Below are 144,179 nucleotides of genomic sequence, written 5' to 3'. Positions count from 1 at the left end.
CAGTCTTTCCAATAAATATTCAAGACTGATTTCCTTTAGGATTGACTGGTTTGATCTCCTTGCAGTTCAAGGGACTCTCAAAAGTCTTCTCCAACTCCACAGTTCAAAAGCATCAATTCTTTGGTGCTCAGCTTTCTTTATGGTCCAATTCTCACATCCATACATGACTACTGGAAAAACCATAGCTTTGACTAGATGGACCTTTGTTGGCAAAGTGATGTCTCTGCTTTTTAATATGCTAAGTTGGTCAGAACAGGTGATCAAAAACCCACCCAAAAAAGAAATGCAAGAATCCAAAATGGTTGTCTGAGGAGGCCTTACAAATAGCTGAGAAAAGAAGAGCAGTAAAATATGTAGGAGAAAAGGAAAGATATGCCTATATGAATGCAGGGTTCCAGAGAACAGCAAGGAGAAATAAGAAAGTCTACCTTAGTGATCAATGCAAAGAAATAGAGGAAAACAAGAGAATAGGAGAAACTAGATATCTCTTCAAGAAAATTAGAGATACCAAGGGAACATTTCATACAAAGATGAGTACAATAAAGGACAGAAAGTGTATGGACCTAAAAGGAGCAGAAGATACTAAGAAGAGGCAGCAAGAATACATAGAAAAATTTTACAAAAAAAGATTTTCATGACCCAGATAACCATGATGGTGTGATCACTCACCTTAGAGCCAGACATCCTGGAGTGTGAAGTCAAGTGGGCCTTAGGAAGCATCACTATGAACAAAGAAAGTGGAGGTGACAGAATTTCAGTTGAGCTATTTCAAATCCTAGAAGATTATGCTGTTAAAGTGCTGCACTCAATATGCCAGCAAATTTGGAAAACTCAGCAGTGCCCACAGGACTGAAAAAGGTAAGTTTCATTCCAATCCCAAAGAAAGGCAGTCCCAAAGAATGTTCAAACTACTGCTCAACTGCATTCATTTCACACACTAGCAAAGAATGCTCAAAGTTCTCCAAGCTACGCTTCAACTGTACATAAATCGAGACCTTCCAGATGTTCAATCTGGATTTAAAAAAGGCAGAGGAACCAGAGATCAAATTGCCAACATCCGCTGGATCATAGAAAAAGCAAGAGAGTTCCAGAAAAACATCTCTTTCATTGATTACTCCAAAACTTTTGACTGTGTGGATCACAACAAACAGTGGAAAATTCTAAAATAGATGGGAATACCAGTCAATCTCACCTGCCTCCTGAGAAACCTGTATGCAGGTCAAGAAGCAATAGTTATAACTGAACATGGAACAACAGACTGGTTCCTAATTGGGAAAAGAGTACATCAAGGCTGTATATTGCCACCCTGCTTATTTAACTTATATGCAAAGCACATCGAGCAAAATGCCAGGCTGAATGAAGCACAAGCCAGAATCAAGATTGCTAGGAGAAGTATCAATAACCTCAGAAATGCAGATGACACCATCATTATGGCAGAAATCCAAGAGAAACTAAAGAGCTTGTTGATAAAGGTGAAAAAAAAGAGTGAAAAAGCTGGTTTAAAACTCATTATTCAAAAAAATAAGATCATGGCATTCAGTCCCATCACTTTATGACAAATAGATGAGGAAACAATGGAAACATTGACAGACTTTATTTTCGTGGGCTTCAAAACCACTGCAGATGATGATTGTGTCCATGAATTTAAAAGGTACTTGCTCTTTGGCAGGAAAGGTATAACAAACCTAGGCATTGTGTTAAAAAGCAGAGACATTACTTTGCCAACAAAGGTCTATAGAGTCTAAGCTATGTTTTGTTTTGTTTTTTTTTTCCCAGTAGTCATGTATGGATGTGAGAACTGAACCATAGAGAAGGGTGAGTATTGAAGTAGTGATGCTTTTGAGCTGTGGTGTTGGAGAAGATGCTTGAGAATCCCTTGAACTGCAAGGAGTTCAAACCAGTCAATCCTAAAGGAAATCAATAGTGAATATTCACTGGAAGGACTGATGCTGAAGCTGACACTCCAATACTTTGGCTCCCTGATGTGAAGAGCTGACTCATTGGCAAAGAGCCTTATCTTGGGAAAGATTTAAGGCAGGAGGAGAATGGGTCGACAGAGTACAACATGTTTGTATGACATCACTGACTCAATGGACATGAGTTGAGCAAGCTCTGAGAGGTGGTAAAGGACAGGGAAGCTTAGTGTGCTGCAGTCCATGGGGTCTCAACAAGTCAGATATTACTGAGTGACTGAACAACAATGCTTCTAGTATCTTTCATGAAATCAGCAGGACATTGATACCAACATCTGCCAAAACCAGATAACATTAAAAAAAAAAACCCTCAAGATCATATTTAATGCACAATCCAAAATAAAATTGGACTGTAATTAAGAACAAGAATCTACCAGTAGCTAAAAAACAAACATAGCCCATAAAAAAGTTTATAACTGAAAGGCAAAGATAGTTTGGTATTAGAAACAAATATCATTACCACATCAACTTATATAGGAAATTATTTATTTTTATAATAAATATTGTAGTACTCCTGATATAGTTTAATTATAAGACTTCAAAGTGACATCAGACTGATGCAAGGTAACTGATTAGTTAAAATAATGTGTATTGAGAAAAATATTCTGGGTAGGTCATTGATTTAAAAAAAAAAAGAGTCAAAGTCATGGATAACAAAAAGGAATAAAAATTAAATCCTAAAAACCCTGATTTTTAATTTGGAAAAGTTTATTGGTACCAGGTGGTTTTCTTTCTTTGTTTTTATTTTAATCATAAATAATTTGTTAAAATGTCTGGAGACATTATCTTGAGAAACTACAGAAATAGAATGAGTATGAAGACATTTTAATCCTCATATTTAAAAAGGTAAATTTTAGATTGAAACAAACACTTCATGTATATTTTAGAGGAACAACACAAGGAAGCATCATATTTATTTCATGAGCAAATAGAAATAATAAGTCTATTCAAAATTAGGAAAGCAGTAGACATTAACTGATTTTTTCCTTACACTTTTTCCCTTAAAAAGAGAAAGAGTAATGGGGAAAAAAATGTCACTCCCAATCCTAATGGATATGAAGAATGCTTATGGTATAACATTTTGTTTCCTTGGCCAAAAGTTGTATGAGAAATGGGCTCATGATCCAAACTAAATGAATTAAAGTATCTAATTTAGTAAATTGGAAAAGGGCAATGATATTGCAGTCCCAGTTAAAGCTGGATTCTTGAAAAGGGAATGTAAAAACTGGAGAGCCAACAGGGCTCTCATATCTTCCATTCTGCAGAGAAGTTGGTCCACAAAAATAAAAACTGATAAAAGAGATGAGAAGATAAAGCCATGAAGAGACATGGAGAGAAACACAGAAAATATGGAAGAGTTTTTCCACAGTATGTTGAGCCTTGGTACCAGGCAGTTCTAGGTTCAGAGGCAGTTTCTCCTTTGGTTTTATGAGATATCCCAGAATCCTTAAATCATTTTCCATTAGTTGTGAGATAGAAAATGGATACAATATTTTTAAAAGATCAAATCATGTGTTTTGTATTTACTTTAAATTATATCTTTCTTGACTTCCCATCCAGTAAATCAAAAATATTTCCGTGCTTCAAGAGAAACTCTGATACAATCTGGGACAAAGATGTCAAGTGTTTGTGGTAAATTAGGACTCTGGTGTCCAAAAAAACCCAGTGGTTTTGAAATCTAGGCTTAAATAAAAGACAAATGAGTTTGCAAACTCTAATTCTTTCTACATGTTAAAAACAAATTTTGAAGTTTTGAAACTTTTGTTCTTCTACATAGAAAATAAGTAGAACGGAAGAATCCATGAGATGGTACATAAAGAACACATCTGATCCTATAGTGTGGATACGACAGGGTCAGTGGTTTCTATTGAACTCAACTTATAGTAATGAAAAAAAATTTTTTCCAACTCATTTCCTTCCCACAGCATATGTGAAAATAAGTTGCTCCCCTGGTGAACATCTCAAGGAGACTACAAATGCACACATCACAAAATTCTGCAGTATACGTGTGCTAGGACTCATGTTGCCAGCCTTGGTGAAAAAGCAAGGTATCTTACTGTTCATAAGCACTTCCTCCATCCTTCAAGTAAAGTTGAGGGCAGAGTTGAGGGGCAATCATGGATCAGTGTCAGTGGACAGTGAAGAAAGTGAGAGTGTAGACTCTACTCTGCAGGTCAATTTGGTCTTGCTGAGTCCATTAGAATCAGTTAGCCATCTTCTTTGCAACCTAGATCTTCTCAACAGAACTTTTCAGATTCTGCAGGTCCTTAAGAAATAGCTCCTATGAAGTTCAATAATAGCCACTGTATTTAAACCAACTCCTTTTCTTAAGATGCGTGGTGTAAGTCTCTAGATCAGTTATGTCTGAAAATTCCCTAAATTTTCTAACAGCAATTTAAACATTTAAAAAGTCTGCTGTGAGTGATGGTGCTGGGGAAAATCTTATGCTTATCCCGTCAGTTGCCTTCTTCCCCTTCAAACACTTCGCATCTAAATGGAGAGCCCTGGGAGATAATATCTTTCAAAACTGATTTTTTTTATGTTTTTGCTATTAATGATGCTTATAGAATGTGAAATATTAAATGAAGACCCTGAAGGATTCTGGAACTTTTGCTTAGCCAAGATGTCATTTTAATTTATCTTTAGGATTTCATTGTTTTCTACTAATGTAGGATTCAGTGGTAGACTGTAATCAGACCATAGTCAATGGGCCTAACTATCACTAGCAATTAGATGTATTAACTTTTTTTTGCTCCTTTACTGAGGATATGTGTTGGCTTTGTGGAATCATTAAAATGTATCTCTGTGCCCCCACTTTTCTTCTTAGTTCCTACACAGAACAAAGAGAATATGCATTCTGCAATATTTCTATTCTATAATTGCTTGAAATACTGACTGCACATTCCATTAGAGAAACTGAGCGGGTTCAGGAATATAAAGTACTATATAAGCATTTTTCCATGTTCCCTTCACCTGTTGTGTTTTTTCCACTATATAATGTTTCTACCCTGCCTACAATTCCATTCTTTTATGTTACATACAAAGCTGAAAATGGGCATGACTCAAAGGTCTAGAACATCTTATGCAAGAATACAAGAGACTCGATTATGACATAACACTGGATATTTTTCACACTTACCAAAATAAAAAAACAAACCCAAGTCAGAATTTACTATCAAAAATAGCAAAGAAACTGGCATCAGAATATATCAAGATACCAACATAATTAAGCCAAGAATCATTTTTTTCCAAATTGTTCATTTTCAGTCACTTTCTCTAAATCATCCACATGTATGATTGCTGTATTGTGACGTTTATGTACTCTCGAGAAAGGGCATTGATGAAAATCATTAAATATTATTTCATCAATAATTATGTGGTTTTCGTACCTGGTGAAGGATGTAATTGAAAGATCATTTTCATCATTATATCCTTTTCTAAATCATTTCTTATGATCTAAAAATTATAAATAAATGTTGCTGCTTCACTATAATCCCAAGAAGCCTTATGAAGAATACATAGATATATACACAAGCATATTCAGACATACAATTTTATGTATTTTATATTGGTAAGGGAAGGCGATGGTAGAAGTCTCTGGGGCACTTACCATACTTGATTCCCTATAGTAACATTGTTTTTGGATCAGTCAAAACCCCATAGAGATATAAGCAAGAGTTCTCATCTTTTATTCTGGACCTCCTCGTGATACACTAATTTGCTACAGCTGCGCCCATGCCCATTCACTCCTAGGTTCCTGGCAAGCCTGACCTTGATGGCTGACAGGTGTGGAAGCTACTGGTTCAGAGGAAAGAAAATTAACCCTATATCTGCTAGAGTCTTTTCATGCCTGAATGGGGATAGTCTTCACTTCTGGCATGAACAATCAGTATACATGTTTTAATCAGCCAGAAAGCATTCTGGTCCTAAAAGCACTATGATACAGGATTCTTGCTAGGGGCAAGATCTAGAGTTGGAAAAATAAAAATATTAAACAGCTGGTTCAGTAGCCATGTGAGCAGACCTTAAGTTAAGTTCTGAGAAAAGAAAATATTCAGAATGCTGTGAATCCTTTTGAGAAGAGAAGAAAACCATTGCTCAGTTTCTCCTTCACACTTTGTCCTCCTCAAAAAAATGAACTCTTGTAAATGTTTTAAAGCCATTTTGAGATAGTGAAATTTTGACCATTTTAATTATTTGATTTGTTTTCTTTTCTGCTTGGTGCACAGTCAGAGGTAACTAAAATGACTTGTGCTAGTAGTGAGCCATCGTAAAAAGCTCAGATGACAGTGGGAAATTGCTTTTGTGATGAAGGGAAGCATTAATAAACGTTTTTCTTATGTTTACTCTTTTAAATTGGCCCTAAAGGAGTTGTTTAAATTACCCCATTAGCAGTGGTTTGTTGATACATAGGTTGTGAAATGTTCTATGTCTGTAGGTGGTAGTTGAGTTTAGAGGTATCTACATTTTTCGATCTGGTTTGGTATGTCATTGAAGTTGCATTTAAACTCTTTGTTCCCTTGTGATCTGGTAAAGCCGTAAGTATTTACCCATGAAGAAAATATTGTTTAATGTTTGAGAAAATGTCATATTGTGCATTCCTCAAGGTTGAGTAATGTGGGTTCTCAAGACACTAAATCATTCTACCTATGGCTTCAGGATTTCAGGTACCTAGGGGATTTTTTTTTTTTTTTTTTTTTAAGAAGAAAAGTAACCAAAGCAAAATCAAAGGGGGATTTTTAAAAATGTGAATTTCCTGAACTCCCCAGATTCAAGTGTACATTTGTGATATCCAAAGCTGGGCACTAAATAATTTTTATAGTTCACTTGGGAATCTTTCAGTTGAGTCAGAGAGAAAGAGTCAAAAGAAAACAAATCAAACAAGATTCATGTGGTTCAGCTGTCTAAGGATTCTCAGAATGAGAAACCAGTAGACTGAAGGCTCTGCTGGGATGGTTATCTTATTCCCACCATTGTGCCATTCCTTAATGCTTGTCTTCTCACTCACAGTAGTATGACAGGTCCAGTGCTCAGAACATCTGCAAAGGCTGTTAGTAGAAGTTAGGGACTTTTACAGACTCCAATGTCCTCCCTGCGGGATTCAGTTGATAAGAGTACATATTGAACTCTGGAATAATTCTATTTAACTTTAGTTTTTAATCTTGAAATTTTCTCCAGTGAAAGGCAAGGGGAATTTATAGCTATTCAGCTGCTAGTGAGAGTCAAGCTCATCATATATTTTTTAATCATTTGGTTTTTCACAATTTTTCTATAACATATAGATTTCCCCCCCTAATTATGTAGATGAAGAAATTGTAATCATGAGAGGTTGAATTCTTCCTCAGCTAACTAATGAGTGTAAGAATTCCTATATTTATCATGCTTTGCCTTGATCCAAGACCATCAACTGTCCTCTGTATCAAGCTTCCTCCTCTGGGGAAAAATGGTAGAAATTTAAGATTGTTCTTAAACATGTACAATATAAGTCTTAAAAATTTCTAGTAAAATAGATAGCCAATGTGCATTTGCTGTATGACTCAGGGAACTCAAACTGCGACTCTGTAACAATCTAGAGGGGTGGGATGAGGAGGAAAATGGGAGGGAAGTTCAAGTGGGAGGGGACATGGGCAAACCTACCTTCTGTTTCATGTTGATGTTTGGTAGAAACCAATGCAATACTGTAAAGCAATTATCCTTCAGTTAAAAAAATATATAATTTTTTTTTTCTAGTTCAACTCTTATTTATTTAACACAGGCAAAATGAGGACCTATAGAGAAGGGATCAGCCCCAAATCACACGGTTGTTTTTTCACTTTTGTATAAAATTAAATACTGTATTCTTGCTTAATTAGGTTACTTTGGATGGGGGTAACAATTTTTGTGTAATTTATTTAGACTAACAGATAAGCTTTGCCTAGACCTAGATAGTGTAATCACTATCACAATTAATTAATATATAGTATTAATTACTTTTTAGAATTTAATTACATAATTAAATTATGTAGAAAATTCCCTCCACCTCAAAACTTCCCTGTGTTCTTTTGCTGTCAGTGAATCTCCTACTATTTTATCTATATATCACTCATGCTTTATATCACTATAGATGAATTTTGTTTGATCTAGAATTTGTGTATGTAAAACAGTGTATAACTTCTTTAGTTCACCGTAGTCTCTTTTATATTTACCCATGCAGTTAACATATTACAGTTCTTTTTAAAAAATTGCTGAAAAATATTTCATTTTATTGATATACTACACTTTATTTATTCACTTGAACAATTTATAGTTTTCTGCCTATTTAGAATAAAGTTACTATGAGCTTTCGTGTGCAAGTCGTTTCATAACTCTTAGGTAAATACTAAGGAGAATTGCTTAGTTGTATGGTAAGAAATTGCCAAACTGATTGTCAAATGGTTGTTTAATTTCAGTAACATATGAGTTTCTCCATATCCTTGTTAACACCTACTATTTTTAGCATTATTAATATTAGTTCTACAAGACCATCTAGAACTAACACCCAAAAAAGACATCCTTTTCATTATAGGGGACTAGAATGCAAAAGTAGGAAGTCAAGAAACAACTGGAGTAATAGGCAAATTTGGCCTTGGTGTACAGAATGAAGCAGGGCAAAGGCTGATAGAGTTTCGCCAAGAGAACACACTGGTCATAGCTCACACCCTCTTCCAACAACACAAGAGAAGACTCTACACACGGACATCACCAGATGGTCAACACCAAAATCTGATTATATTCCTTACAGCCAAAGATGGAGAAGCTCTATACAGTCAAAAAAATAAGACTGGGAGCTGACTATGGCTCAGATCATGAACTCTATTGCCAAATCCAGACTTAAATTGAAGAAAGTAAGGAAAACCACTAGACCATTCAGGTATGACCTAAATTAAATCCCTTATGATTATACAGTGGTAGTGACAAATAGGGAGAAAGCAATGGCACCCCACTCCAGTACTCTTGCCTGGAAACTCCCATGGACGAAGGAGCCTGGTAGGCTGCAGTCCATAGGGTCGCTAAGGTCGGACACGACTGAGCGACTTCATTTTCACTTTTCACTTTCATGCATTGGAGAAGGAAATGGCAACCCACTCCAGTGTTCTTGCCTGGAGAATCCCAGGGACGGGGGAGCCTGGTGGGCTGCCGTCTCTGGGGTCGCACAGAGTCAGACACGACTGAAGCGACTTAGCAGCAGCAGCGACAAATAGATTCAAGGGATAAGATCTGATAGAGTGCCTGAAACTAAGGATGGAGGTCCATGACATTGTACAGAAGGCAGCGATCAAGACCATTCCCAAGAAAGAGAAATGCAAAAAGGCAAAAAGGTTGTCTGAGGAGGCCTTACAAATAGTTGAGAAAAGAAGAGAAGTGAAAGGCAAAGGAGAAAAGAAAAGATATACCCATTTGAATGCCAAGTTCCAAAGAATAACAAGGAGAGATAAGAAAGCCTTCCTCAGTGATCAGTGCAGGAAATAGAGGAAGACAATAGAATGAGAAAGACTATAGATATCTTCAAGAAAATTAGAGACACCAAGGGAATATTTCATGCAAAGATGAGCTCAATAAAGGACACAAATTGTATAGACCTAACAGAAGCAGAAGATATTAAGAAGAGGTGGCAAGAATACATAGAAGAACTGTACAAAAAAGATCTTCATGACCAGATAACCACAATACTGTGATCACTCACCTAGAGCCAGACATCCTGGAATGTGAAGTCAAGTAGGCCTTAGGAAGAATCACTATGAACAAAGCTAGTGGAGATGATGGAATTCCAGTTGAGCTATTTCAAATCTTAAAAGATGATGCTGTGAAAGTGCTACACACAATATGCCAACAAATTTGGAATTTGTTGTCCAAATTGGTTGTGGACTGGAAAAGCATGGGCACAGGACTGGAAAAAGTCAGTTTTCATTCCAATCCCAAAGAAAGGCAATTCCAAATAATGCTCAAGCTACTGCACAATTGCATTCATCTCACATGTTAGTAAAGTAATGCTCAAAATTCTCCAAGCCAGGCTTCAACAGTAGGTGAATCATGAAATTCCAGATGTTCAAGCTGGTTTTATAAAAGGAAGAGGAACCAGAGATCAAATTGCCAACATCTGTTAGATCATCAGAAAAGCAAGAGAGTGCCAGAAAAACATCTACATCTGCTTTATTGCCTATGTCAAAGCCTTTAACTGTGTGGATCACAACAAACTGGAAAATTCTGAAAGAGATGGGAATACCAGACCACCTGACCTGCCTCCTGAGAAATCTGTATGCAGATCAGGAAGCAACAGTTAGAAGTAGACATGGAACAACATACTGGTTCCAAATAGGAAAAGGAGTACATCAAGGCTGTATATTGTCACCCTGCTTATTTAACTTATATGCAGTGTACATCATGAGAAATGCCAGGCTGGATGAAGCAAAAGCCAGAATCAAGATTGCTGGGAGAAATATCAATAATCTCAGATATGCAGATGACACCACCCTTATGGCAGAAAGTGAAGAACTACAGAGCCTCTTGATGAAAGTGAAAGAGGAGAGTGAAAAAGTTGGCTTAAAACTCAACATTCAGAAAACTAAGGTCATGGCATCTGGTCCCATCACTTCATGGGAAATAGATGGGGAAGCAATGTAAAGAGTGACAGACTTTATTTGGGGGGAGCTCCAAAATCACTGCAGATGGTGACTGCAGCCATGGAATTAAAAGACGCTTGCTCCTTGGAAGGAAAGCCATGACCAACCTAGACAGCATGTTAAAAAGCAGAGACATTACTTTGCCAACAAAGGTCCATCTAGTCAAAGCTCTGGTTTTTCCAGTGGTCATGTATGGATGTGAGAGTTGGACTATAAAGAAAGCTGAGCGCCAAAGAATTGATGCTTTTGAACTATGGTGTTGGAGAAGACTCTTGAGAGTCCCTTGGACTGCAAGGAGATCCAACCAGTCTGTCCTGAAGGAAATCATTCCTGAATATTCATTGGAAGGACTGATGTTGAAGCTGAAATTCCAATACTTTGGCCACCCAATGTGAAGAACTGACTCATTGGAAAGGACTCTGATGCTGGGAAACATTGAAGGTGGGAGAAGAAAAGGACAACAGAGGATGAGATGTTTGGATGGCATCACTGACTCAATGGAGATGAGTTTGAGTAAACTCCGGGAGCTGGTGATGGACAGGGAGGACTGGCATGCTGCAGTCCATGGGTCACAAAGAGTCAGACACGACTGAGCCACTAAACTGAACTGAACAGAATTTTAGCCACCTAGTCAGTAAATAGTGATTTGCATGGTTTTACCTCCCATTTCCCTGGGGGCCTAGAAGCACCGAGGTTTTTTTTTTTTTTTTTTTTTGCATATGCTGGCCATTCATGTATCTTCTTTATTAAAATATCAGTCCAAACCTTTCATCTATTTTGCTTTAAAAATTGGGTTTCTAAATTTCTGAGTTGTAAGAATAATTTTTATATTCTGCATATAAGCCCTTTGTCAGATATATGTAACACAAATATGTTCAAATGGTCGTGCATTACCTTTTTTTTACTATCATACATGATGTTCACCATGAATTTTTCACGTGTGCCTTTTAATAGTTTGAAAAAATTATTCTCCAAGTCTAGTGCACTGATAGTTTTTAATTTAAATGAATGCTGGGTTTTTAATAATATATGCTTTCCCACTTAAATTGGAATGATCATATGGATTTTGTTTTTTTATTCTGTTAATATTTTCAACTATTTTTATTATTTTTCAAATATTAAATCAACTGTTTAATTCCTGGGTTATACACCACTCAGTCAACATAATTATCCTCCTTATATATTTCTAAATTCAGTTTGCTAAGATATTGTTAAAGATTTTTATGTTTGTGTTCATGAGAGAAGTTGTGTCTAGTTTTCTTTTAGTATCTTTGCCAGTGTTGGCATCAGTATATTATTGTCTCATAAAATAAAGTAGGATTATTCTTGCTTTTCTTTTCTAGAAGAGTTTGTATAATTGTGGTTGGTTGAAATCAGCTCCTAAGCCATCTAGGCTTAGACTGTTGCTTAGGGGAAGGACTTTAACTACAAAGTTGATTGCTTTGTGTTGATTCAGAGTTTCAGGTTTTCTTTTTTGTCTCAGTTAAAAAAAAAAAATAATGTATCTTTTAATACATTTGTATATCTCATCAATATTGGATGATTTATTAAGATATTTATTAATTATAGTTTCCTATTATCCTTCTAATGTCTATAGGATCTGTAGTGATGGTCATTCTTTCATTCCTGATGTTGACTTTTTAAACTGTCTCCTATTCTTGACCAGATATTTCTTTACTTTTATTTTTATTGAGATACAGTTGACATTAGATTATATTAGTTTCAGGTGTACAGCACAATGATTCAATATTTGTATGTATTGTAAAATGATTACCACAATGAGTTTAATTAACATTCATCACCAAACATAGTTAAAAATATTTTTGCCTGTGATGAGAACTTTTAAAATCTGTAAAAAATAATTAGCAGCTTTCAAAAAAACCTCATGTTTTCACTTTTAACTCCTTAATTCATGATCTCATGTTTCATTTAAATTATAGATAATCATAGCCTCTTAACTGATTTTTTGCTTATTTTTCCAGTAGCATTGCTCCTTTCCTACTTATTTTCATTTAGGCCAGAGGACCTGGATCATATTTTATTATCCTATTGCTTAAACTTCCTAATGAATTCTACCAAAATTAAATAACTTCTCAAGTTCTCAATATACCTCAGGACATTATTATCTAATTCCAGTTTAATAACTTCTCATTTATTGAGAGGCATTCTAAACTTTAGTCATTCTGAACTGTTCTTAATACAGCACAGTCTCTTACCTCTTTGCCTTTAAAGGTACTATTTTTTTCTCTCAATATTTTTCCATTCTTCATCAAACCTCATTGCCAAATCTCTCACTTTCTCTCTTACACATGTCTCATTCATTGCTGATGAGAATGCAAAATGATACAGCTACTGTGGAAGATAGATTAGCAGTTCCTTAGAAAACTAAATATACTCTTACCATATGATTCAGCAATCATGTTCAGTGTTTACATCAAGGAACTGAAAACGTCTGTCCCCACAAAACCTGCAAACAGATGTTTATACTAGCTTTATTAATAAATGCCCAAACTTGGAAGGAACCAAAATGTCCTTTAGTAAGTGAATGGATAAAAAACTGTGGTACAGTTAATATGCAGAGAAGTGCACATTACTAAGTGGTGGAAGACAAACTGAAAAAGCTACATACTGTGTGATTCTGACTATATGGTGTTCTGGACAAGGCAAAACTATGGAGACCTTTAAAAGGTCAGTGGTCGCCAGGGTCTGGGGTCAGGGAAGGGATGAATAGGCAGACTACAGAGGATTTTTAGGGCAAGGAAAATACTCTGTATGATACTATAATGATGGATACATGTCGCATATTCATTCTGTTAAAACAGAGACAACAGACCCAAAATAGAGTCACATGTGCTAAGCCCATGTCACCTAACAGAAGCTTAATACCTAACCTAATTGCAATGTCAGCCTCTCTTAAAATAACTTCTTTGTCATGACTTCCTCTGTCGATAAAATCTTTCATTTTGTGCAGCTCTTTAGAGCTCCTTTCTATTTTCTAGATAGGATGGATGCTTGCCTCATTCATGAATTGTTAAATAAAGCTAATAAGGTCTTTAAATTTTACTCAGTTGAATTTTGTTTTTTAATGATTGAAACCCATAGTATGCATAACATCAAGAGTGAACCCTAACGCATATATATGGAATTTAGAAAGATGATAACAATAACCCTGTGTACGAGACAGCAAAAGAGACACTGATGTATGGAACAGTCTTATGGACTCTGTGAGAGAGGGAGAGGGTGGGAAGATTTGGGAGAATGGCATTGAAACATGTAAAATATCATGTATGAAACGAGATGCCAGTCCAGGTTCAATGCACAATACTGGATGCTTGGGGCTAGTGCACTGGGATGACCCAGAGGGATGGTATGGGGAGGGAGGAGGGAGGAGGGTTCAGGATGGGGAGCACATGTATACCTGTGATGGATTCATTTTGATATTTGGCAAAACTAATACAATTATGTAAAGTTTAAAAATAAAATAAAATTAAAAAAAAAAAAGAGTGAACCCTAAAGTAAATTATGGGCTTTGGGTGATTACAATGTGTCAGTGTAAGCTCATCAATTGGAGCAAATGTACCATTCTTGTGAGTGACGTTGATAATGGAGTAATCTGTGCATGCATCAGGGCAAGAAGCATATGGGAAATCTCTAAGTTCCTCTCAATTTTGTTGTGAATTGCTCTAAAAAGCCTTTAATAATACTAACAACAACAAAAGCATAGTCTGAATAAAGTATAAATAATATAGGTGAATGTCTGATTAACATAACTGGAAGTTCCAAAGAAAGTGCAGGGTTCACCTGGCTTGATTTAGATGCTCATCTCTATCATCAAAGATACTATTATATTTTGGTTCCCTGTATTTCACAGTACTAGAGTTAATCCAACATTGATTCCTTCATGATGTCAAAATGACTGACAGTTCCAGTTTTCCTATCTTTATACTACCTCTTTGAGAAAGACATAAAAGTTGGCTGTAAGTAGCTCTCAAAGAAATCTAAAAAAAAAAAAAATGTATTTTTTCTAGATGCCCAGAGAATAATTCTTCTTGAATCTTGAATTAACTTGACATCCAAAGTTGATCAGTGCTTCCCAGGTGGTGCTAATGGTAAAGAAACCATCTGCTAATGCAGGAGACATGAGACTCAGGTTCGATCCCTGGGTCAGGAAGATCCCCTGGAGGAGGGCATAGCAATCCACTCCAGTACTCTTGCCTGGAGAATCCTATGGACAGATGAGCCTGATAGGCTACAGTCCATAGCGTTGCAAAGAGTTGGGCATGACTGAAGCTACTTAGAATGCACACACTGAAGTTGATCTTATTTCCATCCCAGAAAAACTCCCTATGGACAAAGAAATAGTAATATTGATTGGAGTAAACTTTAAGTACCTGAAACAAAAACTGCGTTAAGAGGCATAGAGTTATCTCAATAGGGTTAGATTATTAGGAGTCACCTCTGGAGCCTGGCGTGAAGAAATTACTCTTAACCACTAAATTCATGACTTTTAAACAGCTTGAAAGAAGAGTGAATCCTGAAGATAAAATATGTTGAAATTTTTAACCATACCTAGAAATTAATTGTAATGTTTATTCAAAAATAATCCCATAAAATAGAGTTGCCAATTTTACCAAGTTAAAGTACTTGACATTCAGTTAAATTTGAATTTCAGATGAATAATGATTATTAGTCTAATATGTTCTCTGAATTGCTGTTCTTGAAATTTCACATTAACTTCAATGCTTAAATAATTTATTTAAAGCTTTAAAAAATGATGACAGCAACTTTATGAGGAACAAAATAAATAATAATAAGATTAAGACTGGCTGTAGATGATTAGTCCATCCAGTGACCATGCATGCTCTAAGATTGAGTGAAAGTCTTAGGGAGAAAAATCAGTTCAACACCCCTGGTTTCAATGAGGATGGCATATCTGCAAATCCTACAGGTCTCTGTCTGGCTCTTTATGGAGTGCTGAAGTTGGCAAGAATTTGCCCATCTCTGCAGTTTCCTTTTTAGGAGGAAGTTGCCTCTCCTATCTCAAAGAGCATGTTCTACTGTTGCAGACAGGGAATCTCTTGGTCCAAACTGCTTGACTGGATAGATAAAGCGCTCCAGCTCAACTTCAGGCTTGGGGAAGTCCATTTGACTCTCATTCTACAGATTTCCCTTTCACTTAGGTTTTTAAATTAAAGTTATATTCCAGCTCAATCTACCACTCTTTTTTCACCCCTTGATCTACAGAACTTAAGAGGGAAGAAGTCCTGTTTATATGCCATCCTTAGAAACTAAACACGAATCATTATCTGTTAATTTATATGTGCTGGCACTAAGAGGACATTGGTATAGGCTACATGTTTACATGAACAACTTGAATTTTGGAGTTTTACATTTATACTATTGGAAATAAAGCTCAAATCTTGTGGAATAATAAACATATATTCCTTGTTTTAAGTTACTATAATAAAATCGTATATAATATAGAAATGGAGAGATATATTTCTGAAGATATATAAAAATGGCTGCACCATGTGAATTACTCTGAGAAATGGAAAAGGAAATGGCGCTAAACATTAGACGAAAGAAAGAATAGAAACAATACAGTATAATAATCCAGAAATACAGATTCTAGAGAAATTCAACTGAATTTGTATTCAAATTCATATGTTGAAGTGTGGTCCACAGTGTCCCAAAATAGCTGTCCCCCAAAAGGCAAAACATACTTCTATAAAAATCAAAATTCCGGGTGGGAAGGTGAATATTAAATAACTTGTAGCACGTTTCATATAGTTCTGACACGTTATTTGAAATTCTACCTCGAGAGTGTTGCTTTCCTTATGACTATTGCATTAGATGCCACATGAAAGGTTGCATTTCAAAATTAACAAAACAAGTACCGAGACAGAATCCGGTATATTACAAGGATATTACATTCTAGACATGGACCTTGTGAAATAAGAATCTCCGTTAGTAGTGGGAACTTTTAAAATAAAGCTATGGCCCCAGTTCTTGGTGAGAAGTTTACAAAGCAAGCTGCACTTTGCATCTTTGGGTCTAACAAAGATCACATATCAAAGCTTCATGACCAAATTAATGTGTGGCCTAGTCCCTTCCCCGAGGTCTTTTCCCTTGGTTTTTATTATTACTGACAATATTGTAAGAGCGGTGTGAAATGGCCAATTCACACATGTGCCACGTTTTGCACACTGCCTGAACCTGCTGGAACATGATTTTCCTAAGAATGATGACAGTAATAAACATCTTCTGGCAGAGGTTTGCAAAATCTGCACCCATTTTAGTCACTCAGTAATGGCTCATAAAATTCTTTGAGAACTGCAGGAGAAAAACAATGTACATACTCATGCATAAATTAAAACTAGAAGTGCCAGCTCAATGGAACACGACTTTTTACACTCTGGAACAACTGTGAAGCAATTAAAGATAAACAAAGCCATAACATGTGGGTGCAGCCAACGGTCAACAGAGACAGTGTTCTCTGTTGGAGATCCAACCATTACCCAGCACTTTTGTTGAGTAGATTTCCTCTTTGGTCTGTGAAAATATTCAGAATAATTCACATAATCCTTCCTATTGCATTCTTTCATAAAGGCAGCGCCAGTCTCAGAGAATGTGAGGGAAAATGTTCATCTTGATTTCTTTTTACATTAAAGACCATTTTTCTGCAGAAAATAAGGTACATGAAAGATCTTTCCTGATTTTTCTTGTTTACATCAAGGTATCACGTTTAAATTCTGTCATGTTCATGGGTGAACAATTCCAAAAAAAAAGCCCTTTATTTGATCAAGGTTCAAAGAAATTAAAAAATATCTGACACCCCAAAACTATGTTCATGGAACTCAAAACTTGTTAATTCATGTGGTATTTTTAAAGAATATTTCAGAATCACTTTCTCAGTCCTACTCACTGTGAGTGGGACTTGTTAGAGTATTTGGAATTGAAAACTAATCAGATTTATGGTCAGGTTTTCATCTTTGTCTTCACAATTGAAATTCTGTCCTGTAGTTACTTGGAAATTTCTCAGGTAGAAAATGATGGGTGTCAGAATTTTCTCTGTGATTTAGCATTATATTCAGTAGTCAATACAGTGTGGTTAGATTAATACCCTCTTCAGGAAGTGAGCTGGGGTAATTGATCACAGATCCAGAGGTGGGTTTAATTGGTTCTAGTGTAGTACCAGTTCTCCAGCTAGAAGTTGCTTTACTAATAGATATGAGACATGCTTTGCCAATAGACATGTAACTTACATGCAGAGTACATCATGTGAAATGCCGGGCTGGATGAATCACAAAAAGCTGGAATCAAGATTGCAGGGAGAAATATCAATAACCTCAGACATGCAGATGACACCACACTTACGGTAGAAAACTAAGAGAAACTAAAGAGTCTCTGATGAAAGTGAAAGAGGAGGTGAAAAGGCTGGGTTAAAACTCAACATTCAAAAAGCTAAGATCATGGCATCCAGTCCCATCACTTCATGGCAAATAGATGGGGAAACAGTGACAGACTTTATTTTCTTGGACTCCAAAATCACTGCAGATGGTGACTTCAGCCATGAAATTAAAAGACACTTGCTCCTTGGAAGGAAAGTTATAAACCTAGATAGCATATTAAAAAGCAAAGACATTACTTTGTCAACAAAGGTCCGTCTAGTCAAAGCTATGGTTTTTCCCGTAGTCATGTATGGATGTGAGAGTTGGACTATAAAGAAAGCTGAGTGCCAAAGAATCGATGCTTTTGAACTGTGGTATTAGAGAAGACTCTTGAGAATACCTTGGACTGCAAGGAAATTCAACCAGTCCATCCAAAGAAAATCAGTCCTGAATATTCATTGGAAGGACTAATGCTGAAGCTGAAGCTCCAATACTTTGGCTACCTGATATGAAGAACTGACTCATTGGAAAAGACCCTGATATCAGGAAATATTGAAGGTGGGAGGAGAAGGGGACGACAGAGGATGAGATGGCTGGATGACATCACCAGTCAATGGACTTGAGTTTGAGCAAGCTCAGGGAGTTGATGGACAGGAAAGCCTGGTGTGCTGCAGTCCATGGGATCACAAACAGTTGGGTATGACTGAGTGACTAAGCTGAACTTATGTGACCACTTCTGTTGTTAGGTTTTTAAGAGGTCTTTAGGAAAATTCTTTCTTATTCTTCAGAGTGAATAAGAAAGTTCTTCTCTCTCCATCATGGCTGTGAATGAGGAAATATGTAACCCCTACTACTTTTAGCATCCATCTTAAGTCTCTGAAGAAATGAGAGTGAGGATGAACTCAGCAAGAAGATTGCTGACCTGCTGGACCAACCAGCACTAAATCTCACCCACCTGATTTCCACTTACCTGAGCTAGTAAGTAACCTATTCTCTAAACATCATTGTTTTAGGTTTTGTTATTTACAGTGAGAGACACTCCAACAGATTCAGAAGATTTACAGATTTTTCTTTCTAATAAGGCTAGTACCTTGTGGGGTAGAGGGTTACAGATGCTCCGATAGTAAGTGTATAGACCAAAGAAATAGGCTCTTTAGACAGAGAATTATGCAGTAGGAAGGATCCAATACTCTCCTCAGAGAGCTGACTACACCTGTTAAGAATCCCAGCTCTACCACCTTGTAAGAAGCCCTCAACCCTGCCAGAAATTTCTGCAATTTTCTAGTTTACTTCTTCAACATTTTTCTCTGCATCCTTCTTGATTCTGTACATGTTATTTTCAATCACAGTCCATCCACCTTATTTTACATGTACACACACACACATACACATACACACATTCCATCACAGAGCATTCTGTCATGCTGATTTTCTAAGTAACTTGGGCAATCACATAAAGGGAATATGAATCTTCCCCTGTATAAATGTCTGCACACTTCATTTCTTCCATCTCCTCCGATTTATCTGTTCCCAAAGACATACTAAGGAATTTTCCCCACAAAGACAGATTCTTTCCTAAAAGCTCTTCTCTTCCAGCTGCAAAAATAACATGTTTTCAGACTTAAAAGCTTCCCTTTTCTTTTCTAATTTGTCAGGAACATGGCTTAACTATCAAGGAGATGTGCTTAGGATACTACACCTTCAAAATAATTTCCCCAAATATGACCAGAAGCTTTTTTATCAATCAGTAAAACTCTGAACTCTGCATGGAGTTTAGGTTCTGTCCAATCTCTTCCCAAAGAAGAAGTGCTTGTCAGACTGCAGGGTCTTTCCTATGAGTAAGTCCATGATTTGGGACTGAAGAGCAGTAAAAAAGAATGGTTTTATGAGCAGAAGCATGTTTGAATTAGAAGTAGAGGAAAACCCATATTCTAAATCTCAGGAGAGGATACTGTCCTGGTTTAAGCACTCTTGATATAGACAGGTTTCTGGTGAATAGCAAGATTTCAGAGTCACTACTTGGACCAGAGAAGAAAGACTTCTAAAAATCTTGCAATGTTAATAGATATTAATAGATGATTTCTGCTGGGAAAAAAAAAAGCTTTAGTTTTTCTTCCATTGTAATTCACCTCTATTCTAGATATCAAAGATCTCAAAAGAACAGTGAAGACTATCACTTGTAATTCAGCACTGAAAGATATTACCCTTCCTTCAATTACTGCTCATGGGGGACAAAAAAAAAAAAAAACAAAGTTCACACTCAAAATTTCAGCTCAGGAAAAAACAATCTCGTATTTTGGGGGTTAGTTCTGTAAACAATATAAAGCACTGAATTATATCACAATAATGGTAGAGAATATTGCTATCTAATAATACAGTTTGGAAAACATGGAGTCTCCTCATACATAATTGTAAATTATCAATTCTCAAAAAGAAAAAAAAAAGACAGAGAGAGAGAGAGAATTTGATTAATGACCTGGAATAACAGAGAAAGCACACAATTGGACACTAAGAAACCTATGGTCTTATTTTGGTTCTGTAGTTTTCAAACTTTACCTCTGAGGAGGCCAAACTTTTCTTACTGGTAAAATGAGGCACTTGAGTGATCTTTCAGTAGTGTAACTCACAATGTTAAATTATTAGATGTGATTTTAGATGATAGATATACAAGTCAGGGCACCTAATCACTTTGCCTCTCAGGTTCCTCATCTGTAAAAAGGGAATTGTAAAATACCAGATGTATGCATATCAGCCCTGGAAGCCTTTATAGGAAAACCACATCTGCCCGCTCCACAACATGTGTCCCACTCCTGTCATTGCCTATTGCTCAGTAGACTTATTAAATCAGGTGATTTGAGAGAAGTTGACTTGATTCTGTCGAGGTAGACACTTGTCTTGGCCTGGCCAATCAGGGATTAGCACCAGCAATTGGTTCAAGAATAGAAATTTGAAGCAGGCTAGACTAATTATTGCAGATGGTGACTGCAGCCATGAAATTAAAAAGATGCTTACTCCTTGGAAGGAAAGTTATGTCCAACCTAGAAAGCATATTGAAAAGCAGAAACAGTACTTTGCCAACAAAGGTCCGTCTAGTCAAGGCTATGGTTTTTCCTGTGGTCATGTATGGATGTGAGAGTTGGACTGTGAAGAAGGCTGAGCACCAAAGAATTGATGCTTTTGATCTGTGGTGTTGGAGAAGACTCTTGAGAGTCCCTTGGACTGCAAGAAGATCCAACCAGTCCATTCTGGTTGGATCAACCCTGGGATTTCTTTGGAAGGAATGATGCTAAAGCTGAAACTCCAGTACTTTGGCCACCTCATGTGAAGAGTTGACTCATTGGAAAAGACTCTGATGCTGGGAGGGATTGGGGGCAGGAGGAGAAGAGGACGACAGAGGATGAGATGGCTGGATGGCATCACTGACTTGATGGACGTGAGTCTGAGTGAACTCCGGGAGTTGGTGATGGACAGGGAGGCCTGGCGTGCTGCGATTCATGGGGTCGCAAAGAGTCGGACACGACTGAGTGACTGAACTGAACTGCGACCAATTAATGTATGCTTAGGATGTTTTCTGTCGCTAATCAGAAAGAAAACATTTTTTTCTGAGATCATGAGCAAAAGGAAAAATGTGACTTTAGTTTGCCATTGGTCATTTTTTGTTACCACTTGAAGAGAGTATTATTGAAAATGAAGATACATGGAAGGGAATAGAATTAAGAGAAAGAGAGAGGATACTGTTTAGAATCCTTCCATTCAAATGTTTGAATATGAATTTTTGTTTGTTGTTTCATGGGCTAGTAGATTCTAGTTTTTTAAGACAGTAATTTTCTTCAGATTTCTATCACTAAATATTTAAAAACATCAACTAATATGCTAAAAATGTATTAAAAATTGGTAATAAGATAAAGCATGCAAAAGAGCTTTATAAAAAGCAAATAATTATGCAGAAGTTATTATTTTTATTAATTTTTTATTATTTTTATTATAATCTATTATTTTTATTAATTTTTCTAATAAAATATAGAAAATATTTTTAAGAACAAAATACTGTATTGCCATTATTCATTAAATAGACACTATCTTAAATAAAGCATCTAATGCTTGTACCTTTATCCCTGGTGCTGTAGGATAACTTATTTGACTTATTTCATGGTCAAAGTGAAAAGTGAAAGTGAAAGTCGCTCAGTCGTGTCTGACTCTTTGCAACCCCATGGACTGTAACCTGCCAGGCTCCTCTGTCCATGGAACTCTCCAGGCCAGAATACTGGAGGGGGTGGCCATTCCAAGAAGCCTGCTGAATGTCTCTGGAATCGTATGCATAATATATGATTGCTGAATATGAAGTAGGACTAAATTCTCTTACTTTATAATACTGTTTTCACTCTCCTTTGCTAGAGTTCTTATAACATTTTGAACTTTTAGAAGAAAGGTGACAAATGCCAAGAATTAGTATCTTATATCTAATTAGTATCTAAGATCTATTAGTATCTATCTTACTAATGCCAAGAATTACTATCTAATAAAAATGAAAATAGAGACTTTGTAAGGTACGCTGAGTCTACAAGACTTTAAATAGGGTCTGAAATCATTAATCCACAAATTCTTGACTAACTCACTTCAATAAAGAGGAGTTCCAGAACCTAGTTTGCAAAATGATTATATGGTTAATGCAGGATTAAATTTTCTTTCAATTATAAGACCTAGTCTGGAGAATGCTCTAAAGAGAATGAAGAAAAAAAATCTTACAAGAAGTACATTTGGTCCAAAGTGCTTTTAAATATGCTTCTTAATTGCTGGGGGCTATTTTGCTTTTCATCTAATCATTGTCTGAATTACTGAAGCTCAACTCATCTGATAAAATAGGTGAACTTAGTGGTAATGAAGTCAGATAATGTCTTATCTGAGTGTCAGGCTAGGCAGCAAATGGGCAGTGTGCTTAAACATTAGTGAGGAGTTTACAGACTGAAATATTTTCATCCAAGTTACATGTCTCAAGCCAATTCGTTTGAATAACAAAGGTTTAGAAATGGGAAATCATTTGAGAAGCTGGGTCTTTAACTATTTAATAAAATTGCTTGTTATTTAAATAAAGGTAATTAAAAGTGTAATGCTCTGGAACTATTAGGCACCTACTCAAAATGAGAGGATTTTTGTTTTGTGAAAGAGCTAATACTTTGAAGAAGGCATAAGCTTCACAATGAGAATCCCATAGATACTTTTAAAGAGCTGGAGATTAACTCATTTAAATAAACAGTCATTTTATGCCTTTTTCACCAGGGAAGCCAGCATTTCCTTAGGGTTCTTGAATTAGGGAGTTCCACTCCAGGGTTCTGTAAATTAGCTATGAGGGCATTCATATCATCAAGACCTTCACCTCTGCAGGAGACCCCACATGAGCAGAAATCAAAGAAATGTAGCAATATTGTGACTTTAACAATCTCTTGCCTAGAGTGCTTTTGGTTTTGCACTGCACCTGTCTCAAAAAAGAAAAACTCAGAAACTATTATTTGTTTCTTTCTAATGAGTAACATGTATTGGAGGGCCAGAACAAACTGCACTCTTTCTAAGGTATTCATTGCCATAAAAAAATTTTTATGCATGTTGGTTTTGTATTATAAAAAGTGAAAATTTATTCAACTGCTCACTACAAGTTTCAGGGCCGGTTTATGTAAAACAAAAAGATATTTTAAATGAAATGTACAAATATACAGGCTCTTCCATATTTTTTACATGAACTCAAGCAAAGCTATATTCACATATGAAAAACATCCAATTTCATTTTATCCCTCCCCCCATCCCCCCACCAACATATGGTAAGTATTTCCTTGCTTTCTAAATCTGATGCATTTCCAAATACACTTGGGGAAGAAGTGTAAGTTACCATACTTCCATCTAATTTTTCTCAGGGAAATTTGTACAACATAAATTTTACAGAATGAATGAGTTTTATTAAAAAGAAATATTTATCCCTGCAGTGCTTAGAAACATGTGAAACTGCAGGCCATTGGAAAGAACACATGATATTATTTGCTGGATTTCTGTCACTACAGACTTTCACATCTTTAGGAATGTTTCTGAAGTCAAACGTGCATTTTTACCAGCAATCGACCAAGAGAAAGAAATTGGCTACCTTGGATGTCTGTGTTACCAGGCTGGTTAATGAGAGGGGCCTGTTGAGTCATGCATTCTACTTTACCGTGTTTGTTTTTGCTGTTGCTATTGTTTTGTTTTGTTTTTAATAGAAAGCCAAACCAAACAAAGCCACTTTCTACAATGCATTCTAAAATAATCAGTAACTGAATTATCTGTAGAAATGTCTTCCTCCTGGGTCAATTCAACAATCTTGTCTACTTGTATTTTTCTAAATACATCTATTGTATTTTGTGCTAAAAAAAACAATTGCTGTGTATTCCTGTGCTGTGTATTACTTTTAACTACCAGCTGAGCTGCTCTGGGCCTGACAGGTTATCAAGCATTAGGAGATGATTGGTTCTTCCATCTGGGACTCAGCCTAATACCTAGAGTATTTAACCAAGGAAATCACCATTGACTTTGTAATCCCATGTGTAACACTTGTTTTGTGAACAGATAAGGAGGAAGTAAGTCAAGCATTTGTCAGGAAGTCTTTACTGTCTCTATCCCCAAAGGCAGGAACTGTCAGCATTTGTGACTTCAAGCTAGCCCATGTTGTGATATTATTGTGTATATTCCCAGAGGGGATTCTTTGGAAGGACTTTTGCATTCATGTGAAAGGAAGTATTTCAGCTGTTTTTCACAAGCGCTGATTACTCAGGACAAAGTGACTGACTGCTACATGTGCTGTAGTTGAAGGACATAAACATACTATAATATGTTTTGTCATAAACAATCACAGATTAAGGCTCTTTTCATAGGTGATTGAACAAAATGAAAAACAGAATGGGAACTTGTAGTCTGATGCTTGTTGCTCATGTAAACTCATGTTCTGCATTTTAGAATCTGTTGAAGGCATAGCTTCTGTTTTGGGAATAAGCCCCATTAATCAGGTCATTCCTCTAGGTATATTCTGAAGAAGCTACTTTTGGTGATTAAACTTCACATATTATATTAGGTAACAGAGCCTGCTGTTAACAGCATGCTATCACTAAAGGCAAAAGAAAGCATTTCATTTTAGATAAAGCGGGTTAATGTGTGTCAGAACCAACACTGCTCTTTGAAATCAAGGTAAGAGTAAGCTATAGAACACTGTCAACAATAGCAAACACTTGCTAAGGACCTGCCTTGTGCTGGGCACTGTATCAGGTACTGAGAAGAAATTTTTATTGTATTTTATTCTATTCTATCCCATCCTATCCTATCCCATTATATTTCATAAGTGATATAAAACTGGGAACAATTCAAGGTAGTAAATGAATAATCTTCTGTATGTCTTGAAATATATTAAGATATATTGTTATAGCCAAACACTCTGGCAAACAAACTTACTCAGAAGTGGAGTGCAGTTTATTACACCAGCGGGTCCGAGGCAGAGTTTCCTCTTTAGCCAGGGACACTGACTGGCTTTTGTGAAAACCTTATATACCTTAAGTGTACATCCACATATATGTATATGTGTATATACCTTAAGTGCTCAAGTCCACATCCCCAAATTCCTTGAACCTAGCCTGGAAAGTGTTAAAGGGAGATACAATCAGGTTACAGCCATGATTCATAATCAGAAGGGTTACCTGGTTATACATTGTAGCCTCACAATTGGGTGCCATAAAGATTACAAAAGTGATTGAGTATGTAGAGGATTATTACATTCTTTTTGGCAACAGGAAATCTTGGTATGGAATCTGGTGTTTTTCAGTCTGGGAGGCCAGTTTGGCTGTAGGTGTGTTATCCCCATGGCTACCAGGCACATAGTCCAAAGTTCACTGAAAGTGCAAGACGGAGTTTCCTTCTTTCTCAAGATGGAGTCAGCTTGGCCTGTTCCTTTCCTCCTGCAATACGATCCCATTTAAGAGTCAAAACAACAGAGTTACTTGAAAATTAAGAGGCTTGATCAAGGAAACTAAGTTTATGCAAAGTCTGAAAAAGGCTAATTGTCTATCTTCTGTGTGATGAAAAGATAAGAAGTGAATCCAAGAGTTTTGAGATCATCAATTCAGCAGATATCTTAGATTTGGGTGCCAGCACTTCTAATTTTATTCTTCTGAGATTAGTATCATTTGCATTAAAGATCTTCAAGGAAGCTTTTAGCTGATATCTCTAAATATGAGCTTTAAGCTAGCACAAGTATCAAGTTTTAAATGACAGACATCATGAGATTTTTTTCATTGTCTTTCACCTGATGTTGTCATGAAGCATGAACCACAAATACAAGTCTAGAGACTTCATCTTCAGAATAATAGAACCTCAGTGGCTTTCTTATCCAGTGATTTTTTTAAAGTATATTTTTCTGAACAAGTGAAGATTTTTCATTACTTAAGCGCAACTCTGCATTCAATTAGTATCCCACTCTATTTTCCCAATAAATAATTGGATGCAAAATCATTTAAAGATAAAAGACCTTCTCTTTAAGGAAACAGTTTCAGACTACTTTTATGAGATTTCCCTAGCAGACCAACATGAAACTGTGGGGAAAATAACACAAGCCATGTCAATATAGTGAAGACAGATCTCTGGGGAAACACAGCCTTTTAGCTCTCTCTTCATACCATTTGTAGTGGTTGTGGAGTAGAAAAAAATAGTGGTCTTAACAGAATTTATACATTATTGTATCAGATCTGAAAACATTTATTCATTAAGACTAAAATAAAGGAAAACGTTTTGAAAAATAACAGCCAGTAATTTAAGTCTGACTGGGCTAGATCTAAACTTGAGTTCTGGCCATTTTCAAGTATGTTATCATAAGTATTTACCATGACAACATCTGCATAGCATTACCTACTCACTTCTGAGTATTTAATGTAGGTACACTTAAGAAACATGTTCTTTGTGGTCTGTTACATATATATTTTAAGACCACATTAAAAGGATCAGAAGTGAAAAAGATGTTTCCAAAAACTTAAACATGGAGAATTCTCATAAGGACTTTTGAAAATGTGCAGTATTTCCTTTAATAATTGGAGACCATATTATGAAATACCTGTAGAAAACTTAAGTGAGTGAAAAAGTCACTAACTTTGAGTGTTTCAACAAAGTGTTATATTTTGTGAAACAAAGAAACAAACTAGTATGAATATACATAGTAAAGAAAATGGGAAAATGTGCATCGATTCATCATTCAGTGAAATCCTGGCATTTTCTTATAAAGAGTAAAAGAATCCCTAATTTGAATATACAACGGAAAAGAAAACCATAGCATAGTTTTTTATTGTTTGTTTGTTTTTTTAGTGTTAAAGCAAAAGCAGTCAAACAAAAACCTGAAAATACCGAAATTGGCATAATAGTGTTTGATTTATAAATAATGTGATGCAAGATAAATAATCAGAAAATCAAAGCTTCCAGGATTCCTTGCCCTTGAAGTAAAACAGATAGGAAACGAACATAATTATCAGACTGATAGAACAGTTGAATATAGGCACTGAAAAGATAGAAATAATGATAGTCTTCTTTTACTTTGAAGCATACTTATTAGAATGTAGTCCTTAGGGGAATCTGCTTCATTTACAGAATTACAACTCAAACCATTCTTTTACACTAGTAATATACGTCACTAGAAGATTTTCCCATAGTGAAAGCATTTTGTTATTAAGCATTTTTTTTTTCATTGTTGAAGGTCCCTTACATGTAGCTAACTGGAACCAGGCTTTTGCCAAGGTTTTAGGCAAACTGGCCTTTAAGTTGTGCAGGTTTGACATGTCACTGCAGAGACACGTCACATTCCATTATGTTGTCATTTTGCATCCCTTGGCAGTTCATTGACACACTGCAGGCTCTTGTTGCACTTTGTTGTGCTTCTTTCCATGGTCCTGATGAAAGGCTCCAAGACCCAACAACTTCTGCAGGAATTGATAGTATTATTTCTTCCAGTAAACAATCACTTTCTTACTTGAATGACTAAAAAATAGATTTTGGTTCTTAGTTTATGGGGGAAAAAAAAAAGAAAACTATTTAAGATGCTCTCAGTCCATCCAAGTCACCAACAGCCTTTTTGTTTCCACATGTAAAATAGTTATTCCAAATCTGCAGAAATGAGCTACATGAAACATGTTAAAACAAAAATAGTAAAAGTCAATTTAAGAATAGGCTGTAAAAACTAGGTTAAAAAGAAAAAAAAAAAAAACTCTCATTATAAAAATTACATTTTTTATGATTATGGATGCTACTCATTTTCATAGTGGAGGATTTAGTAGGGGAAGGGAGTAAACAAAATGAAGAAAAAATCATGGGTAAATCCCAGCATTCAATATGCTGCTGCTGCCGGGAGGAGCCAAGATGGCGGAGGAGTAGGACAGGGAGAACACCTTCTCCCCCACAAATTCATCAAAAGAGCATTTAAACGTCGAGTAAATTCCACAAAACAACTTCTGAATGCCGGCAGAGGACATCAGGCACCCAGAAAAGCAGCCCAACTCTTCAAAAGGAGGTAGGAAAAAATATTAAAGACAAAAAAAGAGACAAAGAGGGAGGGACGGAGTTCCGTCCCGGGAAGGAAGTCTTAAAAAGAGAGGTTTCCAAACACCAGGAAACCTTCTCACTGCTGAATCTATGCCGAGCTTTGGAAGCACAGAGGGCAACATAACAGGGAGAAAAAATAAGTAAACAATTAAAACTCGCAGATTGCGAGCCTTACGGTAACTCCCCCAGCGGAGAAGCAGGGCAGACGCCTGCATTCGCCATTAGCAAGCGGGGGCTGGGCAGGGAGGCGCGGTGTGGGCTGCATCGCTGAGAGTAAGATCTGGCCTGAATACCCTGAGAGCTATCTGAGCGAAATAATTTGGGCTAGCAAACCAGACTGTGGGATATCTACCACGCGAAAAGCCAGCCCTAACCTAAGACCGCCAGGCCCGCGCACGGAACAAAGGACTAAACAGAGATAGCCGGCTGCAGACCTTCCCCCTCCGGTGACAGGCAGCCAGAGCCGGAAGGGGGCAATCACAGCCCCAGAGAGACATTATCTATAAAACTGTAAGCAGGCTTCTTTGCTAACTAAAACTTATTGGGGGTCTGGACGGTCAACATCTGCGTGAGAAGGTGCGCCGGTTTTACACCCAGATAACCAAGTGGCGGGGAGGCGATAAGTCACAGCATAGGCGCTCACCAAACACCTCATCACCTGAGCTGCTCCGACCTGGGAAGAGCACAAAACGCAGGCCCAACTGAGTCTGCGCCTCTGAGGACTACCCGAATGCCTGAACCTGAGCAGCTTGGACCTGGGAGGTGCATGCAACCGAGGGATGGCCTCGGATTGTTCCTGGCGGAACAACCTAGAGCCCGAGCAGTGTGGGCAGGGAGGCTACACGCGCCGTGAGCAGGGGCAGACCCAGTGTGGCTGAGGCACTGCGAGCGCACGCCAGTGTTATTTGTTTGCAGCATCCCTCCCTCCCTCCCCACAGTGCGACTGAACCAGTGAGCCTAAAAAAAAAAAAAAAAGTGTCCTCCACCGTCCCCTTTGTGTCAGGGCGGAAACCAGACACTGAGAGACCAGCAAACAGAAGAAGTTATAACAGAGGGAAACACCTTGGAAGCTACAGGTAATAGATGAAAACCCTGTGGTTACTACGGACTACATAGGAAGGGGCCTATAGATCTTGAGAAATATAAGTCGGACCAAGGAACTAGCCAAAAATGAACTGAACCCACAATACTCACAACAAAACCAAAGAAAGTCCTAGATATATTTTTACTATTTTTACGATCATTCTTTCTTTTTTTTTTAATTAAAAAAAAAATTTTAAGTCCTCTATTGTTCCTTTAATTTTCACTTTTATAACCTATTTGCAAAAAAAAAAAAAGACCTTATTTTTTTCTTCTTCAGCAAAATTCATATATATATATTTTATAATTTTTTGACCTTGTTTTTTTTTCTTCTTCTTCTTCTTTTATATAACATTGTATATCTGAAATTCCAAACTCTACTCTAGATTTTTAATTTATGCTTTTTGGTATTTGATATCAATTTTGTACCTGTAATTTCTTTATAATTTTTGTGACATTGTTTGATTTTGTTTGTTTGTTTGTTTTCTCTCTTTATTTTTTTTTAACATTGCATTTTTGAAATTCCAAACTCTGCTCTAGATTTTTAATTTTTGCTTTTTGGTATTAGTTATCAATTTTGTACCTGTATTTTCTTTATAATTTTCACGACCTTGTTTGCTTTTGTTTGTTCGTTTTTTCTCTCTTTCTTTTCCTTCTTCTTTCCTTTAACATCGTATTTTTGAAATTCCAAACTCTACTCTAGATTTTTAATTTTTGCTTTTATGTATTTGTTACCAATTTTGTAGCTTTAAGAACCCAATCTTCAGGACCCATTTTTCACTAGGGAGTGAGATTACTGGCTTGACTGCTGTCTCTCCCTTTGGACTCTCCTTTTTCTCCACCAGGTCACCTGTGTCTCCTTCCTAACCCCTCTCTACTCTACCCAACTCTGTGAATTTCTGTGTGTTCCAGATGGTGGAGAACACTTAGGGAACTGATTACTGGCTGGATCTGTCTCCCTCCTTTTCATTCCCCCTTTTATCCTTCTGGCCACCTCTGTCACCTTCCTCCTTCTTCTCTTCTCTGTATAACTCCGTGAACATCTCTGAGTGGTCCAGTTGTGGAGTGCACATAAGGAAGTGACTACTGGCTAGTCCACTCTCTCCACTATTGATTCCACCTCATCTCATTTGGGTCACCTCTAACTCCCTCCTCCCTCTTCTCTTCTCCATGTAACGCTGTGAACCTCTCTGAGTGACCCTCACAGTAGAGAAACTTTTCATCTTTAATGTAGATGTTTTATCAATGGTGCTGTATAGAAGGAGAAGTTTTGAAACTACTGTAAAAATAAGACTGATAACTGGAAGCAGGAGACTTAAGTCCAAACCCTGACTCCAGGGAACTCCTGACTCCAAGGAACATTAATTGACAGGAGCTCATCAAATGCCTACATACCGACACTGAAACCAAGCACCACACAAGGGCCAAAAAGTTCCAGGGCAAGACATACCAAGCAAATTCTCCAGCAACAAAGGAACACAGCCCTGAGCTTCAAGATACAGGCTGCCCAAAGTCACCCCAAAACTATAGACATCTCATAACTCATTACTGGACATTTCATTGCACTCCAGAGAGAAGAAATACAGCTCCACCCACCAGAACACTGACACAAGCTTCCCTAACCAGGAAACCTTGACAAGCCACCTGTACAAACCCACACACAGCGAGGAAATGCCACAATAAAGACAACTCCACAAACTGCCAGAATACAGAAAGGACACCCCAAACTCAGCAATTTAAACAAGATGAAGAGACAGAGGAATACCCAGCAGATAAAGGAACAGGATAAATGCCCACCAAACCAAACAAAAGAGGAAGAGATAGGGAATCTACCTGATAAAGAATTCTGAATAATGATAGTGAAATTGATTCAAAATCTTGAAATTAAAATAGAATCACAGATAAATAGCCTGGAGACAAGGATTGAGAAGATGCAAGAAAGGTTTAACAAGGACCTAGAAGAAATAAAAAAGAGTCAATATATAATGAATAATGCAATAAATGAAATTAAAAACACTCTGGAGGCAACAAATAGTAGAATAACAGAGGCAGAAGATAGGATTAGTGAATTAGAAGATAGAATGGTAGAAATAAATGAATCAGAGAGGAAAAAAGAAAAACGAATTAAAAGAAATGAGGACAATCTCAGAGACCTCCAGGACAATATTAAACGCTACAACATTCGAATCATAGGGGTCCCAGAAGAAGACAAAAAGAAAGACCATGAGAAAATACTTGAGGAGATAATAGTTGAAAACTTCCCTAAAATGGGGAAGGAAATAATCACTCAAGTCCAAGAAACCCAGAGGGTCCCAAACAGGATAAACCCAAGGCAAAACACCCCAAGACACATATTAATCAAATTAACAAAGATCAAACACAAAGAACAAATATTAAAAGCAGCAAGGGAAAAACAACAAATAACACACAAGGGAATTCCCATAAGTATAACAGCTGATCTTTCAATAGAAACTCTTCAAGCCAGGAGGGAATGGCAAGACATACTTAAAATGATGAAAGAAAATAACCTAAAGCCCAGATTATTGTACCCAGCAAGGATCTCATTCAAGTATGAAGGAGAAATCAAAAGCTTTTCAGACAAGCAAAAGCTGAGAGAATTCTGCACCACCAAACCAGCTCTCCAACAAATACTAAAGGATATTCTCTAGACAGGAAACACAAAAACGGTGTATAAATTCGAACCCAAAACAATAAAGTAAATTGCAACGGGATCATACTTATCAGTAATTACCTTAAATGTATATGGGTTGAATGCCCCAACCAAAAGACAAAGACTGGCTGAATGGATACAAAAACAAGACCCCTACATATGTTGTCTACAAGAGACCCACCTCAAAACAGGGGGCACATACAGACTGAAAGTGAAGGGCTAGAAAAAGATTTTCCATGCAAATAGGGACCAAAAGAAAGCAGGAGTAGCAATACTCATATCAGATAAAATAGACTTTAAAACAAAGGCTGTGAAAAGAGACAAAGAAGGTTACTACATAATGATCAAATGATCAATCCAAGAAGAAGATACAACAATTATAAATATATATGCACCCAACACGGGAGCACCGCAGTATGTAAGACAAATGCTAACAAGTATGAAAGGAGAAATTAACAATAACACAATAGTGGGAGACTTTAATACCCCACTCACACCTTTGGATAGATGAACTAAACAGAAAATTAACAAGGAAACACAAACGTTAAACGATACAATAGACCAGTTAGACCTAATTGATATCTATAGGACATTTCATCCCAAAACAATGAATTTCACCTTTTTCTCAAGCGCACATGGAACTTTCTCCAGGATAGATCACATCCTGGGCCATAAAGCTAGCCTTGGTAAATTCAAAAAAAAAAAAAGAAATTATTCCAAGCATCTTTTCTGACCACAATGCAGTAAGATTAGATCTCAATTACAGGAGAAAAACTATTAAAAATTCCAACATATGGAGGCTGAACAACACGTTGTGGAATAACCAACAAGTCACAGAAGAAATAAAAAAAGAAATCAAAATTTGCATAGAAACTAATGAAAATGAAAACACAACAACCCAAAACCTGTGGGACACAGTAAAAGCAGTCCTAAGGGGAAAGTTCATAGCAATACAGGCACACCTCAAGAAACAAGAAAAAAGTCAAATAAATAACCTAACTCTACACCTAAAGCAACTAGAAAAGGAAGAAATGAAGAACCCCAGGGTTAGTAGAAGGAAAGAAATCTTAAAAATTAGAGCAGAAATAAATGCAAAAGAAACAAAAGAGACCATAGCAAAAATCAACAAAACCAAAAGCTGGTTCTTTGAAAGGATAAATAAAATTGACAAACCATTAGCCAGACTCATCAAGAAACAAAGGGAGAAAAATCAAATCAATAAAATTAGAAACGAAAATGGAGAGATCACAACAGACAACACAGAAATACAAAGGATCATAAGAGACTACTATCAACAATTATATGCCAATAAAATGGACAACGTGGAAGAAATGGACAAATTCTTAGAAAAGTACAACTTTCCAAAACTGGACCAGGAAGAAATAGAAAATCTTAACAGACCCATCACAAGCACGGAAATTGAAACTGTAATCAAAAATCTTCCAGCAAACAAAAGCCCAGGTCCAGACGGCTTCACAGCTGAATTCTACCAAAAATTTAGAGAAGAGCTAACACCTATCCTGCTCAAACTCTTCCAAAAAATGAAGAGGAAGGTAAACTTCCAAACTCATTCTATGAGGCCACCATCACCGTAATACCAAAACCTGACAAAGATCCCACAAAAAAAGAAAACTACAGGCCAATATCACTGATGAACATAGATGCAAAAATCCTTAACAAAATTCTAGCAATCAGAATCCAACAACACATTAAAAAGATCATACACCATGACCAAGTGGGCTTTATTCCAGGGATGCAAGGATTCTTCAATATCCACAAATGAATCAACATAATACACCACATTAACAAATTGAAAAATAAAAACCATATGATTATCTCAATAGATGCAGAGAAAGCCTTTGACAAAATTCAACATCCATTTATGATAAGAACTCTCCAGAAAGCAGGAATAGAAGGAACATACCTCAACATAATAAAAGCTATATATGACAAACCCACAGCAAACATTATCCTCAATGGTGAAAAATTGAAAACATTTCCTCTAAAGTCAGGAACAAGACAAGGGTGCCCACTTTCACCATTACTATTCAACATAGTTTCGGAAGTTTTGGCCACAGCAATTAGAGCAGAAAAAGAAATAAAAGGAATCCAAATTGGAAAAGAAGAAGTAAAACTCTCACTATTTGCAGATGACATGATCCTCTACATAGAAAACCCTAAAGACTCCACCAGAAAATTACTAGAAATAATCAATGACTATAGTAATGTTGCAGGATATAAAATCAACACACATAAATCCCTTGCATTCCTATACACTAATAATGAGAAAACAGAAAGAGAAATTAAGGAAACAATTCCATTCACCATTGCAATGGAAAGAATAAAATACTTAGGAATATATCTACCTAAAGAAACTAAAGACCTATATGTAGAAAACTATAAAACACTGGTGAGAGAAATGAAAGAGGACACTAATAGATGGAGAAATATACCATGTTCATGGATTGGAAGAATCAATATAGTGAAAATGAGTATACTACCCAAAACAATTTATAGATTCAATGCAATCCCTATCAAGCTACCAACAGTATTCTTCACAGAGCTAGAACAAATAATTTCACAATTTGTATGGAAATACAAAAAGCTCGAATAGCCAAAGAGATCTTGAGAAAGTAGAATGCAACTGGAAGAATCAACCTACCTGACTTCAGGCTCTACTACAAAACCACAGTTATCAAGACTGTATGGTACTGGCACAAAGACAGAAATATAGATCAATGGAATAAAATAGAAAGCCCAGAGATAAGTCCATGCACATAGGGACACCTTATCTTTGACAAAGGAGGCAAAAATATACAATGGATTAAAGACAATCTCTTTAACAAGTGGTGCTGGGAAATCTGGTCAACCACTTGTAAAAGAATGAAACTAGAACACTTTCTAACACCATACCAAAAATAAACTCAAAATGGATTAAAGATCTAAACGTAAGACCAGAAACTATAAAACTCCTAGAGGAGAACATAGGCAAAACACTCTCTGACATACATCACAGCAGGATCCTCTATGACCCACCTCCCAGAATATTGGAAATAAAAGCAAAAATAAACAAATGGGACCTAATTAACCTTAAAAGCTTCTGCACAACAAAGGAAACTATTAGCAAGGTGAAAAGACAGCCTTCAGAATGGGAGAAAATAATAGCAAATGAAGCAACGGACAAACAACTAATCTCAAAAATATAGAAGCAACTCCTGCAGCTCAACTCCAGAAAAATAAACGACCCAATCAAAAAATGGGCCAAAGAACTAAATAGACATTTCTCCAAAGAAGACATACAGATGGCTAACAAACACATGAAAAGATGCTCAACATCACTCATTATCAGAGAAATGCAAATCAAAGCCACTATGAGGTACCATCTCACACCAATCAGAATGGTTGCGATCCAAAAGTCTACAAATAATAAATGCTGGAGAGGGTGTGGAGAAAAGGGAACCCTCTTACACTGTTGGTGGGAATGCAAACTAGTACAGCCACTATGGAGAACAGTGTGGAGATTCCTTAAAAAACTGGAAATAAAACTGCCTTATGATCCAGCAATCCCACTGCTGGGCATACACACTGAGGAAACCAGAAGGGAAAGAGACACGTGTACCCCAATGTTCATCGCAGCACTGTTTATAATAGCCAGGACATGGAAGCAACCTAGATGTCCATCAGCAGATGAATGGATAAGAAAGCAGTGGTACATATACACAATGGAGTATTACTCAGCCATTAAAAAGAATACATTTGAATCAGTTCTAATGAGGTGGATGAAACTGGAGCCTATTATACAGAGTGAAGTAAGCCAGAAGGAAAAACACCAATACAGTATACTAACACATATATATGGAATTTAGAAAGATGGTAACAATAACCCAGTGTACGAGACAGCAAAAGAGACACTGATGTATAGAACAGTCTTATGGACTCTGTGGGAGAGGGAGAGGGTGGGAAGATTTGGGAGAATGACATTGAAACATGTAAAATATCATGTAAGAAATGAGTTGCCAGTCCAGGTTCGATGCACGATACTGGATGCTTGGGGCTAGTGCACTGGGACGACCCAGAGGGATGGTATGGGGAAGGAGGAGGGAGGAGGGTTCAGGATGGGGAACACATGTATACCTGTGGCGGATTCATTTTGGTATTTGGCAAAACTATTACAATTATGTAAAGTTTAAAAGCACCCACTTAAAAAATGAGCTGGGGACCTGAACAGACATTTTTCCAAAGAAGATATACAGATGGACAACAGATACATGAAAAGATGTTAACATTAATAAACATCAGGGAAAAGCAAATAAAAACCAACATAAAATACTACCTTATACCTATCAAAATTAAATTAAATAATAAAAAAAGTCAACAACAACAACAAAAAAATATGCTGCTGCTGCTAAGTCGCTTCAGTCGTGTCCAACTCTGTGCGACCCCATAGACAGCAGCCCACCAGGCTCCCCTGTCCCTGGGATTCTCCAGGCAAGAACACTGGAGTGAGTTGCCATTTCCTTCTCCAGTGCATGAAAGTGAAAAGTGAAAGTGAAGTCGTTCAGTCGTGTCCAACTCTTAGCGACCCCATGGACTGCAGCCTGCCAGGGTCCTCCATCTGTGGGATTTTCCAGGCGAGAGTACTGGAGTGGTACCATTGCCTTCTCAGAGCATTCAATATAGGCCCTCATAATTCGGTTCATCTCTGACTACGTTCATAGTGATATTGACAAAGAATGCATGAACAGAAATATACCACATACAATGGGTTCCTGTGCCATGTTTTAAACATGGAACTGTATTATAAACATTTCTCCATTCATTAGATATTCCTATGTAGTATTATTTTATGCATTCTTATTGTTCTATTGTCTGGTTATGATTCTACTTATTTCCTTAAGATAAATTCCTTGAGGACAAATAAAATATGTCTAGATAGTTATTCCACCTCACTCCATCCGGATTCTTAGGGACCCTTATTCCAGTGGACCCCATGTATGCTTTCCGTAGCAGTGATCAGAATGCTTATTTTCCCCTGTTCTTCACCAATATTAGGTATTATCATTTGTTAAAATTTTGTCATTGTAATATGTGAAAGAGCAGTTAAATGTCATCTTAGTTGGTATTTCTTGTTAGCTGCTGCTGCTGCTAAGTCGCTTCAGTCGTGTCTGACTCTGTGTGACCCCATGGAATGCAGCCTACCAGGCTTCTCTGTCCATGGGATTTTCCGGGCAACAGTACTGGAGTGGGGTGCCATTGCCTTCTCCTCTTGTTAGCTAGTAAGGAGAAAGCTTCTGTTATATGTTTTTATGTTGTTGTTGTTGTTGTTGTTTTTTCCATTATACATATTTGTGATTGCTTTTGCCTAAAAAAATAAATAAATAAGCAAATATTTTAAAAAGCCCATGACAGTTTTCTTTCAATGGGCTGTTTTAATGCAAAAAAAAAAAAAAGAAAGAAAAAGAAAAAGTCCTATTGAATCATTTCCATAACCAGATTACTCCTAAATAAATCATTTCACACCTGAAGCCCACTTGGGAAAGTATGAAGTCTCTACTTCAACTAATCATCTATGCTTCTGTCACCCAAATGGTTCTTAACTATTTGAACAACAAAAGGCATGCATTATTCCTTGAGGAAAAACTGTCTGCAGCCTCAGGACAAAAAAACAAAACTGAAATTATTCAGTGTGCTTCAATCATAAATTCTTTTTTTTCCCTCCAATTTCCATGGTCTGACACTACTGTTGTTTTTCCATTGCTTTCTGTTTCTCACTCTTTTAAAGCTTCTTTTGTTTATCTCCACTTTTATTTCAGATCTGTGGAATCCCATGAGGTAATTTTGAAGTCTGGCTTTCTTATATACAGGGGACTTTGGATTAATTTTGCCTTAAGTTTTCTTTCTTGCTCCTAGTGAGAAAAAAAAAGATAACTAAGAATGAAAGATTGCATTTAGTCTTGATGAAGAATAATACCCCACTTAATGAATATATTGAAAACTTTAAAATATTTAGCTTGTTCTGAAATATATATAAAAAAAATTGCTACCAGTTGTAATCATGTGCTAGCACTTATGGCATCCGGTCCCATCACTTCATGGGAAATAGATGGGGAAACAGTGGAAACAGTGTCAGACTTTATTTTTCTGGGCTCCAAAATCACTGCAGATGGTGACTGCAGCCATGAAATTAAAAGAAGCTTACTCCTTGGAAGGAAAGTTATGACCAACCTAGACAGCATATTCAAAAGCAGAGACATTACTTTGCCAACAAAGGTCCGTCTAGTCAAGGCTATGGTTTTTCCAGTGGTCGTGTATGGATGTGAGAATTGGACTCTGAAGAAAGCTGAGAGCTGAAGAATTGATGTTTTTGAACTGTGGTGTTGGAGAAGACTCTTGACAGTCCCTTGGACTGCAAGGGGATCCAACTAGTCCATTCTAAAGGAGATTGGTCCTGGGTGTTATTTGGAAGAACTGATGCTAAAGCCGAGACTCCAGTACTTTGGCCACCTCATGCGAAGAGTTGACTCACTGGAAAAGACTCTGATGCTGGGAGGGATTGGGGGCAGGAGAAGAAGGGGACGACAGAGGATGAGATGGATGGATGGCATCACCGATTCGATGGACGTGAGTTTGAGTGAACTCCGGGAGTTGGTGATGGACAGGGAGGCCTGGTGCGCTGTGATTCATGGGGTCGCAAAGAGTCGGACACAACTGAACGACTGAACTGAGAACTGAACACTTTTGTATATTATTTAATTTAATACACATAAATGTGCCTTGACATTGATGCTGTTTCTCTTACTTTAAGGATGAGAGAAATGAGGCTTCAAGACTTAGAAAAATGGAAATAGATATATATAACCCAAGGATTTTTTATCTAAGAGTAAAATAAAGCAATATATGTGACAGTATATGTGTGTGTGTGAGAGAGAGAGAGAGAGAGGAGAGGGAGATGCATTTGTAAACAAGTGTTCACTTAAAGTCTCTGCCAGGAAAGCAAAAAGGTTTTGTCATCTATGAACATTCTTCTTCTTTTCTTTTTCCTTCCAAACCTTTATTCATTTCATTAAAGGTATTTCATGGCAATATCAAAAATTATCCTCCTTCCAAGTCTATTCCTAACCTACTTAACCACTGTCTCAAAAGCAGAGTCCATAGGTAAAACTTGAGACACATTTGAGGCATATTATTATAAGAATTATAACAAAAGATGTTAAATTACTTAAAAGACATACTTGTTTTAGGTAATCATTTTAAATAATCAAATAAAATTATATTTTATTGGTTCTTAATAAAAGAAATAATTGTAAAATATGTGCAATATTTTAAATTTTATAAACTATCTCCATATAGCTACTGTCATTTAGGAGCTTTACTGGTGGCTCAGTGGTAAAGAATCTGCACGCAACACAGGAGACACGGGTTCAATCCCTGGATCAGGAATATCCCCTGGAGAAGGAAATGGCAACCCATTCCAGTATTCTTGCTGGGAAATCACGTGGACAGAGGAGCCTGGAGGGCTATAGCCCATGGGAATCACAAGAATCAGACATTTAGCAACTAAACCACAACCAACAACCACCACTGTCATTTAATTCTAACAATCCAGGCAGGAAAAAAATAACAAGTAATGACATACAAAGAAATATGATGCAATGACTTAGCAAAGGCCTCATGCAGCTAGAAATTTGCAAATCTCAGACTTTAAAGTGGGTCTTTTGGACTGACTTTACACCTGGTCCCTTCACATGCTCTGTGCCTCACTGGTAGTATTCATTCATTCATTTATTCACACATTCAGATAAATATTTCTTGGGTGCAAGGTATGCATCAAAGTCATAGGAAGCTTTAAGAATCAGAGACATGAAAAACTCAGTCTCTGCTCTTCTGAACTTAGAATGTAAATAGTGATTTGGATATTCCTAGTAAAAACAATAGCATCTCCAAAGTCATCATCAAAAATGACTGATGGAAATCTGTAGTAGAACAAAGCTAAAACACTGGCTAAATAGACAGGAGTGAGAGGAATGATGCCACATAAGTTTACAGACACAGTGGAGCCAGGTTATGTGGTCTCAATATGCCACTGTGAGTAGATGAGTAGTCAAAAGTACATAATGTGCTGTGTGTTGGGGAAGGGAAAAGTATAACAGTTCTTAAACAACCATATCTAACATTTTTGAATAAAGAACCTAGTTTTCCTTTTCACACCAAACTTATAAATAGGTACTGTTTTCCCATTTGCAGTTGAGGGAACTGAGCTTAGAGAGGGTACAAAACTGGGATTAAAAGTGAAAGTGAAAGTATTAGTCACTCAGTCATGTCTGACTCTTTGTGACCCCATGGACTGTAGCCCACCAGCTCTTTTGTCCATGGAACTCTCCAGGTAAGAATACTGGAGTGGGTTGCCATTTCCTTCTCCAGTGGGATTAAAATGGGGGTATATTTAAAATCGGGAGAAGGCAATGGCAACCCACTTCAGTACTCTTGCCTGGAAAATCCCATGGATGGAGGAAAATATCATAGCTCATGCTCTTTTACCACACTATTAAAGGTTCTTTTAAAAAGAAAAGTATAACACAGAATTAAATGTGTTACATAATGTCAAATCCAGGAGAGAAAAAAAAAGTCTGCTTCCCTAATAATTCCATCAAAAGCTGTGAATTAAGTCTCTTGGGCTTTATTCTGATCATGTTCATGTATATACATATGTATATTATAGTGGATCTTATTATTGTCATTATTGACAGGGTTTTTTTTGATAATATTGGTAGAATAATATCTGAGTTGGACAAAGCAATCTCAGTAAAGCAATCTCTTTACTGAGAGATTACAGTGAGGGAGAAAGCAATCTCTTCTCCTTTCTTCTCATTCTTAGAGCTGACTGAATATTACTGGTTTTCAACACTTTCACAATAATGGGCAAAAGTGTGATTTTCTTTGTATTTAACTTCTCTGGGGTTTGTAGGATATCTTGTATATATTGTTTGAAACTTTAATTTTAGAAAATCTTCAGCCAGTATTTTTCTGTATATACATGTATTTTTCTTTTCCATTGTCTCTCCCTTCTTTTGCAACTTCAATTGCACACATGTTAAATGGCTTGATATGGCTGCATTAGATCATTGAGACTGTTCACTGATTTTTAAAAAAAATTATTTGAGTTTGAGCAAGCTCCTGGAGATGGTGAAGGACAAAGAAACCTGGCGCGCTGCAGTCCATGGGGTCACAAAGAGTAGGACATGACTGAGTGACTGAACAGCAACAAGCACAAATTAGGGCAAGTGTATGAGTCTGGAGGATTCTGACGTTTAAAAAGGGGTCTTTTCATTAACCAAGATTGGGAAACATTGCTCTAAACTGCAGTGGAAGATCGTTATTACCCCAGTGGCTAAATAATATCAAATTGTGGACCAATACTATTAAACTAGAAAGTTCTGTCAAATTTGAATCATGATAAATAGCATGGAAACATATACACTACCATATGTAAAGTAGATAGCCAATGGGAATTTGCTGTATGACTCAGGGAACTCAAGCTGAAGCTCTGTAATAACCAAGAGGGGTCAGATAGGGTGGGAGGTGGGAGGGAGGTTCAACAGAGAGGGGACACGTATGTATACCTATGGCTGATTCATGTTGATGTATTGCAGAAACCAATACAATATTGTAAAGCAATTACCCTCCAATTAAAAAATAAATTGAAAAAAATTATTTTCCTTTCTACACATCAGTTGAATGTCTACTAATGCAACTTCAATTTTTTTATTTTTTATTTTTCCTGCAGCACTCAATCTCCTTTTAATATCCTTGGAGGAAATGTGTATTTTTCCTAATGTTGCAATTTTCATTTCTAGAATTTTAATTTGGATTTTTTCCATAATTCTCCAGAATATTCCATTTCTTCAAACATCATGCATATCTTTTCCTATAGTTTATTTAATGTATTTTAATAGTCATTTTGAAATTCTTTTCTTCTTATCACAACACCTGCAATTGTTTTTGTCTCTTTGCCTATAACATCTGTCTACCCAACTGTAGTATGAACACACAGATCATAATAGGTCATTCTTTTAATCAGAGAGAAATGCCTATTACACATTCATGAAGGAGAGAATAGATAAAAGAACAGACCAACTAAGTACCACAGCTTTTTAAAGAGCAATGCCATAAAAAAAAAGCTCATAAATACACTTGCAGCAAAGTTTTGAACCAAGCCCCCAAAAATACAAAGATGGTTATAATGGCATATGTATCTTTCACTACCAGAGCTATAGAACATTGGAAGTCATTTTAATCAAACTATTTTGAATTTTACATCAGTTCAGTTCAGTTGAGTCACTCAGTCGTATCCATCTCTTAGTGACCCCATGGACCACAGCATGTCAGGCCTCCCTGTCCATCACCAACTCCCGGAGTCCACCCAAACCCATGTCCATCGAGTCGGTGATGCCATCCAACCACCTCATCCTCTGTTGTCACCTTCTCCTCCTGCCCTCAATCTTGCCCAGCATAAGGGTCTTTTCAAAGGAGTCAGCTCTTCGCATCACGTGGCCAAAGTATTGGAGTTTCAGCTTCAACATCAGTTCCTCCAATGAACACCCAGGACTGATCTCCTTTAGAATGGACTGGTTGGATTTCCTTGCAGTCCAAGGGACTCTCAGGAGTCTTCTTCAACACCACAATTCAAAAGCATCAATTCTTCAGTGCTCAGCCTTCTTTATAGTCCAACTTTCACATCCATATATGACCACTGGAAAAACCATAGATGGACCTTTGTTGGCAAAGTAATGTCTCTGCTTTTGAATATGCTGTCCATGTTGGTCATAACTTTCCTTCCAAGGAGCAAGCGTCTTTTAATTTCATGGCTGCAATCACCACCTGCAGTGCTTTTGGAGCCCAGAAAAATAGTCAGCCACTGTTTCCACTGTTTCCCCATCTATTTGCCATGAAGTGATGGAACCAGATGCCATGATCTTCGTTTTCTGAATGTCGAGCTTTAAGCCAGCTTTTCACTCTCCTCTGTCACTTTCATCAAAAGGCTCTTTATTTCTTCCTCACTTTCTGCCTTAAAGGTGGTGTCATCTGCATATCTGAGGTTATTGATATTTCTCCCGGCAATCTTGATTCCAGCTTGTGCTTCCTCTAGCACAGCATTTCTCATGATGCACTCTGCATATAAGTTAAATAAGCAGGGTGACAATATACAGCCTTGAGGTACTCCTTTTCCTATTTGGAACCAGTCTGTTGTTCCATGTCCAGTTCTAACTGTTGCTTCCTGACCTGCATACAGGTTTCTCAAGAGGCAGGTCAGGTGGTCTGGTATTCCCATCTCTTTCAGAATTTTCCAGTTTATTGTGATCCACATAGTCAAAAGCTTTGGCATAGTAAAGCAGAAATAGATGTTTTTCTGGAACTCTTTTGCTTTTTGGATGATCCAGCATATGTTGGCAATTTGATCTCTGGTTCCTCTGCCTTTTCTAAAACCAGCTTGAACATCTGGAAGTTCACAGTTCACATATTGCTGAAGCCTGGCTAGTTGATCCTAATATGGAAGGAGTTTGGGGCTGAAAATGGCATAGATGGTACAAAGTGAAGCAAGACAAAGCCTCCTGATTATTGGATTCTTTGCATTTCCTCAAGCTTGGGAGATAGTTAATTTCACAATAACCTTTTCTTGACCTTCAATGGTAACAAATCCCCATGTGACTTATTTATAGCAGACTATTAAGATTAAGACTAAGTCACTGCAATTGGGCAATTATCCTCATTCTCTCTCTAGTGCTCTCACTCTAAAAACCAAGCTTAACTGGTAAAGCAACATAAAGCAATACAAATCTGAATGAAAAATCATTTAGTATACCTGATCCTAGAAACTAGCTGCTTTCTTTAAATCCATTAAGAATTTAACCTGACTGACAGATTCCAGAGTCCTGAACAAATGCCAAATGGAAGTCAACCCTTTTGAGATATTCTTGTAAATCTACTATGGACAACATAGAATAAATTAAAAAATAAAAATAAATAAAAATATGCCTTTTTACTTTCATTACTTTTAAGAGTTGGATCAAAAAAGATATTGCTGTGATTTACATCAGAGAGTGTTCAGTGTATGTTTCCATCTTGAGTTTATTTAATCTATTTTGAGCTTAGTTCTGTGAATGGCATTAGACAATATTCTAATTTCATTCTTTTACTTGTAACTGTCCTGTTTTCCCAGCAACACTTATTGAAGAGATCACCTTATTTAAGAGATCACTGAATATTCTTCCCCCATTTGTTGTAGATTAGTTGATTGTAGATATGTGACTTTTCTCTTTTATCCCACTCCACTGATCAATATTTCTGTTTTTGTGCCAATACCAAGCTGTTTTGATTACTGTAGCTTTGTGGTATAGTCTGAAATCAGGAAGCCTGATTCCTCCAGCTCTGCTTTTCTTTTTCAAGATTGCTTTGGCTATTCAGGGTATTTTGAGTTTCCATACAAATTGCAAAATTTTTTGTTCTAATTCTGTGAAAAATGCCATTGGCTAATGACCTACATAGGAAAAAAATCTAAAAAAGAGTGGATATGTATATTTATGTACAACTGATTCACTCTGCTGTAGACCTGAAATTAATATATTATAAACTATACCACAATAAATTTTTAATTAAATAAATAGAATTAAATAGAGTCAAATGATAAATCTCCAGAATTATTTTTTGTAAATATGTTACTACAGTTAAGGAATATTTGAACAAAATATATGAAGCTGGAAAGATCCAAAAATGAAAATGAATAGATCCATATCCTCACATAGTCACAACTCAAGGAGGATAATGCCTCCAACTTCCTTTATTTTATAACACAGTTACTTTCTTTCTAAGAGTCTTAAAAAGTAAGAGACAGCATTTTGTTTTTGCTTTGTTAGAGTTGGATGTAGTTAATGTTCACAGAATATCAATAATGCAGCTTGTAGTTCTGCATAATTAAAAGCACTCTTTATGTTAATAAAATAACATGGAAAGAGGCTGCACAATAAGAGGCATAAATAAGTTGATGCATTTGGTCTTCTTTCAGGCAAGCTTAATTACAAAGACATGGTGCCTGTTATACCTATAAAAATATTTTTCTGTCACTTAAAACTATCAAGCCTTACACCCATTTATGATATTAGTGAGAAAGAACAAATATCATCATAACAGCCCACCAGTGAATACTTGCCGCCATGGCCGTCTAGACTATGAATCTGCAAATAGAAGCACATATAAATGGAGAAAGACTTTCCATATACACACAACACCCACACACAATAAAAAGGAGAAAATAAATGATTCTCTGAGTCTATTTTAAAATGCCTACCAACAGAGAAAGCCAAAGAAATTTATTTCTAACATGTATCATGAGTGTCTGAGGCAGCAATTGTGATCATGAGAAAGCCACAGGACTTTGGAGTCAGAAGACTCAAACTGAGATCTAGTTCCAGTTGTTTTTACCTACATACTATTGGGAAAATCTCTTAACCTCTCTGAGCCTTAAATCCTCATTTCTAAAGTGTTGATCAATAATTCATAAGTCACACATTTGGCATGAAGACTATATGAGTGTTATAGAGTTATTATATTGTATCTATCTTTTAATGTCTGGTGTCTGGCACATACTATGCAGTTAAGAAATATTTAATTCACTTACTCCCTCCTATCTGATGGAATTGTGAAGATCAAGTAAGAGAGTATCTATGAATATGCTTTATTCTCAGATAAATATAGTTATTTTTTCTTATTCATATCTCCAAAAATGAGCTCACATTAGTTTCTACTAAAGGCCAAATGTCAGAGCTGCAATTTACCTTAAATTTGGATGATAGTATAGGCCTGAACTTTCATAAAGAAACCAGGAAAGTCCACATCATTCTTTAGACAAAATCTAATGCAGAGTAGCCAACCAGAGAGTGAGGTGATTCTGAGACAATCACAGACAGCTTTGGGGCTTCTATTGTTCACTGGAGTCTCAAGCAAAGCTATTTGTGTAGACATGGAGAATAATCAACTGTCTACATGTGATCTGAGAGCTACAATCCCGGGATTTCCATAAATAGGTTCCAAAGTATCTTCCATACAACCAAGGGAGATTCATTTAATTGTAATTGCTTTAGGGGTTACATAAGATCACATGAAGGAAAGCACTTGGTAAGTAATCATTTAGTCAACCAATGAGACTGATTACCATCATTGCCACCACCATTGTTACCACCAATTGCTTATGTCTCCACAAATCACTCTGGCAGAGAGAAAATAGGTAAATATCCCTCACCCTGAAATGTCAGGTACAGGACAGGACTAATCAAAATCACCTTTTACGCTGCTGTGGGAACATAGTGTAACATGTGTCATCTGAAATACAGAAGGAGTTACAAGGAGAAGAAATAGCTACTGATAGTTTACAGTGAATGGTGTCAGATTCGTGATCCCTGAAGACAATTTAGCTTTGGGATCAGGGATCAGGGATCACTCAAGAGCTTTTGTGTAGCAGAGTTTTATTAAAATGAAAAAAAGGGACAGAGAAAGCTTCTGACACAGACATCAGAAGGGGGACAGAGAGTGCCCCCCTTGCTAGCCTAAGCTACTTTTTTCATTAGTTATTACAATAAATCAAAATAATGTCTCAAGGTTGTAAAAATTTTACCAAACCCACTCCCACAATTCACATTTTAAGGTAACAGGATTAGAATTTAACAATAGAAAGATCTTACCAGACCCAATCCCATAATATACATTCTAAGATACCAGGATTAGTCAGAAGGTTTTCAGGAAGGAGAAACTGTCCTCAAGGAGGATACACTGTTGTTATATAATCCCTAGTACAGACTTTAAATTGAGTTGTAATCATCAGTTTGCATAATCATCAGTTTCGGGCTTAAAAGTAAAAAACGTTTTATGTGACTAAGACTAAGGAATGTAGAGGAAAAAAAAAAAAAAAGACATTTGTGCTTTCCTCCTTGAGAATTCCATACCCCTGTCTCCTTCTTGAGAACCTCAGACCCCTTTATCCTCCTTGCAGACCCCAGACTTCTTATCAACCTCCATAGGAATTAACTGTTTCAATACCAGTTGATAAACGTTTGTGAATAATACATCAAGTACTAAAATCAATTCTGAGGCTTCCCTGGTGGCTTTGAGAGTAAAGCGTCTGCTCACAATGCAATTGACCGGGGTTCGAACCCTGGGTTGGGAAGATCCCCTGGAGAAGGAAATGGAAACCCACTCTGGTATTCTTGCCTGGAAAACCCCATGGACAGAGAAGCCTGGTAGGCTATAGTCCATGAGGTCACAAAGAGTCAGACATGACTGAGCGACTTCACTTTCACTTTCAAAATCAATTTGCTATGTGTATTATCATAGTTAAAAAGTTAGCTAAGGGATAACTTAATTGGCACAGTTATAAAGACTTTATAGGAGAATCATGACACACTTTTTGTTCTTTCAGAGAGTAGATATGAAGACTGAAATCTCTTTAGCCACCATGAAAGTGAAAGTCACTCAGTCATGTTCAACTTTTTGAGACCCCATGGACTATACGGTCCATGGAATTCTCCAGGCCAGACTACTGGAGTGGGTAACCTTTCCCTTCTCCAGGGGATCTTCCCAACCCAGGGATCGAACCCAGGTCTCCCTCATTGCAGGCAGATTCTTTACCTGCTGAGCCACAAGGGAAGCCCTTGGCCATCATGAGTCTATAAAAAAAGCTATCCTGAGAACAATGCTGATACAATGAGTGAGATAAACAACCAAGAGACTGACAGAGATGTGGTGCCACAGCCCTGATTGAGGTATACCTGCAACCCACAAACCCTCTCATTTCTCTGTAATTTTTAAGTCAGTATTATTTGTACCTTTATGACAAAATATAAATAAACATAAAATATAAATAAATAGCATAATGCCTGGACTCCTCTTTTTAAGACTTTGCCTAAAACTTAAAGTCCCTCAGTCACGTCCAATTCTTCTCGACCCCATGGACTGTATATAGCCTGCTAGGCCTCTGGCCACTGCATTCTCCAGGCAAGAATCTTGGAGAGGGTAAACATATTCCTCCTCCAGCAGGTCCTCCCTACCCAGGGATAGAATCCAGGTCTCCCACATTGCAGGCATTCTTCACCATCTGAACCACCAGATGAGGCTTTGCCTAACTGTAGCTATATTTTGAGGAAAGTCATCATCACTTGTATAGACCTGCCCTGCTGAATTCCACTCATGATTTGTCCACACAAAAATATACTGAGTCTTTTAAAGAGTGACAAGTTTATATCTGAGAGAAAGCAGGAAAAAATAAGAAGTAGATAACTGAGAAATTCTTCTTTCACTCAACTCTAATCTACTTAGAGACTGACTGTGACTGTGAGGTTTTCAGTACTGTCCAACTCTCTGCAGCCCCATGCACTGTGGCCCACAAGGCTCCTCTGTTCATGTAATTCTCCAGGCAAGAATACTGGATCGCATTGCCATTTTCTACTCCAGGGGATTTTCCTGATCCAGGGATCAAACCTGCATTTCTTGAGTCGGCTCCCTTGGCAAATGGATTCTTAACCACTTAGCGCCACCTGGGAAGCCCTACATAGGGAATTCAGTTCAGTCACTCAGTCATGTCCGACCCTTTGCAACCCCGTGAACCGCAGCACACAGGGCTTTGATGTCCATCACCAGCCCCCAGAACTTGCTCAAACTCACCTCCATAGAGTCATTGATGCTATCCAACCATCTCATCCTCTGTTGTCCCCTTCTCCTCCTGCCTTCAATCTTTCCCAGCATTAGGGTTTTTTTCAAATGAGTCAGTTCTTCCATAATATTGGAGCTTCAACTTCGGCATCAGTCTTTAAAGTGCATATTCAGGGTTGATTTTTGTTAGGATTGACTGATTTGATCTTCTTGCAGTCCAAGTGATTCTAAATGGTCTACTCCAACACCACAGTCCAAAAGCATCAATTCTTTGGTGCTCAGCTTTCTTTATGGTTCAACTCTCATATCCATACATGATTACCAGAAAAACCATAGCTCTGACTGCTGCTAAGTCACTTCAATCGTGTCCGACTCTGTGCGACCCCATAGACGGCAGCCCACCAGGCTCCCCCGTCCCTGGGATTCTCCAGGCAAGAACACTGGAGTGGGTTGCCATTTCCTTCTCCAATGCATGAAAGTGAAAAGTGAAAGTGAAGTCACTCAGTTGTGTCCAACCCTCAGCGACCCTATGGACTGCAGCCTTCCAGGCTCCTCCATCCATGGGATTTTCCAGGCAAGACTACTGGAGTGGGGTGCCATTGCCTTCTCCGATAGCTCTGACTAGACAAACTTTTGTCAGCAATGTGATGTCTCTGCTTTTTACTCCGCTGTCTAGTTTGGTCATAGCTTTTCTTCTAAGGAGCAAGGGTCTTTTAATTTCATGGTTGCAGTCACCAACTGCAGTGATTTTGGAGCCAAGAAAATAAATCTGTCACTGTTTCTATCGCTTCCCCATCTATTTGCCATGAAGTGATGGGACCGGATGCCATGATCTTAGTTTTTTGAATGTTGAATTTTAAGCCAACTTTTTCACTCTCCTCTTTCACTTTCATCAAGAGGCTCTTTAGTTCCTCCTCACTTTAGGCCATAAGAGTGGTGTCATCTGCATATCTGTGGTTACTGATATTTATCCTGGAAATCTTGATTCCAGCTTGTGCTTCATCCAGCCCAGCATTTCACATGATGTACTCTGCATGTAAGTTAAATAGGCAGGATGACAGTATGCAGCCTTGATGTACTCCTTTCCAATTTGGAACCAATCTACTGTTTCATGTCCAGTTCTACCTGTTGCTTCTTGACCTGCATACAGATTTCTCAAAAGGCAGGTCAGGTGGTCTGGTATTCCCATCTCTTTGAGAATTTTCCACAGTTTGTCATGATCCACACAGTCAGAGGCTTTGGCATAGTCAGTAAAGCAGAAGTAGATATTTTTTCTGGAACTCTCTTGCTTTTTCTATGATCCAAGGGATGGTGGCAATTTGATCTCTGGTTCTTTTGCCTTTTCTAAATCCAACTTGAACATCTGGAAGTTCTCTGTTCACAGACTGTTGAAGCCTGGCTTGGAGAATTTTGAACATTACTTTGCTAGCATGTGAGATGAGTACAGTTGTTCAGTATTTGAACGTTTTTGGGCATTGCCTTTCTTTGGGACTGGAATGAAAACTGACTTTTCCAGCCCTGTGACACTGCTTAGTTTCCAAATTTGCTGGCATATTGAGTGCAGCACTTTCACAGCATCATCTTTGAGAATTTGAAATAGCTCAACTGGAATTCCATCACCTCCATTAGCTTTGTTCGTTGTGATTCTTCCCAAGGCCCACTTACTTCACATTCCACATAGGGAGAGTGATGGTTAATTTTATGTGTTAACTTGACTGGGCCATGGAGGCCACACACATTTGGTCAAACATGATCATGGGTACATTTTTGAGGATGTTTCTATATGACATTAACATTTGAATAAATAGATCATGTAAAGCAGTTTGCCTGACCAATGTGAGTTAGTTCATCCAATCAACTGAAATTCTGAATTGAATAAAAATATTCAGTAAAAAGGATTCATCTTGCTTGACTTCCTTGAGCTGGGACACCAGTCTTTTCCAACCTTCAGACTCAAAGTGAAACATCTGATATTCTTGGGTCTTGAGCCTGCTGACTTTCTGACCACAGTTTACACCATTGCCTCTCTTGAGTCCCAGGAGTAAGACCTTAGAATGTAAACTGAAATTATGCTTTAGGCTTTCCCAGATCTCCAGCTTCCTGACTAAAAATCTTGAGACTTCTCAGCCTCCATAATCATGTGAGTCAATTTTTTTCATAATATATCTCTTTATATATAAGCAGGACAACCTAGAGAAGGTATTACCCTTGAAAGAACAGAAGTGCACTGGGTGAGACGCACACTCAGTATTGACATTTTCTTTCAGGACACTGCTAGTTAGAGAGAGAAAAGAGATAAAATATGACAATAGTAATTTCTTCAATCTAATGATACAGGAAGGTCAGAGAACTCTAAGCAGATTAAACATGATAACAAAACAAAACAATAAACACAACTGGGCACCTCACAGTCAAAATTATGTAAAGCAACAGAAAAAAATTTAAATATTAACATTGGTTGGGGGTACCTATTGCTTACAAAGGAACAAATATAAGAACAATTTTGTATTAAAAGCAATGGGAGTCCAGAGGGCCAAGAAACATTGTGTTTAAAGTGCTACAAGAAAAAAATGTTAGCCTAAGGTAAAGAATCTGCCTGCAATGTGGGAGACCCGGGTTGGGAAGATCCCCTTGAGAAGGGAATGCAACCCCCTTCTTGCCTGGAGAATTCCATGGACAGAGGAACCTGGCAGGGCTATAGTCCATGGGGTCAAAAAGAATTGGACACAGTTGAAATAACTAACAACACACAAGATAATGATACCAGAGAGACATATAAATCTTAAAAAAGCAATTTAATGGTAAATATGTGGGTAAAAGTGAAAGATTATATTTTCTTTCATTTATGCAATTCTTTTGGAAGTTAATTTATGGTTTATACAAAAATAGTAGCACTTTTTGTCTTATAATATATCTAAAGTAAAATTTTCTATAACAAGAAGATAGGAGAGAGTGTTAGCAATTATAATGTTGTAAGATTTTTACCTTTTACAAGAAGTGTTACAATATTAACTCATAAAAGGTTGTTAAGTATGCATCGCAACTCCAAGAGTAATCCATTAACAAAATAATGCAAAGAAGAAGAGCTAAAAATCAAACTGAGCGATAAAAGAAACACTAAAAATTATTTAGTTAATTCAAAAGTAGCCAGAAAAGGGAGGAAAAGATCAGAGGACAAAAATAGAAAAAATCATAGCAAGACAATGGATATAAACTCAACAACATCAAAAAGTATATTAAGCATTTTGAATGAAACACTAGTGACATTTACATAAATATTACAGAAAATCAACTAAGAAATTCAATGTACCCAAATCAAGAAGATGGATGGAATACAGACGTTGAACTTCTGTTCATCCCCTGCAACACATAAACCTACTGAAGTAAGAGTAAAAAAAATTGGTGGCGGGGGGGGGATGATGTTTGATGATCTTTTGGATATTAATCTCAAATTAATTAACTATGAGAGATGACAACAGCATTAAAATATATATTCTAGAAAGTGGGTAAAAGGAAAGTAGAGGAGGAAATCATCAATGAAGTAAGTCAAGAAATTTTCACAAAAATAAAAGACATGAGCTCCTAGATTCAAAGAGTCTATCAATGAATCATATGTAGATGAAACAACCTATATCATGAAATTTCAAAGCACTGAAGACAAATAGAAGATGTTACTAGCTTGTAGAGAGAGGTCAAACAAACAAAACATTTCTTATATAAAAATATGGAGCTTTTCAATGGTATTAATTTTAACCTAGAACACCATGGAGCAAGGCTTCAAACTTCTAAAAAAAAATAGTTTTCAAACAAAATTTCATGCCAATCTCTTACAATTTTACTTCTGATGAACTATTTTTCAAGAAGCAATAAAAGAACAAAACCTGGGAATTTAACAACAAAAATTATAAGAAAAATGGAGATAAGAACACAATAAACTGAGAATGCATCACAAAATGAAAGTCAGAGTAATCCCCAGGATGATAATAAAAGAAAATTCAATTCAGTTACTACATAGCAGGTCAGAAATCTTTGGGAGAAATTTTTGAAAGAAAATGTATTATATAACAGATTCCACTAAAGATCTATTAAGTTCTATTACAATTCTATTAAAATCTAATGAGATTAAATCCAGTAAGAGTAAATATACACAATTTTAGGAAAGTTTGGGTTTGAAATCCTGAGTACACAAAATACTAAGGCAACAACAATAACAAAATAAGTAATGAATCATCAAATGCAGACGACAGGAGAGAATACACATTGTATCTGCTAAAATAGCAATAAGCCACTCTTATAGGAATGCGAGTTAGTGAAGTGAAAAATTATGAAAATCATGGAGACAGAAGCAGTAGTAGAAACTCAGATTTCTCACTGTTCATTGCATTCTTGACTAGCTCACAGGGATGTAATGGACACGGAGATCAAACTGGGAGAGTGTCTTCCAAGTCACATGAAGCACTAGTATTATCGGCCAGAGAAGGCAATGGCACCCCACTCCAGTACTCTTGCCTGGAAAATCCAGTGGGCGGAGGAGCCTGGTAGGCTGCAGTCCATGTCGGACACGACTGAGCGACTTCACTTTCACTTTTCACTTTCATGCATTGGAGAAGGAAATGGCAACCCATTCCAGGGTTCTTGCCTGGAGAATCCAGGGGACGGGGGAGCCTGGTGGGCTGCCGTCTATGGGGTCGCACAGAGTCCTACATGACTGAAGCGACTTAGCAGAAACAGCAGCAGCAGAATTATTGGTGACTGGGATCCAACAGCAATATGACATGGAAATCAATGACATGGAAATCAACCCTATTTTACATGAATGCTGTTTATGAATAGGGGTCACCTATCCCGATACAGTGGTATAAACAGCTTCTGAGATAGGTCATGAAAAAAGTTAAAGCCAAAGCCTTTAGAACTTGCAGTTAATCAACTGGAAATGAAGAGAAAGGGAAAGAGAAACATCAAAGATGACTTCCCAAGATTTGCTTCAAGGAGTGGGTTGGCATTAGAAGAGATGAAATAAACTTCACTGTTTCAGATTACATGATATATGTCATCCTGATAAAGCTGAAGGGAGATATTTGGACAAACCAAGGCTTCTCAGATGCCACAGAGGTGAATAATTTGCCTCTGAAAAATTCAGGAGACACAAGAAATGTGGATTTAGTCCCTGGGTCAGGAGATCCCTTGGAGTTATAAATGGCAACCCACTCCGTGTTCTTGCCTGGAAAATGCCATGGACAGAGGAATCTGGTGGGCTATAGTCCAGGGGGCAGCAAAGAGTCAGACATGACTGAGTGTGCATGAGCATAATTCAGATGCATGAGTCACAATTTGGATAAATTAGTCCAGTCAGGACTAACAATGAATAAATTTTCAGCACACCCATGATGTTTAAAATCATGGAGCAAGATAAGATCAATAAAGCAGAAAGTTTAGTTATCATTATCAGGATCACTGGATTTTTCAATTAAGGTGGAGCATTTCCTGAGATATCAAACCAAAAGTGACCTCCTCAACAATACATTTAGGTCACTGTGCTTTGCCAACCTAAATTATCTGAATTCTTCCTGTGTGTAAACTCAGTCATTTAATATAGTTAATTTATGTGAGTGACTAGTATTTTTTTCAATGGTATAGTTTTCAGAAGAGAGGAGAAGAAATTACTGTGTTAAATCTGTATCTGGAGCCACATAATGGTGTAGCCAGTTGTACGGAGGCGTTACTAAATGGCATTTAACAAAATGGCTTAGTCCTTTGATTCATTTTAGAAAATAGATTGCCATAAAATATGTGATAATTTGGAGAATCTCTGTAATGACTACTTTAAATATTTTCTAAATAAGTATTTACATGATTCTTTTCCCTTGAAGCTGTTAGTGTCTGTTAATTAGTACCTGTCTAAGTGTTCTAACAAAAGCAGCTGTACACCCAATGCTAAGTGCAATAACAATATAACACATTTCATTTCAGAGGAGTCTTGAGTCCTTTTCACAGATTTTTTTTCAGATTGAAAATTGTTCTCATTTTCCTCCCATTATATAGAAAGAGGTATGGGGATTCTTCAGGCAAGAATACTAGAGTGGGTTGTGATGCCCTTCTCCAGGGGATCTTCCTGACCCAGGGATTAAACTCATATCTCTTACATCTCCTGCAATGGCAGAAGATTCTTTACCACTAGCACCACTTGGGAAACTCTTATATGTGTATACATATGTAATATATATAAAAATATATATGTATATATATTATAATATATCAGTTCAGTCACTCAGTCATGTCCCACTCTTTTCAACCCCATGGACAGCAGCACACCAGGCCGCCCTGTCCATCACCAACTCCCGCAGTTTACTCAAACTCATCTCCATTGAGTTGGTGATGCTATCCAACCATCTCAACCTCTGTCATCCCCTTCTCCTCCCACCCTCAATCTTTCCCACCATCAGGGTCTTTTCAAACGAGTCAGGTCTTCACACCAGGTGGCCAAAGTATTGGAGTTTCAGCTTCAACATCAGTCCTTCCAAAGAACACTCAGGACTGATTTCCTTTAGAATGGACTGGTTGGATCTCCTCCCAATCCAAGGGACTCTCAAGAGTCTTCTCCAATACCACAGTTCAAAAGCATCAACTCTTCAGTGCTCAACTTTATTTTTAGTCCAACTCTCATATCCATATATGACTACTGGAAAAACCATAGCCTTGACTAGACGGGCCTTTGTTGGCAAAGTAATGTCTCTGCTTTTTAATATGCTATCTAGGTTGGTCATAACTTTTCTTCCAAGGAGTAAGCATCTTTTAATTTCATGGCTGCAGTCACTATCTGCAGTGATTTTGGAGGCCAAAAAAAAAATAAAGTCAGGCACTATTTCCACTGTTTCTCCATCTGTTTGCCATGAAGTGCCATGAAAAATGAAGTTGAGCACTGAAGAATTGATGCTTTTGAACTGTGGTATTGGAGAAGACTCTTGAGAGTCCCTTGTTTTGGGAGGAGATCCAACCAGTCCATCCTAAAGGAAATCAGTCCTGAGTGTTCTTTGGAAGGACTGATGTTGAAGCTGAAACTCCAATACTTTGGCCACCTGGTGTGAAGACCTGACTCATATCTTTGCTTTCTGAATGTTGAGCTTTAAGCCAATTTTTTCACTCTCCTCTTTCACTTTCATTAAGAGGCTCTTTAGTTCCTCTTCACTTTATGCCATAAGGGTGGTGTTGTCTGCATACCTGAGGTTATTGATATTTCTCCTGGCAATCTTCATTTGAGCTTGTGCTTCATCCAGTCCAGTATTTCTCAAGATGTACTCTGCATATAAGTTAAATAAGGACAGTGACAATATACAGCCTTGATATACTCCTTTTCCTATTTGGAACCAGTCTGTTGCTCCATGTCCAGTTCTAACTGTTGCTTCCTGACCTGCATACAGGTTTCTCAAGAGGCAGGTCAGGTGGTCTGGTATTCCCATCTCTTTCAGAATTTTCCACAGTTTATTGTGATCCACACAGTCAAACGGAGAAGGCAATTTCAACCCACTCCAGTGCTCTTACCTGGAAAATCCCATGGACGGAGGAGCCTGGTAGGCTACAGTCCATGGGGTCGCGAAGAGTCGACACGACTGAACAACTTCACTTTCACTTTTCACTTTCATGCATTGGAAAAGGAAATGGCAGCCTGCTCCAGTGTTCTTGCCTGGAGAATCTGGTGGGCTGCCGTCTATGGGGTTGCACAGAGTAGGACAAGACTGAACTGACTTAACAGCAGCAGCAGCAACACACAGTCAAAGGCTTTGGCGTAGTCAATAAAGCAGAAATAGATGTTTTTCTGGAACTCTCTTGCTTTTTTAATGATCCAGCGGATCTTGGCCATTTGATCTCTGGTTCCTCTGCCTTTTCTAAATCCAGCTTGAACATATGGAAGTTCACAGTTCACGTATTCGGAAGCCTGGCTTGGAGAGTTTTGAGCATTACTTTACTAACATGTGAGATGAGTACAATTGTGCAGTAGTTTGAGCAATCTTTGGCATTGTCTTTCTTTGGGATTGGAATGAAAACTGACCTTTTCCAGTCCTGTGGCTCCTGATGAATTTCCAAATTTGCTGGCATATTGAATGCAGCACTTTCACAGCATAATCTTCTAGGATTTGAAATAGCTCAACTGGAATTCCATCACCTCCACTAGCTTTCTTCATAGTGATGCTTCCTAAGGCCCACTGGACTTCACAATCCAAGATGGATGGCTCTAGGTGAGAGATCACACCATCATAATTATCTGGGCCACCCTCCCCTTCTGCCCGAGGAAGGCCCTTACTGCCTGGGGGATGCTCCCCCAACCTGGGCTACTTGGTCTGCATGCACCGGGGCATCCTCTATGTGAATGACAACAAGAAGATGTTGGAGTGCTGGAAGCCCACAGCCTACCCTACCCTGACCTGGAAACCTACACAGTGGACATGAGCCACATTCTGGCTCTCATCATGGATGGCCCCATGAAGATGTATTGTCACTGGTGACTGAACTTTCTGGAATCCAAGTTCAGCCTTCATGAGATGTTAAATGAAGTGTCTGAGTTCAAAGAGTTGAAGAGTAACCCCCACTGAGACTTCTATAGTGTGAGAAAGGTGGACATGCACATCCATGCAGCTGCCTGCATAAACCAGAAGTGCCTGCTGTGCTTCATCAAACACATGTACCAGATGGAGCCCAACAGGACAGTGGCTGAGAAGCGGGGCCGGAAGATCACCCTTCAGCAGCTTGCACATGGACCCATATGACCTCACTATGGACTTGCTGGACAGCCATGTGGGCCAGCAGATAACATATATAATGTGGATAATACTTTTTTGCAGAGAAAGCTCCAAGTTCTTCGTTCAAGGGCAAATGACAATGAAGATAATGACAATGGTGATATGATGGTGATGTTACTGATCGTCATGGTGATGGCTGGCCTGGGAAGGATGTTGCTCATCATAAATAGTCTCCATTGACATACTGCTATAGTCCAAGCTTTCAAATCCTGCAAGGAGCTTAAACTATTTAATAACAATTCTTCTAAATGCATATTATTTACCCATTTGAACAATAATGAAAATGGAGATGAAACACGTTAAATTACTTGCTCAAATTCACTTGGCTGGTAAGGCTAGGATCTGAACCTTGGCCTATCTAGCTCCAAAGAATTTGTTTTTTCTGCTTTATTATCCCAAGTCTCAGTCTGCTGTCCCACTGTATGTTTAATATGGAATGGCAAAAAAACAAGGTCTTACTGTATAGCACAGAGAACTATATTTAATATCCTATGATAAACCATAATGGAAAAGAATATAAAAAATAATGTGTGTGTGTATATATATATGTATATATGTATATATACACACACATACCCATATCACTTTGTTGTACAGCAATAATTAACACATTGTAAATCAACTGTACTTCAGTAAAAAACAAACAAGCAAAAAAGTAAATGAAGATAGTCCCTAAGTCAAATGTGTGTGTATGCCTGTGTGTGTGTGTGTGTGGGTAAATTCCTAAGGATATAGCACTAATTGCTATAAAATCCCCACCCCCCCCACAAAAAAAAAAACAAAACTGGCTTCATAAATTGTAGCTGATGCACCAACTATATCCCCTGAAACCTTACCGTTTTAAAGTTCGACAGAAACATCTAATTGCATGAACGTTCCAACACACTGAATCAGTTGTGTTAACATGTAAACTCCTCCCCTCCCCAACCAATAGAAAATAGATTCATATACAACTCCTCCAGCTTCAAGGCTTCAGGGCTGAGGCATCTGTCCTATAGGTTCCTGACATTCCTGTCTAGGATTAGCTTCCATTTTACCCCAGTGGTAAAGTACTATTTTATTTTCTGCCTTTCCTTTCCTGCTTCTCCAAATAACCTACTACTTCTCAAACCCTAGCCTCAGGGTCTACTTCTGAGGGAATTCAAATTAATCATAGATTTCTTCTTAACTAGAATTCTTACTCCTCGTATAAACCCATGCTTTTATTCTGGTTTCAAAATTTGGGATCACCTATTGAGAATGCATAGCAAAGAGAATATTTAAGTAGATTGCAGGCAATATTGTATCCACCATAGCAATCTCCCTTTAGCTTTAATAAAATAGTTTCCACCATGTTCATGGCAGTTAGCTCTCAGCCTCTGCCTGTTAGGTCTGGGTCAGCTTTACTTACCAACTAAAGGTTATTTGGTTTTTGGCCACTAACAGTGCAATGCCTGAAACTCTGTATATTTATCCAGTGCAAAGTCCTTTATGTGCAGTAAACAAGAGTCTAGGGCACAATGGAATCTCACATTTCATCATGGTTGCTATAGCACTCCTGACCTCAGCCCAGAATTTTGAGAGCACAGGGCTGCTCCCCAACAAGTGTGGTTGAGTTATTTCGTTTACTTGACACTTTTGACAGAAGGGTGTTTCTTCTGAAAGGACTCATTCTTGTAAAGGTCTGATATACACAGTGAAGCTCTGAGACATGAGTTTGAATGCGGTGGGTTTACATTCACCCACATTACTTTATATCACACAGTTTTTAAATTCATTTATTGCTTGCTTTTTAAAATAGCTAATAAGATGTTCATTACCTATTTAGTGCAGTGGACAAAGGTTTGTTTACACTAAGCTCATTTTGTGCTGCAGTATAATTGAAGAGTTTTCTTTTCTGAATGTAAGCTTCCCTGAAGGCATTATTGAAGAAAATGCAACTGCGGTATTTTCTTTTTCTAACTCCCTTTTTAATCTTCTGATACAGGGAAATTTTACTCTTTTAACACATCTTGAGTTCAATGCCTTCCTTTGTCCCTGAATTAAACAGAGATCATAATTACTAACATTCCATGCCCCATATCAATTTATCATGCATCTTACTCTCTGAAAATTCATATACACAATTTAATCACAGGAAGAAGTAAACATTTCTTTGGAGTTGTAAGAAGTAAAATATCCAAAACCTCAAACAAATAAACCTTCATATCATTTCGACATGTTCCAGTTGAAAAGGTAAGCCAGTCCATCCACTAACACATGAAAAGAGATGGTGATTTCTCTCATCTTAGAGATGGAAATCACTTTTCAATTGACATTTCCAACATCTAAAATACAGCGACCATCATACTAACCAGATATACAGTACTCTGTGCTGAAAGCATAAATTGCATGCATCTCTCTTCAGTAGCTATGAAAAGGAAACTTAAGTTCAGGGTCAATAATAACTTCTTCAATGGAAGAAGTCTACTAAATGAGAGGCGATCAAGAGATCTGAGTATTACTAGGATGGTCCTGTTTTTTGTCAAGCTGTGTAATGAGTCCAATAGTCTCAGGAAGCCACCAGTCTTGTTTTGTATGAAGAAAACTACTTTGTGTAGTTTTTCACATGCCTTCACAGGGAAGATTGGCTAAGAGGGAACTAGAATCAAATTTAACTCCTGGTTTTATCCTTACCAGCTGTGCAAACTTTTAAACACTTGAGTGACCACTTAAACACTTGACCCTTGGTTTTCTCGGTTGTGCAGTAAAGGATAATCATAATCCCCACAGTGATGTTGGGAAGGATAAATAAAGTGATATGTAGGAAAGTACATTGTAAGCTGTGAAACTGTGCTGAAATTATGGTAACATGACATTAATGACACAGTAGTGTGTGTTAGATATTTTTCCCAATGTGTCACATATATTTAGGTTGTAGTTCATGATTGTTGAAATTTGCCATTTGATATGAGAGAAGGAAATGGCAACCCACTCCAGTGTTCTTCCCTGGAAAATTCCATGGACAGAGGAGCCTGGCAGGCTGCAGTCCATAAGGTCTTAAAGAGTCGGACATGACTGAATGATTTTTCACTTCCCTTCATTGGAATATATTCTTAAATAAATATGGTTATGTTGCACATCATTTTAATGTGCATTTCTTGTTTTATGTTTTTTTTTTTTTTTGCTGATAACATTATTTGCTTTTTATTTTATATTTATTTTAGACTATGGAAATGATGTTAGCCAAAAAACAAATTCTAGTGATTTTCTTATTTGAGGTCAAAATGTGGCTTAAAGCAGTGGGGGCAACTCACAATATCAACAGCACATTTGGCCCAGGAACAGCTAAAAATCATACAGTGCAGCGGTGGTTCAAGGAGTTTTGCAAAGGAGAGCCAGAGCCTTGAAGATGAGGAGCATAGCGGCCGGCCATCGGAAGGTGACGCTGACCAACTGAGAGTATCACTGAAGCAGATCCTCTTAGAGCTAAAGAAAACTTGCCGAAGAACTCAGTGTCAACCATTCTAAGGTTGTTCAGCATTTGAAGAAAATTGGAAAGATGGAAAAGCTCAGTAAATGGGTACCTCATGAGCTGACCACAAATCAAAAAAAAAAAAAGTGTCGTTTTGAAGTGTTGTCTTCTCTAATCCTACACCGCAACAATGAACCATTTCTTGATTAGATTGTGACATGCCGCAATAAATGGATTCTTATGTGATAACCAGTGACAACCAACTCAGCGGCTGGATTGAGAAGAAGCTCCAAAGCATTTCCCAAAGACAAACTTGCACAGACACACACCAAAAAGTTCATAGTCACTGTTTGGTGGTCTGATGCCAGTCTGATCCACTACAGATTTCTGAATCCTGGTGAAACCATTACATCTGAGAAGTATGCTTAGCAAACCAATGAGATACACCAAAAATTACAATGCCTGCGGCCAACACTGGTCAACACAGAGGGCCCAGTTCTTCTCCACAGTAATGCCTGACCACACGTCATACAACCAACACTTGAAAAGTTGAAGAAATTGGGCTACAAAGTTTTGCCTCATCCACCATATTCACCTGACCTCTTGCTGAGTAATTACCACTTCTTCAAGTATCTGGACAACTTTTTGCAGAAAAAAATACTTCCACAATCAGCAGGATGCAGAAAATGCTTTCCAAGAGTTCATTCAACCCCAGGGCATAGATTTTTACACTATAGGAATAAACAAACATTTCTCATTGCCAAAAATGTGTTGATTTTAATGGTTCTTATTTTGACTAGTAAAGATATGTTTGAGCCCAGTTGCTGCTGCTAAGTCGCTTCAGTCGTGTCCGACTCTGTGCAACCCCATAGACGGCAGCCCACCAGGCTCCCCCGTCCCTGGGATTCTCCAGGCAAGAACACTGGAGTGGGTTGCCATTTCCTCCTCCAATGCATGAAAGTGAAGTCGCTCAGTCGCGTCTCACTCTTAGTGACCCCATGGACTGCAGCCTACCAGGCTCCTCCGTCCATGGGATTTTCTAGGCAAGAGTACTGGAGTGGGGTGCCATTACCTTCTCCATTGAGCCTAGTTATAATGATTTAAAATTCAGGGTCCAAAATTGCAACTACTTTTGCAGCAACCTAACTTAGCAATAGTATCACTATTAAATAAATAGTGTCAAATTAATAGTATCTAGTAAATACTATTAAGTTAATAGTATCTCATTAAATTCTCATGCAAACTTTGAACAAAGTAGCTCAGTTGGTAAAGAATCTGCCTGCAATGCAGGAGACCCTCGTTCGATTCCTGGGTCAGGAAGATCCACTGGAGAAGGGATAGGCTACCCACTCCAGTGTTCTTGGGCTTCCCTTGTGGCTCAGCTGGTAAAGAATCCGCCTGCAGTGCGGGAGAGCTGGGTTCAATCCCTGGATTGGGAAGATTTCCTGGAGAAGGGAAAGGCTACCCACTCCAGTATTCTGGCCTGGAGAATTTCATGGACTGTATAGTCCATGGGGTTGCAAAGAGTGGGACATGGCTGAGTGACTTTCACTTTCATTATTAACAGAATTATTTTCATTTTTATATTTAAGTAATTTGAAAAGATCTTGAGACAAATTAACAGAAATGGAATTTGAACTCAAGCAACTGAATATCAAAGATTATACACTCAAAGACTAGTCCATCGATGGGGGCATGTCCACAACAAGATAAGTGCAGAAATCACCCTTAAGAATTTGAAAACATTTATAGCCACTTGATATTATCCAAGTGGGCTTCCCAGGTGGCACTAGTGGTAAGGAACCCTCTTGCCAATAGAGTGAGATAAGAGACTCAGATTCAATCCCTGGTTAGGGAAGATTCCCTGGACAAGGTCATGGCAACCCACTCCAGTTCTTATCTGGAGAATCCCATGGACAGAGGAGCCTGGCAGGCTACAGTATATAGGGCCACAAAGAGTCAGACATGACTGAAGTGACTTAGCATGCCTGCAACATCCAAGCAGATGGTGAAATTAAATTAAATTTCAGCCATGAAATTAAAAGACACTTGTTCCTTGGAAGAAAAGCTATGACCAACCTAGACAGCATATTAAAAAGCAGAGACAATACTTTGCTGACAAAAGTCTGTCTAGTCAAATCTATGTTTTTTTTCAGTAGTCATATATGGATGTGAGAGCGACTATAAAGAAAACTGAGCACTGAAGAATTGATGCTTTTGAACTGTGGTGTTGGAGAAGACTCTTGAGAGTTCCTTGGACTGCAAGGAGATCCAACCAGTCCATCCTAAAGGAAATCAGTCCTGAATATTCATTGGAAGGACTGATGCTGAATCCAAAACTCCAATACTTTGGCCACCTGATGCAAAGAACCAACTCATTGGAAAAGACCCTAATGCTGGGAAAGATTGAAGGCAGGAGAAGGGGATGACAGAAGATGAGATGGTTGGATGGCATCACCAGCTCGATGGACATGAGTCTGAGCAAACTCCAGGAGCTGGTGATGGACAGGGACTGTGTGATGCAGTCCATGGGGTCACAAAGAGTCAGACACAACTAAGTGACTGAGCTGAACATCCAAGCACATGACCATTTTCGTAGTAATTTGTGTTTATTATGTTTTGTGAAATATTGGTTTACAGCAGATTGGAAATGACAACTTGTCTTCATCACAGGTATCTCAAGAAGCTCTACGTAAGTCATTACACTGTACAATTGTAGCTACTTATTTTGTTGAAATATTGTGAACAATTTCTAATATAGCCTTACCTTGGGAATTAAAAGGGCTTCCCTGGTGGCTCAATGGTAAAGAATCCCACTGTCAGTGCAGAAGATTCAGGAGACCTAAGTTTGATCCACTGGAGAAGGAAATGACAACCCGCCAGTATTCTTGCCTGGGAAATCCCATGGACAGACCAGCCTGGTGGATGACAGTCCATGGGATTGCAAAAGAGTTGGACACAACTTAGTGAATAAGCAACAACAATGGGAATTAAAAATAGGCTTTATAAATTACTGCACTTAATTTAAGCAAAAAAAAAGAGAACTCCACAAACTGCCAGAATACAGAAAGGACTCCCAAACTCAGCAATTTAAACAAGATGAAGAGACAGAGGAATACCCAGCAGATAAAGGAACAGGATAAATGCCCACCAAACCAAACAAAAGAGGAAGAGATAGGAATCTACCTGATAAAGAATTCCAAATAATGATAGTGAAATTGATCCAAAATCTTGAAATTAAATGGAATCACAGATAAATAGCCTGAGACAAGGATTGAGAAGATGCAAGAAAGGTTTAACAAGGACCTAGAAGAAATAAAAAAGAGTCAATATATAATGAATAATGCAATAAATGAAATTAAAACACTCTGGAGCCAACAATAGTAGAATAACAGAGGCAGAAGATAGATTAGTGAATTCGAAGATAGAATGGTAGAAATAAATGAATCAGAGAGGATAAAAGAAAACGAATTAAAAGAAATGAGGACAATCTCAGAGACCTCCAGGACAATATTAAACGCTACAACATTCGAATCATAGGGGTTCCAGAAGAAGAAGACAAAAGAAAGACCATGAGAAAATACTTGAGGAGATAATAGTTGAAAACTTCCTAAAATGGGAAGAAATAATCACCCAAGTCCAAGAAACCCAGAGAGTCCCAAACAGGATAAACCCAAGGAGAAACACCCCAAGACACATATTAATCAAATTAACAAAGATCAAACACAAAGAACAAATATTAAAAGCAGCAAGGGAAAAACAACAAATAACAACCAAGGGAATTCCCATAAGTATAACAGCTGATCTTTCAATAGAAACTCTTCAAGCCAGGAGGAATGGCAAGACATACTTAAAATGATGAAAGAAAATAACCTACAGCCCAGATTATTGTACTCAGCAAGGATCTCATTCAAGTATGAAGGAGAAATCAAAGCTTTTCAGACAAGCAAAAGCTGAGAGAATTCTGCACCACCAAACCAGCTCTCAACAAATACTAAAGGATATTCTCTAGACAGGAAACACAAAATGGTGTATAAACTCGAACCCAAACAATAAAGTAAATGGCAACGGGATCATACTTATTAGTAATTACCTTAAACGTAAATGGGTTGAATGCCCCAACCAAAAGACAAAGACTGGCTGAATGGATACAAAACAAGACCCCTACATATGTTGTCTACAAGAGACCCACCTCAAAACAGGGGACACATACAGACTGAAAGTGAAGGGCTGAAAGATTTTCCATGCAAATTGGGACCAAAAGAAAGCAGGAGTCACAATACTCGTATCAGATAAATTAGACTTTAAAACAAAGGCTGTGAAAAGAGACAAAGAAGGTCACTACATAATGATCAAAGGATCAATCCAAGAAGAAGATATAACAATTATAAATATATATCCACCCAACATGGGAGCACCACAGTATGTAAGACAAATCCTAACAAGTATGAAAGGAGAAATTAACAATAACACAATAATAGTGGGAGACTTTAATACCCCACTCACACTTATGGATAGATCAACTAAACAGAAAATTAACAAGGAAAAAAAAAAAAAACAAACAAACATGTATCTATAAAGCTCACTAAAGCAAAGCACAGTAAAATGAGGTATGGCAATAAAAAAAAAAAAATTCTTATGAATACTATGAACATAAAATTAGGTCCTTGACATGAGTCCACCTGGTTCAGGCAAATTTCTCCTTATTTCCCCTCTTTTTCCACTATGGACATTAGATAGGGTATCTATAATACTAGTTCTACAAAACAAATATTTTGTAATATATAGACAGTATGAAGAAGTGCCTGGAAGTTTCAGCTCCAGGAGAAAATAACTTGTATTTGCCCAACATACCCCAAATAAGAAAAGGAGGGGAAAATGAAACCTCTTGTTGGAAACTCTGTATTTTATTAATTATAGGACAAATGGAAAACATGTTTATCATGTTTAAAGATTTTACAGCACTTCTTGGAGTTTCATCAAAATCACATTTTTATCTGTAAGACAGTTTATAGTTTGGCTTGTTAAAGATAAGTGATTGGTATTACTCTTTCAGTGAAATCTTTTATATCAGTCAAGTTCATTTAATTTCCTCAAATATTTGGCATTTTCTTTTTTCTTTGATTTTTGTCCCAAACTTTGCTCATCTAAATCCCATCTCAAAGAAAGAACTTCTGATAGAGCAAGAAATTCCAAGAGATTATTTTAAACATCTTCTCTGGGTTACATATGAAATCCATCGCTCCATTCTTGTGGGGCACTTACATGAAAACCATACTTATGTGATGGAATCCAAACTCAAACACATGTTTGATAAAGGATATAAAATCTGATTTTGTAAGAACAACAAAAGGACATATAATCTTCTTGGATTAAAATAAATATTAAAACTTATGGAGTAAATTACATTTGGACATTTTCCTCTAACTATAAATATCTTTGCACAGGATATAGAAATTTAATGGAGGCTGATTCTTTGAAATATCAAGTTTATTCTTTCTCTTCTAAAGATACAAAATTTTGCTCTGTCAAGACAGCAGCTTGTAATCTTGGAAATGGTAAATTCTACTCCCAAGAGTTGCAGTAACTCAGTATATGACTTTGGAAGCTTCCAAAATTTCTGGTGCCTCAGTTTCCTTTCTTACCAGATGCAGATACCTAAAACAACTAATTCACTTCACACTTCCTTTGAGGTAAAAAAGAGAAGAAAAAGAGGAGTAAAAATATCTGAGGTTAATGGAAATTGATATATTACTATCATGGATTAATTGAATTATAAGATGCATTAAATATTAAAAGGACAAAATAATAGTAACTGATACAGACTTAATGTAAAAAACTTAATAAAGAGTTTAGCATATAGTGAACTTAAACCTAGGGCTTCCCTGGTAGTTCAGCTGGTAAAGAATCCACCTACAATGCAGGAGACCCCAGTTTGATTCCTGGGTTGAGAAGATCCACTGGAGAAGGGATAGGCTACCCACTCCAATACTCTTGGGCTTCCCTGGTAGCTCAGCTGATTAAGAATCTGCTTGAAATGTGGGAGACCTGGGTTCGACTCCTGGGTTGGGAGAAGGGAACAGCTACCCACTTGGTAAAGCACAATGAAACAAGGTGCAATAAAATGAGTTATGCCCTAATGAGATTTTTCTAACTTTCATTTTTCTTAGAAAATTTCCTAGCCGTCTTTACATATTATTTCACAATATGGACTTACTATAAATTTGTTTATTTGTATACAGCATATAAAAATCAAATCCCAAAATAAAACCACCAAAAAGGAAGCATGCAAACAATACAATCTTCATGGTATGTTGTTTAGGATTCTGTTGAATATATAGATTAGTGAAAAGTGACATATCCAGGGGATTATATCTTCCTATCAAAAAGTTTAAGATTTTTTTTCAGTTATTCAAATTCTCTTTTATGCTTCTTTATAGATTTTTTTAAAGATTTTTAATGTAGGTCTGATACAATACTTGTAAAATTTATATCCAAGTGTTACATTTGTTCGTGTTTCATGTGCTTTACAAATAGTGCACTTTTTCCAAATTGCAAGTTTGTGGCAACACTGTCAAGCTATCAGCACCATTTTTCCAGAGCATTTGTTCACTTTGTGTCTGTGTCACATTTTGGTAACTGTTTTAATATTTCAAACTTTTCATTACTAATATATGTGTAATGGTGATCTATGATCAGTGATCTCCAATGTTACTCCCATGACTGGCTAGAAGCTCAGATGATGGTTAGCAATTTTTAGCAATAAAGTATATTTTAATTAAAGTATGTACATTTCTTTTTTAGAGAAAATAGTACTGCACATTTAATAGATTACAGTACAGTGTAAACATAACTTTTATATGAACTGAGGAACCAAAAACTTTGAGTAACAAGCTTTATGCAATATTCACATTGGATGGTATCCAACTCACAGAATCTTCAACGTATCCTATAAAAGGGATAGATGGTTATACAATTTTAAAATATATATCAGTTCAGTTCAATCACTCAGTCATACCCAACTCTTTGTGGCCCCATGAACTGCAGCACGCCAGGCCTCCCTGTCCATCACCAACTCCCAGAGTTCACTCAGACTCACGTCCATCAAGTCGGTGATGCCATCCAGCCATCTCATCCTCTGTCGTCCCCTTCTCCTCCTGCCCCCAATCCCTGCCAGCATCAGGGTCTTTTCCAATGAGTGAACTCTTTGCATGAGGTGGCCAAAGTTTTGGAGTTTCAGCTTTAGCATAAGTCCATCCAAAGAAAACCCAGGACTGATCTCTTTTAGAATGGACTGGTTGGATTTTCTTGGAGTCCAAGGGACTCTCAAGAGTCTTCTCCAACACCACAGTTCAAAAGCATTAGTTCTTCGGTGCTTAGCTTTCATCACAGTCCAACTCTCATATCCATGCATGACCACTGGAAAAACCATACCCTTGACTAGACAGACCTTTGTTGGCAAAGTAATGTCTCTGTTTTTCAATATGCTATCTAGGTTGGTCATAACTTTCCTTCCAAGGAGTAACCGTCTTTTAATTTCATGGCTGCAATCACCATCTGCAGTGATTTTCGAGCCCCAAAAAATAAAGTCTGACACTGTTTCCCCATCTGTTTGTCATGAAGTGATAGAACCAGATGCCATGATCTTCGTTTTCTGAATGTTGAGTTTTAAGCCAACTTTTTCACTCTCCTCTTTTACTTTCATCAAGAGGCTCTTTAGTTCCTCTTCACTTTCTACCATAAGGATGGTGTCATCTGCATATCTGAGGTTATTGATATTTGTCCTGGCAATCTTGATTCCAGCTTGTGCTTCTTCCAGCCCACCATTTCTCATGATGTACTCTGTGTATAAGTTAAATAAGCAGGGTGACAATATACAGCCTTGAGGTACTCCTTTTCCTATTTGGACCCAGTCTGTTGTTCCATGTCCAGTTCTAACTGTTGCTTCCTGACCTGCATATAGGTTTCTCAAGAGGCAGATCAGGTGGTCTGGTATTCCCATCTCTTTCAGAATTTTCCACAGTTTATTGGGATCCACACAGTCAAAGGCTTTGACATAGTCAATAAAACAGAAATAGATGTTTTGCTGGAACTCTCTTGCTCTTTCCATGATCCAGAGGATGTTGGCAATTTGATCTCTGGTTTCTCTGCCTTTTCTAAAACCAGCTTGAACATCTGGAAGTTCACGATTCACATATTGATGAAGCTTGGCTTGGAAAATTTTGAGCATTACTTTACTAGCATGTGAGATAAGTGCAATTGTGAGGTAGTTTGAGCATTCTTTGGCATTGCCTTTCTTTGGGATTGGGATTAAAACTGACCTTTTCCAGTCCTGTGGCCACTGCTGAGTTTTCCAAATTTGCTGGCATATTGAATGCAGCACTTTCACAGCATCATCTTCCAGGATTTGGAATAGATCTACTGGAATTCCATCACCTCCACTAGCTTTGTTTGTAGTGATGCTTTCTAAGGCCCACTCGACTTCACATTCCAGGAGGTCTGGCTCTAGGTGAATGAGCACACCATGGTCATTATCTTGGTTGTGAAGACCTTTTTTGTATAGTTCTTTTGTGTATTCTCGCCACCTCTTCTTAATATCTTCTGCTTCTGTTAGGTCCATACCATTTCTTTCCTTTATCAAGCCCATCTTTGCATCAAATGTTCCCTTGGTATCTCTAATTTTCTTGAAGAGCTCTCTAGTCTTTCCCATCCTGTTGTTTTCCTCTATTTCTTTGCACTGATTGCTGAGGAAGGTTTTCTTTTCTCACCTTGCTATTCTTTGGAACTCTGCATTCAAATGGGTATATCTTTCCTTTTCTCCTTTGCTTTTCCCTTCTCTTCTTTTCACAGCTATTTGTAAGGCCTCTCCAGACAGCCATTTTGGTTTTTTACATTTATTTTTCATCATGATGGTCTTGATTCCTGTCTCCTGTACAATGTCATGAACCTCAGTCCATAGTTCATCAGGCACTCTGTCAGATCTAGTCCCTTAAATCTATTTCTCACTTCCACTGTATAATCATAAGGGATTTGATTTTGGTCATACCTGAATGGTCTAGTGGTTTTCCCTACTTTTTTCAATTTCAGTCTGAATTTGGCAATAAGGAGCTCATGATCTGAGCCACAGTCAGCTCCCAGTCTTGTTTTTGCTGACTGTATAGAGCTTCTCCATCTTTGGCTGCAAAGAATATAATCAATCTGATTTTGGTGTTGACCATCTGTTGATGTCCATGTGTAGAGTCTTCTCTTGTGTTGTTGGAAGAGGGTGTTTGCTACGACCAGTGCATTTTCTTGGCAAAACTCTATTAGCCTTTGCCCTGATTCATTCCGTATTCCAAGGCCAAATTTACCTGTTACCCCTGGTGTTTCCTGACTTCCTACTTTTGCATTCCAGTCCCCTATAAAGAAAAGGATGTCTTTTTTGGGTGTTTGTTCTAAAAGGTCTTGTAGGTCTTCATAGAACCCTTCAACTTCAGTTTCTTCAGTGTTACTGGTTGGGGCATAGACTTGGATTACTGTGATACTGAATGGTTTGCCTTGGAAAGGAATAGAGATCATTCTGTCGCTTTTGAGATTGCATCCAAGTACTGCATTTCACACTCTTTTGTTGACCATGATGGCTACTCCATTTCTTCTGAGGGATTCCTGCCCGCAGTAGTAGATATAATGGTCATCTGAGTTAAATTCACCCATTCCAGTCCATCTTAGTTGCAGATTCCTAGAATGTCGACGTTCACTCTTACCATCTCCTGTTTGACCACTTCCAATTTGCCTTGATTCATGGACCTAACATTCCAGGTTCCTTTGCAATATTCCTCTTTTCAGCATTGGACCTTGCTTCTATCACCAGTCACATCCGCAACTGGGTATTGTTTTTTGCTTTGGCTCCATCCCTTCATTCTTTCTGGAGTTATTTCTCCACTGATCTCCAGTAGCATATTGGGTACCTACTGATCCTGGGGAGTTCCTCTTTCAGTATTGTATCATTTTGCCTTTTCATACTGTTCATGGGCTTCTCAAGGCAAGAATACTGAAGTGGTTTGCCATTCCCTTCTCCAGTGGACCACATTCTGTCAGGCCTCTCCACCATGACCTGCCCCTCCTGGGTGGCCCCACAGGGCATGGCTTAGTTTCATTGAGTAGACAAGGCTGTGGTCCTAGTGTGATTAAATTGACTGGTTTTCTGTGATTATGGTTTGTGTGTCTGCCCTCTGATGCCTCTCGCAACACCTACCATCTTACCTAGGTTTCTCTTAACTTGGATGTGGGGTATCTCTTCATGGCTACTCCAGCAAATCGCAGCTGCTGCTCCTTACCTTGGACGAGGGGTATCTCCTCACAGCCACATATGTCATATATATATATATATATATATATATATATATATATATATATATAATTTTTGAAATTTTAATTGTGAAGATGAATAAATATATCTATATGGGCACTAGAGATAAATTAGACAAATAATAAAACAGATTAAAAAGAAAATTTAATTCAATATTTATTTTATGATGATGAATCCATCTCAGATTATTGGGGAACACAAGTATAATTCTATAAATCTTGTTGGATAAAATTAAAGCTAGTCCTTATCTCATTCCTTGTAATAAAATACATTTTGATGGTGGAAAGATTTAAAGTAAGCATAATAGTTCTAGAAAGAAAGCACTGTTTACTTATTTATAATATTGAAATGAGAAAGACCTTTTTAAATTGGACATAAAATTTAGAGGCATTAAAAAATAGGTAACACATACTACATAGAAATAAAATATATATTTACAAAATTACCATAAACAAAGTCAAAAGACCCATAGCAAACTAGAAAAAATTTTGCAACACACATAACAGGCACAAATTAAAATTTTCAAATTTTAAAAATGCAAATATAAAATACTGAAGTAGAAGCAGCAAAAGCTATAAACAGGCAATGAACAGAAAAACAGTACAAGTATGACCTAAACATGTAAAATGATATTGAGCCTCACTAGCAATTATATAAAAATAATTTATTCAGCAAAAAACTTCGAGCACCTCTTCTGTATATCAGGAAAACAACCATTAACAAAATGCACAAATCTCAGCCTTAGTAGAACTTATGTTTCAATGAACAAACTATAGACCATAAACAAAATAAATGAATAGAGCATAGACAAAGGTTGAGTGCTAAGGAGAAAAAAAAAAAGCACAAAGAATGTGAGTTCTAAAAAAAGGGAGGAGGACTGCAATGTTAAACGTGGCAATCAAAGATGACCTCTAATAAAGGTAATAGTGAACTACCAAATTTCACAGTTTCACACCCAGAAGAAATACGTGTGTGCGTGCAGCAAAAATCGTATATGAGAATGTTTCTAGAATCATTATTGTTAAGAGTAGACAGTTTGAAATTACTCTATCAACATTCTCAACACTAGCATAAACAAAAAAATTAAAATCACACAATAAAATTATACACAGCAGTGAATCTTACTCTACTACAAATACAACAGAGCAACATGTTGAAATCTCAACAGCTTAATGACAGAAAAACAGTTAGGTTAGAGAACCTCCAAGTATAAACTCAGGCAAAGCTCGGATAGGTTTAAAATTTAGAATAGTGCTTACCTTTGGGGAGGAGCGTTGCATGGGAATGTCTTTACAGGAAATGTTACATTTCTTGGCCTGAGTAATGGTCACACAACTGTACTCTCATGGGATAAATTCACTGAGTTACTCAACTACAACTTTTTTTTTTTTTTTTTAATGTAGGTTATATTTCAATTTCAAGAAAATTTTTAGAAAATACTCTTTCTGGATACCCAGACTTCTTTTATTATTCTTGAGGTTTAAAAGACATACAGATGGCTAACAAACATGAAAAGATGCTCAACATCACTCATTATCAGAGAGATGCAAATAAAAACCAGGTACCATCTCACGCCGGTCAGAATGGCTGCTATCAAAATGTCTACAAACAATAAATTCTGGAGAGGGTGTGGAGAAAAGGGAACCCTCTTACACTGTTGGTGGGAATGCAAACTAGTACAGCCACTGTGGAGAACAGTGTGGAGATTCCTTAAAAAACTGGAAATAGAACTGCCTTATGACCCAGCAATCCCACTGCTGGGCATATACACCAAGGAAATCAAAATGGAAAGAGACACGTGTACCCCAATGTTCATTGCAGCACTGTTTACAATAGCTAAGAAATGGAAGCAACCTAGATGTCCATTGGCAGATGAATGGACAAGAAAGCTGTGGTACATAAACACAATGGAGTATTACTCAGCTATTAAGAAAGAATGCATTTGAATCAGTTCTAATGAGGTGGATGAAACTGGAGCCTATTATACAGAGTGAAGTAAGTCAGAAAGAAAAACACCAATACAGTATACTACCGCATATGTATTGAATTTAGAAAGATGGTAACGATGACCCTATATGTAACACAGCAAAACAGATGTAAAGAACAGATTTTGGACTCTGTGGGAAAAGGTGAGGGTGTGATGATTTGAGAAAATAGCATTGAAACATGTATATTATCGTATGTGAAACAGATCGCCAGTTCAGGTTCAATGCATGAGACGGGGCGTTCAGGGCCGGTGCACTGGGATGACCCTGAGGGATGGTATGGAAAGGGAGGTGAGAGGGAGGTTCAGGATGGGGGACACATGTACACCCATGGCTGATTCATGTAAATGTATGGTAAAAACACTACAATGTTGTAAAGTAATTAGCCTCCAATTAAAATAAATTAATTAATTAAAAAAAAAAACTAGTTTTTAATCTAGGTATTTTTAATTAGTTTTTCCAAATGCTAAGTAAGCATTTTGATATGTATACCTAGGCCTTTCTCAGACCCAGAAAACTTCTTCACTGTTTTTCCTCTTTTGTTCAATAAGAAATATTACATCTTTCCTTTGATCTAGTGTCTCTGGTCTTAAATATATAGTCATTTTTATTGTCTATGCATTTGAATATTTCTGCCACACTTGAAGGTGATTACTATTTGTCTTTCTAATTAGTCATTTGATTTTCTGAATTATCATTCTACTGGTAATTTTCATCAAAAACGCTTTCCCACTTGCTAATGTAATAATCATTAAGGCTGTTTGCATACGTTTAGTTTTCTCTTTTACAGGTCACAGAAATTATACTTTTTCCATTAAAAAAAATCACTTATGGTTATATGACTTTTAGCATACCCTCTCTCTCATAGAGAGTATGCTAAAAGAGTTGGTGAACCTAAATTTACATGTATAATTAAGTTATGCAAAAACCTGAGAGGACAGAGGTCAAGTTGAGCTTAGTGCTGGCAGAGGAACATGGCTATGCTCCCTCCCTTCTCTACTCAGTGTAGCTGCTTCACCAGAGGTTAATTTTCTGGAGCCAGGTTGATGTTTGGCTGGAGCGGGTTCCTGCTGTGCCTGTGCCCGGTCCCCTAGTGGTGCCCACTGCATCAGAAACGAGCCCGGAGTGCACTAGAAACCAGCCCTTGCTTCCCTGCTGGGATTTGTGCTTTCTAAGACTCCTAAGCAAAACTTGAAGGCTTCCTGTATTGCTGTTTTGTAACTTTTGTTTTTGTAATATTTATAGTTACTTAAATAATGCATGCATGTGTGAATAAATCAAATAATCAGCTTGGCTTGTCATAATTTCTATACTTCCTCACCCTAGTCCCACTCCCCAGGAGCAACTTGAATTACCTTCTGTTACCTTCAAAACTTGTACTTATATCTCTGTCTCTTGATTTAAACACTCCAAATAAGTATTGATTGATTCACTAAAATAACAACAAAAAAGCTTTGCTTTAAACTTCTTCACTTCTCTTCTCAGTGCTTGCTGTGATTCTTCTATTTGCTATTAGATTTATATTTAGTATTTTAAGTATTTGTAACCCTATACTTCTTCCCACAGTTCCTCTGCCCTTCCATGTTCCATTGTCTGTGTGCTATAATTTTCATTTATACTGGCTTTTTTGTTAATATGTACATTCATTCTGCACCCACAACTAATTCTTACACTATTCATATTTATATGTTTATATAATGTTTATATACTTACACAATGAGTCTTTGGAGTGACTAAAGTTGAAAACCATATAAGCATTATTAAATTATTATAAATAAGCACTAGGATTATATTCATTTTCTATGTGAAAATACCATAACACCTGAGCCACTTAGAAATTAACAGCATCAAGACAAAGATAAATTCTTTTATATTCCAACAGTTGCTTGAAACTGTTGGAACTAAATATTGCCTTTCCTTTCAGTTTGAATATCATGTTTTATCATGTCTCAAATTTGTTCCATTTTCTTAATCATACAATTCTTTTCAAGTGATCTTTTATCTTTAGAGATCTCCTTCCCTTAGTCCCTCCATCTCTTAAAGCACTGTATACCTGATAGACCATTATCATTCTGAGATTTCCCTTCATTGCTGTTTCACTGTTCTTATGTTCTATTTTTATTTCTTAATCTACTCTCTCACTTTGCTGGGATACAAATTCAACTTTACAAAATGAGATTTGGGAGGTGTGGCTGAGATTTGGTAGTTGGACTTCCCAGTTGGTGCTAGTGGTAAAGAACCCGCCTGTCAATGCAGAAGACATAAGAGATACAGGTTTGATCCCTGGGTTGGGAAGATCTCCCGGAGGAGGGCATGGCAACCCACTTCAGTTTTCTTGCCTGGAGAATCCCATGGACAGAGGAGCCTGGTGGGCTATGGTTCATAGGTTCATAAAGAGATGGACACGGCTGAAGTGACTTAGCATGCTGCTCATTAGTTAATGGGGTAGGGTTACCTACTTGCTTCCTCAATATCTATTCTTCTCTTACTTGGGAACAGAGTTCAACTATTTTTCAGACTGAAAAGTACCCAAATAAAATGACCCACCTTGAAGCCAGATGGGTCTGATAACTTAGGGAGGCATTATTGGATGTAATTCAGGGAAATCTTCCTAGATGGGTAAAAATAGCTGCTAAGCATTCTATGGGCTTCCCAGGTGGTGCTAGTGGTAAAGAATCCACCTGCCAATTCAGGAGACATAATGAGACGCAGGTTCCATCCCTAGGTTGGGAAGATCCTCTAGAGGTAAAAGTGAAAGTTGCTCAGTTGTGTCTGACTCTTTGCAACCTCATGGAATTCTATACAGTCCAAGGAATTCTCTAGGGAAGAATACTGGAATGGGTGGCCTTTCCCTTCTCCAGGGGATCTTCGCAACCCAGGGATTGAAACCAGGTACACAGCTGAGCCACAGGAGAAGCCCAAGAATACTAGCATGGGTAGCCTATCCTTTCTCCAGCAGATCTTCCTGACCCAGGAATTGAACTGGGGTCTTCTGCATTGCAGGCAGATTTTTTACCAACTGAGCTATGAGGAAAGCCTGGAGAATCCTATGGACAGAGGAGTCTGGAGGACTATGGTCCATAGGGTCACAAAGAGTTGGACACAACTAAAGTGACTTAGCACACATGCACGTTCTCTGTAAACATAGATGTACCTACTTCTAACAGGAATGCAGAAGCGGGAAGAGGAACTCCAGTAGTCATTTGAAACATGAAGCAATCTTGAGAATGGAAGCCAAGCACTTTGAATAAAAAAGACAGAGGAGAGCCAGGTACTTGTGTACAACATAGAACTGCTAAACCAGCCCTGTTACAATAAATTATAATTAAAATGTACAGCTACAGCTGCACGGCGCTGGAGCAGCCATGAGAAGACACCCCATGTCCAAGGTGAGAGAAGTCCCAACAAGACGGTAGGTGCTGAAGCAGCGGCTGCACAGCACTGGACCAACTTTGAGGAGATACCCCATGTCCCAGGGAAAGGAGAAGCCCCAGCAAGGTGGTTCAGTTCAGTTCAGTTCAGTTCAGTCGCTCAGTTGTGTCCGACTCTTTGTGACCCCATGAATCGCAGCACGCCAGGCCTCTCTATACATCACCAACTTCCGGAGTTCACTCAGATGGTAGGAGGGGTGAATTCACGTTTAGAATAAAACCCCATTCCCATCAGAGATGCTCAGAGGGCTCAAATAAACCTTGTGCACACCAGGACCCAGAGGCCCCACAGAAACTGAGACAGAACTGTGTTTGAGGGTCTCCTGTGAAGGTCTGGGTCAGCAGTGGACTGCTGCCGGGCAGGGGCTCTGGGTGCAGCAGACTTGGGTATGGCATAAGCCCTCTTGGAGGAGGTCACCATTAACCCCACCACAGAGGTGCCAGAACTTACACAGGACTGGGAGATAGACTCTTGGAGGGCACAAACAGAACCTTGTATGCACCAGGACCCAGGAGAAAGGAGCAGTGACCCCACAAGAGACTTGCTCAGGAGTGTCCAGGAGTCTCCAGCAGAGGCATGGGTCAGTGGTGACCTGCTGCAGGGTTGGGGGCACTGAGTGTTTGGGACCTTTTAAAGGAGGTTGCCATTATCTTCATTACCTCCACCATAGTTTGGCCCCAGGTAAATAACAGGGAGGGACCACAGCTCCACCCATCAACAGAAAATTGGATTAAAGATTTACTGAGCATGGCCCCACCCATCAGAAAAAGACCCAGCTTCCCCCTCATTCAGTCTTTCCCATTAGGATGCTTCCAGAAGCCTTTTATCCTTCTCCATCAGAGGGAAGACAGACTGAAAACCACAATCATGGAAAACTAACCAATCTGATCACATGGACCACAGCCTTGTCTAACTCAATGAAATTATGAGCCATGCCATGTAGGGCCACCCAAGAAGGACAGATCATGGTGGAGAGTTCTGACAAATGTGGTCCACTGGAGAAGGGAATGGCAAACCACTTCAGTATTCTTGCCTTGAGAACCCCATGAACAGTATGAAAAGGCAAAAAGATAAGACACTGAAAAATGAACTCCCCAGGTCAGTAGGTGCCCAATATGCTACTGGATACCAGTGGAGAAATAATTCCAGAAAGAATGAAGAGAGAGAGCCAAAACAAAACCAATACCCAGTTGTGAATGTGACTGGTGATAGAAGCAAAGTCCAATGCTGTAAAGAACAATATTGCATAGGAACCTGGAATATTAGGTCACTGACATTGACATTCTAGGAATCAGCAAACAAAAATGGACTGGAATGGGTGAATTTAACTCAGATGACCATTATATCTACTACTGTGGGCAAGATCCCTTAGCAAAATGGAGTAGCCCTCATAGTCAACAAGAGTCTGAAATGCAGTACTTGGATGCAATCTCAAAAATGACAGAATGATCTCTGTTCCTTTTCAAGGCAAACCATTCAATACCACAGTAATCTAAGTCCCCAACCAGTAATGCTGAAGGAGCTGAAGTTGAATGGTTCTATGAAGACTGACAAGAACTTCTAGAACTAATACCCAAAAAGATGTCCTTTTCATTATAGGGAACTGGAATGCAAAAGTAGGAAGTCAAGAAACACTTGGAGTAACAGGCAAATTAGGCCTTGGAGTACAGAATGAAGTAGGGCAAAGACTAACAGACTGGTCATAGCAAACACCCTCTTCCAACAACACAAGAGAAGACTCTACACATGGACATCACCAGATGGTCAATACCAAAATCAAATTGATTTTATTCTTTGCAGCCCAAGATGGAGAAGCTCTATAGAGTCAGCAAAAACAAGACCAGGAGCTGACTGTGGCTCAGTGATCAATGCAAAGAAATAGAGAAATACAAAAAAAAATGGGAAAGACTAGAGATCTCTTCAAGGAAAGTAGAGATACCAAGGGAACATTTCATGCAAATATGGGGACAATAAAGGACAGAAATGGTATGGACCTGACAGAAGTAGAAGATATTAAGAAGAAGTGGCAAGAATACACAGAAGAACTGTACAAAATAGATCTTCACGACCCAGAAAATCATGATGGTGTGATCACTCACACTCACCTAGAGCCAGACATACTGGAATGTGAAGTCAAGTGGGCCTTAGGAAGCATCACAATGAACAAAGCTAGTGGAGGTGATGGAATTCCAATTGAGCTATTTCAAATCCTAGAAGATGATGCTGTGAAAGTGCTGCACTCAATATGCCAGCAAATTTGGAAAACTCAGCAGTGGCTACAGGACTGGAAAAGGTCAGTTTTCATTCCAATCCCAAAGAAAGGCAATACCAAAGAATGCTCAAACTACCACACAACTGAACTCATCTCACACACTAGTAAAGTAATGCTCAAAATTCTCTAAGCCAGGCTTCAACAGTAGGTGAATCATGAAACTCCAGATGTTCAAGCTGGTTTTAGAAAAGGCAGAGGAACCAGAGATCAAATTGTCAACATTCATTGGAGCATCAAAAAAGCAAGAGAGTTGAAGAAAAACATCTATTTCTGCTTTATTGACTATGCCAAAGCCTTTGACTATGTGGATCATGACAAACTGTGGAAAATTCTGAAAGAGATGGGACTACCAGACCACCTGACCTGCTTCTTGAGAAATCTGTATGTGGGTCAGGAAGCAATAGTTAGAACTGGACATGGAACAACAGACTGGTTCCAATAGGGAAAGGAGTACATAAAGGCTGTATATTGTCACCCTGCTTATTTAACTTATATGCAGAGTACATCATGAGAAACGCTGGGCTGGATGAAGCACAAGCTGGAATCAAGATTTCCGGGAGAAATATCAATAATCTCAGATATGCAGATGACACCACCCTTATGGCAGAAAGTAAAGAAGAACTAAAGAGCTTCTTGATGAAATTGAAAGAGGAGAGTGAAAAAGTTGGCTTAAAACTCAACATTTAGCAAACTAAGATCATGGCATCTGGTCCTGTCTCTTCATGACAAATAGATGGAGAAATAGTTTCAGACTTTATTTTGGGGGGCTCCAAAATCACTGCAGATGGTGATTGCAGCCAAGAAATTCCCTTGCTCCTTGGAATAAAAGTTATGACCAACCTAGAAAGCATATTAAAAAGCAGAGACATTACTTTGCCAACAAAGGGCCGTCTAGTCAAGGCTATGGTTTTTCCAGTAGTCATGTATGCATGTGAGAGTTGGACTGTGAAGAAAGCTGAGTGCCAAAGAATTGATGCTTTTGAACTGTGGTATTGGAGAAGACTCACGAGACTCCCTTGTTCTGCAAGGAGACCCAACCAGTCCATCCTAAAGGAAATCAGTCCTGAATATTCTTTGGAAGGTCTGATGCTGAAGCTGAAACTCCAATACTTTGGCCACCTGATGTAAAGAGCTGATTCATTTGAAAAGACCCTGATGCTGGGAAAGATTGAAGGTGGGAGGCAAAGGGGACAACAGAGGATGAGACGATTGGATGGCATCGCCGATTCAATGGACATGAGTTTGAATAAAGTCAGGGACTTGGTAAAGGACAGAGAGGCCTGGAATGCTGCAGCCCATGGGATTGCAAAGAGTCAAACATGACTGAGCGGCTGAAATCAACTGAATTGAAAACATACAGCTACTGGCTGCAAATATATCTTATAGAAAGAGGGACATCATATCCCATTTGAGTAATTGCCATTTCTGATCTCTGTTGCTAGCTACTGGACATAGTTATAAACTGAAGATTGTGGTAAAATTTCTAGACTTTTAAACATATAAAAATAATTCTTTCACACTTGGTTACAATATTTTGTGTTTATTGATTTCAAGATTGAAATTTATTTTCCTTTAATGCTATAGGCATTTCTCTATTCTCTTCTAATATTCAGTATTCTGAAAAGAATTCTGATGCAAGTCTTCTTTTCATTCCTTTAAGGACAATTCTTTTTTTATTTTTTCCTTTCTGAAAAGTTTTAGGAGACTTTAGTTCTCTTGATGCTCTAAAACTCACCCAGATTGTATCTGGATGTGAACACATTTGTCCTTTCATTCTTTTATTTTTGTGAATGTAGTGTATCATCCTTACATGTACTAGATGCAGTATTAAAATAGAGCTGATCCATGACAATAAAATAGAATCCAAGTGTTATCTTTCTTTAGTACTTCCCTTATCAACTGCCCTCTCTTTTCATCAATAAGCTTTCCAACTTATGTATTAAAAATCCAACAAAATGTTATCAACTCACTTAATTTGCAATAACCAGGTCTAGTCAAACTTCAGCCATGGCTCTATTCCAGGTTCCGATGCTGTCAGTCTCCAATCTCTCCATCACTTGGTTCGGTTTTCTTCTTTGATTTTACTCTTAAGGTAGCCTCCCAACAGGTCCATGTTAATGTTGATCTACAATCAAGTCTAAAAGAAGAGAGTTGCCCAAAATTTAATCATGTCTGCTTGAGGAACTTCCCTGATGGTTCAGAGGCTAAGACTCTGTATTCTTATTTCAGAGGACATGGATTCAATCCCTGGTCAGGGAACTAGATACCTTAACACATGACTAAGAGTTCACATGTTGTAAATAAAAGATCCTGCATGATGCAACTGGAGATTCTATGTGTTGCATCTAAGACCTGGGCAGTCAAATAAATAAATATTTTGAAAATCATATCTGCTTGGTTTAATGTATTTTCCATTACTGTTACAATCTCTGTTACACTTTGTAGTACACAGGATTTGGACATGAACCTATCTCTGAACAAGTCATGGCAACCAAAAGGATTCAGTTCTTCTCTGGCCTACTCTGGTGTGGCAGATATTGCTAGTTTCACTGAATATCCATTCTCCTTTTCTTCCCTTGTAAAGAAAGTCTTGGATTGGCCTCATGGCTTCATTTCCAAGCTCTGAAGTTATGTGTGCAGTTATGGTTGTGGTCTGATCGACAGCAAGTAAAATATGATGCATGCCACCTCAGGGAAGTGAACTTAAAGCAATGTGATGGTACAGCAACAAAAATGATGGAGCCTAGAACTGTAACACCAAAGGGCATAGTACCAGTCCCAGTCTCTCTTCAGTCTTAGTTAGTTAGTTAGTTCAGTCGCTCAGTCATGTCCAACTCTTTGCGACCCCATGAATCGCAGCACACCAGGCCTCCCTGTCCATCACCAACTCCCGGAGTTCACTCAGACTCACGTCCATCGAGTCAGTGACACCATCCAGCCATCTCATCCTCTGTCGTCCCCTTCTTGTCCTGCCCCCAATCCCTCCCAGCATCAGAGTCTTTTCCAATGAGCCAACTCTTCGCATGAGGTGGCCAAAGTACTGGAGTTTCAGCTTTAGCATCATTCCTTCCAAAGAAATCCCAGGGCTGATCTCCTTCAGAATGAACTGGTTGGATGTCCTTGCAGTCCAAGGGACTCTCAAGAATCTTCTCCAACACCACAGTTCAAAAGCATCAATTCTTCAGCACTCAGCTTTCTTCACAGTCCAACTCTCACATCCATATATGACCACTGGACAAACCATAGCCTTGACTAGACGAACCTTTGTTGGCAAAGTAATCTCTGCTTTTGAATATGCTATCTAGGTTGGTCATAACTTTCCTTCCAAGGAGTAAGCGTCTTTTAAGTTCATGGCTGCAGTCACCATCTGCAATGATTTTGGAGCCCAGAAAAAATAAAGTCTGACACTGTTTCCACTGTTTCCCCATCTATTTCCCGTGAAGTAATGGGACCAGATGCCATGATCTTCGTTTTCTGAATGTTGAGTTTTAAGCCAACTTTTTCACTCTCCTCTTTCACTTTCATCAAGAGGCTTTTGAGTTCCTCTTCACTTTCTGCCATAAGGGTGGTGTCATCTGCATATCTGAGGTTATTGATATTTCTCCTGGAAATCTTGATTCCAGCTTGTGCTTCTTCCAGCCCAGTGTTTCTCATGATGTACTCTGCATATAAGTTAAATAAGCAGGGTGACGATATACAGCCTTGATGTACTCCTTTTCCTATTTGGAACCAGTCTGTTGTTCCATGTCCAGTTCTAACTGTTGCTTCCTGATCTGCGTATAGGTTTCTCAAGAGGCAGGTCAGGTGGTCTGGTAGTCCCATCTCTTTTAGAATTTTCCACAGTTTATTGTGATCCACACCGTTAAAGGCTTTGGCATTGTAAATAAAGCAGAAAGAGATGTTTTTTTGGAACTCTCTTGCTTTTTCAATGATCCAGTGGATGTTGGCAATTTGATCTCTAGTTCCTCTGCCTTTTCTAAAACCAGCTTGAAAAAATGAATTCCAACCTTGTTTTGGTTGTTACATTGGGTTTTCTGTCATTTACAACTGAATTCAATATTTTTAATGTAGTTACTGTCATCTCCATCCCAACAACATGTACTAACATAGACATATGTGGTTTATACATATATACACACGTATGTGCAAGTGTGGTCAGTCAAGTCCAACTTTGTGCAACTCTGTGGACTGTAGTGTGCCAGTCTCCTCTGTCCATGGGATTCTCCAGGCAAGGATACTGGAGTGGGTTGCCATGCCCTCCTCCAGGGGATCTTCCCGATCCAGGGATAGAACTCCCATCTCTTTATCTCCTGCATTGGCAGGCACATTCTCCTTTTTTAACCATCTGAGCCACTAGAGAAGCCCCATACACACAAGTACACCCAGAGAAATAAGAACTACTAACATCATCTTTAGAGTATTGGTAATTATCTTTGATCAACAAAATACCCAAGATGAACATGCAGTGTAGGCAAAGTGGCCGGGATTATGCAATTAACCTTAGGTGAAGCAGTTGCCTTGTAGTAGGAGGTGTCCTGTTCAGTCTTCTGCTCCAGCTTTTGGGGGCCCCATATATAGGAGATGTGTCTTGAAGTGTGTTCCATAAGAAAGTCATCCATCTCCAGTTTCCAGCACACACACCACTAGCTTTTCTCTATTTCAATACTGTTTGTCATTATAAATTGAGTTTCAGATCATACCCTAACAGTTACCTGGAAGTCTACAAAACATTTTCCCATAAACTTTTATAAAGCAATTCGATTATTAAAACCAATTGTTCTGTTTAAAATAAAAACCTTTAGAAGGCTGTCAGCTCTTTTTGATATATATACTGTTTGAAGGAACTTCTTTCCTTCTTAGTTTCTTTACTGGATAATTAATTCTCTTGAAAGTGGATTTGGAGGAAGGAAGTTGCATTTAATTGTTTTTTAAAAATATCAATATCCTTATTTAGAAAACTAGAGGAAAAAACTTTTAACTAGTTTTATGATTTCCCTTTTCAAAGAAATGCATTTTCCTTATTGTAATAAATACTGAAACAGAAAATATAAATACATTTTTAAAAAACATGCAAAGACAAACTTGGAAATAGACCAGAACTGGCAATTAAGACAGCATGGATTTACAACAAGCTCTTGCTCAGCAATTGTGTGCCCACATAATAGTCATCTGAGAAACCGAGATGCTTCACATCTCTGTCATCTTATATCATACCCAGAATCAAACCCCTCCAACAGTCTAACTTAATCTGTGATCATAATCCCTACTGTGCACTGAGCTTCCTTTCTTCAAATCCTAGCTCTCTTCCAACTCTGTAACAGTCTCCTTTGAGATTCCTATGTTAAAGCTGTTAAATTCTCCCATATACTTAGTTTTCTAAGGCCTTTCCCTTCACCTTCTATCTCAGCCTTACTTCACTCCTCCCATGACTCCACCATCTTTCCCCCACAACACTCGCATTTCTACTCTTACTTTATGACATTGTTCTGCACTCTGAGCCCATGGATGCATGATTGGCTCCCTGATCCTCTCCTAATCATTCATTCACTCTGTACTCTTCTTTGTCCCTTTATTAATAGCTTAAAACTTATGGTCCTTCACTCTAATCAATGTACAGCTAAGATTGATGTCTTCAATTCAGGTATCCCCTAATTTTATATTCAAAAACCTAGAACACACCATCTTTCAACAAACATGCTGTTGAAAACTGGAGAGCAAATTGATGCCACTAACACTGGGTTTCCAGACATAAATAAGCTTTTATCACTTACAGTGAATATACCCCTTTACCACTGTATATATGTCATGTGACTGCAATTCAAATCCTGAATCCCATCACCTCTCTACCCATTTTATGAGAAAATGGAGACTATAATATGGGAACTAGATCTGTGTCCTGACCCTAAATCTATAAAGCCATCGGTAGCTGCAAACATCTCTTCCTCCTCCTCTTCCAACATAGAAGTTATATCCACATTCCTCCATAATATTACGTCCAGGCTCCTGTTCCCTCCTGAATCCTCAAAGACATGGGTCTATCAGTTATCCTCTAGGATTTCCAATATCTCCTTGTATCCTGCTCTTTCTTGTTAATATTTAGACATAGTCAAGCCTCTCCTAATTATAACAAATAAACAAACCTCTTCTAACTTGTGTGTTTATCTCTCTGCTCCCCTTTCTCTTATTTTACTTACACCCTAATTTCTTTAAAATGTTGAGTACACACATTGCTGCCATCTTCTTATCTTCCACTTAACTTCAACTTACTGATGTAGTTTTCATCCATCCTTCCAAGAAATCTGTTTTCACCAAGGGAACCAGTTCAGTTCAGTTCAGTCACTCAGTCGTGTCTGACTCTTTGCAACCCCATGGACTGCAGCATGTCAGGCCTCCCTGTCTATCACCAGCTCCTGGAGTTTACTAAAATTCATCTCCATTGAGTCAGTAATGCCATCCAACCATCTCATCCTCTGTTGTCCCCTTCTCCTCCCACCTCCAATCTTTCCCCGCATCAGGGTTTTTTCAAATGAGTCAGTTCTTCACATCAGGTGGCCAAAGTTTTGGAGTTTCAGCTTCAGCATCAGTCCTTCCAATGAATATTCAGGACTGATTTCCTTTAGGATGGACTGCAGTCCAAGGGACTCTCAAGAGTCTTCTCCAACACCACAGTTCAAAAGCATCAATTTTTCAGCGCTCAGCTTTCTTTATAGTCCAACTCTCACATCCATACATAACCACTGGAAAAACCATAGCTTTGACAAGATGACCCTTTGTTGGTGAAGTAATGTCTCTGCTTTTTAATATACTCTCTAAGTTGGTCATAACTTTTCTTCCAAGGAGCAAGGGTCTTTTAATTTCATGGCTGCAATCACCATCTGCAGTGATTTTGGAGCCCCAAAAACAAAGTCTGTCACTGTTTCCACTGTTTCCCCATCTATTTGCCATAAAGTGATGGGACCGGATGCCATGATCTTAGTCTTCTGAATATTGAGCTTTAAGCCAACTTTTTCACTCTCCTCTTTTATTTTCATCAAGAGGCTCTTTAGTTCTTCTTCAATTCCTGCCGTAAGGGTGGTGTCATCTGCATATCTGAGGTTATTGATATTTCTCCCGGCAATCTTGATTCCAGCTTGTGCTTCATCCAGCCCAGTGTTTCTTGTGATGTACTCTGCATATAAGTTAAATAAGCAGGGTGACAATATACAGCCTTTATGTACTCCTTTCCCTATTGGAACCAGTCTATTGTTTCATGTCCAGTTCTAACTATTGCTTCCTAACCAGTAACCTCATCTTTTTAATCAGCTATTTAACTCCTTATCTTTCTTGACTTCTACAGAATTTGAAATTATCAATCATTTCTTCTTTCTTAAGACTCTACTCATTTGACCACTTAATGTAATAATTTTTTTTTTTTTGTAATTATTTTGCTGCTTTATTCACTTTCTTATTTTGTTCCCTCTCCCTATATTTATCCCTTTGAATGTGTAGCTGAAAGTTATTTTTATATTTCTCTTCTAACTCTCTTCTATGGTGCTTCCCTGGTGGCTCAGGCAGTAAAGCATCTGTCTACAATGCTGGAGACCTGGGTTCGATCCCTGGGTCAGGAAGATCCCCTGGAGAAGGAAATGGCAATCCACTCCAGTACTCTTGCCTGGAAAATCCCATGGACAGAGGAGCCTGGTAGGCTACAGTCCATGGGGTCGCAAAGATTTGGACATGACTGAGCACACTTTCTTTCTTTCTGTCTTCTAACTCTAAACCATTGATTGCTAACCACTTTGAAAACATACCTTAAAACAAACAAATGGAATGATTTTTACATTTAATGCCCAGAATTTGGGGATTTCCCAGGTGGTGCTGGTGGTAAAGAACTTGCCTGCCAATGCAGGAGACATAAGAGACTTGGGTTTGATCCCTGGGTCTGAAAGATCCCCTGTAGGATGGCATGGCAACCCACTCCAGTATTCTTAGCTAGAGAATCTCATGGACAGAGGAGCCTGATGGGCTAGAGTCCATGAGGTCTCAAAGAGTTGGACATGTTTAAAATGCCTTAGCACACACAGTGCAGTGGGATTTTTACTAACTTTTGGATATTCTTCCATGTGTCCTGCTTCACCCATTCCCATGAGTGTTCCAGTTCACTCTCATGTTTTCAAGAATCTCTTCTATGCTATTTACTCTGTGTCAGTATCTCCCACCACCATCTTTACCTCCCTTTTAAGCCTTGCCTGGGTGCTTTCCCACACACCTCCCTCAATGTGTCAAGAGGAAACTAATGAGCTTCCTCCCTGCTACCAATGTGATTCCACTTTCATTGCTGGTGCTGAAGATTCATGAGCTAAAGACCTTGTTCTTATTGCTCTGTCCCTAACACTCAGACTAGTGCCAGGTACATGGTGAATTTTAACTAAATGGAGGAATTAATGTGTCCTAGCTCAAGAAATAGCTCTTTTCTAAGCACTGACACACCAGAAATCTGAGTCTACTTCATTTCCCACAACATTGAGTTGTTTTAACTCTAACTTCTTAATTTTATTTTTTCTCCCAGTACTACAATGTCATTATAACTCCCCTCAACTCACTTCTTCTGCTCTAGTCTCCTTAATATGTGTGTGTATTAATCACTCAATAAACTGTGGAAAATTCTGAAAGAGACGGGAATACCAGACCACCTGATCTGCCTCTTGAGAAATCTGTATGCAGGTCAGGAAGCAACAGTTAGAACTGGACATGGAACAACAGACTGGTTCCAAATAGGAAAAGGAGTTCGTCAAGGCTGTATATGGTCACCCTGTTTATTTAACTTATATGCAGAGTACATCATGAGAAACACTGGACTGGAAGAAACACAGGCTAGAATCAAGATTGCTGGGAGAAATATCAATAACCTCAGATATGCAGATGACACCACCCTTATGGAAGAAAGTGAAGAGGAACTAAAAAGCATCTTGGTGAAAGTGAAAGTGGAGAGTGAAAATGTTGGCTTAAAGGTCAAGATTCAGAAAATGAAGATCATGGCATCCAGTCCCATCACTTCATGGGAAATAGATGGGGAAACAGTGGAAACAGTGTCAGATTTTATTTTTCTGGGCTCCAAAATCACTGCAGATGGTGACTGCAGCCATGAAATTAAAAGACGCTTACTCCTTGGAAGGAAAGTTGTGTCCAACCTAGATAGCATATTCAAAAGCAGAGACATTACTTTGCCAACAAAGGTTTGTCTAGTCAAGGCTATGGTTTTTCCACTGGTCATGTATGGATGTGAGAGTTGGACTGTGAAGAAAGCTGAGTGCTGAAGAATTGATGCTTTTGAACTGTGGTGTTGGAGAAGACTCTTGTGAGTCCCTTGGACTGCAAGGAGATCCAACCAGTCCATTCTGAAGGAGATCAGCCCTGGGATTTTTTTGGAAGGAATGATGCTAAAGCTGAAACTCTAGGACTTTGGCCACCTCATGCTAAGAGTTGGCTCATTGGGAAAGACTCTGATGCTGGGAGGGATTGGGGGCAGGAGAAGAAGGGGACGACAGAGGATGAGATGGCTGGATGGCATCACTGACTCGATGGACATGAGTCTGAGTGAACTCCAGGAGTTGGTGATGGACAGGGAGGCCTGGCGTGCTGCAATTCATGGGACTGCAAAGAGTCGGACACGACTGAGCAACTGATCTGATCTGATCTGATCTGATTAATCACTCAGTAGTGTCCAACTCTTTGCTACTCCATAAACAGTAGTCTACCAGGCTCCTCTGTCCATGGAATTCTTCATAGGAGAATACTGAAGTGGATTGCCATTCCCTCCTCCAGGGGATCTTCCCAACTCAGAGATCAAACCTAGGTCTCCTGCATTGCAGTCAGATTCTTTACCACCAGGGAAGCCCTCTTCTTAATATAGTCAGAGGCAATTTCTAGAATGCAATTATGTTTACATGACTCTCCTTTTATTTTTGTCCAGTGATTCTGCATGGTTTTCAATTAAAGTCCAACCTTTCCCTCCCCCACAAAGAGACTCATAATGGTCTTGCTCTTGTTTTGCTTTCCATTCCCACCTCACTGCTGTTGCCTGAATCAGATTCCATGCTGAATCTTGTCTTGTGAACATCTAATCTTGCTTCTCTGAAACTGTCTTGTTGTCTTCAACTTCAAGCCACTGTCCATGGCTCTGATAGCTTACAGTGATTGATGTTGGATTCGTGATCTCCAAAGATTTAGCTTTGGGACCAGGGACCAGTCTTGATCACTCAAGAGCTTTTGTGTAGCAGAGTTTTATTAAAGTGAAAAAAGGGACAGAGGAAGCTTGTGACATAGACATCAGAAGGGTAACGGAGAGTGCCCCTCACTCACTAGTCTTATCCAGGCCTTATGTACATTTACCAGATCCACTCCCACAACATATATTTTAAATTAACAAGATTAGAACTAACAATAGAAAGGTCCTACCAGACTCACTCCCACAATATACATTTTAAGATGACAGGTTTAGTCAGAAGGTTCTTAAGAAGGAGAAACATGTCCTCAAGCAGAATAAGAGTACATTGTTATATTGGCTAAAACAAAGCAATGTAGAAAAAAGTGTTTGTCCTTTTCTCCTCCTTGAGAACTCCAGACCCCTCTCTCCTTCTCGGGGATCCCAGACCTCTTATCAACTTACCTAGGAATTGACTATCTCAGCTCTGTGACTAGAAGATTCTCACACTTCTGCCTCTGCTCGTGATTCATTCTCTCTGCTCTTTTCATGACTTCTCCCTTCTTCTCACCCATCTTAAATAAAACTCTTCCCAGTTTCCATAGCTCTCTGTTCTCACTCTTTTCCTACTTGTCACACCTGATTTAATTGTTTACAATAGTCACTGTACACCCTATGAAACAGTAAGTTCCTTGATGCTAAAAACTGCCCTTATTTTATATTTGTTTTCCTCATGTTCGGGATAGTGCTCCGTAAATGTACATAGAGTAAATTCATCCCATCTTTCTCAACTTTTGTTCTCTACTTGGTTCAACTCTCCCAGATGAAACTCTGTGTTTTGGATTAGTTCCTTGCCTTTCACTGTCACTTTCCGAATAAGCCTGGGCCATGGAAGATTGACTTAATGCAGGAAATGAATAGAATAAATGTGTACAGAGATTGCATGCCTTGGTAATTAAATCATTAGTGCTGAATGCTAGCATTGAAATGAGAGCATGTTAACATATGTTTTTATTTGTCAGAAGCAATAAGTAAAGATGAAACCTAGCAATTATAGACTCTGACTCAAAAGGATTTTTCTGGGTGGTCTTCTATGAATCCTGAAGAAAAGAAAGCAAAAGGCAAATGTTCACCAGTGTTTCTCCTGACTTCTTTATTAAATGTAATACTGACCTTCAATACGTAGTGTTGCTTTTAGGAATCGAACTGGTAGTATTTTCTTATGTTTAATACTGTTGTTTCAGACATTCACCAGCAGTTTTGTTTACCTTTTCTGACTGTTTTTTCTGTGTTCTCACCCTTATGCATCTCTGCCTTCTAGTCACCCCCTCACAACTCTGACATCCTCAGCTCAGCCTCATCCAGCATCTTTTTCATTCATTTCCTGCAGGCCATTGACCCTCTGCATCAGGTCCTCCTCCACCAAGTAATGCCGGATTCATGTGGTGAAATGTTTATAAAATGTTTATGTGGAGATGTAACACGTTTATTTTCAATGTTTTTTTATTTAATTCTGGATGTCTTGTTACAAAATATCAATGTTGCTGGTGATATTTTAGTAATGCATGAAACACTATTCGTGTTGTCATATTAGTGTTGACAACAGATATGTATTTAGTGTCATTTCTTTCAAGTATCAAAATAAACAACCCTACCCAGAGGACAGGCAACGTTCTATCTTCAGGAATATTTCCTTTTGTGGGGCTAAGTGGCTAACTGTCCTTTTCCGCAACCAGAAAGAAGCAGCCCACCAAGTTCATCCTTCCTAAGCGAGATGTCTGGTTACTAATGAAACTGATTGAATCCATGATGTCGAGATTGTTGTTTAGTTGCTAAGTCATGTCCAACTCTTTTATCAACCCCTGGACTATAGCCCACCAGGCTCCTCCTCTGTCCATGGGATTGTCCAGGCAAGAATACTGGAGTGGGTTGGAATTTTCTTCTTCAGGGGATCTTCCTGACCCAGGACTGAAACCTGCATCTCCTGCAATGTCAGGTGGATTCTTCACTATTGAGCCAGTGGAAAGTCCAGATATAGAGACACATGTTTTATATACTTGCCCCTATCCAGGACACACTTAAGTGATTAATAAACCAATATCTTTGTTTTTAAAAGTGAAGTTAATTTGCGTAATATTTTAGTTCCTTGGGGGTGAGAGGAAAACTTGTTATAACATGATTTAAATAAGAAGTATAGAGGTTTCTTCAACAGGACATAGAAGTAGTAGTATCTCAAACTGTGCCTATATAAGAAAAGTATTTTCAATAGACGTGAATGGAATTTAGCATACCACCAGAGTCTAACCGAATCTTAAATATTCTAAACCCACTGAGGAGATGAGAGAATATTTCCTTTATAAATTTTTAAAATATGGTTTCCTCCTTTAGCTGGAATGGCTACAATTCTAACCACATATTACTATCCAGCTTGGAGGATCACCAAAGCCCAGGGTGTGGAAAGAGTAGAGTATAAACTCCATTTACACAATGCATAGGCAAAGTTTTCTTTTGGCCTTCTCAGTGATTGAAGAATTTCTTGCTCAATACAATATAAATCACATATGATATCTCTTCTAAGACTACAGGTGGGTGTAAGCTTGGACCTCCAAGGAGATCTGTAAGGGGATCAGAAAGTTCTGAGCTATGGACTTGAACAGCTGCCTGATGGTGGCAGCAGCAGCAGTTTTAAAGAAAGGCCTCTATCCCACCATCCATGTGGGCTTCACAGGTGGTGCTAGTGGTAAAGAACTTGCCTGCCAATGCATGAGACGCAAAAGACATGGGTTCGATCCCTGGGTCGGGAAGATCCCCTGGAGGAGGGCATGGCAACACACTCCAGTATTCATGCCTGGAGAATCCTATGGATAGAGGAGCCTGGAAGGCTGCAGTCCATAGAGTCGCACAGAGTCGGACCTGACTTAGCAACTGAGCACATAGGAATGCAAACCACCCATATGCTTCTTTTGCTCTCCGAGTCCCCTTTCTTGTCAATAACCAAGCAACATTTATTGATTTTGCAGAGGCTAAGGGCTAATTCTTCTCTGTAAGCTTATCCATCTGTCTCTTTCCTTTTCACTCATATTGTCTCTCCAGGGTTTTATTTTGTTTTTATAAGCATCTTTCTATTTGCCTGCTTCTTCTCACCATATGGTAATTCTGATGTATATCTTTTTTTGTTGGAGGAGGAATGTGAGACAACAGGAGAGAACAGAGTCCCTAATGGAAAAAATATTTAGAACTCATCATAAGATTGTATGATTTAATAAACTCTGCTTTCTCCAGCATGATTTTAATCACATTATTATTAACCTTTTTTCCCCTAAAATAAGGAAAAGTGATTTCCATAAACACAAATGTTATCTACAATCAATGTCTCCAATTTTTTCTTACCTATCACCTTTCAACAATTCAATTGGCATCTTCCTTACTACCCAATAAAATTCTTTGGGCTAAACCACAAATGACTTACAACATAACGAGTCTCAAAATTATTTTTAATTCTCATCTTACTAGACTTCTTATGTGTGCCTGCTGTGTCATTTAAATCACTCGGGAAAATTCACTCCTCTTTTCCTGAATTATCAGCTTCCATGATGTCACACTCTCTTAGATCCATCCCCACCACCCTGTAACTGCACCTCCTCACTCTCTATCTGCAGCACCATTGCCTACACTTGACCTGTAAATGAAGGGACTTCCCAGAGCTCTCCCTTTACTCATCTTCCCATCTCTTCTCTGTTCCCTCCTATCTCTAATTGGCCTCATCCAGTTTCACAGCTTTAAATACAATCTATTTGCTTATGGTTCCCCAAATTCTAGCTAAGATTCCTCTTTTGAGCACCCAACTTTATGTCTGAGTGCTTTCTTGACAGCTATCCTTGGATTACACTTGATTAAAACTAAACCCAATCTCCACACCTTTCTCTCACTCAATTTTCTCATCTTGGGGGAACTATCTCCCCATAGTTATCTTCAAGGTCTATATGGAATCATTCAGTTGTGAGTCATTATTGCCTCCCATGTGTATCACTAATTCACTTTTTTCTTTTTTTTCTCACTCTTACGACTCTAGTCACTACATTGTTTTCTTTGGCTTGAAATTTGAGAAGAGTTGTCTCTTACCAAACAAGTTGTCTCTTCTGTTTGTACCCCCTCTATTTTGTTCTCTAGAAAACATCTATAGTGAGCTTTTAAATTTTTAACATTGAGGATGTCACTGTATGGCTCATAACCCTTCAGAGGTTTCCTATTTCCTTATAATAAACCCACTCTCCTTAACTCACTTCCAAGTTCCTTAAAGATCTGGCCCTGCTAACCTCTTTATTCTTATCTTGTGGACCACACTCATTCAGCCCCAGAAGATGCCTTTGCTAATAATCATACATGCTGTATCTTCCAACTTCAAGGTTCTTTCCTCATCTCTTCATAATCAAGCTTCTTTTCATCCTTCACATGTTACTGTAAATGTCAGTTCCCAGGGGAACCTTCTGTGGCAATCCAATCTAAATTTGTTTATCACCCATCTCTTTCTAGTTTCTATTATAGTATCCTATTCTTTTCCTTCTTAGGATTTACTGCAGCTTATGTGTGTGTATGAGTGTTTTCTTATTCTTCTTTGAGTTTATCATTACATTGTGAATTTTTAAAATATTTTTATTGGAGAATAATTGCTTTATAATATTATGTTGGTTTCTACCATACAACATGAGTCAATGTGTTTTCTTATTTAAGGTCTGACTAGCTGTTAAAATGTGAGCTCCTTGAGGCTCAGGGTCCATATCTGTTTTTTGTTGTGGTTGCTGTTGTTGTTGTTAATTTTATGTATGTGTGTACATTTCAATAATCACACATATTTAGTTCATAATTGTGTAACTAATGCCTAACAATTTATCTGGCAACAAAAATCTTGCACTTTCCATCTCCAAAATTATTAAAGACAGGTATACCTAATGTGTTATTAAACTTGATAATATAAACCTATTATTGATGATAAACCAGTGTGAGTTCAAAGGATAAGTTAGAATATCTGGTATAAATTAGAGAGTAGTTTTGGGACTAATAGGGAAATGTAGCAGTGAGAGAAAGTAAAACTGAAAAAGAACTATAATATATGGGCAACTCTGGGGATTAAAGTGAAAATAAAGAAGATACAGAAATCCTCAGGAAACCAAATCCAAGGAACCAGAAAAACTGTGTTCAGTCTTTTTAATCTAATGGAACATCTAGCTAAGTGTTTCAGGATAGATGTTGAACATTACTTCTGAAATAATGCCAACAATCCTGCTCAAAATCAGTTGCTAAATCCAAGATATATGTTCAGTTTAGCTCAAGGTAGATCCAAATTAGGGAGAATTTCAGGGAATCCTTTTGAGAAAATACCACAAATAAGAAACATCTCACTTCCTCAAATGGAGATCTGCTTTAAGTTTCTGAAGGTACATGCCAATGGATGAATTGTAGTTTCTTCTTCAGTTCTGTTCGGTTCGGTTGACTCAGTCAGACACGTGTGACTCTTTGTGACCCCATGGACTGCAGCACACCAGACTTCCCTGTCTTTCACCATCTCCCGGAGCTTGCTCAAACTCATGTCCATTGAGTCAGTGATGGCGTCCAACCATCTTCATCCTCTGTCCTTTTCTCCTCCCACCTTCAATCTTTCCCAGCATCAGGGTCTTTTCAAATGAGTCAGTTCTTCACATCGGGTGGCCAAAGTATTGAAGTTTTAGCTCCAGTTTCCTCTTAGACCCTTTAATATCCAATACACACAATCCAGCAGTTTAGGGTACTTTGTCTGCTAAGTTAAGTCGTGTCCAACTCTTTGATACCCCGTGAACTGTAGCCCACCAAACTCCTCTGTCCACAGGATTCTCCAAGCAGGAATTCTGGAGTGGGGCTGCCATTTCCTTCTCCAGGGGATCTTCCTGGTCCAGGGATCAAACCCATGTGTCTTAAGCCTCCTGCAATGGCAGGCAGGTTCTTTGCCACTAGCACCACCTGGGAAGCACTACTTTAGCATACAGTCCAGGCCAAATGGGGCTTTCCTGGTAGTTCAGTGGGTAAAGAATCCACCTGCAATACAGGAGACCCCAGTTTGATTCCTGGGTTGGGAAGATCCTCTGGAGAAGGGATAGGCTACCCACTCCAGTATTCTTATCTGGAGAATACCCATGGACAGAGAAGCCTTTGGGGCTACAGTCCATGGGGTCCCAAAGAGTTGGACATGACTGAGCAACTAAGCACAGCACAGGACCAGGTCACATGGTAAACCATCATTAGTCTAAATCAATAATGGTCATCCCTCAAGATCTCATCCCTCAGCCAGAGGAATTGTTCAGGCCAGTCAAATGCAAATGGGAATTTGGGGGGAATCTGGGAAATATTTTCTCACTACTAAATGACAAATTCAGAAAGAGTTTATACTGTTTTTCCATATCTTGCCCTGGACAGATGTGAGGTCAGAAATTGTCCACCAACTTAGGATAAGGCCAGCATTCAGGAAAGGGCAGAGCCAAGGAAATTGAAAGGAAAGATGATTCATCACCAGAAGAAGCCACCCTGAATTACATGCTCTTTAGACTTCTTGTTGAAAGGCCAATAAATATCTATGTAGTTTTAGCCAGTTTAAGTTTGACATCGTTTTATTTACTACAAAAGGCAACTTAACTGATAAACTGTTCAAGAAATACAGACATCAGGAGGAAAAGAAAGAAAAGGCAAATTTTGCAAGGTGGCTGGATGATTGATTATGGTCCCCACACCTCAGTCTTTGGACTACAGTGAGGGCAAGGTAGCTGATAGCCCGCCAGCCACATCTTCCCTTGTTCAAGCTGGAGTAGAGCTAGGATGAGACAAGGGATGACAGCATTTCTCTTCTCACCAGAATATTTGCTGACAAAGAGAACAAGAATAGTTTATTCACTACTTTTGCAGTGGGAGTGTTTCTTTTTTTGTTGTTGTTCTTTTTGGTTTGTTTTTGAAGAGAAAAAAACAACAATGGACTTTGAGCTCAATTCATTAATCTATTTTTCATCATTTTTTGCCATCAGTTAATTGTAAGACATTGTGTCATGAATACTAAAGATTATGACAACTGTAGATACGTCAACAGTATCAGTGAACATTTATTCAGGCCTTACTATGTATAGAGCATTGTTATAAGCACTCAATATATTACCTCCTTTAATCTGCAGAGGAACTAGGTACTACTCAGTTCAGTTCAGTTCAGTCGCTCAGTTGTGTCTGACTCTTTTTAACCCCATGGACCACAGCACATCAGGCTTCCCTGTCCATCATCAACTCCCAGAGTTTACTCAAACTCATCTCCATTGAGTCGGTGACGCCAGATCTCATCCTCTGTTGTTCCCTTCTCCTCCTGCCTTCAATCTTTCCCAGCATCAGGATTTTTTCAAATGAATCAGCTCTTTCCATCAGGTGACCAAAGTATTGGAGTTTCAGCTTTAACATAAGTCCTTCCAATGAATATTCAGGAATGATTTCCTTCAGGATGGACTGGTTGGATCTTCCTGCAGTTCGAGGGACTCTCAAGAGTCTTCTCCAACACCACAGTTCAAAAACATCAATTCTTCAGTGCTCAGCTTTCTTTGTGGTCCAACTCACACCCATACATAGCCACTGGAAAAAACCATAGCTTTGACTAGATGGACCTTTGTTGGCAAGTAATGTCTCTGCATTTTAATATGCTCTCTAGGTTGGTCATAATGTTTCTTCCAAGAAGCAAGAGTCTTCTAATTTCATGGCTGGAGTCACCATCTGCAGTGATTTTGGAGCCCCCAGAAATAAAGTCAGCCACTGTTTCCACTCTTTCCTCATCCATTTGCCATGAAGTGATGGGACTGGATGCTTTGATCTTCGTTTTCTGAATGTTGAGCTTTAAGCCAACTTTTTCTACTCTCCTCTTTCGCTTTCATCACGAAGCTCTCTAGTTCTTCTTCACTTTCTTCCATAATAGTGGTGTCATCTGCATACCTGAGGTTACTGATATTTCTCCCAGCAATCTTGATTCCAGCTTGTGCTTCTTCTGGCCTGGAGTTTCTCATGATGTACTCTGCATATAAGTTAAATAAACAGGGTGACAATACAACCTTGACATACTCCTTTTCCTATTTGTAACCAGTCTGTTGTTCCATGTCCAGTTCTAACTGTTACTTCCTTACCTGCATACATATTTCTCAAGGGTCATGTCAGGTGGTCTGTTATTCCCATCTCTTTTAGAATTTTCCACAGTTTATTGTGATCCACACAGTCAAAGGCTTTGGTATAGTCCATAAAGCAGAAATAGATGTTTTTCCAGAACTCTCTTGCTTTTTTATTGATCCAGCAGATGTTGGCAATTTGATCTCTGGTTCCTCTGCCTTTTCTAAAACCAGCTTGAACATCAGGAAGTTAATGGCTCACATATTGCTGAAGCCTGGCTTGGAGAATTTTGAGCATTACTTTACTAGCATGTGAGATGAGTGCAATTGTGCGGTAGTTTGAGCATTCTTTGGCATTGCCTTTCTTTGGGATTGGAATGAAAACTGACCTTTTCCAGTTCTGTGGCCACTGCTGAGTTTTCCAAATTTGCTGGCATAGTGAGTACAGCACTTTCACAGCATCATCTTTTAGGATTTGAAATCACTCAACTGAAATTCCATAACCTCCACTATCTCTGTTTATAGTGATGCATCCTAAGGCTCACTTGACTTTGCATTCCAGGATGTCTGGCTCTAGGTGAGTGATCCACCGTCATAATTATCTGGGTCATGAAGATCTTTTTTGTATAGTTCTTCTGTGTATTCTTGCCGCCTCTTAATATCTTCTGCTTCTGTTAGGTCCATACCATTTCTGTCCTTTATCGAGCCCATCTTTGCATGAAATGTTCCTTTGGTATCTGATTTTCTTGAAGAGATCTCTAGTCTTTCCCATTCTATTTTTTTTCCTCTATTTCTTTGCACTGATCACTGAGGAAGGTTTCTTATCTCTCCTTGTTATTTTTTGGAACTCTGCACCAAATGGGTATAAGTGAGTGAGTGAAGTGAGTTAAGTCACTCAGTTGTGTCTGACTATTTGTGACCCCATGGACTGTAGCCCACCAGGCTCCTCAGTCCATGGGATTTTTCCAGGCATGAATACTGGAGTGGGCTGCCATTTCCTTCTCCAGGGGATCTTCCCAACCCAGGGATCGAACCCATGTCTCCCACATTGTAGGCAGACATTTTATCATCTATCTTTCCTTTTCTCCTTTGCTTTTCACTTCTCTTCTTTTCACAGCTACTTGTAAGGACTCCTCAGACAGCCATTTTGCCTTTTTGCATTTCTTTTTCTTGGGGATGGCCTTCATCCCTGTCTCTTGTACAATGTCATGAACCTCTGTCCATAGTTCTTCAGTCACTCTGTCTATCAGATCTAGTCCCATAAATCTATTTCTCACTTCCAATCTCCCAATAGCCCTGAAGAAAATGAAAGCACAAGAAAGTTAAGCAACTTCCCCAAGATCATGCTCTCATTAACTGGAAGAGCCTGTTTTTAAATGGGCAATCTAACTCTTGAAGGCTTTTAAACTCTACCCCAAAATACAAGTTACTGTGAGGCTATAAACTGAGGGAGATGATGAAAAAAATCAATCTTTCTTTCATGGGGCTTACAGTTTGTTGTGTTCTATTTAAGCAATACTTGTTTCCATACTTAAATGAAACAGAGACCATGTCTACATCATGACATGCATTCAACAGTATTTTTGTGACTGCTGATGATTTATTATTGATTGCATAGTCAATATAATTTTACATTTATGCTACCCCAAACCACTTCTTATATTCAAACTACATTAAGATAATAAAAAACATACCCCACATAAGTATTTCTAGGAAATTTAATACTTTCATTGCTAATTTTATCCTCTAAGAGAATGATATATGTTTCTTTTAAGGTTTTAATTGCCCTTCAAAATGCTAAATACTCATATTTCATTCATCCAAAGACATATGATGTAGTTTTTACCACATGAAAACCTAAGTCTCCTTTAAGAATTAGAAAGGAAAAGGTTGTTTCTTGGTCTAGATAATGCATGGTTAAATTATTATTCATCAGAGCATTCAAGAAAACCTCATGTGTGACAGTATGGGCATTTAGACTGTAAAATATCAAATATGACTCTGTTTTATATGCTAACAGTACTAGTCCATCATGCAGTTTAACCTGGGACATTACATAGGTTTAAGCCTTTTGGACCTATGTGAAGAAAGGCAATACATTAAAATCCCCTTAAGCTTCCCTTAAGATATTTTGAATGTAACATCCTTGTCATCTTTGAGCATGGATGTAACTATAATCTCCACACTGCAATAAACATTTAAATTTAAATATGTTGGTTTTGTGCTCCCAGACAGTTTCTAAGCTGCTCTGCCAAATTTGTTAGTGGAGAAGAATGAAATCAAGAAGAAAGACTTAAAAGACCTGAGAGCAAGTCTGAGATGGAGAAGGGAAGACAGGACTAAGAATGAGAATAACTAAAGAGCAATTTTCCATCATCCACAAAAATGGAATTGATAACATACAAGGAAATAGAATGAAAATCTCCTTAAATTGGGAAAAAATATGCTGGTTTTCAGGCACAGACCCAAGAGCAGGGATTTTACATATTGACACTACTTCTTCATAATACCCTTTTCTTCTAGTGATTAATATTAGAAAGATATATTTTATAAAGCTCACCGAGATAATTGAAAGTAGTGTGGTTGTTTGGTTGTGTCTGACCCTTTATGACCCCATGGGCTGTAGCCCACCAGGCTTATCTGTCCTGTGTGTCCTGTGTCTGCTACTTGCAGGCAGATTTTTTACCACGGAGCCAACTTGGGAGAATCAGATCAGATCAGATCAGTCACTCAGTTGTGTCCAACTCTTTGCAACCCCATGAATCGCAGCACGCCAGGCCTCCCTGTCCATCACCAACTCCCGGAGTTCACCCAGACCCACGTTCATCGAGTCAGTGATGCCCATCCAGCCATCTCATCCTCTGTCATCCCCTTCTCCTCCTGCCCCTAATCCCTCCCAGCATCAGAGTCTTTTCCAATGAGTCAACTCTTCGCATGAGATGGCCAAAGTCCTGGAGTTTCAGCTTTAGCATCATTCCTTCCAAAGAAATCCCAGGGCTGATCTCCTTCAGAATGGACTGGTTGGCTCTCCTTGCAGTCCAAGGGACTCTCAAGAGTCTTCTCCAACACCACAGTTCAAAAGCATCAATTCTTCGGCGCTCAGCCTTCTTCACAGTCCAACTCTCACATCCATACACGACCACAGGAAAAACCATAGCCTTGACTAGATGGACCTTTGTTGGCAAAGTAATATCTCTGCTTTTGAATATGCTATCTAGGTTGGACACAACTTTCCTTCCAAGAAGTAAGTGTCTTTTAATTTCATGGCTGCAGTCACCATCTGCAGTGATCTTGGAGCCCAGAAAAATAAAGTCTGACACTGTTTCCACTGTTTCCCCATCTATGTCCCATGAAGTGATGGGACCAGATCCTTTGATCTTTGTTTTCTGAATGTTGAGCTTTAAGCCAACTTTTTCACTCTCCACTTTCACTTTCAATAAGAGGCTTTTTAGTTCCTCTTCACTTTCTGCCATAAGGGTGGTGTCATCTGCATATCTGAGGTTATTGATATTTCTCCCAGCAATCTTGATTCCAGCTTGTGCTTCTTCCAGTCCAGCATTTCTCATGATGTACTCTGCATATAAGTTAAATAAGCAGGGTGATGATATACAGCCTTGACGTACTCCTTTTCCTATTTGGAACCAGTCTGTTGTTCCATGTCCAGTTCTAACTGTTGCTTCCTGACCTGCATACAGATTTCTCAAGAGGCAGGTAAGGTGGTCTGGTATTCCCATCTCTTTCAGAATTTTCCACAGTCTATTGTGATCCACACAGTCAAAGGCTTTGGCATAGTCAATAAAGCAGAAATAGATGTTTTTCTGGAACTCTCTTGCTTTTTCCATGATCCAGCAGATGTTGGCAATTTGATCTCTGGTTCCTCTGCCTTTTCTAAAACCAGCTTGAACATCAGGGAGTTCATGGTTCACATATTGCTGAAGCCTGGCTTGGAGAATTTTGAGCATTACTTTACTAGCATGTGAGATGAGTGCAATTGTGCAGTAGTTTGAGCATTCTTTGGCATTGCCTATCTTTGGGATTGGAATGAAAACTGACCTTGTCCAGTCCTGTGGCCACTGCTGAGTTTTCCAAATTTGCTGGCATATTGAGTGCAGCACTTTCACAGCATCATCTTTCAGGATTTGAAATAGCTCAACTGGAATTCTATCACCTCCACTAGCTTTGTTAGTAGTGATGCTTTCTAAGGCCCACTTGACTTCACATTCCAGGATGTCTGGCTCTAGGTCAGTGATCACACCATCGTGATTATCTGGGTCGTGAAGATCTTTTTTGTACAGTTCTTCTGTGTATTCTTGCCATCTCTTCTTAATATCTTCTGCTTCTGTTAGGTCCATACCATTTCTGTCCTTTATTGAGCCCATCTTTGCATGAAATGTTCCTTTGGTATCTCTGATTTTCTTGAAGAGATCTCTAGTCTTTCCCATTCTTTTGTTTTCCTCTATTTCTCTGCATTGATCACTGAAGAAGGCTTTCTTATCTCTTCTTGCTATTCTTTGGAACTCTGCAGTCAGATGCTTATATCTTTCCTTTTCTCCTTTGCTTTTCACTTCTCTTTTTTCACAGCTATTTGTAAGGCCTCCCCAGACAGCCATTTTGCTTTTTTGCCTTTCTTTTCCATGGGGATGGTCTTGATTCCTGACTCCTGTACAATGTCATGAACCTCATTCCATAGTTCATCAGGCACTCTGTCTATCAGATCTAGGCCCTTAAATCTATTTCTCACTTCTACTGTTTAATCATAAGGGATTTGATTTAGGTCATACATGAATGGTCTAGTGGTTTTCCCTACTTTCTTCAATTTAAGTCTGAATTTGGCAATAAGGAGTTCATGATCTGAGCCACAGTCAGCTCCTGGTCTTGTTTTTGCTGACTGTATTGAGCTTCTCCATCTTTGGCTGCAAAGAATATAATCAGTCTGATTTCGGTGTTGACCATTTGGTGATGTCCATGTGTAGAGTCTTCTCTTGTGTTGTTGGAAGAGGGTGTTTGCTATGACCAGTGCATTTTCTTGGCAAAACTCTATTAGTCTTTGCCCTGCTTCACATTCCGTATTCCAAGGCCAAATTTGCCTGTTGCTCCAAGTGTTTCCTGACTTCCTACTTTTGCATTCCAGTCCCCTATAATGAAAAGGACATATTTGTTGGTTGTTAGTTCTAAAAGGTCTTGTAGGTCTTCATAGAACCGTTCAACTTCAGCTTTTTCAGCATTACGGGTTGGGGCATAGACTTGGATTATTATGTTATTGAATGGTTTGCCTTGGAAATGAACAGAGATCATTCTGTCATTTTTGAGATTGTATCCAAGTACTGCATTTCAGACTCTTTTGTTGACCATGATCGCTACTCCGTTTATTCTGAGGGATTCCTGCCCGCAGTAGTAGACACACAGCATGTGGGATCTTAGTTTCCCAACCAGGGATCAAACCCATGCTCCCTCCATTGGGATCTCAGGGTATTAACCACTGGACCACCAGGGAATCCCACTTGGGAGAATAGGAACATTTAAAAACAAGTTGCAAGGAGGAGATTTATCAAGTATTAATTAATATTAACTTCTTTGAAAAGTCTTGGTTGTGTTTGAAAGTTCTTTGCACAATTAGTATAATCAGCTTATCTTACGTAAAGCCAAACATTCTCCTTCACACTCTCCATGAATGAACCTATATACCCACTATCCTTGAAGACATTTATATTCCATCTCCTTACAGTGAAACGAGCTCATGAGTCAGTGTCAGAAGCTATAGTTTTCAATCCTACTGCTACTACTTTTAACTATGGTATTTGATTTTGTGCAGGTCACTTAATTTCATGAAGCATCAGTTTCTTGTCTGGAAAGTGGCTTATGTCCTGAAACAAACATATGAAAGCACAAATATTTGGCATGCCATCAAAACATATGATCATTCCCTTCTTCCTTTTGTTTTTCCTTTATTTCCTTTATTTTCTTCCAAACTTCAGGAAAAAAATTCTGGTCTTAGAGTGACAAATATTTGAAGAAAGTGACATATGTTTATCTCACTTTCCATTCAAGCATCACAATTGTTGTTTTAATTACACATTCCCATCTAATCATTAAATAACCACTGAGGTGGTTATTATGAACCCTATGTTATATATCAGAAATGTGAGATTCAAGAAGTTCTACTAATGAGGCCATTTACTTACATGACATTATTTACTGAGTGTTTATTATGTTCTAGGCATTAAGCCAAGAACCATGGACACAAAAAATAACTGTGCTGGAATTTCTGCCCTCTATGAAGTTTCAGTCTCTAAGAGAGAAGGTCACTACACAGAGTTAATAGACACTAATAGAAGCCAAGGTCAGGAGAGGCAAAACTCTCTGGCAAGTTTATTATAGCAGCCTGACTCATATTTGGTGGGAGACTATCAACCTCACTGGCATCCACCTTTATAGTATAACTAAGATCCAACATTTTCCTCTGGATTTGGAGACTCCATATTTGAAGATATATCTCCTCATGATAATACCATCCCCAGACCATAGTGTTGCACTTTCCATATAATATGGTTTCATCTCTTTGCTTGGACTCACCCACTAAGTCCAAATATACATCAAGAACTTTCTATGTACCAGGTCTTATGCTATGCTCTGAGGAGAAAACTATATTCATAAGGATAAAAAAGGATAAAAAGATATCTTTATAATCACCACTCTTGAGAAGGTTAAGACAAAATAAAGGAAGACTGCTACTGAACAGATAAGAATGAAACATTGTACGTGCTGGGATAGAACTATAAAAGACAAAGTGAAAGAGATAAAGTCTGGTCTATATTGTTTGCTTAGTATTAGGGCGGGTTAACCAGACCACCTGACCTGCCTCTTGAGAAACCTGTATGCAGGTCAGGAAGCAACAGTTAGAACTGGACATGGAACAACAGACTAGTTCCAAATAGGAAAAGGAGTACATCAAGGCTGTATATTGTCACCCTGCTTATTTAACTTATATGCAGAGTACATCATGAGAAACACTGGGCTGGAAGAAACACAAGCTGGAATCAAGATTGCTGGAAGAAATATCAATAACCTCAGATATGCAGATGACACCACCTTTATGGCAGAAAGTGAAGAGGAACTAAAAAGCCTCTTATTGAAAGTGAAAGTGGAGAGTGAAAAAGTTGGCTTAAAGCTCAACATTCAGAAAACGAAGATCAAAGCATCCGGTCCCATCACTTCATGGGAAATAGATGGGGAAACAGTGGAAACAGTGGCTGACTTTATTTTTCTGGGCTCCAAGATCACTGTAGATGGTGCCTGCAGCCATGAAATTAAAAGACGCTTACTCCTTGGAAGGAAAGTTATGACCAACCTGGATAGCATATTGAAAAGCAGAGATATTACTTTGCCAACAAAGGTCCATCTAGTCAAGGCTATGGTTTTACCAGTGGTCATGTATGGATGTGAGAGTTGCACTGTGAAGAAGGCTGAGCGCCGAAGAATTGATGCTTTTGAACTGTGGTGTTGGAGAAGACTCTTGAGAGTCCCTTGGACTGCAAGGAGATCCAACCAGTCCATTCTGAAAGAGATCAGCCCTGGGATTTCTTTGGAAGGAATGATGCTAAAGCTGAAACTCCAGGACTTTGGCCATCTCATGCGAAGAGTTGACTCATTGGAAAAGACTCTGATGCTGGGAGGAATTGGGGGCAGGAGAAGAAGGAGACGACAGAGGATGAGATGGCTGGATGGCATCACTGACTCGATGGATGTGAGTCTGAGTGAACTCCGGGAGTTGGTGATGGACAGGGAGGCCTGGGATGCTGCGATTCATGGGGTCACAAAGAGTCAGACACGACTGAGCAACTGAACTAAACTGGACTGAAGGTAACATATGAAGGATTCAATTTCAATATGTTGTGATTGAGCTGATTGTGGCATAGGGAAGGGTCATGCCCAGGTGGATTTTTAGACCTTGAGCTCAAGGGAAACATCTTACTTATAGATACACTTTTTAGAGTCCATCCTAAGTAAATATCTCTTGAAGTCATGGGAAGCTAGATTTCCCAGAGAGATGTCTAGAGTGAAAAATAAAAGGTCCCAAAAAGGTAGAGCTGGAGGAAAAGCAGTGTTAAGGAAGAGTAAGGGATGAGTGGGACTTGGATGCCAGTTCCTGTGGAGGACTGCCTCCTCATCTACTATTGAGAGAATAGATTTCATCAAAAGTCTCACAGTTTTGCAAGCAGTTTTTTGTTAAAAAATCAAACCACACACCAGAAAAGACTTGGGTAAAATCTATTCACAATACTGTGTAAAAACCTCACTGAATTGAAAACCTGATCAGGAAATTTTTATAGAACTTTTATTAAAGCAAATGAGAAAAAATAGATGAATGAAAAATAAATATCGTTCAGTGGATAATGGAAGAAGAAAATGTGGCATATATACAAAGAAATACTATTCAGCCATAAAAAAGAAATTCTTCCATTTATAAACAACATAGTGAACCTGAGGGCATCATTATACCAAATGAAATAAGCCAGATAAAGAAAGACAAATATTGTATGGTATCACTTATATGTGGAATCTTAAATAGAAGAAGCTGATTTCATAAAATCAGAGACTAGAATGGTGGTTGTCAGGACTGAGAGAAGGGAGAAAAGGAGAGATATAGATCAAAGGGAACAAATTTTATGTTATAAGAAAAATAAGTTCTAAGGTGCTAATATGCAGAATGATTGCTATAGTTAAAAATACTGTACTGTCTACCTGAAAGTTTCTGAGATTAGATCCCAAGTATCTCACCACAAAAGTTAATTATCTTGATCTTGGTAATCATTTATATATGTATATATAGATAGATAGATAGATTAGATCTCAAGTATCTCACCACAAAAGTATGTATATATATATATATATATACATATATATGTGTGTGTATATATATATATATATATATATATATCATATTGCCATGCTGTACACTTTACAAATATACAATTATATTTGTCAATTATTCCTCAGAAGAGTTAAAAAAAAAAAAGAAGAAAATGGAATAAACTCACAAATTAAACACCTTATCTTAAAGTTTCTGAGATTAGATCTCAAGTATCTCACCACAAAAGTTAATTATCTTGATCTTGGTAATCATTTCAAAATGTGTGTGTGTGTGTATATATATATATATATATATATGTATGTGTATATATATATGTGTGTATATATATATATATCAAATTGCCATGCTGTACACTTTACAAATATACAATTATATTTGTCAATTATTCCTCAGAAGAGTTAAAACAAAAGAAGAAAATGGAATAAACTCACAAATTAAACATCTTATCTTAATATCCCACAAGAGCTTTGTGTGATAAGTAGCAATATTTTATTTCAAGGAGTATCTTCAAAAATTTTAGAAATATTATTAGATTCAACTAGCTATATAATTCTATAGCTGCTATTCAACTAGCTTTCTCATACAATGAATCTTTTTTTTCCCTCATATCATCAGCATATTAGAATACTATAGTGATTACTGATCTATCTAGTTCTGCTCTCAATTTATTTTAAATAAATATGCTAATCTTAAAAGACAAAATGATACATTATAATTCTCAACTTTCAGTAATTAAAACAAATAGTTATATTTCTGCTCTATAATTTTTTTTTTAATTTGAAAACTCATTCCTAAGGAGGAAAAACAGTCTTGGTTCAATTTTTTTTTTTTTTTTTTTTTTTTACCAAGACCCAGCTCATGAGAGAGAATTATAGGAAAGAAGCCAGCAGGTGTTTGTAAAGATTGTTAAATGAAGCAATTCGTATAAAGTGATACTCTGACAATATCAAGAGACAGTGTTAGGGGAATGGGGAATCACAGTTCATGGCCAAATAATTTTGGAAAACCCTTCTTTAAATTGAGTTAAAGAGAGTTTTTTCTTACTATAGGACTTATAAGAGCCTTTATTGAACTTGTTTTCATGGTTAATGCTTTAGGGGAAAAAAAAAATACCTTAAATGCATTGACGCAAGGAGCACAAAAGACACAGGACAAAATATGTCAGCAGTCAGGATGGAGGTGATGCAGAGTGCCCTAGCTGTGCTAACTACATCACACCAGTCAGAAAAAGTGAAAGTGAGAACAGAATGAAAACTCTAGCTCAGGTATGCAGCTGGAGGGAAAGAAGATAAGTGAGGGGGAAGATAATGTTCTTTTGTATTACAAATAGAGCCTACTATTGATTTTCTGGGAAATTGCTACTTGCATCACCAAAATTTCTCTTGGTGTCTGTTTCCATTTCCAAGTAGCAGGATCTGCTCTCTTGCCTGTCACTGTATCTCCAGTGTGTCAAGCAGTGTCTTGTCTGTCTTCGAGAAAGTGCTCAAAACTTATTTATCAAATAGTAAATCAGTGATGGTAGAACCACAATAACTAAACTTATATCATTTGGGAATTTCCCAATGGTTGGCTTATGTGCAGAAACCAAGATTTCCAGATGTTTCCTAACCGTGCCTCGATGTTGAGAGATTACACTTGAGGGGTTCCCACAGGAAAAGTTTGCACAGCCTCAGCAACCTGCCGCTGCACAGGACCGCACAGCTGGGGATGGTTACTAATGGAAAGACAATACGATGTAAAAGGCTGTGTCCTTTGTGCAATGTCTTCTTGCTTATTATAGAATGTTTATTATAAATCTAACCCTAAAACTTGGATTTTTATATGAATAAGGCCTCATACTTATAAAACAGTTTTCAGCTCTTCTAAACTGATTAACTGCATTAATCCTGAAAGAGATGACAAGTAGCCCTGTGTAGAAAGAAAGGAAAAAAAAAAAAATGAAGCATATCAGATGAATTTATTGTCGAAGTTCAAATTACTTTATGGAAGACTCAAAGTTAAAACCTAGGTCTTCAAACTTCTATTCCTTATAACACAGAGAAGAGTAACCATTAATTCTATTTGGTCTGAGAAATCCCCTGACTTGTAATGGAGTGGAAATTTTCTTTTAAAAATAACCTCTAAAGAAAAAAAAAAGTGGACATGACTAATTCTCCTAAAATAATAAAACAATTATAAGACCACATAAAAGTCATCTAAAAAGCTGGGTGCAAAGAAGATCAAAGATGCTTATGTAAGGACAAGATAGAAGCCAAGCTTCAGAATTCAAAGCTTTTGTGAGCTCTAATCATTTCTCTTGCATTCATAAAATCTTAAACATTTTCTCTCCACTTTTTGATGTATAATATTCAATCAATTGTAATGGAATATAAGTGGATAGTGCTTGCAACGGCCCCTGAGCATGAAAGTGAGAACTGTGACGGATGTACAGCACCGCCGCCTACAGGAGAAAGTGGGCTTTTTTCTTCACGGTCAGATGCTTTCAGAAAAGAAAAGAGAAATAAATGACTGAGCTTGGGGCCATTTTTAGTCTTTTTCTTCCACGTTAATTAAAATAGAAGAATTTTTGTTTTTCCTCTTTTCTACTCTAAAGTCAAAGGCAATGACTAGATTTATTGCTACAAAATATATGTGTATCTCCTTTTCCAATTGATTAATAAGCTCTGCTGCTGCTGCTAAGTCGCTTCAGTCCTGTCCGACTCTGTGCGACCCCATAGACGGCAGCCCACCAGGCTCCCCCGTCCCTAGGATTCTCCAAGCAAGAACACTGGAGTGGGTTGCCATTTCCTTCTCCAATGCATGAAAGTAGAAAGTGAAAGTGAAGTCGCTCAGTCGTGTCTGACTCTTAGCGACCCCATGGACTGCGGCCCACCAGGCTCCTCCGTCCATGGGATTTTCCATGCAAGAGTACTACTTTAAATAAATATATTTATTTTATATAAATATAATTTATATAAATTTATATATATAAGTTTATATATATAATATAAATAAATAATTTATATTTATTTAAAGGAATCGAGGGTCCTGCCATATCTTCTTGGGGAAGGGCATTTTCCTAATTTATTGAGATTTTGAATTGTAGGTGGGGCTAAAACTTCATCACTGACCCAATTCTCATGCTACCGCACACCAGCACAGAGTTAGCATTAAAACTCCATGTGATTAAAAAATTCATAAGTGCTTTAAAATTGTATATTTTGACAGATGAAAAGAATGCAAAAATATTCACAAACTACTTAGCTAGTGAGCTTTTAACAGGAAAAGAAAATCAAAGGCAGCATTTTTCAAAGGATTAGTTGTATGCAACCACTTTCTCAATTTTTCTGTTGTATATTTATGAGATTAAATATATAAAAGATGAACTCATGTTTGGCGGTCTTCAAATAGTTAAACAGCAAGATTATGTTGAGAAAACATTTTGTAGCAGCAAAAGAGCTTTTAATCCCCAATTCTGTAAATGGGTGTGTGTAAGCAGCGTTCTGGGTGGTAAGAAACGGGTCAAAGACAGAAGGAACATTTAAATAATAGTACAGAGTATATAGCGTAGCACCCAGCCTAGAAGATATTCATTTCTACCCTTAAATGTAAGGAAAACCATAAAAACCCTGTAATTGAAGTCTCAGAAAATTCTCAGAAAGAGCATGGGGTTTTCGTAAAGAACAAAATGAGTCACATCTCCTACATTTCCTTCCTTGTAATATTTATGTTACAGCAGTTAAGAATAAACATCAAAATAGTTTCTAAGTTGCAAATAGTTTAGGCAGAAAGCTTCTATATTTATGCAACTTAACAGTGAATCACTGCTGAGAACATCCTGTAAAGAGTATGACTCCTTGTCACAAATAAAATGTTGGTTCATCCTGTGCCACCATGGGATGGAGAACTAGCACATTTAAATAAGAGAATATGCAGAACAGGGAGAGTGGATGAAAAAGGCAAGAGCAGAGAGACAATCTCACCAGTCATCAAAAAATGGGGGATGGTAATTGGCTTCAATTTTAGAAAAGGCAGAGGAACCAGAGATCAAATTGCCAACATCCGCTGGATCATGGAAAAAGCAAGAGAGGTCCAGAAAAACATCTATTTCTGCTTTTTTGACTATGTCAAAGCCTTTGACTGTGTGGATCACAATAGACTGTGGAAAATTCTGGAAGAGATGGGAATACCAGACCACCTGACTTGCCTCTTGAGAAATCTGTATGCAGGTCAGGAAGCAACAGTTAGAACTGGACATGGAACAACAGACTGGTTCCAAATAGGAAAAGGAGTACATCAAGGCTGTATATCGTCACCCTGCTTATTTAACTTATATGAAGAGTACATCATGAGAAACGCTGGACTGGAAGAAACACAAGCTGGAATCAAGATTGCCAGGAGAAATATCAATAACCTCAGATATGCAGATGACACCACCCTTATGGCAGAAAGTGAAGAGGAACTCAAAAGCCTCTTATTGAAAGTGAAAGTGGAGAGTGAAAAAGTTGGCTTACAGCTCAACATTCAGAAAACGAAGATCATGGCATCTGGTCCCATCACTTCATGGGAAATAGATGGGGAAACAGTGGAAACAGTGTCAGAGTTTATTTTTCTGGGCTCCAAGATCACTGCAGATGGTGACTGCAGCCATGAAATTAAAAGACACTTACTCCTTGGAAGGAAAGTTGTGTCCAACCTAGATAGCATATTGAAAAGCAGAGACATTACTTTGCCAACAAAGGTCCGTCTAGTCAAGGCTATGGTTTTTCCTGTGGTCATGTATGGATGTGAGAGTTGGACTGTGAAGAAGGCTGAGCGCCGAAGAATTGATGCTTTTGAACTGTGGTGTTGGAGAAGACTCTTGAGAGTCCCTTGGACTGCAAGGAGATCCAACCAGTCCATTGTGAAGGAGATCAGCCCTGGGATTTCTTTGGAAGGAATGATGCTAAAGCTGAAACTCCAGGACTTTGGCCATCTCATGTGAAGAGTTGACTCATTGGAAAAGACTCTGATGCTGGGAGGGATTGGGGGCAGGAGGAGAAGGGGACGACAGAGGATGAGATGGCTGGATGGCATCACTGACTCAATGGACGTGAGTCTGAGGGAACTCTAGGAGTTGGTGATGGACAGGGAGGCTTGGCATGCTGCGATTCACAGGGTTGCAAAGAGTCGGACACGACTGAGCGACTGAACTGAACTGAATTGGCTTCAAAATTAATAATAGTTGTCCTACATTTCATATTCAGCTCTTCTTGATTAATCTCCTGTTGTGTCTTCTTAAAGCTCCTATTTTAAAAAATGCCCTGTGAATGTTTATTAAAGAAAGGTATTGCTTATTAAAAAAGGTGGACCTGGCCAACATTTGTGATTTCTATCCTAGTACCTTGAGGGAAAAATCACATAAGCATATCACTTAGAGAAAGATGTCTACACAGAGTCTATTATTACCTGAATGACTTCAGTCCAAAGTACCTGGGGAACTGTACGCAGTCATAAACTCTGTTTCTTCATAAAGCAGTGCACTACAGGGAACACACTTCTTGCCCTATGGGAGAAGTCACGACTTCTGCTCTGCCACTCTTTGACCAGCTATGTCTCCCTGGGATGGTCACTAGTAATCTGAAGCTTTTCTTTTCTTATACGGAAGAAACAGAAAATAATCATTGTCTTCTAGAACTACACACAGAGACTGAAATCATGCATGTGATTATTATTTTTCCTATTAACATAAATTTATAATAACATATTTCATAGTAGTTATAATTTGAAAGTACCATAAACTACTTTATCCCATTTAATTCTCACCACAACTCTCTGAAGCAGAAAAATGTCTCCATTTTTCTTAAGAGGAAAAGGTCAGCACCTATGTCAAATGATCAGGAAAATGAAGTGCCAGGAATACAATTCCTATTTTCTGATGTTCAACAACAGTGTCTGCTGAGCAACTGTCTGCTATACCAAGTAATTTCATCATAAATATTCTTGTTTCACTTGTGAATAATTCCAGCAATGAGGAAGTTCTCACATCCAAGAAAATCTATTCTGTTTTTCAATACTCTCATTTTTCGAAAGATCTTCTCTTTGATTCATAATTCACCTCTTCATAACTTCCTTTTATTATTTTTATCTCTGTAAAAAATTCAAAATAAATGAAATTCTTAAACTAAAGGACTCAAAACTATTTCATAGTAATATCTGTTCTAGAAACTGTCTTTCCAAAATATTCAAAATTTTCAGTTTCTAGTCACCTCACCATCATGATTTTCCTAACCCCAGAAATACAAAAACTGCCAAAGATATCTTTTTTCTTGTGTCTCGTTCAGTGCTTCTAATATGGCATTTGATTTTATGTTTACTTAACTATCTTTTCTATTAGATTATGTACTCGTGTGTGTGTGTGTGTGCATGTGTGTGGAGGGGAAGGTGTTCATGACAATTTTCTTGCTTGTTTGTTTCTTTGAGAACTAATATAGATCTTGGAATATAAAAATACTAGTATATAACTTGTTAAACTCCAAAACTACATCTGGTCCCATCACTTCATGGCAAATAGATGGGGAAACAATGACAACAGTGACAGACTTCATTTTCTTGGGCTCCAAAATCACTGATTGCAGCCATGAAATTAAAAGATGCTTGCTCTTTGGAAGGAAAGCTATGACCAACCCAGACAGCATATTAAAAAGGAGAGACATTACTTTGCCAATGGAAGTCCATCTAGTTAAAGCTATGGCTTTTCCAGTAGTCATGTATGGATGTGAGAGTTGGACTTTAAAGAAAACTGAGCACTTAAGAATTGATTCTTGTGACGTGTGGTGTTGGAGAAGGCTCTTGAAAGTCCCTTGGACTGCAAGGAGATCCAACCAGTCCATCCTAAAGGAAATCAGTCCTGAATATTCATTGGAAGGACTGATGCTGAAGCTGAAAGTCCAATCTTTGGCCACCTGATGTGAAGAACTGATTCATTGGAAAAGACCCTGATGCTGGGAAAGATTGAAGGCAGGAGGAGAAGGGGATGACAGAGGATGAGATGGTAAGGGTATCATTGATTCTATGCACATGAGTTTGGGTAAGCTTCGGGGGTTGGTGATGGACAGGAAAGCCTGGCATGCTGCAGTCCAAGGGGTCACAAAGAGTCAGACACAACTGAGTGACTGAACTGAGAATATTAATTGAATTTGACACTGTTAAACAGCTTTCAAAAAGTTGATCTTTAACAATAGAAATTAAATTTCCAGAGTAAAATGGTTATAGTTCAACTTGACCATTTATTCTGTCAGTGTTCTTGTATAAGGAAGGACTCTTGAATTACAGAGGAGAGGGAGACACTTACTTCTAACCTAAGTAGAATTCAAATAGATTTCACCTGAGAGGCAACAGGCCATCAGTTTTCAAGTCTGGAATTAGGAGAACAAGTATGTTTCCATACAAAGCAGAAGTGGTAAGAAAAATCCAACAAAATACATCGGGATATGTTATGGAAGATTTGGAATATCACAAGAGGTCAGGATTTCAACCACCAGACAATAGTGGCCAACAAGTTTTCTAAGCAGAAAAGTTGAATGAACATATCTATAGTTTAGAAAATGATGCTGAAGGGGTGTGTGTGTGTGTGTGTGTGTGTTTAGTCCCTAAGTGGTCCGACTCTTTGCCACCCCATGGACTGTAGCTCACCAGGCTCCTCTGTCCATGGGATTTTCCAGGCAAGAATTTGGAGTTCATTGTCATTTCCTTCTTCAAGGGATCTTCCCTACCCAAAGGAAGATCAACCCGTGACTCCTGTGTCTCCTGCACTGCAGGCATATTCTTTTACTGCTGAGTCACTGGGGAAGCCCATACTAAAAGGTAGTAAACCCATTATAAGTGTTTTCCAGTTGTCTCCAAAAAAAGCTATGAGCACCTGAACTAGAGCATTGGTGTTCTGAGTGGGGAAACAGAAGTAAAGACAGCTGGCATAAACAAAGAGGAAAGAGGAAGTGCAGGGCCCTAATACATCTTAGCTGGATTAGGGGCAAGAACTAAATACCAGAGGGCTTCATTAATCCATTTACTCACTCTACAAATATTCTTAAGTGTTTATTGTAGATATGGTTCCTGTTCTTACGTAGCTTACAGTCTGGGGTGGGAGTAGGTGGGAAGAGGGGGGATTCAATTCAATGGGAATAAAAATAAAGTAGGATAAATTATAAACAGAGCCAGCTTCATAGGAATGAGGCCAGTACAGTGACACAGGGTCATTTGCTCAGACAGCCAAGCTCCCGAAGTTTAAAGCTCTGCAGTGGTTTAATACTTTTACCTTGGATTTGATGTTGTGTAAATTAAGTCCAAGGGGACAATAGGGTTTGTGCCAGTTCATCTGCAGTTTGATGCCTCACTGCTTCTCGCACCTCCCTAGGAAGATTCTTAGTTCCCAGCTTTCTTTTCTCTGATGCCCCAAATCACTGCTGCCCTCTATGGAGATTCTAACAGGCTCAAGGTGCTTCACATCCACCCTCCATTAGGACGTGTTCAAGGGCAAAGAATCCAGTTGTTTGCAGGCTACCTGTCCACCTTGTGTGGAGATGGCAGCTCATGAGAAAGGGAGATTGATTTCCCCTGATGCTTCTGGGGCCCTGTATTTTCATTTTACACAAGGACCTGCCAATGAAAAAGCATGTGTGCTGTGCTAAGTCACTTCAGTAGTGTCAGACTCTCTGGTCCCAAGGACTGTAGCCTGCCAGGCTTCTCTGTGCATGGGATTCTCCAGGCAAGAATACTGGAATGGGTTGCCATGCCCTCCTCCAAAATGATAAAGCAGGTCTTGGTTATAAAATGAATGAGCTGTGGACATTCTGTGAGAAATGGAATATTTCCTGCCACCAGGAAGTAAAGGATGCAGCCCTCCAAGGCTAGCTGGAGAGCCCTGAGGAAAAGGATCAGGAAGGAAAAGAATACCTGCTATCTAGAAGCCATCAAACTACAACCACTCCCTGCAGCCAGTCCCCGGGTGAGCCTTGAGGAAACTCAGGATGTGAAAATCTGTATATTGGCCCCAGGTAGCTGAGATGCATATCAAAGGAATTCAGTGAGCCCAAATTCTTGCATCTTCCCCCCAAAAAGCAAAGAGCTAAATTCCTTTACTGGAGATATCTGGTTTTCTTTAATTTACAATAATCTTGCAGTGTTCAGACTACTTTCCCTTTGTTGCAAAACATCTATATAACCTGGAGCATTTCTCTCAGGTTTACATGAGATACTGCCTCCCAGATTTGAAGTCCTAAAATTCCCTGCCAAATAAAACATAACTCTCAACTTTTAGGTTTTGCAAATATTTTTTTAAGTCTACATCTCTAGGCACATAACCTAATGGGGGTGTAGAGATCTGGTAGCTTTCTCTGGCATTTAATCTGAGACTTTGACCAAGTATCTCTTGCAAAAGAACAGGATGCAGAAAGTTCCAGGAAGAGGAAATAACCAGACAAGATTCCTGGTCAAATCAGAGCACAGAAAATGTTCCAGAAAGTAAGAATGTAAATATGGGTGTTATGACAGTGGGACCAGTAATAGCAAAATATTGAGTCACTGAGAGGAGGTCAGGAGCTCTGTTCAGCAACAGAGGGCTTGAGAAGTATCTGGAATAGTTATACAGTAAAGCAGGTATTTTCTCCAGACATATCTTTATTACACTGTACATGTAGAGTCAAATTTTGACCTTTGATTACAAGATGTTGCATCATTGTTTGTAAAATTTTACCTCATAAAGAGGTAAATTAACACAATAAAAAGCTAAAATCAACACAAATGCTATTGCCTCCTTGCCACCATCTACGGAGAGAAACAGGATTTCCAGGTAGCTCAAGTGGTAAAGAATCCACCTGCAATAAAGGAGACACTGAAGTGGGTTCAACCCCTGGGTTGGGAAAATTCCCTAGAGGAGGTAATGGTAACCCATCCAGTATTCTTGCTGGGAAAATTCCATGGTGGGCTACAGTCCATGGAGAGTTAGACATGACTGAGTGACTGAGCACACATACACACGCACTAAGAGAAATGCTGTGGCTGTTCCACTCAAACTCTCCCTGGAAATTCATACAAAAACAAGTGAGTGAGTGGATCCCAAGAGCATACAATATAGCCTCTCAGAACTGAAGCAAAGCACATTTTTCAGAATTGGCAAGAAGTAGATTTTTTTTTTCTTTTTCTTTAGTAAGGATTCTTTTTTTTTTTTTTTTTAATCACATTGACATTTCGTTTATTAGAGCTAAGTTTAAAAGACCAGTTCCTGAAGAGCTTTTACCTAAATCAGTTGCCATTTTATACAGGTAAGATGAGAAAATGCTGAAAAATGTGGTTTTTCTTCTTTAAAGCTTATTCAAAATAAAGTCACATCAATTTTTTACTACCAGGAAGCAGTATATTTTATATCAGACTTTCAGGGAAGAAGGTATGACTTGCAATAGGTTTTATCCAGGCTAAAAGCTGTTTTCTTGTTCAAAATTACAGTTTATGTTCTCTTTCCTTGAAGTCTTTGTGTGTGTGTGTGTGTGTGTGAAAAGTGGGAAAGATTATGTTTCCATATGAACTCTTAAAAATATAACTGAAAAACAATTAGTAAGATTTTTATGAATGGATTGGGAAAGAAAATATATTTATATATACATATTTTATATAAAAACTTATCCAATAAATGCTAGTGGTTTAGTAACCAATGAGTGTGATAAAAAAAATAGAACTAACTTTTGAGCATTTTACTGTGCACCAGGCAAGTTGAATATGATTACTTCAATTGGTAGGAATTATATTTCCCTATTCACACCCAAAAGAAACTGAGCTCCAAAGGGCTCATGTAACCTGCCAGTTTCACTTAATGGTTGCTGATAGAGTCAGAACTTCTACTCAAACGTGTCTTATTGCAAACTCCTCACCTCTTCTTCTGTCCTTCTCCTATCTTCTTCTGTATTAAAAGAGGAACAGTGTTATGTGAACGGTGTGAAGTTTACAAGAGTAATCATTCATTTTGTCTAAGCCAATTAGGAAGACTTTAAACTTATTTGCTTTGGTTCACTAAGAATTTGTTGGATAGTTTTTAACTCACCATATCAATATCTTACACTTTGGTTAGCTCATTCCATGCCAGTCATATCCATCATGCAGAAGTATGTGACCATCACTCAATCAAGATAAGAACAATTTCCATTTACTAAGTCCTGGTCATCATATTGGGCTGCATTCAGGTGGTGCTAGTGGTAAAGAATCTGCCTGCCAGTGCAGGAGATGTAAGAGACGTGGGTTTGATCTCTGGGTTGGGAAGATCTCTTGGAGTAGAAAATGGCAACCCACTCCAGTATTCTTGCCTAGAAAATTCCATAGGCAGGGGAGCCTCGTGGGATACAGTCCATGGGGTTGCAGAGTTGGACACAATTGAACACATGGGGAGGGGGGGATTCACAATGATGTCTATTGTGGAAACCAATAGAGAAGTTCAAATATATTCAATGCCATGTGGGGAAAAAGGGATAGGGAGTGGGGCTTGGAAAGGAGAAAGAATTAGGAAAGTGAAAATGGCTGGAGAGGTTCAAGCTCAAGTATATCCTTCAAGAGATATATGCAAAAATGAAAGTATGTGTGAGCAAGGTCAAGTGAATTTAATATAAATAAACAAAATTGCAGTAGCAACATTACCAAAAACATAACCTATAAGTATGCATGTGGTTAGTCCTAATTCATTCTGTGATGCGTAGGGAAACCAAACTTCCTCTCTCCCTGTGAAACAACTGCCTCAAATCATTTATCTGCTATAAATTAGATGCTGAAGGATAAAGAAGAAAGCAGAAAGGGATTGTATCATAGCAGAGTTTTAGCTTAAGCACAACACAAAAGGCATGTATGGCTGCTTACTACTTGCTGTGTTCTTGTGATAAAAAGAAGCAGTAGGAGGAAAATCACAGTAGGGAAACAGACTGTGGGGTTGAAAGGAAACCTCTTAGAATCCAGCTAAATGCATGTTTCATATTATTTGTATTGCATACTCCCACTTTAAGTCATAAGATTTCTCAGTACCAAGTGTCATAGACTCTGCAAATGTTAACTTTATCAACAAATTGAATGAATGAGAGAGTGGGAAAATGCAATTAATTTCAGAAGAAGGACTAAGAAATAGACTAAGGACTATTACTTTTGCATAGATAAGAGGCTGATTTAGAACTCCTTAAACTGACCAAAAAGGGGGGGAAAAAAAAAAAAAAAACCTCCTAAAGGAAGAAGACTTGCCAACCACACAAATGTAAATATTCAAAGATATATGAGATTTGAAGTGGAAGATATATGATGGTATACATGATTTCCTGAGTGAGAGGAAATACCAGATTTATGAATATACTATGTTCCATCCCAACCCATGAGAGAAATTTGAGAAGGAAACATCATTTGGAGTCATGACATATCTCCTGCATATAAGAAGAATGGCTGGAAGGAGACTTTGACTGACTAACTGAAAAAGATAGAAGGGAATTTGAAAGAGGAAAAGACCCCCAAATTAATATGTGGACAAATTTGATTGCAAATAAAGTCAAGAATGTAAGAATAAAGACTGTTTATCCCTTGCTTTGTGACCTAAGTGGCTTAATGTACCTTTTCCAGGCCTCAGCATCATCATCCACAAAATGAGAGGGTTAAATTAGATGATCTCTAAAATCAATTCCAATTTAAAAAAATATTTAGAAAAATAGAGTAGTAGTCTGGAGTGTCCTTAAAAGGAAAGGAAGTGAACCAGTCAGATTGACAAGATGCATGAAAAGAATTATTGCTGTGCTATACAAAGAAAAATATTGTCTTTTTACGTAAGACTAGAGCAGTGACCAAAATTAATTTTTACGAAGGTTGGGAATATGGCAAAGGCATATGGAGGATAAGTTAACTGCTGCTATAATTGGATGAAGCAGAAGATATTAAGAAGAGGTGGCAAGAATACACAGAAGAACTGTACAAAAAGGAGCTTCACAACCCAGATAATCATGATGGTGTGCTCATTCACCTAGAGCCAGACATCGTGGAATGTGAAGTCAAGTGGGCCTTAGAAAGCATCACTACGAACAAAGCTATTGGAGGTGATGGAATTCCAGTTGAGCTATTTCAAATCCTGAAAGATGATGCTGTGAAAGTGCTGCACTCAATATGCCAGCAAATTTGGAAAACTCAGCAGTGGCCACAGGACTGGAAAAGGTCAGTTTTCATTCCAATCCCAAAGAAAGGCAATGCCAAAGAATGCTCAAACTACTGCACAGTTGCACTCATCTCACATGCTAGTAAAGTAATGCTCAAAATTCTCCAAGCCAGGCTTCAACAATACATGAACTGTGAACTTTCTGATGTTCAAGCTGGTTTTAGAAAAGGCAGAGGAACCAGAGATCAAATTGCCAACATCTGCTGGATCATCAAAACAGCAAGAGAGTTCCAGAAAAACATCTATTTCTGCTTTATTGACTATACCAAAGCCTTTGACTGTGTGGATCACAATAAACTGTGGAAAATTCTTCAAGAGATGGGAATACCAGACCACCTGACCTGCCTCTTGAGAAACCTGTATGCAGATCAGGAAGCAACAGTTAGAACTGGACATGGAACAACAGACTTGTTCCAAATAGGAAAAGGAGTACGTCAACGCTATATATTGTCACCCTGCTTATTTAACTTATACGCATAGTACATCATGAGAAATGCTGGGCTGGAAGAAGCACAACTGGAATCAAAATTGCCGGGAGAAATATCAATAACCTCAGATATGCAGATGACACCACCCTTATGGCAGAAAGTGAAGAGGAACTAAAACGCCTCTTGATGAAAGTGAAAAAGGAGAGTGAAAAATTTGGCTTAAAGTTCAACATTCAGAAAACGAAGGTCATGGCATCTGGTCCCATAACTTCATGGCAAATAGATGGGGAAACAGTGGAGACAGTGTCAGACTTTATTTTGGGGGGCTCCAAAATCACTGCAGGTGGTGATTGCAGCCATGAAATTAAAAGACGCTTACTCCTTGGAAGGAAAGTTGTGACCAATCTAGACAGCATATTAAAAAGCAGAGATATTACTTTGCCAACAAAGGTCCATCCATCAATGCTAGTTTTTCCAGTGGTCATGTAAGGATGTGAGAGTTGCACTGTGCAGAAAGCTGAGCACCTAAGAATTGATGCTTTTGAATTGTGGTGTTGGAGAAGACTCTTCAAAGTCCCTTGGACTGCAAAGAGGTCCAACCAGTCCATCCTAAAGGAGATCAGCCCTGGATGTTCATTGGAAGGACTGATGCTAAAGCTGAAACTCCGGGACTTTGGCCATCTCATGCGAAGAGTTGACTTATTGGAAAAGACTCTGATGCTGGGAGGGATTGGGGGCAGGAAGAGAAGGGGACAACAGAGGATGAGATGGCTGGATGGCATCACTGACTCGATGGACGTGAGTTTGAGTGAACTCCAGGAGTTGGTGATGGACAGGGAGGCCTGGCGTGCTGCAGTTCATGAGGTCACAAAGAGTTGGACATGACTGAGCGACTGAACAGAACTGAACTGATGATATAAGGATGATAAAAAGTTGAGAATGTTTTCTGTTCTTTCAAGATACAGAATCTTAACAGAATATATTTTTTAAAGGAAAATGAAAATCTCATGTAAAATTTTCTGGTAGAGATTGTTAATTGCAGAACTCTAATACCTATGATCCGGAGAAGGCAATGGCACCCCACTCCAGTGCTCTTGCCTGGAAAATCCAGTGGAGGGAGGAGCCTGGTAGGCTGCAGTCCATGGGTTTGCTAAGAGTCAGACATGACTGAGCGACTTCACTTTCACTTTTCATTTTTCACTTTCATGCATTGAAGATGGAAATGGCAATCCACCCCAGTACTCTTGCCTGGAGAATCCCAGGGACGGGGGAGCCTGGTGGGCTGCTGTCTATGGGGTTGCACAGAGTCGGACAGGACTGAAGTGACTTAGCAGCAGCAATACCTATGACCATGTTCTTCCTTAATAGTCAAAGCCCGGTTGTATTCAATGCACAAATAAAATACTACATTTCCCATAATCTCTTGTAGCAAGGTGAAATTATATGTTTATGTCCTGCCAGTGAGATATAAGCTTATGATTTTACAGAGGTCTCTGAAAAGGCTACTTTTCAGAGTTAATTGAGTTAATTCATTCAAGATAGAGAGATAGTTTGACCTCTCTCCAACTCTTCCTGTTACCACAGAAGTGACATCTAAAGTGACAACAGTCATTTTAAACTATGAAGTTATCTCAAAGAAGGAAGCTTCATGCTAAAAAGAAAAGTAACAGGAAGAAGAAAGGTTGGACCCTGATAGCATTCTGGTGGTGCCAGGGTAATTTCAGTTGGTTTATCTTCAAACTTATCTTTCACAAGAGAGAGAAATTAACTTCTGTGTTGGCTAAGCGACTATCATTTCCACTATTTTTTTTTTTCTGATTAGATTGATTCCAACCTTAATCCAACTGATTTAGAACCCAGAAGTGAGGTGCTTCAACAAATAGAAACTGGATTGGATGAAGAACCAGGTAAGTGCAAAATAATGACTCAACTAATGAAAACTGAAAATCTCAGAACCATCATCATTACTAGCACCTGCCATACGTTGATACATGTGATATTAGGAGAATTGGTAAAATATATGCAGAATGTTGACATGGGTTGTCAGCAAAATCCTGAAAGAATGATAAATTCAAGGTGGAACTAGTGGGCCAGACTTAAGAGTTCAATTAGAAAGAGAGGCATCTTTGTTGAGGGAAATACTCTTTGCCTACAACCTATAATCTCAGCTGACTGACAGTGTGGAAATTTAAAAAGGGTAGAAAAGGCCAAGTGCTTATACCCCAAATTGAAACAGTTAAAAGAAGTGTCTGCAAATCCCAGTCTTAGCAATAAATATGACTGGTGCCTCACCATACAGAAGTTGTGAGCCTGCTGGCAAAGATACTGCATTATTTCAGATGTTTTCAATGCAGCAGACAGCAGCAGGCTGAGAATTATTTGGATGGGCAAAGCACGGAGCTCTATAAATAAAAGACCAGAGGCTTTGAGCTTAAAAATTCCATTTATCCAAGAACTTTGACTCTGTGTACTCACATTTAAAATAACCGAAATGCCACTGTGTTGAAAGCATACCACATTTTTGAGGGCAATTTACCATCCCCAAATAATCCACTGGATCCTAAACCCATACTAACAAGAAGTGGTTTGTTGTATAGGTGCTAGCCTTAGAAAATAGATGCCCCTGAATGTCCACTTCAGATGGGGCCACAGGATGATAGGAAAAGAAGACTCTTCCACAGGGCAAAGTCAGGGACTAGCAAAGAAAAGAAATAAGGGAGTTCCTCCTAAAGAATAGAACCTGGGGCTACCAGATGAACAAATTAAAGAGCTCAGTCCACAGCCAGTGGGTGAAGTTTTCAGCATTTCTGTTCAGCAAGATCTGTTGATTGTTGTACACCAGAGAGACCTTCAGTTCAGTTCAGTCACTCAGTCGTGTCCGACTCTCTGCGACCTCATGAATCGCAGCACGCCAGGCCTCCCTGTTCATCACCAACTCCCGGAGTTCACTCAGACTCATGTCCATTGAGTCAGTGATGCCATCCAGCCATCTCATCCTCTGTCGTCCCCTTCGCCTCCTGCCCCCAATCCCTCCCAGCATCAGAGTCTTTTCCAATAAGTCAACTCTTCGCATGAGATGGCCAAAGTACTGGAGTTTCAGCTTTAGCATCATTCCTTCCAAAGAAATCTCACAGCTGATCTCTTTCAGAATGGACTGGTTGGGTCTCCTTGCAGTCCAAGGGACTCTCAAGAGTCTTCTCCAACACCCCAGTTCAAAAGCATCAATTCTTCAGCGCTCAGCCTTCTTCACAGTCCAACTCTCACATCCATACATGACCACAGGAAAAACCATAGCCTTTCGTGTCTTTAAATTAATAAAAGTATCTAGTTAACTAAACCATGAGGAGCCAAATATCAAACTGTGAGTAGAATGCCACAACTTCAAGGGTAACACAAGGGTTTTTGCTATTTAAAGAAGAAGAAGGGGTGCATAGAGAGAAGGTATCCAAAGGAGAGGACCATACAAAACTTTGGTGGATGGCATACTTGTTCTCAGTTCTACACTCCTTCCTGTGCAGTGGAGCAGAGGAAAGAGGGTATATCTGTGATTGAAAAGTGAGAGAAGGGGGCTTTAAATTTGTTTGCATGGGCCTTTCGGGCCTCGTTATGTGAAGGGCTTGACCAGCAATTATGGGTTCAAAGAAATGAGATGTGGAGCAAACCCAAAATCAATGCCAAAGTTTGGCCCAACACTCAGCTTAATACAGAAATGTTCTACTGACCTACAGGCACATGACAGAGTGGAAACATGTCTTTAAAACAATAAAGGCTTGTTTTAAAAACCATTGCATTTTAAGGTGGTTTGCCGTATAGCATCGTGGCCATTATAGCAGCCAGACCTCAGGTCACAAGTGAAACAGAAGTTTTTAGAGATCTTATCAACAGTCATGATTCCTAAAGAAACAGAAAACAAATGATGAGAAAAGTGTAAGCAAACTTTTGAAAACCCAAAGAACAAATGAGACTAGAAAGAGGAATTTCTAGAAACCTCCAGAGTTGTCAGGGTGTCTGGAGCACTGAGCCAGAGAGATAAAAAAGAAAGACAGATCCAGATAAGTTGCAAAGAGAAACTGCAAATTGTCAAAGAGCTTTTGGGGTTTGTTGTGGATTTTGTTTATGTGTTTGTTTCTTGGGAAATTATTTTGAAATTAATATATTAACTTGATAAAAGTACAAAGTTGTTAACTCACCATAAACAGATCAAAAACTGAGGGGAAAAAAAATTAATCACTCCTGAAATAAGCACAGTGTGATCATATTTTTGAGGAGTGGAGTACCCCCACTTTTAGAGAATTTAGGAGAAAGGGAAAAGTCTCAGAAAATGAAAATAGAAATGTAAATAATACTAATAAATAGAGCTAAACAGAAAAGGCCAACTTTTCAAAAGAATATATTAAATGCAGCAGAAAGAGGAATACAGGATGAGATCCTTAAAAAAGAAGTCAGGAAAGTATTACATAGAATAATTGCAAAGGCCTTTTCCCCTTATAACAAGGAAATTGATGGATTTGAGAATAAGGATATTAAAAAAGATCTTTAAGAGTCTGCAGGAAATAGAAGAGCTAGGACAAAGCATGGATGTCATGTAGAATATTTTATGACAAACTGCTGGCCTAAGCCAATAATTCTTGGGCTGGAGAAGGAATTGTTGCTTTAAAGAAACTGGGTAGGGGTGGGGGTGGGCAGGAGAAACTGCAACACATATTTTCTAAATACATTTCAAAGGAACACCTGAAGGACACAAAGATAACTAGTTAAAGTACAGTTGCTAAAAAAATAGAATGTTTTTGTAAATAAAAAGAAAACAGAGAGAAAAAGAACAATAAATCCTAAAAGTGGCAATAAGAGAGTGGTAAGTCATTAATGCCTAAAAGTAAAGAGAAAAACTGCTCAGAAGGGTGAAAGGCATACAGAAGAGAGAACTGTAAAGCAAGCAGGAAAAAGCAACGAGAGGTAAATATAGAGTATATAAAAGGTTGCAATTGTTGTAGAGGAACCCATCATTGAATTGTAGGATATAATTTAAACATGCACATAAGCAAAACTTACAATTACCTTTGTAAGTTGAAAAACTTTGAGGAGCAAATAAGACCATGGATCAAAAATGTTCGTGAATATTACAGTGCTTTCTAAAAATAAAAATAATTAACGGCTGCATTGTTAAAAGTTATTCTTTGAGGGTGAATAGCAAAAATACTGTTCAACTTAACGAATATTTACTGAGTCACTACAATGTTGCTGTTCAGTCGATAAGTCGTGTCCAGCTTTTTGCAACCCCATTAACTGCAGCATTCCAGACTCCCCTGTCCTTCACCATCTCCCTGAGTTTGCTCAAATTCATGTCCACTGTGTTAATGGTGCCATCTGACCATCTCACCCTCTGCTGTCCCCTTCTCCTCTTGCCCTCAATCTTTCCCAGCATCAGGGTCTTTTCCAATGAGTCGGCTCTTCGCTTCAGATAGCCAAACTATTGGAGCTTCAGCATCAGCACCAGTCCTTCAATGAGTATTCAGGACTGATTTCCATTAGGATGGACTGGTTTGATCACCTTGCTGTCGAAGGAACTCTCAAGAGTCTTCTCCAGCATCACAATTTGAAAGCATCCATTCTTCAGTGCTCAGCCTTCGTTATGGTCCAACTCTCACATCTGTACATGACTACTGGAAAAATCACAGCTTTGACTGCACACTACAACGTACTAAGCACATATTAGGCTCTGAGGGGAAACATGAATAATGACGACAGACATGCATCAACTATTTCAACCTGGACAGTGCCATTAAGAGAGAATGTATACAGCTTTTCAAAAAGAAACCTGCTGCCTTCCTAAAGGCAGCCACTATTATCTTGTGAACTTTCCAGAAACAGGTGTATGTGAAAGTATATGTGTGTTTTTATGCCAGGTTATATATATGTTTATGTATAAACATACCATTTTTATGTACATTTAATTTTACACAGTTGAGTACATGTTATTACACTATTCACGACCTTGTGACTTTCTTTTAATACAGCAATTTGGAGATTACTCCTTATTAGAATAAACAAACCTACCTCATTTTTCTTAATGGCATATTTTATTGCATTGTTCTGCAATAATTCATTGACTCACTGACTGTTAATGGACATTTATGCAGTTTCCAGTCTTTCCTTATTACATACAATACTTATAATGTGTTTTATACATGAATTAGTATACCTGTTATACAAATTTATGGAATTGAAATTTCTTTTAAGTGGCAAGTGGATTTTTAATTTTGATAGTTATTGCCAAGTAGCCTTCAAAGTAATTACATCCATTTGTATTCTGACCTACAGTGCAGAAAAATGCTTTTGTCCTCATACCTCCTGCCAATGCCATTTATTATCACACCATTTTGATCTCTCTAAAAATATATTTCATTGTAGTTTGAATTGTGCTGGTCTTATAAAAAATATGAGCATATTTTCTCATTTTTAAAAGGATTTTATGTTTCCCTTTCTATGAGTCCATAATCTTGGCCTGATTCTCTACTTTTTAAAACAGGAGTATGTTACAAATGATGAGCCATTGCCGTATGTCTTGTCATGTTTTTTTTTTCTTTACCTTGTTTTTTTCAATTTTATTCTTTTAGCCATGGTAATTTTCTACTTTGAGTTTATTGTGGGATCATATACATTTCTATAAAATGTAACATTTTGTATATATATATATCATTCAGTTTCGCTCACTGGTAATAGTTTTCATAGCTGTAGCACAGTATCACAGCTAGGAAGCTGACACAGATAAACTTCATCAACCTTATTCAGATATCACCATTTTTACATTTACCTGAATATGTGTTTCAGTTCAGTCTCTCAGTCATATCCAACTCTTTGCAACCCCGTAGACTGCAGCACGCCAGGCTTCCCTGTCCAACACTAGCTCCTGGAGCTTTCTCAAACTCACATCCATTGAGTCTGTGATGCCATCCAACCATTTCATCCTCTGTCGTCCCCTTCTCCTTCTGCCCTCAATCTTTCCCAGCATCAGGGTCTTTTCAAATGAGTCAGCTCTTCTCATCAGGTGGCCAAAGTACTGGAATTTCAGCTTCAGCATCAGTCCTTCCAATGAATATTCAGGACTATTTTCCTTTAGGATGGACTGGCTGGATCTCCCTGCAGTCCAAGGGACTCTCAAGAGTCTTCTTCAACACCACAGATCAAAATCATCAATTTTTTGGTGCTCAGCTTTCTTCATAGTCCAACTCTTACAACCATACATGACTACTGAAAAAACCATACCTTTAACTCGATGGACTTTTGTTGGCAAAGTAATGTCTCTGCTTTTTAATATGCATCTAGGTTGGTTATAGCTTTTCTTTCAAGGAGCAAGGATCTTTTAATTTCGTGGGCTGCAGCCACCATTTGCAGTGATTTTGGAACCCCAAAAAATAAAGTCTCTCTGTTTTCATTTTTTCCCATCTATTTGCCATGAAGTAATGGGACCAGATGCCATGATCTTAGTTTTCTGAATGTTGAGTTTTAAGCCAACTTTTCACTCTCCTCTTTCACTTCCACTAAGAGGCTCTTTAGTCTTCATTTTCTGCCATAAGGGTGGTGTCATCTGTGTATCTGAGGTTACTGATATTTCTTCTGGCAATCATTTAATTCTATGCAATTGGATCATTGTATCACATGTATAGACTTATGTGACCATCACTACAGAAGAGTTTTACCATAAATCTCTTTTATCAGTTTTATCATAAAAAACTGTTTTTAAAATTGTTTTTTAGATCCACTGGAGAAGGGGTAGGCTACCCACTCCAGTATTCTGGCCTAAAGAATTCCATGGACTCTATTGTCCACAGGGTCTCAAAGAGTCAGACATGACTGAGCAACTTCCATTTTTACATGGGTTATTTATGTTATTGTGTTAGTTTCAGGATCTATAGAAACAGACTCACAAATACGAAAATAAACTTGTGGTTACAAAAGAGGAGAGAAGGGGAAACAGATAAATTGGGGATATGAAATTAACAGATATAAACTACTATGTATAACATAGATAAGCAAAAAGATATACTGCATGAACAAGGAATTATACCCATTATCTTGTAATAACCAAAGGTCTGTCTAGTCAAGGCTATGGTTTTTCCTGTGGTCGTGTATGGATGTGAGAATTGGACTGTGAAGAAGGCTGAGTGCCAAAGAATTGATGCTTTTGAACTGTGGTGTTGGAGAAGACTCTTGAGAGTCCCTTGGACTGCAAGGACATCCAACCAGTCCATTGTGAAGGAGATCAGCCCTGGGATTTCTTTGGAAGGAATGATGCTAAAGCTGAAATTCCAGTACTTTGGCCACCTCATGCGAAGAGTTGACTCACTGGAAAAGACTCTGATGCTGGGAGGGATTGGGGATAGGAGGAGAAAGGGACAATAGAGGATGAGATGGCTGGATGGCATCACTGACTCAATGGACATGAGTCTGAGTGAACTCCGGGAGTTGGTGATGGACAGGGAGGCCTGGCGTGCTCCGATTCATGGGGTCCTGAAGAGTCAGACACGACTGAGCGACTGAACTGACTGACTGACTGATATAGTATACAGTCTTATAAGAACGGATTTTTTTCACACAGCATAATTCCCTTGAGATCCTTCCAAGTATATGTCAACAGTCCTTTGTTTTATATTGCTGAATAATAGTCTACGGTATGGGGATGATCACCTACTGAAAGGCATTTGAATTGTTTTTAGTTTGGATCTATTACAAATCAAGTTGATAAAGCAATTATGTCCAGAATTTTGCATGAGCATGTTTCTACAACTCTCTGTGATAAACACTCACAATGCTCAACAGAGCTGAGTCATACAATATTTTTGGTTACATTTTTATTTTTGAATTTTAATGTTTGTAGTGATATCTCATTATGGTTTTAATTTGCATCTCCCTCGTGGTTAATGATTTTGAACATCTTTTCATGTGTCTATATCCTCTTCAGTGAAAAAAATGCTCAAAAGCTATAATCACTAGACGCATATTAAAAAGCAGAGACATTACTTTGCCAACAAAAGTCCATCAAGTAAAGGTATGGTTTTTTCAGTATTCACGTATGGTTGTAAGAGTTGGACTATAAAGAAAGCTGAGCACTGAAAAATTGATGACTTTGATTTGTGGTGTGGGAGAAGACTCTTGAGAGTCCCTTTTAATTTAATTTGAATGATGTAATTTACTTACTCTTCCTTTCATAAATCAAATTTTTGGTGTCAAGTCTAAGAATCTTTACCAAGCCAGAGATTCTGAGGATTTTCTCCTATAATTTTTTTCTAGAGGTTTCTTTTTTTGTTGTTAGTTTTATGTTGTACACTTAAATCTTTATCCATTTTAAGTTAGTTTTTGGATAAAGGGTGAGGTTTAGGTTGAAGTTCGTTTTTTTGCCTATGGAGGTACAATTGCTCAAGTTATCTTCTTTCAGTTGAATTGCCTGTGCATCTCTGTCAAATATAAGTTGGATCTATTAGTGTCCATCTACTCTGAATTATCCATCTTGTTCCACTGATCCATGTAGTTGTCCCCCTGCCAATACAATACCGTTCTGACATGTACTTATAATAAAATCGAGTCTTCCAATGATGTTCCTTATCAAACGGTATTCTTTCTCAAAGTGATTTTGGATATTCAGTTCTTTTGCATTTCTACATATTTTTTAGAATGATCTTGTCTACATTATGAAATCTTTGTTAGAATTTTTATAGTAATTATATTGAAATTATACATCAATCTGGAAAGAAATGACATCTATCATTGTTGAGTCTTCCCTTCCTGGACACAGTATATTTATTTAGGTTTTTGCTGATTTCTTTCATCAGCATTCTCTATTTTTCAAGACAGAGATCCTATACATATTTTCTGAAGTTTTTTTTAAGGATTTCATTGTCATTAATTTCATTGCAAACAGTATTGTGGTTTATATTTTTTTCTTTTCACATAATTATTGTTAATACAATAAATGAGATTGATTGTTGTGTGTTGGCCTTGTATACTGAGACTTTACTGAACTCACATTAGTTCTAGAATTCTCTTTTAATTTTGTAGATTCCTCATGGTTTTCCATATAGATAATCTTGTCAATAAGAGCAGTTTTATTTTTTCATTTCTTATCTGTGTGTCTTTTATTTATTTTCTTTGCCTCATTTTTGTTGGCTAGAACTTCCTGTATTATAATTTCTTTTGTACAAGAGTGGTGATATGGGAATGGATATTCCATCAGTCTTAGAGGGAAAGCATTATATCTTCCACTATTAATTATTAATATAATGCTAGTTTCAAGATGTTTATAGACTCTCTATCTCAAGTCAGGGTAGTTCACCTCTGTCTTTAGCTTGAGAATTTTTATCATGAATGGGTGTTGGATTTTTTCAGATATCTTTGCTGCATAAGGATATGACTCCCTGCTATTTGAATACGTGAATTTATTAACCTGGTCTATCATGATTCTGGATTTTGTATTTGTCCTGAATTTTACTGGGAATTTTTCTAGTGTTTCATCACTAAGGGTGATGCTGGCTTGTGTTTTTGTGTGTATTTATGTCTGTTGATATTTTCATTGTCAACTAGTATCTTATTATAATTTTAAAATTTATTTTAAAAATTTTAATGCATTTTATTATGCTTCATAGTCTTTAGAAATAACTGGTTTTTTCTCTTTTACTGTATATTAGATGTAAATATTTCCCATGATTGAACTATCTTGTTTTCCTAAGGAAAGCCATTTTTTGGTCATATATATGATTCTTCTTTCACAGCATCATCTTTCAGGATTTGGAACAGCTCAACTGGAATTCCATCACTGCCACTAGCTTTGTTCATAGTGATGCTTTCTAAGGCCTCCTTGACTTCACATTCCAGGAGGTCTGGTTCTAGGTGAGTGATCACACTATCGTGATTATCTGGGTTGTGAAGATCTTTTTTGTACAGTTCTTCTGTGTATTCTTGCCACCTCTTCTTAATATCTTCTGCTTCTTTTAGGCCCATACCATTTCTGCCCTTTATCGAGCCCATCTTTGCATGAAGTGTTCCTTTGGTATCTCTAATTTTCTTGAAGAGATCTCTAGTCTTTCCCATTCTGTTGTTTTCCTCTATCTCTTTGCATTGATCACTGAGGAAAGCTTTCTTATCTCTTCTTGCTGTTCTTTGGAACTCTGTATTCAAATGCTTATATCTTTCCTTTTCTCCTTTCTGCTGTATAATCATAAGGGATTTGATTTGATTTAGACCACTGAATGGTCTAGTGGTTTTCCCTATTTTCTTCAATTTAAGTAGGATTTTGGCAATAAGGAGCTCATGATCTGAGCCACAGTCAGCTCCAGGTCTTGTTTTTTGCTGATTATATAGAGTTTGTCTTTCTACTGAAGTGGCAAACCACTTCAGTATTCTTGCGTTGAGAACCCCATGAACAGTATGAAAAGGCAAAATGATAGGATACTGAAAGAGAAACTCCCCAGGTCAGTAGGTGCCCAATATGCTACTGGAGATCAGTGGAGAAATAACTCCAGAAAGAAGGAAGGGATGGAGCCAAAGCAAAAACAATACCCAGCTGTGGATGTGACTGGTGATAGAAGCAAGGTCCGATGCTGTAAAGAGCAATATTGCATAGGAACCTGGAATGTCAGGTCCATGAATCAAGGCAAATTGGAAGTGGTCAAACAAGAGATGGCAAGAGTGAATGTTGACATTCTAGGAATCAGCAAACTAAAATGGACTGGAACGGGTGAATTTAACTCAGATGACCATTATATCTACTACTGCGGGCAGGAATCCTTCAGAAGAAATGGAGTAGCCATCATGGTCAACAAAAGAGTCTGAAATGCAGTACTTGGATGCAATCTCAAAAACGACAGAATGATCCCTGTTCGTTTCCAAGGCAAAACATTCAATATCACAGTAATCCAAGTCTATGCCCCAACCAGTAACACTGAAGAAGCTGAAGTTGAACGGTTCTATGAAGACCTACAAAACCTTTTAGAACTAACACCCAAAAAAGATGTCCTTTTCATTATAGGGGACTGGAATGCAAAAGTAGGAAGTCAAGAAACACCTGGAGTAACAGGCAAATTTGGCCTTGGAATATGGAATGAAGCAGGGCAAAGACTAATAGAGTTTTGCCAAGAAAATGCACTGGTCATAGCAAACACCCTCTTCCAACAACACAAGAGAAGACTCTACACATGGACATCACCAGATGGTCAACACCGAAATCAGACTGATTATATTCTTTGCAGCCAAAGATGGAGAAGCTCAATACAGTCAGCAAAAACAAGACCAGGAGCTGACTGTGGCTCAGACCATGAACTCCTTATTGCCAAATTCAGACTGAAATTGAAGAAAGTAGGGAAAACCATTAGACCATTCAGGTATGACCTAAATCAAATCCCTTATGATTGATTATACAGTGGAAGTGAGAAATAGATTTAAGGGCCTAGATCTGATAGACAGAGTGCCTGATGAACTATGGAATGAGGTTCGTGACATTGTACAGGAGACAGGGATCAAGACCATCCCCATGGAAAAGAAATGCAAAAAAGCAAAATGGCTGTCTGGGGAGGACTTACAAATAGCTGTGAAAAGAAGAGAAGCGAAAAGCAAAGGAGAAAAGGAAAGATATAAACATCTGAATGCAGAGTTCCAAAGAATAGCAAGAAGAGATAAGAAAGCCTTCTTCAGCGATCAATGCAAAGAAGTAGAGGAAAACAACAGAATGGGAAAGACTAGAGATCTCTTCAAGAAAATCAGATACCAAAAGAACATTTCATGCAAAGATGGGCTCGATAAAGGACAGAAATGGTATGGACCTAACAGAAGCAGAAGATATTAAGAAGAGGTGGCAAGAATACACAGAAGAACTGTACAAAAAAGATCTTCATGACTGAGATAATCACGATGGTGTGATGACTGACCTAGAGCCAGATATCCTGGAATGTGAAGTCAAGTGGGTCTTAGAAAGCATCACTATGAACAAAGCTAGTGAAGTTGATGGAATTCCAGTTGAGCTGTTCCAAATCCTGAAAGATGATGCTATGAAAGTGCTGCACGCAATATGCCAGCAAATTTGGAAAACTCAGCAGTGGCCACAGGACTGGAAAAGGTCAATTTTCATTCCAATCCCAAAGAAAGGCAATGCCAAAGAATGCTCAAACTACTGCACAATTGCACTCGTCTCACCTGCTAGTAAAGTAATGCTCAAAATTCTCCAAGCCAGGCTTCAGCAATATGTGAACTGTGAACTTCCAGATGTTCAAGCTGGTTTTAGAAAAGGCAAAGGAACCAGAGATCAAATTGTGAACATCCGCTGGATCATGGAAAAAGCAAGAGAGGTCCAGAAAAACATCTATTTCTGCTTTATTGACTATGCCAAAGCCTTTGACTGTGTGGATCACAATAAACTGTGGAAAATTCTTCAAGAGATGGGAATACCAGACCACCTGACCTGACTCTTGAGAAACCTGTATGCAGGTCAGGAAGCAAGAGTTAGAACTGGACATGGAACAACAGACTGGTTTCAAATAGGAAAAGGAGTACATTAAGGCTGTATATTGTCACCCTGCTTATTTATATGCAAAGTACATCATGAGAAACCCTGGACTGGAAGAAACACAAGCTGGAATCAAGATTGCTGGGAGAAATACCAATCACCTCAGATATGCAGATGACACCACCCTTATGGCAGATAGTGAAGAGGAACTCAAAAGCCTCTTGATGAAAGTGAAAGAGGAGAGTGAAAAAGTGGGCTTAAAGCTCAACATTCAGAAAATGAAGATCATGGCATCCGGTCCCATCACTTCATGGGAAATAGGTGGGGAAACAGTGGAAACAGTGTCAGACTTTATTTTTCTGGGCTCCAAAATCACTACAGATGGTGACTGCAGCCATGAAATTAAGACGCTTACTCCTTGGAAGGAAAGTTATGACCAACCTAGAGAGCATATTCAAAAGCAGAGACATTACTTTGCCAACAAAGGTTCATCTAGTCAAGGCTATGGTTTTTCCTGTGGTCATGTATGGATGTGAGAGATGGTCTGTGAGGAAGGCCGAGTGCTGAAGAATTGATGCTTTTTCACTGTGGTGTTGGAGAAGACTCTTGAGAGTCCCTTGGATTACAAGGAGATCCAACCAGTCCATTCTGAAGGAGATCAGCCTTGGGATTTCTTTGGAAGGAATGATGCTAAAGCTGAAACTCCAGTACTTTGGCCACCTCATGCGAAGAGTTGGCTCATTGGAAAAGACTCTGATGCTGGGAGGGATTGGGGGCAGGAGGAACAGGGGATGACAGAGGATGAGATGGCTGGATGGCATCACTGATTCAATGGACGTGAGTCTCAGTGAACTCCAGGAGTTGGTGATGGACAGGGAGGCCCGGCGTGCTGCGATTCATGGGGTCGCAAAGAGTCCGACATGACTGAGTGCCTGATCTTATCTGATCTGATCTGATAGAGTTTCTCCATCCTTGGCTGCAAAGAATATAATCAATCTGATATCGGTGTTGACCATCTGGTGATGTCCATGTGTAGAGTCTTCTCTTGTGTAGTTGGAAGAGGGTGTTTGCTATGACCAGTGCGTTCTCTTGGCAAAACTCTATTAGTCTTTGCCCTGCTTCATTCCAATTTCCAAGGCCAAATTTCCGTGTTACTCCAGGTGTTTCTTGACTTCCTACTTTTGCATTCCAGTCCCCTATAATGAAAAGGACATCTTTTTTGGGTGTTAGTTCTAAAAGGTCTTGTAGGTCTTCATAGAACCGTTCAACTTCAGCTACTTCAGCGTTACTGGTTGGTTAAAAGACGCTTACTCCTTGGAAGGAAAGTTATGACCAACCTAGATAGCATATTGAAAAGCAGAGAAATTACTTTACCAACAAAGGTCCGTCTAATCAAGGCTATGGTTTTTCCAGTGGTCATGTATGGACGTGAGAGTTGGACTGTAAAGAAAGCTGAACACCAAAGAATTGATGCTTTTGAACTGTGGTGTTAGAGAAGACTCTTGAGAGTCCCTTGGACTGCAAGGAGATCCAACCAGTCCATCCTGAAGGAGATCAGCCCTGGGTGTTCTTTGGAAGGAATGATGCTGAAGCTGAAACTCCAGTACTTTGGCCACCTCGTGCAAAGAGTTGACTCATTGGAAAAGACTTTGATGCTTGGAGGGATTGGGGACAGGAGGAGAAGGGGACGACAGAGGATGAGATAGCTGGATAGCATCACTGACTCGATGGACGTGAGTTTGAGTGAACTCCGGGAGTTGGTGATGGACAGGGAGGCCTGGTGTGCTGCAATTCATGGGATCGCAAAGAGTCGGACATGACTGAGTGACTGAACTGAACTGATGATTCTTCTAAAGTGCTTTTGGCTTCTATTTGACAATGAAGTTTTAAGATTCTTGAGGCATTGTTCATATGTACTATTAGTTAGTTTTTTGTGTGTCTACTCTCCTAAGTCTTAGCATCAAGGTGCTTTTCCTTTCTCTCATGCTCTTTTTGCTCTCTCTCCCCTCTAATAGAATAGTTTTCCTTCTCCTTGATGAATAGTCTCATAGAACTTCCCTATGAAGCTTTATGGTTTGGTGGTCTTTTCCAGAATAATAAGCCTTTTTAGATTTTATAAATCCTCTGGTATCAGTTTTGCTAATTTTTATTTTCCCAAAAGATCATTTCTTTCATTCAGGTTTTATAAATTATTTACATAGAGTTTAGAAATATATTATTTTGTGATTATTTTTCTGTGATCAAATAGCCATTTTCAGTTTGTATTTTGAGTATCTTTATTCCTTCTACTCATAGTTAACTTATCTAATGGATAATTGAATTTTTGTTATTAAGTTTCACATACCAAAAAACAACTCTTCATTTTATATGTTAGTTTACTATATTTCCTTAGTAAATATTTGTTTGCTATAGTTCCAATTTATTGTCTTACCCTGTATACTTCCATATATTCTTTCTGATTATTTAGTGCTCTTTTGGACTTTATTTCACTTATACTAAAATTTTAATTCATTTATATATTTAATAACAAGCATTTACTGCATTACACTTGAGCACTGAGACTACACCTGTTTTATAAGATCTGATAGAGTTACAGAGATTTACAATTAATATTCTTACTTTTTCTATAATGTGACTTTGATTCTTTACCCAACTGTTGTTTTAATATTTATTTTTTTTACTTTATTTATTTTAATTGGAGGCTAATTACTTTACAATATTGTATTTAATATGCATTTTAATTTCCTGTAGTTTAGGGTTTGTTTTCTACACTGTATTTGCTATTGGTTTCTGATAATATTTTGTTATGATTTAAGAATGTGGTGTATATATTATCTACTTGGAATTTATTAAGGTATTTTTGTGGGATGAAACATTATTTTAATGGCAGTTGAAAAAGGTTCTGTTCTAATTACAGGGATAAATTTTATTGTATATTAAGAATAATTATTTGAATTAGGTTTGATTTCCTCTAAACATAACTTTATCTTTGTTTTATATATCTATCATTGTTTAATACATCTTTGTTCAATTATATCTATTAAGGGCTGAAAGAGGTTAATTAAAGCCTCTTCTTGTTATTGTATTTTTGTTTACTGCTTATATTTGCTGAAATTTGGGCATTTTGATGCTATTTAACATAAAATTTCAAACAAAGCATAATTTGGGGGTTTTATCTTTTTGTTTTTATCATATATACCACCTGTGGTTTGTGGTTTTTTTTACTCTAATTGAGTCTTTTATTTTTAATGAGAAATTTTATCGCAATTACATTTACTGATATAAAAATTAGCTCTCACATTTTATTTAATGATATGATTTTTATAGTTCAGTGCTATTTATTTGTTTTGCTATATGTCTGTGTTTCTTGTGTGTTCATGTTTTATTGTTATCACTTGGAAAGTATATTTTCCATCATTAAATTTTTCTGATGGTTACCTTGACTGTGTACATTTCAGAGGACTATGTATTTTAGATTATCTTTTAATTCTCAGGGAAAAGACTTTCATAATTGTCATGTGTTTTTTTTTTTTTAACTTTACAATATTGTATTAGTTTTGCCAAATGTCAACATGAATCCACCACAGGTATACATGTGTTCCCCATCCTGAACCCTCCTCCCTCCTCCCTCCCCATACCATCCCTCTGGGTCGTCCCAGTGCACCAGCCCCAAGCATCCAGTATCGAGCATCGAACCTGGACTGGCAACTCGTTTCATACATGATATTATACATGGTTCAATGCCATTCTCCCAAATCTTCCCACCCTCTCCCTCTGCAACAGAGTCCATAAGACTGTTCTATACATCAGTGTCTCTTTTGCTATCTCGAACACAGGGTTATTGTTAGCATCTTTCTAAATTCCATATATATGCGTTAGTATACTGTATTGGTGTTTTTCTTTCTGGCTTACTTCACTCTGTATAATAGGTTCCAGTTTCATCCATCTCATTAGAATTGATTCAAATGTATTCTTTTTAATGGCTGAGTAATACTCCATTGTGTATATGTACCACTGCTTTCTTATCCATTCATCTGCTGATGGACATCTAAGTTGCTTCCATGTCCTGGCTATTATAAACAGTGCTGCAATGAACATTGGGGTACACGTGTCTCTTTCCCTTCTGGTTTCCTCAGTGTGTATGCCCAGCAGTGGGATTGCTGGATCATAAGGCAGTTCTATTTCCAGTTTTTTAAGGAATCTCCACACTGTTCTCCACAGTGGCTGTACTAGTTTGCATTCCCACCAATAGTGTAAGAGGGTTCCCTTTTCTCCACACCCTCTCCAGCATTTATTGCTTGTAGACTTTTGGATCGCAGCCATTCTGACTGGTGTGAAATGGTACCTCATAGTGGTTCTGATTTGCATTTCTCTGATAATGAGTGATGTTGAGCATCTTTTCATGTGTTTGTTAGCCATCTGTATATCTTCTTTGGAGAAATGTCTATTTAGTTCTTTGGCCCATTTTTTGATTGGGTCATTTATTTTTCTGGAGATGAGCTGTAGGAGTTGCTTGTATATTTTTGAGATTAGCTGTTTGTCAGTTGCTTAATTTGCTATTATTTTCTCCCATTCTGAAGGCTGCCTTTTCACCTTGCTAATAGTTTCCTTTGTTGTGCAGAAGCTTTTAAGTTTAATTAGGTCCCATTTGTTTATTTTTGCTTTTATTTCCAATATTGTGGGAGGTGAGTCATAGAGGATCCTGCTGTGATGTATGTCAGAGAGTGTTTTGCCTATGTTCTCCTCTAGGAGTTTTATAGTTTCTGGTCTTACGTTTAGATCTTCAATCCATTTTGAGTGTATTTTTGTGTATGGTGTTAGAAAGTGTTCTAGTTTCATTCTTTTACAAGTGTTCATCAGATTTCCCAGCACCACTTGTTAAAGAGATTGTCTTTAATCCATTGTATATTCTTGCCTCCTTTGTCAAAGATAAGGTGTCCATATGTGCGTGGATTTATCTCTGGGCTTTCTATTTTGTTCCATTGATCTATATGTGTTTTATGACAAAATATTTTTTATGTGTTTTTACCTTTTTTCTATTTTTTCTTCCAGAAACTTGTGTGCCTCACTCTTTTGCTTTCTTTTTGTACTTGCTGTTTTTCCCTCAAGCTAACTATGCACAAGGAAATCATGTTAGAAAGGACACCAGTGGAGTGAGTTAGATATTTTAAGTAGCTTGAATTCTGAACCTTTGTCTTGACATGTTTCCCAACTAATGATTGTCCTAGAGTTTTGATTACTCTCTGGGCTAGCATAAATTTCTCTCTCAACAAAATATGCCACCAGCTTTTGAATGGTGATTTGGAGTTTATATTATTTTTGTATACTAAATAATTAGATAAAAGATTTCCCATCAGCCATGTTTTCCCTTCTTTTCTTTATTTTTTTGCTAAGCTGATATGTAGTCACTTTATTTAGTTCTGCCTTCCCTATCATTCTATTGTGACCAATAAAGTTAGTGATGGACAAACATCTCACAAAGCAACTGAGTCTTTGTGTTGCAGAGATTTGCGCTGATTTGAACTTTCAGAAAGTGCAGTTTACCTTTGGATTCTGCATACTTCCTGCAAACATGGAGGTATACACTTACTGCTGCCTTCCTCATTTCACTTAGATATAAATTTCCCAACATTTTGGCAGTGTTCCAAAGCTTGCATTTTGCTTCTTGGTTCTGTGTTTTGGTTTTAAGTTGGTTTCAAAGAACAGAGCAGAAAAGGTTTTTTGTTACTCTGCCATCTTTAAGCATTATCTGTAAAAACCAGAGCAAGAACAATTAAACTTCCATGCTATCACCAATAAAAGCTCCAGTTCCTTGTGTAGCCAGACTCTGCATTTTGGAGACATTCAACAAACTTTTAGGAAGACATTACTGTTCTCTCCACAAATCTGAAATAGATAGCCCTACTGGGTTGCATGGAATTCTACTCAGCAATGTGAGAGTCCACACCAAAAAAACCATAAGGTTGCACATTGTTCCTTCTACAATTTTTAAAATGTTTTATTATAATACTGTATGGTTGTGAATAAATAACATGTTCATGTTCACAGTTTGTTTGAACATTTGCTATGCATTTTGTTTTCAATCATAATCCTTACAGCCTTGAAACAAATGAATCATATATACTGTATAGAATGGTATTGGCTTGATATTACTGCCCTGGGAAATAGTGTTCATCTTTGTGGCTTCATTTCAACTTACAGCAGGATTTCATAATGACACAGTCCCCTGCATAGTTCTAGTAATACAAAATGGAGCAGTGTGAAACTCCTAGCTTTGTTTGAACTCCCATGTCTGAAATCCATCATGTGGTGGTGTTTACTTTGCCCGACATATTTGTTTACCCACTGCCTATTGACTAGCTTCCAAATCCTCCTGATGAGGTGATTTTATAACAGCTGAAAATGATACTGCATTCCTCACCTATAACAGGTGGTCCCCAAGTGGCCGTCCATCTTCCCTTGTGGTCTCTACTGTGAATTGTAAATCATGTCAGGAAGTGACAGCCTGTTAGGCAATGTGATCTATCATCATTGCGAGACACCAGTCACAACATGCATAGACTTGATCCATCCTATGTGCAAGTAATGGATTTGGTCAAAAGACTGCCATTTCACATTTTGGAAAACATGAACTGATGTGAGTTCATAAATGAAATATTTTAACCTGTGATTTCATGTAGATGTCATTGTGTCATCACCCCTGGAATTCAGCTGCCAAAATAAGGATGAAAAAGTAGTTCATGTCAGTTTGGATGGCAGTGCCCCATAAATACTGACTCTGAATCCCTAGTATCTATAGATATATTCATTCATTATTCCACAAATATTTTGAGGATTTACTTAGTGTCAAGCACTAGGTCTAAAGAAACCAAAAGTAATAATAATGGTAAACTCAGAGTCTAAGAAGGGGTGTGTGTGTGCTCAGTCACTGAGTCATATTTGACACTTTGAGACCCCATGGACTGTAGCCCACCAGGCTCCTCTGTCCATGGGATTTTCCAGGCAGGAGTACTGGAGTGGGTTGCCATTTCCTCCTTCAAGGGATCTTCCTCACACAGGAAAAGAAGCAATCTCATAAATAAATAGCTATATAAATGTATGTTGTTCAGTAATTAGGAGGTATTATATGAGTATTAGAGAGAATAATTCTTTCTGAGTTTAGGGAGTTGGAAGGATAGCATGGAAATCAAGGTACGTTTCTTTGCAGATAGGTGAATGCATGCCTGTTATGGGAGTTAGTGAGGAGTGGCATTTCATGTATAGGAGGAAATGAGCAAAGGCTTAGGCTCAAGAAACAGCCTAAAAGGTGAAAGGAACTATCAGCAGTACCACAATGAGATACTAGGAGAGAGGCAGGCAAGAGACAAGAGTAAAGAATATCCTGTGAATAACATATAGGAACCTAGACTAGATCCTGAGGTCAGGATATTCTCCAGAGTTTCTTGTTGAATTTTGTATTTTTTTAGATAGTTTTCCATTTTTTTTAATTTCTCAAGTGACTTTGTTTTATCTTCTTCAAAAAAATTCACCATATTCCTTTTTATTTTATGCTTTTTCTTTAACTATAATTTTTTTTTAAGGTTCAGAGTAAACTTAAAGAAGGCTGAGTCTCAAAGAATTGTTGCTTTTGAACTGTGGAGGTGGAGAAAACTCTTGAGAGTCCCTTGGACTGCAAGGATATCAGACCAGTCAATCCTAAAGGAAATCAACCCTGAATATTCATTGGGAGGACTTATACTAAAGCTGAAGCTCCAGTACTTTGGCCACCTGATGTGAAGAGCCAACCCATTGGAAAAGACCCTGATGCTGGGAAAGATAGAAGGGAGGAGAAGGGGATGTCAGAGGACTAGATGGCTGGATGGTATCACTGACTTAATGGACATGAGTTTGAGCAAGCTCTAGGAGGTGGTGAAGGACAGGGAATCCTGTGTGCTGCATCCATGGGGTCTCAAAGAGTCAGACACGACTGAGCTACTGAACAACAAAACTTAACAGGCAGATACAGAGAATTCTCACATGCCTGTTGGCCCCATTTATGCCTAGACTCTCTCTTGCTGGTTTTGTTATATAGTTTTATTGAGGTATCATCTATATGCCTGAAAATTCACTTTTAAGTGTGTAATTAAATGAGTTTTATTAAATTTTATAGAGTTGTGGAATCATCAACACAATCCTATTTTTAGAATATTTCCAAGATGTCTAAGAAAGAAACATCTTTCTGATGTTTCTTCCAAAACATCTTCTCATGCCAATCTGCTGTCAGTTTCCATTCCTGCCTCCAAACCCAGGAAAACACTAATGTGCTGTGTGATTCTATTCTGTATCCAGACATGTCATTTCTAGACATTTCACACAAATGAAATCATACAATATTTGGTCTTTTGTAGCTGGCTTCATTCATTTGGCATAAGGTTTTTGAAGTTCATCTATGTTGTAGGATGTGCCTATAGTTTATTCCTTTGCATTGTCAAGTAGTATTTCATAATATGGGTATAAAAGTCTGTAAAAGGACTTCCCAAGTAGCTCAGATGGTAAAGCCTCTGTCTACAATGTGGGGTTTGATCCCTGGGTGAGGAAGATCCCCTGGAGAAGGAAATGGCAACCCACTCCAGTACTGTTGCCTAAAAATCCCATGGACGGAGGACCCTGAGAGGTTACAGTCCATGGGGTCACAAAGAGTCAGGCTCGACTGAGCAACTTCACTCACTCAATACGGATATATCATAACTGATGAATTTATCTGTTTATCAGTTGATGGACATTTGTATTGTTTCTATTTTTTGGTTATTATGACTAATGCTTCTAGAAACATTCACATCTAAGTCTTTGCATAGACCATATGTTTTCATTTCACTTGGGTGGACACTTAGGGATAAAATTCTTGGGTCATCTAGTAAATTTATACTTATCTCTTTAGGAAACTGTCAAACCATTTTCCAAAGTAGTTACATCATTTTGCACTTTTTCCTGATGAATTTGAATTAAGGGGATGTTTTGGCTGTATCTGGACTTCCCTGGTGGCTCAGACAGTAAAGACTCTGCCTGAAATGCAGGATACCCAGGTTTGATTCCTGGGTCAGGAAGATCCCCTGGAAGAGGGCATGGCAAACTATTCAAACATTCTTGCCTGAAGAACTCCATGGACAGAGGAGCCTGGCAGGCTACAATCCATAAGGTCCAAAGAGTTGGACGCAGCTGAAGCAACTGAGCATGCACACATGCACCAATGTATCTATAACTCTAAATTCACAAAATTATAGATTGGAAGAAAAATCTCAAAATGACAATTCTTATATCATAATTTTTGACAGTGAAAATTTGCATTTCTTTTATAATTCAATAGACTTTTCATACAAAAACAAATATCTTGAAATGATTTTGAGAGTAGAGAAAGTTTCGGAAAATTATAAAGTCAGAAAGTAAATGACAGTAATTAACCAGTAAGCTTAATTTAATTAGTAAATTCAAACTAAATTGCTGCTAACTACTTTGGTTTACTTTGAAAATACATGAAACACATTAAAAAGATCATACACCATGATCAAGTGGGCTTTATCCCAGGGATGCAAGGATTCTTCAATATCCGCAAATCAATCAATGTAATACACCACATTAACAAATTGAAAAATAAAAACCATATGATTATCTCAATAGATGCAGAGAAAGCCTTTGACAAAATTCAACATCCATTTATGATAAAAACTCTCCAGAAAGCAGGAATAGAAGGAACATACCTCAACATAATAAAAGCTATATATGACAAACCCACTGCAAACATTATCCTCAATGGTGAAAAATTGAAAGCATTTCCTCTAAAGTCAGGAACAAGACAAGGGTGCCCACTTTCACCATTACTATTCAACATAGTTTTGGAAGTTTTGGCCACAGCAATCAGATATTTGCAGATGACATGATCCTCTACATAGAAAACCCTAAAGAGTCCACCAGAAAATTACTAGAAATAATCAATGACTACAGTAAAGTTGCAGGATATAAAATCAATTATTGCATACGGAAAGAATAAAATACTTAGGAATATATCTACCTAAAGAAACTAAAGACCTATATATAGAAAACTATAAAACACTGGTGAAAGAAATCAAAGAGGACACTAATAGATGGAGAAATATACCATGTTCATGGATTGGAAGAATCAATATAGTGAAAATGAGTATACTACCCAAAGCAATTTATAGATTCAATGCAATCCCTATCAAGCTACCAACAGTATTCTTTTATCAAGACAGTATGGTACTGGCACAAAGACAGAAATATTGATCAATGGAATAAATCTAACACCATACACAAAAATAAACTCAAAATGGATTAAAGATCTAAATGTAACACCAGAAACTATAAAACTCCTAGAGGAGAACATAGGCAAAACACTCTCCGACATACATCACAGCAGGATCCTCTAACCCACCTCCCAGAATATTGGAAATAAAAGCAAAAATAAACAAATGGGACCTAATTAACCTTAAAAGCTTCTGCACATCAAAGGAAACTATTAGCAAGGTGAAAAGACAGCCTTCAGAATGGGAGAAAATAATAGCAAATGAAGCAACCGACA

General features: G+C 38.1%; 1 pseudogene; it reads left to right on the top strand.

The window, feature by feature from the left end:
• Positions 1 to 60,028: 60,028 nt before the first annotated feature.
• LOC133245197 (craniofacial development protein 2-like) lies at positions 60,029 to 133,092 on the top strand (annotated as a pseudogene).
• The last annotated feature ends 11,087 nt before the right edge of the window (positions 133,093 to 144,179 follow it).

This window comes from Bos javanicus, chromosome 3, assembly GCF_032452875.1.
Source record: "Bos javanicus breed banteng chromosome 3, ARS-OSU_banteng_1.0, whole genome shotgun sequence".
Lineage (NCBI taxonomy): Eukaryota > Metazoa > Chordata > Mammalia > Artiodactyla > Bovidae > Bos > Bos javanicus.
The sequence above is the reverse complement of the archived record's forward strand: the minus strand, read 5'-3'. Positions and strand labels throughout refer to the sequence as shown.